Source organism: Lacerta agilis, chromosome 4 (genome assembly GCF_009819535.1).
Source record: "Lacerta agilis isolate rLacAgi1 chromosome 4, rLacAgi1.pri, whole genome shotgun sequence".
Taxonomy (NCBI): domain Eukaryota; kingdom Metazoa; phylum Chordata; class Lepidosauria; order Squamata; family Lacertidae; genus Lacerta; species Lacerta agilis.
The window spans coordinates 70,250,758-70,371,993 of record NC_046315.1 but is presented as its reverse complement, the minus strand read 5'-3'; the positions used below and the strand labels follow the sequence as shown (position 1 = coordinate 70,371,993).

Genomic DNA, 121,236 nt, shown 5'->3' with positions numbered 1-121,236 from the left:
GACTTGTCTCATGTAGGCACCTAGTGATTCTTTAGAAGCCATCTTTAGGTACCTCAAAATCCCGTGGAAGGTTTATCACATTAAAAAGCCCTACTAAACTGTTTGTGACAGATGTTTTATTCAGTGGGAAATTATAATTTTTGCATATACATTGCACAAATATGTACAGTAAATTTCCCATGTTAAGAATTCTAGAGTGCACAGAAAGTTATCAGTCCAAGATACATTATATATATTTATTTATGTATATATTTAGAAGCTAAAATATAGACACTGGAAAAGTGGAGTGAGTTTAATGAGGCGTTGTGTTTGTGAATGTAAGGAATACTGATAACGGAGTGTTCCAAAAAGTTTCTTTTAATAAACAAAACAACTAGTAAAGTTAATTGAAATATTTATAATACTATTCAGTCATTGCACAGTAGTTCCAATATACAATCAAGAAGATGCAGAGAACACAACACTTAATTTGGAAGAAAAAAAAATCTATTGCACCCACAATTTAAAATTTTTCAATTTTTTGGGAATTCTACTCTAGTAATATTTTATAAACATTTACAACACATCAGTAAACACAAAGTTCTACTTGCAGTGCAGCATAAAGGGGGGGGGAGAGAGAGAAGGGGACCCTTCAGCTATCAAAATAGACGGTTCAGTGCCCGTTCACGGCACCCATTTACTCTAAACGGAAGTTACTTTATTTATCAGCCATCATTCCTACAATGAGTAACGCAAGATCCCTGTGTTCAGTTAATAATTAGTAGTTCTCTGGTTATTATATGCCTCTCTGCTCTCTTCACGACGACGGCCCGCCGCTCAATCCTACGTGTTGTGGCGCTTTGCCTCAGTGCTCGTAATATCAAGCTCTGGCAAGGAGCATTCCCCCTGCTCAGTGGCCTGTCAGGTAGTCCTGTGTTGAATCCGAAGCAAAAGAGTCTGCATCCTCGTTGTCGGAGTCATCGCTACTATCGTCAGCGGTCGGCTCTCCCGTCAGTGCTATTCGGGCATAGTCATCAGTGTCTATAGATTTACAGAAATGGATGGCGTATTTCAGTTTCTCTTCCAGCACCTGTTTGCAAGAATACCTAGGCAGCTTCAGCAGAAAGAAGCACGTATAAGACTCTGGCAGGAAGTGGTCTGGAGGATTGTATTTATCGAGAACCTGTCAGGTCAAAAGAGAAACGGAAATGTGAGTTTTGCTGAATCAGCCACCACAAACAGCACCTTTACAGCAAATAATATGAACACACTTTGGTGTTTTTTTCCTCTCCCTCTCACCAAGAAAAGCAACCCCCTTACAATTTGTATTTTCTCTTCATTATATGCATCATTGTTGTTGTTGTTCAGTCGTTCAGTCATGGCCAACTCTTCGTGACCCCATGGACCAGAGCACGCCAGGCACGCCTATCCTCCACTGCCTCCCGCAGTTTGGCCAAACTCATGTCAGTAGCTCTGAGAACACTGTCCAACCATCTCACCCTCTGTCGTCCCCTTCTCCTTGTGCCCTCCATCTTTCCCAACATCAGGGTCTTTTCCAGGGAGTCTTCTCTTCTCATGAGGTGGCCAAAGTACTGGAGCCTCAACTTCAGGATCTGCCCTTCCAGTGAGCACATCATACGCCTTCTTAAACATTGTTTTAAAAACTGAACTTTTTCGGCCTACACTATCTTGCCATCCTCTCTCTCTCTCTCTCCTTGTCATTGGCTGACTTAAGCCATTAATATGAAATAATAATAATCCTTCAATAAAAATATTTAACTTTTTAAGTTCACCTCAAAGTAGGCAACTGTTGCCAGTGGAAACACAAGTCACCTATTCAGTAGAAAAATCATAAGATCAAGAAATGTCTGTTAAGCTGTAATCACAAGCAATGCATTGTACAGTAAGTTTGGAGCAAGTTAGTGCATTCAGGCTAAATTTAAACAGCAGTTATAGAGGAAAGGGCAAACTGCAACTGTAGCAAGAAAATCCCTAAAAGAACAAATTTTCCAGGCAATTTTGGAGGATAAGAGTTTCCTGCTCTCTTCTTGTAGAGCACCATGCACACACAAGGATTTCCTACAGTACACATGCAGAATCCAAGAGAAAAAGGAGCAATGTTAATTAGAGCTCATTGCAGGCCACAATCAATCTGGAATTCTCCATGTCGTACCTGGATGACAAAGTCCCGGCCTCTGAAATCTGCAATTGTTCGCGGTAGCCTGGTCCTGCCCCACACAAAGCGCAGAAAGAGAGAGCGTTCTGTGTTGGAAAAGGACTCCATCACCTCCCAGAACCACTGTATAAGAGAAGCGGTAGGCTCGATCCCTTTATACGTGGCCACAGATTTCAAAAGATGAAGAGGGATATCTGGACTTCCACAGACCTGCAGAGGGAAAGCAGAGAACATAATAATGCCAAGGGAATCTATCATAAATGTGTGTGTGCTCATGTTGGTTTTTTTCCAGTGAGAACATTACTACAGTAGTGCCCCGCTAGACAAATGCCTTGCTAGACGAAAAACTCGCTAGACGAACGGCATTCGTCTAGCGGAAGCTGCCCCGCAAGACGAAAAAGTCAATGGGGCTGCTTCGCAAGACGAAAATTTTTTGTCTTATTAATTTTTTTCTTTTAGCGGAGCGCGGCTGTCATTGCCGCTTCGCTAGATGAAAAAACCGCTAGATGAAAAAATTCGTAGAATGAATTATTTTCGTCTAGCGGGGCACCACTGTACTTACTATTATGCATCAGCACGACTGTGTTTTAAAGCACATTAGAAATGGAGAGCTTTTAGCATCTGATAACAATGATTAGTCTGCAGTGATGCATTAAGATCAGGTGAGTATGAGTGATAATGTTGTGTATATGAAATGCCCCCAGTCCCCAAAATTTGGAGCCGTGTCTACAAACCCTTGGTAGAGGAAGAATTCTCTTTCAACGAATGCATTAAATAACCAATGCATTTATATTGTATTTTTTATGTGTCTAAGCATTCAAATTGTGTACGCACCTTTACACATGTGCGTAAACACACATCACACTGAACCCACAAGTGTCCAGGAAACATCACAAAAAGGGGTGGAATGGGGCAGGGACAGAACAAGGTGTTTGCAGGCTTTTCCAATGGTGGCTCAAATGTACACAATTTCACTGACACCCCTGTGTGAATAGGGGGTTGTCTGTATTTGTGATTTTTAAAAACTTTGTTTCTTAATTTGTAATCGCTCAAAATATAGCAAAAACAAGAGTCTTCTAAAAAAAGAAAAAAAAGCGCCCCACTATCTCCTGAAATCCTATAATGTTAAAGGTAAACATGGGTTTTTAGGACCACTGAACAGAGAATGTATATTCTTAATACTGCATGTGAAAGCATGGGGGATCAGAGTTCAAAGTAGCATCTAGCCTAAGTCAATTTTATTCTTCACATTTTGCATTTTTCCCTGAAGCTGGAGTGTCATATTCCATTTTTAGAGCCCAGGAATTGAGAAAAATGGAGTGGTTTCCTGTCGTTAGTCCTACCAGGTCCTTAGTTTTAGTTCCTCACCTCACCTGTCAGTATGTGCAAGCTAGTGCATATTTAGAGCTATCTGTTGTTGCCATTTTTAAACGTATCTACAAAGTTGTATTACACGGTAGCTGTACTAGCACTGCACAGAAGAGCCTGGCTTTACAGTCATAAGCATACCCCACCTTTGAGGATGGCCTACAAACCGAAAGGAGCAAAAAGGAATTCACTGTTCCCGGCAGAAGGGAAGTAACAGATGACTAGGGCCAATTCTCCCCCACTCTCCATTATATAGCAGCCGCTAAGACTGAAAGCCAATGACTTGGCCCAAAGTTTAATCCATGCTTTAAAAAAAAAAAAAAAGTGCACAAAGCAACCCTTGTAGCACATGCCGATGGGGCAATTATGTAAGTCAGAGTAATCTTAACCTTTGGCCAATAACAAGGCATAACCTACTGCAACTCTTTTGCTACATAACAAGTTCAAGGACATGTCCCGATTCACATACTTTGGGCTCTCAAATTTCATTGGTATCCTGTGCGCCATTAAATTCTGCGCACCCACCCCCACACATCTCTCACGCTCTGCTCCGCCAGCGCTGTTGTGACGCCCCCTGCAGCTGAACTAGTCGTGCTGCCCTAAAACTGCCTCTGCACATATAGGCAGCCCCGCCCCCAATTTACGTGTGTTCAAGTCATGTGCCGTGCCAGAAGGCTGGAAGTGTGGAGGGGAGACTTGAAGAGCCTCAACAAAGCCCCGCTCCGCCTCCAGTCCATGAGGAGACCTTCCTCAGAGCCCAAAGAGGATGTCCCCTTTGGGCTCTGAGGAAGATCTCCATGCGAGAGGTACAGCAGGGTCTCCCCATTTACACACATTTCACTTTTGTAGAAGGCCGGAATGTAAACCCCATGTAAATAGGGAGTCGCCTGTACTAATAATTGGCCTGTGCTTTTGCTTCCTTTTTTTTTTTTTTACTAAGTTGCCCCGAAGTAGTGATGGCTGCACATACATACCATGGTTTCCAGCTCATATCCTGTGAAAAGGGAAAGAAGAGGAACAGGAACGACGCGGGCCATCCCTTCCCGAACTGCAGCAACTTGCTCATCGAATTCATGAAGTCTGCCAAAATACACACATTTTATCAGTGAAAGGGATAGTCATTGATATGCTTGTTAATTATGTGTATCTATAGGAGGAATGAAAGGACGCTGAAAAGAATTCTGGAGCAAGTATTCATAATAAACTGGTCTATGATCCAGAGAGCTTTTAGGAACATAGGAAGGTGCCTTATATACCATATTTTTCACTCCATAAGACACACTTTTTTCTTCCTAAAAAGTAAGGGGAAATGGAGCGAATGGTGGTCCCTGGAACCGAATTGCCCAGGGGCAAAAAGCAGATCGTGCCTTTTTTTTTTTACAGAGAGAAGGGGATGTTGAAAGGAAGCCGCTGAACAGCTGATCAGCAAGCGATCGGGAGAGAGATAAGGCTCCCTTTCTGCCCTGCCCCCTTGCCCAGGTCTCCATTGTTGAATGTTCTGCAGATGGGGGCTGTTTGTTTCTCCAGCGACATGTGACTGGCTGATTAGATTATCTGTCTGAAAACTGTAGAAAAGGCTCCCTTTCCTTTCCTAAAGTAGCTGCAGAACTGTTAGTTGAATCCCATAAAAATGGGGCTTTTCCCCCTTTGCAAAAGAAGCTGCACAACTGTGAGCCGATCCTAAAAAAAAAATGGGGCTTTCCCCCTTTCCTCCTCTAAAAACTCGGTGCGTCTTATGTTCAGGTGCGTCTTATGGAGCTGCCGGTATCAGATCAGGTCAGGGTTTCCCAAACTTGGATCTCCAGCTGTTTTTTTGACTACAACTCCCAACATCCCTAGGGAAGTTTTTAATCTTGGGAGACCTAGCCAGATGGGAGGGGTACAAATAAAATATAATAATAATAATAATAATAATAATAATAATAATAATAATAATAATAATAATAATAATAATAGCTAGCAGGACCAGTGGTCAGGGATGATGGGAACTGTAGCTGGAGACCCAAGTCTGAGAAACTCTGAGTCAGATCAATGGTCCACCTAGGGAAGCATTTACACTGATTGACAGCATGATTCCAGGCAGGAGTGTCTCAGCACCACACGGAGATGGCAGTGACTGAATCTCTGTCTCTTTGCATGCAAGACACGAGGCTTTGCCACTGAGCTACAGACTTCCCCCATGATAACCCATGATCAGGGCTCTAGGGGAAATGCAAATGATCACGGGCGGAAAGCAGGAGAATAGTAGTGTTCCACAAACCTATAGTTTATTGCCAGCCGCACATACTCCGCACGATTATCCAGTGTAATATGGGCGTATTTGGAACTAAGCTGAATGTCTTGACCACTTGCATTTGGCACTGTGAAAGGCAGGCTCATGGCTTCAAATTCTTCGGAAGTAGCTTCATTGTCTCGGATGTACATAAGCCCAGGAATGAAATCCTTATCAACCTTTCAAACGAAAAAAAAACCAAACCCACATAAAGCCTTTCCCACAAAATACTTCTAAATCCAACATAGGCTCTTCATGGTTCTGTAACCAAGCCTGCACGCTTGCAGAATCACAGGAGATAGTGGAAAATTACTTCTAAAAACCAGCCAAAGATGTTATAAAGCCCTGTTTTTGCGAGTCACCTGAAGATTCCTACCCGGGAAGTGTTGGCACACAGACAGTCACTGAAGTACAGAAGACTATAGGAGAGCTATTCTGGGCTCCAGCAATCGTTAAGTATAACAGGAGAATGAAAACACACATAGAGATGAGCAAAATAGAAAATCTCCAAAAAGAAATTATTTCGTAAGGAACTTCTTTTCTAAGAAATGACATCCAGAGGAGACAGTGGGTGGGTGTTCAGCAAGTGTTGCAAACCCAGCACCACATAGTGCCCCTGGAAGGGCACCCCAGACTCTGAACTTTATTTTCTTAAAAAAAAAAGTGAGCCTTTAGTTGTCCTAGAAAGAAAGTTATGGGACAAGATGTGCAGGTCCTTTTTAAGCAACTTCTGTAAAATGGGAGTGGCATGGACACCTTGTATATATTTCCCATTACTAAGGAATGCTCCCTGTTGTTGTTAAGACAGCAGCAGCAGGTGTCTGTCTTTGTGTCTGAGTGATCTCCATAATCAGAACTACAGGGCATAACTGACTTCTCACATTAAGCATAAAGTTGTTGTGGTGGTTATGTCCAATTTTGTGCTATCCTACATTCTCCATGGCAGCCATTTTGTGTTATAAAAGTTGGTGTGCAGCTCCCATCTTCCCCACCCAGAAAGTCACCAGTGGCAGAACCACCAGCAGAAACATTCATGTCTGGATTAATGCATCTTACCCATTCAAATACAGAGCAGGCTTCTGGCAATAAATATGGCTCCCTAGCTGTAGTAATAAGCAGACCAAGCAAAGGTCTTACATTTCACTAATATTTACACAGATGAACATAAGCTTATGCTTGCCTCACTGAGATCAGCGATGGTTAAGTTCATTCCTGCCAACTGTTTCCACACAGGTTCTGCAAGGTTGAGGCTCAGAGGACTCCCGGTCCGAATGGCAATACCCAGCAAAACCCCTTTTTTTTAAGACAAAGAGAGAAGTTTGTATGTGTTATTCAATGAAAGCTTTGCACAGACTTTAAAGATGTTGCAATGTTGATGTGGCAATTACCCAGGAAACGAAACATGTTCATGTGCAACAAAGACTTTGCTGCAGGGTTTAAAAGAAAGCAATCTCTGTTTGCTCCCGATTCATCCCGTCCATTGGGAGTCACAATCAGAAGTGGCGTCAGCCCGTTCTGAAGTTCCTCGCACATTTCTGCTATTGATTCGCTGTAGCCTCCACCGCAATCATCTACAGATTCACCTAAGGCACAAAAAAGAGGGGGAGGAAATGGCATAAACTACAGTGTTAAGGATAAATTAATTTGAGAGCCACTTACAGCTATGTCAGGTTGCAGGTGGGGATTACATGCAGTGCAAATAAATAATTCCCAGATTTTTTTGTTTTTGTTTGTTTGTTTTGGCCTAACTTCCAGTCTCCAGGGACAGAACAGGTCACATATTTCAAAGAATTTATTGGCCATAGGAATGCATTAGTCCTATCAGGGCTCATATGTTGCAGAAGCATTTGTTTGTTATTATTATTTATTTCATTAGCAAATAGCTTCCCATAAGACAAAACAAGAACAACAGCAAGCTGTAACTATGAACAAGCCCTGGGTATAGCCCACAATTAATGAGGAAACGGTGGTTGGGACAACATGCTAAGCCAAACCTTGGTTTAGCCAAACACAGGTTTGCAGAAAGAAGGGCAGGTTGGGGAGTGGGAAGCAAAGCAGTTGTAAGCTCCTCTCCAAGAGCTTGCACTTTCATGCAGCTTTCCACATTGCATGAACCAGATCAACATATTAAATTAAATCACCAAAGGAAAACTTTACAATATGAATAATTGATTTCAACATGGCTATAAGAATCCAAGTTCAGCCCTAAATTAATTTCAGATTTAATCTGAAATTCATTTTTTCCCACCATTAGTACAAAGTGAAATACAATTCATAAGGCACTGTACATTTGTGCTGCGAGTTTGATTTCTACAATTATTTAGCTGGCATGGCTTTCTGTTTGAGTATGACAAGTATGGAATCATTTTGATTGATAACTAGTTTACAAAATTTTGGCACAATTGCCAGGGGTGGGGTGGGGACTTGTTCATGCATTTTTTACGTTTCTTCTTTTCTTCTGTTGAAAAACACACTATTGAAGAAAAAAGGGGGGGAAATGCTGGACAAGTTAAGACATATGGAAAAGAAATACTTACCCACAAATTTGACTTTCCAAACACGATGAGGTAGGAGAAGACTGTCTGGACTGAAGGAGCTCATTTTAGCACACATCTGTCCAAAAACAGATTTTGTACCATCTGGGCCAGCCAATCCTCCTTTACTTCTGGAACGCTTTACCTGATAGTAAAAAGAAAGAAAGCACACCTTAATCACACAATTCAAATTTCACAGACCAAACGCTTAATGCTTAATGAACAGTACTGGGATACTTGTAGTGATGTGGAAACTCTGTGTGTGTACATCTCAAAGGAGTGGCTTTATTTCAGAAGGAATTTTTGAAAGCATACATGTTATGGAAAAAAAATAACAAAAAGCTCAGCACCTACATAGAGGAAATTGTGACCAAAAAGAGGTAGTGAAACGATGGAGTGACAACCCCTAGAACTTCTTTTGGGAGAGTACAAGAGTACAAGAGTACTTTTTAATCCTGCAACTTCCCCTGGACCGTTTTTCTGTAATAAAGGATCTGCAATTGTTTGGACCCCAGATTCAGCATTCCCAGTTAAGAAAGATGGCTCCAGAGATGGATTGAACACCTCTGCCCAAGATTCAGGAGCATCACTTCTGGATAGAGTCAACAATACTTATACAGTCATGCCTTGGAAGTCAAACGAAAACCGTTCCGCAAGTCCGTTCGACTTCCAAAACAGACTTCCAAAGCTCCTGCAGCCAATCGGAAGCCGCAGAAGCCCCGTCATACGTTCAGCTTCCAAAAACAGTTCGCAAACCGGAACAGTCACTTCCGGGTTTGCGGCATTAAGGAGTCAAAACGTTTGAGAACTAAGCTGTTCAAAAACCAAGGTACGACTGTAGAGGAATATAGAGGTAGAGATCTTTAGTGTTCTGCGGTTCCTTAGAACATTCACGTTTTCCTATGGGGGAAAAAAATTCCATCTCATATCTTAGACCTCTCTTTGAAAACCACAGTAAGGCTATTACAATGTTTAAACTTCACAACAAGCCAAATCCCAATGCAGTGTTGGTGTTAAAATATTCCTCTACACTTAACAGCATACGCGAAATTTAGAGCATTTCCCACCATGCCCCTGCCATAAATTCAATCCTCCTACCCCTCCCTATGCCACAAAGGCAGGCAGGCAGGCAGACTACTCTGTCATTCAGGTAGACCTGGCAATATGCTCCACATTACCACAAAAGCAAGCCAAGCTTCCTTTCTTGGCTTTAGTCAGTGTATTAAAACAATACTTCATATTCAGCCTTTGAAGAAATTTCTTTTGAAAAGGCACATTTGGCCTGAGGCTTGGCATTCAGCTTTCCCGCGTCACTGGAAGTTCTTCTCCTAACCCACATCCTCCTCAATGTGACCCCATGTGATGCCAAAATGTTTGTTTCCTGGACATTAATAGTACTCAAGGCAATTTGAAGTTCTCCCGAGCTATGTAAGCAAAGGGAGCCCAAGATCATGTGGGAATAAAAGGTACAAAGATGAGAGAAAGCGCGCTTTTCATATCATATCCGACTCCTGGGCTTTAACAACAACCAAAACAAACTACACAAAGAGATGCACAGTATAGGAGTGGCTGTTTGATGGCTTCCCTGGTTCTTTTCAGGTTAACTTTCCTTTAAAAGCAAAACAAAAACAAAGAACAAGCACACTAAAAATCAACATGACAAATGAACTTCACAAATAGGTGAAGACTATTACACGAACAGTAGAAAATTCATGGAAGAAAAGTTTGTCCATTTGCTCCTCCTTGCTGTGAGATTTTAGAGGTTGCTGACAGAGGAAGGAATCATTCGAAATTGGGAGGAGACCCATGAGATTTTGGGGCAACTCCGTCTTGATCCACCTAATCACATGTTGTGAACATTTTCTGTAAGTCACCACCAGTGTGGCTGGGGAAACCCAGCCAGATGGGCGGGGCATAAATAATAACATTATGTTTATAATTGTCTACCCAAAAGCATATTTCCCCCTCATCCTCCGCACCTCTAGAAGTTAACTCAGGGAGCAAAATGGCTGCATGGGAAAGGAAGGAATGGCAAGATTTTGTTGCATGGACTTGCCCCTGTTCACTTATATTTTAAGATCCAAGCCATTCACTGGATATTGGTTAAGAAGCACTCCCTTCAACATGTTAACTCAAAGTGTTAAGTACTTTATAAGTCAGAGTTCAGACCCTTCCCCACCACCCCACCGCAAAAAAATGGCTGCATTCCCTCGGGGGAAATCTGTTGTGGGGGCAGCATGCCAAATCTAATTGCTGCATTGGGGAGGGATTTGGGGGGGCTTGTAGAAGGATAACCTTTCCCAGCTGTAAAACACACACACACACACACACAAATTAACACCTATACAACAATTAGTCGTTGAAAAAAATGCTATTGGCACTAAGGAAGCTTTTCTTAAAAGCCTAATTGCCATGCAGGGGGGAGATTTTCAAAGAGGAGGTCATAATTAGGCTTGGAAGTAAAGGTTCCATCTCACAAACACTGAAATTATATCTGGTGAAAGATTGATCAGGTCTGCATTCACCTGCCACAGCCCGCTTGGTGCCACATGTCTGTTGAACATCACTTGTGAGGAGATAAACAAGCACACATCCTAACTTTGGAAAGCCTGATCTGCACAATCTTTACCATTCACAACCATTGAGGTGCATCACTGATAAAGATGGGCTTCACTTCTATCAGTTTCACCAGCTGACGAAGCCTTTGTTGGCCCAGCCATTTACTGGCTGGTTAAGGCTGAGGAGAACATATTTGTTGGGATTTTACTATAGGTGTTTTATTTCATAATGCTTTGTGTACCCTGCTCTGGGCCTGTTGTACAATGAAGAGCAGATGAGAATATTTTAACAAAACAAATTAGGTTCAGGCTGTATATATACATAAAACCTTATTTATGAGGCATCAGGTAGCCACAATTTCAGTCCTTTATCACACATAAATGGAGCTGGAACTGCATCTGCGTAGGTGTCTTATTGCCTCCAAAACATTTTTTAATATACAACGTGGAGCTTTTCCAAAGGACCATAACGTGGCTGTTGTCATTATAATTAGTTAGAAAAGAGCAGCACACAAAGTTATTAGCATTACAAGTGCTCACACCCCCCCCCCCCAACTGAGAACTTGCTAATAACTTCTTGGGCTGTCTTTTTTCTAACCAGTTATAATGACAACTACCATGCCTGTTGCCTGAGCACAAAGCCCTGGAAAGCTTGGCAAAGTTTTTGCGCAACAACAGATTCATATTCAAGGCACTCAGACAGCACAGCATACTGACCTGAATTCTGTTGAGTTCTACCACAGGCCCATGTTGGCGATCTCTCACCATAGTTGCTTGCACAACCTTTCTGAAAGCCGCCTCCTAGAAAAAGGAGAAAATAAGGTGTTGAGAATGCAATCCTATTCTTGGGTTATGTTTGCCAGGTGGGGTTGGCATTGCTACTGAAACCTCCTTGCGCTGGGATCAGTCCACAGCCATTATCAAGCAGCAGAAACATTACGTCAGCAAAAGAGGTAGCAACATTAAAAAAAAACTCCCATTGTTCAATTGGAAGCTCCATACAACTGCCCTCATCCCAACTGTGCAGCCACAAATGACTGTCCCGATGTCCCTGTCCCCATGTGTCAGGAAAAAACATGGAGCAAGCAGATAGGAACTCAGTGACAAAAGATATAGCGACAAGGGTTCCACCTCCAAACAGCCAACATGTGAGAGTGGAAAACAGAACAAAAAGGAGCAGCATGTGAACAACACTTCATTTCTCAGAATCCTTGCAGGCACCCTGTCTCAGGACTCCGGACACGAACACCCACAAGATACCTGAACCGTTACAATTTTGATTTCATGTACCATAAGTAAGTAAGCAAAGCAACGGCAATCACATTTTGAAGATGTAAATTTCTCCTTAGCGTCTGACTCGCTCAGGAGGAAAAGATGCAGTCCGCTTTCTGGTAAAAATGTGAAATGCTGTTAAGCAGATATGGACAGAAACGCAACAGGGGAAAGCTGAGTCATTAGATTCCCTCTGTCTGCACCCATGAAGTTCATACAGAAGATAATTGGGTCTGTACAGAAGACCTGAAGAGAACTTAGGGCAGCGTTTGCATGTCATTACCATAACAGATTTTTCTAAGGAGGTCATTTTTTAGTGGAGAAGCTGAAGTTGGGATGGATACCTTTCCTTGAGAGATCAAAATTCCACGTAATGTATCAAAGCCCACAGAAGGACCCTGGCCAGTTTCATCAAGGCGTCCCTCGAGATCAAACATGGGAATGCAAGGACAAAAGAGTTCGGAGATGTGGTGAAGGAGCAGCAATCTGTTTCTTAAAGCAATTATAGGAATTTCCTGTAGATGGTTGTACTCCATAGGAACCTAGAACAAGCACATAGTTAGGGTTTAATGAGCACTGAATAAGTCATATGCTAAATGAGATCGTTTAAGGCACAGTCCATTTACCTAGCCTATCTACTGAATATCCAGATATTGCCTTTGCTTGAGATTTGTTATCTCCAAAGGTTTATACATGGCATAGCCAAGAAGGAATTTTTTAATACCGTTAGGGGCCAGAAAAGGTATCCTATCAATTAGTGAAATTGATCAAGTAGTGAAATTACTACTACGCTGCATAATACACAGCGTGTTTTTTTTTAAAAAAAAAACAAAACAATTATTCTGCTCTCCCTCACAATATCCATCCCATATTTCATCGATATATTCATGGATCTTGTAGTAAAATTTAAGCATCCTTCCGGCACCTTTCTAATTTCTTGCTATCCAAAGGCACAGATGTTGCTCCTCCCATCATATTAGTCATGGCAAAGCAGCTTGGATTGGCAGACAGAAGCTCACTTTTGATTTATGCAAGTTTTCAGGAGGTTTTTCCATGGCTTTACAGTGTGAACAGGTATAAAACTTGCAAGAGGGGCTGCAGGAAGCACACAGCAGAGCCCAAGCTATTCACTGTACCTATTATTGCAATATCAAAAAAAAAAAACCCAACCCATGCACAGCCTATCGGTGGTTTTTCACCAATGTCTCCAAAATTCTGAACTAGTTAATTTACCCCTCAGCTTCACTTGCCACTCAGTGAAGTCGGTACAAAGCCAAACAGGATTGACTATTGGAGCACTGCAATTGTATTCTGTTAGGCATGTGCCTCCTGACTGGGAACAACGATGCGCTGCTCTCATTTTCAAATGGCTTTGTCCTCAGTGGTGTATCAAAACCACATCTCATACCGATGTAGAAACATGGTGCCACCTCATTCCTAGGGTTTTCAATCACTTAAAAAGAAAATCTACTTTTGACCAAAAAAGCTGAAACAGGAAAATACTCAGAGTAGCCTTAACCATCACGCTAGGCAACCGCTGAGATGTTACCGATGGGTAAGTGGGGGGGGACGACCAATAATTATTAACATAGAGCCATTGAGTGCTAACAGTTTATACATTTTCTCAAGAGTTTGAACCAGATGTGGGGAATAGTTGGTCGCCCAGATGTTGCTGAACCCACCCCATCCCTGGCCATTGGGCCATGCTTGCTAGGGCTGATGTGAATTGCAGTGCAGCAACAAATGGATAGTCAAAGGGTCCCCATACCTGGCTTAAATATATGGTTTAAAAGGCATATTTTTACCTGGGTAGGGAGCTTGCCTGCATTAGCAGGCTTGCTGGTGGACCAGGCTAAGGTGTGTGCCGAGCCACAGGCCACTCTATTGATTTTTTTACCCTGAAGTGCTGCAACCAGACGTGGCCTTTGGATAGCATTAGTTGTTCCATCTCCAAGCTGCCCTTCGTCGTTATCTCCCCAAGTATATACTTCACCTAAGACAATCAAAATCGTTATTTCGCCACCAAATCATGACCAGTATAAAAAGTCACAATAATAGACAACGTAAATCAGTTCAACGTACCAATATCAACATTTAAACGTTTTTTTTTTATTATTTTAAAAAGCACAATCTTTTAAAAGGTAATTCGGAGCTACTTAGTGCTAATATATTCCTATGTGGAAAACAAACTGAAATAAATAGTTGAATGCAGAGAAAGGATTTGCAGAGCAATCCTAATTACAGGAAGCTGCTATAACTTAGGCTTTTACCCTTAACTTAAAACTCCATGCAAGAGCCTCCAGGAGGAGCTACCGTCAGCTGAGCCAGCTGACGTCCAAATTTTGATGATAAGGTCATAGGTTGCGTGACTGAACTGAACCACATTTGGAATAGGTGTATGTCTCTCTTTGCCATGTCCCAGAGCACTTCTTTTTGGAAACTTATACTGGTGTAAAGTTCCTGCAGCTTCCATTCTAGTGGCTAAGCCCCTGCTGAACTGGGGGGAGGCACATAGCCCTGTGTAGCTCTGGCTCAGTTGGGGTATATACTTCACCTATACAGTATATAACAGCTCAGTCAAGAAAGCACAAGATCTGCTGAATCCAAACTTTATTACCCCCGTGGATCCCAGGTTTGGATTGTGCTGGGAGAGTGCTAATCAAGTGGGAATAATGTAATGGTGTTTGCATACAAAATCATTGAGAAATAATCTGGGCATGAAATGTTCAAATGGGCCACATCTGCGTTACTTATTTATTTGTGCTTGTGAGTATGTACATTTATTTGTGCAAGAGCCTCCATTCAATGGCAGAGCACCTGCTGTGCATGCAAAGGGTACTAGACTCATTCCCTGGCATCTCCAGGTAAATTTGGGAGGGATTCCTGCCCAAAAGCCATGGACAGGTCCTGCCAGTTTGTGTGGGCAATACTGAGCTACATGGACAGTTGGTCTGAATCAGTGTGAGACAGCATCCAATGTATGCTTTTTAAATAGCCGTCCTACTCTTTCCTGTCACAGCCTCCTAATTAAGATATTGATACAAAACTTGCCATGCAATGTCTGCTTTGGTCCCCCTTGAGAGCTTAGGGAACCTACTGGATCAGAGCAAGGAATATCTCAGTCAAATCTGGCATGTTGCTGGGAAGCCTACAAAGCAAGACTTGAAGGTGTCCTTCCTCCCTCAACATTTTATCTCGTAGCAACTGTTAGTCAGAGGTACACTGTTCTCTTATATCACAATTATATATTTGCAACAAAGATGCTTCATTATTCGTAATTGAAACATCTTTTCCTTTCTCCCTTCCACGTTCAAAATAAAAGCAGTCATGGGGGGGGGGGGGGAGAGAGAGGAAACGGAAGAGGGTGGGGTTCGTTTGGTTTTTTACATACCATCTTCAGTGCAACAGACACAGTGTAAAGAGCCAGTTGCAATAGCAATGACTTTCTTTCCTTGCAACCCCTGGACCTGTCGAGGTCTCCGGACGTGATCATCTGATCCATGCCCTAATCGATGGTAATCTCCTTTGCCCCTGTAATCGCAACACACGTTTCAATCAGTGCATTTGTTCTCTCTTCAATCAATTGGCAATTCTTAAGTTAGACTAGCCTGACTTGGGTGAAGTAGGGCACTCAGATCTTAAGTTGCCCCTCCTAGAATTAACCAGCAAAATGCTAGATAGGTTGTTCACAAAAGCCTCTTAGTTTTCGTATTAAATAAATGTGGCTTTGCAATGCAATATCTGTTGGGAACAAATTTGAGATAAAGTACCACTTGTTCTTTAAGTTGTTTTTTCTTCAAAATAGCATTTTTAAAATTAAAGTTAAGTGAAATCAAAACCAGTACAACCTGATGGTGCTTTTGCAGAAAGAAAACCAAGAACCACAAAGAACTATTTTTACATTTCTCATATGAATTCATCCGCAATCACTGGCTTACTTACCAGGTATAGACTGCTCCAGACTTAGTAAGGGCTACAGAAAACTGTGAGCCACATTCTACTTTGACTACTCCAACTCCTGTGAGAGAATCGATCTAGGGAAGAAATGTTTGAACGTAACTCAAAGGATAGGACAACTTCATAGCCCACAGCATATAGACACAGCTTAAAAATAAACTGGCATTCTTAGTCAGATAATGATTTTAATGTTGTCTAAAATAAGTTTTTATTTTAGTAACTTAAGAGAAATAATTTTAAATGATCTGATTCTCACCACTCTAACTATTTTCTCTTGAGGCCTTGTTTTAAAGAGGTACTATTCAATCACCCACAGAAAAAATAAACTAAGGAAATGAAATCAGCACCTGGAGACAACTGCCAATGTTTCTCTCCCAAAGTGATCTCCAAGCATGTTGGCGATAGCATATGGTAAAATCTCACAAAGAAACTTGACAAGAAATGCATTAGAGATTTAGAAAGAGAAGGATACGCTTGACTTTCCTGAAGTAGTGGAAATATAACAAGCAAAATATACGCAAAATAAGGAAAATTTTCTGACTATTTTAACAAGATGCTATGGTGGATTTTGAAATTTTGATTTAAACTTTTTGGAGAGGGATGTACAGGCCCAAAGGGACAAAATATTGTAATTACAAAAAAGGAGGATGAAACCCTCAAGAGATTTCTGCAGCCTCTTAGAATTTGTTGAAATGGTAACAGATTGGTGTACAGATGTTTTTTGTGATGGAAATGACATTGCGCCTCTCTTAAGACTTCCTCTTATGTGTATTGTTTAAGAAATGGAAGTAAACATCTTGGTAACTATGCTGGTGGAACAATAAATCCCCACTGGATGTCAGTATGTCAAAATTCATGCTGTTAAGACATTTGCATAACTTTTGATTTGTAACAGCTAACGGATCATTCTAACTTAAAAAGTAATATATAGCAGAGTGATTCTTAACCATGGTGCAAAAGTTATGGTCCCTTTTATCAAGGGCATGGCAATTTTATACTCAAACATGATTAGGAAATTTTGAAATGTCAGCAAAGTATCTCATTATTTTTATTATTATTACTTTTCATGGAATCCTTTTAACTCAACAGCACATATAAAAGTCATAGCATTCACTATCATTCCCTAACTCAGCTAGCTTGTGCTAAACATAAAATAAAATCTGTTCTATTTACAGGCTGTCAAGTTCTTTCTCTCTTATTTCAGAAGTTTGAAACTGAAAATACCTTCATCGGTACTTTGCAGCCATCACTGCCCCCTCTTCCAAGTTTCCCATAGTCTCCATCTCCCCAGGACCAAACAGTATCATCATCTGTCAAGCAGAGCGTCTGTGCATCTCCACTGCCACAGGCTATGTCAATCACACGGTAGCCCTGGAGTGCTTCCACCTAGAAGATAGGCAAGGAGTTTTTTTTAGTAAAGTAATCTCAATAACCTGAGCTTTAGGCAGCAAAAAATAAAACAAGACGTACACTACCTTATGTAGGTCCCCTCATCATTATGTAGGCCAGCACCGAGGGCCTTCTGCTGGTTCTCTCACTGCGAGAAGCCAAGTTAAAGGGAACCAGGCAGAGGGCCTTCTCAGTAGTGGCGCCCGCCCTGTGGAGTGCCCTCCCATCAGATGTCAAAGAGATAAACAACTATCTGACATTCATAAGACATCTGAAGGCAGCTCTGTTTAGGGGAGTTTTTAATGACTGATGTTTTAATGCATTTTTAATCTTTGTAGCCAGATGGGCAGGGTATTATTATTATTATTATTATTATTATTATTATTATTATTATTATATCATTAGGTCTTTCTTGTAAGGCAAGTTTATACTAGGAATAATGAATAATCCAAAATACTTGTATCAAGTAAACTAAATGTGTAAAGCAGGGGTCAGCAACCTTTTTCAGCAGGGGGCCGGTCCACTGTCCCTCAGACCATGTGGTGGGCCGGACTATATTTTTTTGGGGGGGTGGACGAATTCCTATGCCCCACAAATAACCCAGAGATGCATTTTAAATAAAAGCACACATTCTACTCATGTAAAAACACCAGGCAGGCCCCACAAATACCCCAGAGATGCATTTTAAATAAAAGGGCACATTCTACTCATGTAAAAACACACTGATTCCCAGACCATCTGCAGGCTGGATTTAGAAGGCGATTGGGCTGGATCTGGCCCCTGGGCCTTAGTTTGCCTACCCATGGTGTAAAGTATAGATCTTGGGGGTATGCATCAGGTTCAGATAAATCCCAAATCCCTGAATGAAGTGGAGTGCTTTAGAGAGATTCTTTCTTTCTATGAGGCAAAGTAATTGCTGTACAAAATGTCATGAATCAAAGTAAGGATCCCCTCCCCCCAAATATGCCTCATGCCACCTCAGGGACTTGGACACTGAACAAACTCTGCTGTCTATGAAAAGGGAAAATTTTCAAAGACCCTGTAGGAAACCTGAAAGACACAGGGGAGTTAAGTCTCATTGTTTGCAACAGGCCAGGGCTGTGGAAACTTCACCTGCCAAGGGGTCTAAATTTGGCCTGTGAGGCCATTTCCCCTGCCAATCAGCTGGTGTCACTTATGTCAGCTGGTGGGTGTGTGGGAGGCTAGGGTGCAATTCAGTATTGGCTGCAGTTGCCTGTTCCCAGCAAGGGGCAGGTGCCTGCAGCCCAAGCAGCAGGATTTAACCCCCACTTGACAGCTATGTGGAGGAGTTAAAATCCAGCTCGGCTTGGCCATGTGTGCATATTCCCAACAGCGAAAGGTGCATGCAGCCAAAGGGAGACTAGAAGATGCATTATTCCCCAAAGTGCTGAGCACAGGGCTGTGGTTCCCACACACCCAAAAGCCATCAGGCTTTTCCGTTGAAGTAAATGGCCGTTTAACTGCCAAAGTGGCGACGACCAGCAAAGAAGCAGAAGGAACGAAGAAAAATAAATAAAAGAAAGGTTAAAGGGACAGAAATAAGTAAGAAATGAGATGAAATCAATGAACCCAGGACAGTGAAAGGTGTACAGTAGGGAGAAAAGGTTTGTTGCTGTTGTTTAATTTTACCTCAGCGGTGGACAACTGTAAGGAAAGACACAGAAGGGAACCAAAATACAGGCAAAGTAACAGAGAAAGAAAGAAATAGAGAGGAATATTAGAAAAGAAGAAGACTTAACTGATCAGAAAACAGTAAAAGAGTGAGAGCCGCGAGTGTCGAACTGCTCCGAGCAGGCAGGAGGAAAAAACTGAGGAGCGGAGAAGCAGTCTACCCCCCACAATTCTTTGCTCCTGCCTGAGCCTTATGCAAGAGGAATAGCTCAATCTGAAAACTATATAAATAGGAGGCATTTGTAACCATTTGGGGGGGAAAATGACTGAAGCATATGACACCATCTCACCAATTTCGGTTTCAGCTGATCCTCACTATCCCCATGGCCAAGTCGTCCGTATCTTCCCTTGCCCCACGTGTAAAGATCCCCTGCAGCAGTAATGCATGCACTGTGCGCTCCGCCCGCCGCAATGTCGACAACTTCTATGCCCCGCAAGGATTCAATGACTCGAGGACGATCGCAAGGACTAAAAAAGAAAACAAAATGAAAATGAAGAGTACACAGCTTATTTATATAGTATCAATATAGCAAAGTAACTGACGGCGATAGGAGTCACTAAATCATAGCTTGAAAAAATCTCACAGCATAAACCACCTCCTAAACAAGTGTTTTGTTTGCAAATAGAGGATCGTAACGCAGAGATCAAATGTTTTATTCCATTCCCATCCTGTGAAATGGCATGAGAGACTGCGTGGAGCAGGAGTCCATTCAGCCAAAGTTCACGCAGAGGCACACATTTTCCTCTGTTTTAAGATTCTGCAATGCCTCCCATCCATGTGCTTGTAATATATTCTCCAGTTTAAAATTCACTGTGCTTACCTTCGGTTGCCGTGACCCAGCTTGCCATCCTCTGCCTCTCCCCAGGAATAGACTTCTCCTTCAGAAGACAGCGCCAGGCAGTGCTTTCCTCCAGAATTTACAGCAACTTTCTTTATAAACACGTGCTGAATGGACTCTAGTAACGTTGGGGTAGAAACAGATTCTGTCCCCCCAATTCCAAGCCTTCCACCTGCCCCATATCCTGTGGCATATAACTAAAAAGAAGAAAGGATTTGTCAGTCATATGAGTTTGTTATATCAGTCATTCTGTTTCTGCTATTCAAGCTTTGAGTGCTGTTGTTTATGCAGCAAAATAGCACAACCCAAGCACAAGAAGAGGGGATCAAGAGGCTTAAGGTGGGGTTGAGGAAACCCTGAGATTTAATGAAGTACAACACACACACACACACACACACACACACACACACCATTGGGGAACAAGCGCCCAAAACAGTAACAACTGAGCACACTCAGTGGCCCCAGACTGCTGAATGACTGTAGGCAGACTGTAGACTATAGTTCCTATAGTTTTAGCAGTTTAGAGTTTTCGATATACAACCTGCATATTCATGATACAACTAAAGCTCTAAACGAACTGTGCGGTGATTTGTGCCTCATGGTTAATTGCAAATATTGCAGCAGAGCCTGGAACCTAGAGGGGTTTCCTGTGATTGTCACATAACAAACTCTGCCCAAATAAGCCAAGGTTTTTCTTTGCAAGTTTGCAAATCTTTCTTTCCATTCACTGACCATGTTCCCTTCCCACTTCACAGACAATTTCAATGTCAACGGCTCAGCTTGGCATTAACATAGTCTTACCTTCCCATCAGCAGTCACTGCAAAAAGTGTCTGCTCTCCGCCAATCAACTGCACTGGCCGAAGCATGGCAAGGGCTTCACAGGGAGTAGGAACTTTGACCTTAGCACCTTCTATGCCTCCAAGCTGTCCTCTGTGGTTATGGCCCCAGCCATAAATAGTTCCGCTGCCTCCAGCAGAAAGCGTCCAATCATCCGGTCGCCTGTTGAGAAGAGAAGTTCTGTGAATGGGCTGAAATTCTGTGTTCCCTCAAAATTTTCATATATTCAAAAGAAGAAATGCAGTACCAACACTTTAAAACCCTACCCCACCTCAAACCCCCCCCCCAAAAAAAAAACTCTATAATGTTTTCAGGTTACCTGTTCATCCACTGCACAAGCTGTTCATCTTGCTCTCGCTTAAAAACATCATGGCTCTCGTGCAGAACATCCATATTTTCATTATCTGCCATTAGTTCTCGAATTTTCTTGGCCACCTGCAATATAAACCGTACAGTTTAGTGATTGGTTAAAGTAAGTGCAGCTTTCTTCATGGTCTGAATTTTCCTTGACAGTAACAGCAGCCAATCGGGAACTGGAATCTCCATTGAAAGGGTGCAGGAACAGTTAACTAGGCCAAATATTGGAAGGTCTCAAACTATATATCCTGGTGGTCTTATTTGGCATACGTACTTAAATGTCTGCATGCTTGCACCATTGTCCATGATAATATTTTTTTCATGTGTGTGTACACACACACACACACACACACACACACACACTTAAGCATGAAGTTGAACCAGTTCTCCAAGTACCTCATCAAGGAAGAGGCGAGGCAATGGTGTCCTCTTATCAAGGGCTACAGCAACTCTTGAAGCCATGCAGTATCTCCTAAACCAAGCCCATTTGTGTGTCTCTGCACAGCAGGGAAGGGTATCCAGTTCCAGGTCACAAGCAAGAGCTACAAGAACCTACAAATAAAAACAACATAGTTCGAAAGCACAAGGCTTCAGCCAGACCAGGCAGTAATATGCTGGCTGTTCTTCAAGTTAAAATATTGTTAAAGTTCTCTTTAAAAGATATGGCTTTCTTCTTTTCTTGTGGGAACATCTCTTCCCCCCCCCCCTTTATCCATGTAGCATAGTTAGGATTGTAATGACAAATTTCCCCTTAAGTAATGCTAAGGAGACCCCGCTCTGGGCTTCTATGGTTTGTACCCCGTGTCATCCTACCTTAAAGAAAGGACTGTGGAGAAGTTGTTTGCCACCTCTGACAATGGGATCTTCGTAATCAAACTGCCGCTGCAATGCTTCAGGAAGGCCTTTAACAAGAGCAGCTAAGGCACTGCCTGTGAAACTCTAGGGTGGGGGAAGAAACAGAATAAAGTAGTATTAGTTTCTAAGCGGCACTTTACAATGGTTGCACTTTTGTAATGAAAAAGTTGTAAACCTATACTACCAAACATCAGATTGGGGGCGGGGGGGGGGGGGGAGAGGAGAATGAACTCATCTGTGTAACTTATAAAAGATTTGCTGGTACTGCCTAACCAACTCTAATGCAGTTTTGTTTCCTGTTTAAAGTGTTTTTACACCACTCTAGAAAATAAATAAAAGGCTCCCACAGCAGCTTATAAATATCAGTAATAGAATAAAACGTATCAATAATACTATTTCTCTTCCCCCCCCCCCACCTCCGGTTACTACGCGGCTGCTGTCACAGAATTTGTCATGATTTGTACAAGAGGAAGGAAATTCTCCTGACTGCTACTTGCTAAATGGTGTGAAAACCATCTGTCAAGTATCCAAAAGACAAGTGAAACATCACTCAAAGCATTGCTAAGAGCTTTAAAAAGCCCCAGAAGGTGTGGTGTTACATTTTCGATTAATGATAGGAAGGTGGCTGTGAGCTATTCGTGTCTTACAATTTACGCCAGCATTAGAGCAATCTCAAGAACTCACGGTGCCACTGGAAATCTGTGCTTCTTACCATAGCTCGTGCTTCGCCATCATTGTCTCCCAGTATTCGGTTGATGTTAATTGATTGGCCGAATTCAGTAGTTAGCAACTTCCGCAATCTCTGTAAGGCCCACATTCTGTGACCAGCAGCTAAAAATGCATAAGATAGATAGATAGATAGATAGATAGATAGATAGATAGATAGATAGATATGTCAATAGGGTTAGCAGTCCATTAAACACACAAATCAGAAACTTTTCCAAAACTGCACCTACCCAGAGCACTCAGCTGAGCGCATGCTGCCAGCGAGGCTGCCAAGCGAGGAACTATGCTCCTGTTGGAAGCAAAATTCAAACGGAAATCCAGCAAACATGTTACCAAATCCATTGATGGGCAAGAAAGAATGCAGCGATCCGAAAGAAGGTCTTTGGGACCTATGGGCAGAAACAGGCGTAATATTAGCCATTCCTCCATCTAACACTTGGGCTTGTACTATTTATTTGAGACCTGGCCTTAAAGAAACCACTTTGAGGCACCTTACAACTTAAAAAAGAAGACAATTATCAGCTCAACCTGGAGTCCAGATTTTCTTTAACACAGACTTAACTTAAGCTCTCTCATTCCTCCTAGCTTAAGTTGTTTCTTAGCTTGCTAGCACAACTATCCCTGATCCCTGTGAAAAAACGAAGGAACAAATATACTACTGCAATTAAGCAATTAAAACATTCACCGGCCGCCGGCATGATGGGATAAACTGTGAAGCGCCAGCCCCATCCATTCACAGAACCGTCACTGATGAATTTCCATTTTAATTCATCGCCTGGAATGCGCAGTTCACTAGACCAATCAGACCATTCGCGACCTACAAGTTTGGATGAGACAAAGAGTTAACAAACGGCTGCAGAGTTTGCTGTATGTCACTTACTGAAGTGCCACACACAATGATGGTACCCACTGCCAATAAAATTCAATTTCACTGGGGACTACTGTTGAACAAAGCGGCACTGTGGCTCTATCTGCAGCAGATCAGTAAGAATTAATATGAACCCAGAATCTATTATTACTGGTTCTGTTACCGGAAACGCAAAAGAAACAGCCATACAAAGCCTGAAAGTTGTCCTCAGATCCAAGTGGTTGTTTTGTTTCCCAACTGAGTAAACTGAGTTTCATAAAGCACAATAAGAGCATGAAGAATGAAAGTAGAAACTAAAAGCTAATACAAATTGCCCAAAAATATTAATAAAAATAGTACGGTAAAAGGTAAAGGACCCCTGGAAGGTTAAATTCAGTAAAATGTGACTATGGGGTGTGGCGCTCATAAAGGTTTCAGGCCAAGGGAGCCAGCATTTGTCCACAGACAGCTTTCTATGCCATGTGGCCAGCATGACTAAACTGCTTCTGGCGCAAAAGAACACCATGACAAAAACCAGAGCACACACAAACACTGTTTATCTTCCCGCCACCTATTTATCTACTTGCACTAGCGTGCTTTTGAACTGCTAGGTTGGCAGAAGCTGAGACAAAGAAACGGGAGCTCACCATGTGGATTCGAACTGCCAACCTTCTGATTGACAAGCCCAAGAGGCTCAGTGGTTTAGACCACAGCGCCACCTGCACATGCCAGAAGGACTGGGTGGAAATATTCAACTCCAGTGCTCACAATCTATCAAACTGATTGTGGATTAATGATTATTATCATGCTACTGAAACACCATTTATGTTGTTAGTTTCCCAGGCTTTTGTTCCCAAAAAAATCAACCTATCATCTAGTAGTGAGGAATGTGAGGCTCAAGTGATGAATGTGGCCAACAGCCAAATCCTATGTGATCTACTGCGTCTGGTCCACACAGCCACCCTATCCAATGGAACGCATGAGAGAGATCAGCAAAGGCTGAAAGCCCAAATGCATTCTGTGCAGGTTTGGGATCGAGGACTAACAAAGCCATGCTCCCTGCACCCAGTCTTTCCCTCTGGGTGCAGTGCGAGCATTGGGTGTTGTTGCCCAACTTTTCCCCTGGGAGCTGCAAACTACCCAGCAGGCACAGAGACAAGCTCTCATGCCTTCCCATCTGCAGAGGAAGGGATAGAGGTGTATCCCTGTTGGGCAGCTGGAGTGCTAACTGCCTAGAAGTCAGAAAAGCAGCAATGAAGAAAGAGAAAGGGGTATCAGAAAGAACAGAAAGGGGGAGAGAAGAGGTGCATCTGCTCATTTTTGGTTCTCGGCTTTGCCTACCATTAGCTGTAGTCCCCAATGAAACACAAAGAACAATAAAGCATTTGGCACAACACTAATTCTGATATATTCGTCTCATTACCTGATCGGACAGAAACTATCCGGTTGACTCCATCCATGACAGTGAGTGGGTCATGACGTCGTTCTGTGGAACACTGACGGTCAAATTCTACTCGAAGCCCTTCAGCACCTAAAGGGTGAAAGCCACAGAAGTAAAGCCCCTTCTTTTAAAAAACAAAACAAAACTGAGCATCATCTTTCTGACAGGATAATTTAAAACCCTGCAGGATAAGCATCTGGAGTACAAAGCATTCATAGGTTTGCATGTACGTTTTACAACTCCAAACCTGAATTTCAGTTTCTTAGCTGAGCGTACTAGCACTTGCAACAAAAAATATTATTATTATTTTACTAAAGAAATATGCTTTGATTTCAACGGGAAATATGGACACGGCTACTTCTGAATTAATCTAAAACATCCACCAAACAGTTATGTCCTAACAGATATAAAAGCTCATTGTGTTGCAATAACATTACTGAAACTATGATGGAAGTATTGCCCTCTATCATTACATCTGTGTGCCCAGGGATAATCAAGCAATCTTTGCACAAACTTAAGGGCAAACTGCACTGATTTTGTTGTTGTTGTTGTTGTTTATATACATTAGAGAAATTTGAGCCCCGCCAGGTGCTACAAACATTCAAGATTTACTACCTTGACAAAACTTGATGAAACCACACACTTCTTCAGCAGCCCATATTCATTCGGTGTATAAATTTTAGTGAAGGCGTAAAATCTATTTTCCACCTTTTATGAGAATTTAGTACCTGGTATTTTAACAGTGCCACTGGTAGAAGTATCGTCTGTATACGGATGGCTACTTTCCACCACCACCGGCTGCGAAGACAGACGGCCGCTTTGTGAATCCGTTGCCACATCTTCCAGCTCCGTAACACACAGCTCCAGCAGCATATCAGCAACCTGAAAATAAATTATCGCGAGGTTTATTTTTGGCATACATAGGTGGCTCCTCATTCGTTTTGCAGGTCAATCAACATTCCAACAATAGCAAGCTAACACCAAACATTAAGGTTGCTATCAGAAGTGACATGTAAATTTAAAATATTCGCAACAGTTGTTTCAAGCAAGATCTACCTAAATAGTACAAAAGAAGGTGAAACAGTCCCTAGATGCAGGGGCATAGCACTGTCTGCCAGCGCCTGGGGCAGGAGCACACTTACCCAACCCTTGCTGCTGCTGCTGCCACCAGGTGGGGCCAGGGCACATAGGGTGCTCTTCACCCTCTGCGCTCACCCAGCCCCTACTAGCTGATGGCCAGGCACTAGCCAACCCCCCCCCCAAGATTCTGTGCCCGGGGCAGCGGTCCCCCAGCCCCATCCAAGCTATGCCACTGCCTAAATGTCAAGGAGGCATTGGGCATAGCTGTCAACTTTTCCCTTTTTTAAGGGAAATTCCCTTATTCTGAATAGGATTCCTCGCAAGAAAAGGGAAAAGTTGACAGCTATGGCATTGGGTAGGAGGTAAGCTGATCCTTCAGGCCAGGAGTGAAGCTGCCTCTGAAAGGTAATTTACTGGCAACAAGGAAAAGGCGCAGAATAAAGGAAATGCTAAATAATTAAATCACGTCGAAGAGCAAATCCACCAGGACATCATTACCCGACAACCCTTACTGACTTTTCAGGCCTCTATTTTGTTAAATTGGAAATATTAATTTGCGTTGTTGCCATTTTGCTTACAGCAGAAGGTAATTGTTTCATTGTTTATTGGCCCCGTTTATGGGATTTTGTATATTCTTTCTCAGTTTATCTTTATTACTGTGTTCCCTTGCTCTGGGACTGAAAACATTCAGTGAAGTGTGGGCTACAAATACTGTAAATAATTTAAAATTAAAATAAAAGAGAGGAGACAAGGACCAGGTTTCTCCACCAACTTGCTACGCATGTATGCACCTGCCCAAAAAAATTCAACCCTGCCAGCTCGTTCAATAAATCAGCTTCTTTCCAGTTCTAAAGTTTCATCTCGATTTAGGATTGCAAGGACTACTGAAGAATACTAGGAAAACATCTTTAGCAATCTCAGGTGTGTGTAGGGGTGTGTGTGTGTACACAAATGTTCACTGATATTCCTAGATATTTGCAGCAGTCTTTAACTTCTCATCTGTGTATTAAGAAGCATTACAAGTACTGTACAGAGCAACCGATGAAGCATAACCCAAGGTCACTCTAACCAACCTGAGGGTAAGCGGTGCCCATGCCGGACAGCACAGCTGAAAGGACATCCTTTCCCTTCTCTCCTGCGCGGCTGGACACGGCCAGCTTCAAGAGGTCCACCATGACTCGGGTGTCATCTGGCACCAGAAGACCAGTGAACTCATCCAAGTACTGGGGCTCTGGACCAGAGACTTTGCTTTGGCTTTCTGCATCCTTCAAAACAAAATGGAAGAAAAGGCAGATGAAGAGAATACACGGAGGCCTAAAGGAGGTGCCCAAAGTCAGAAGCACACACTGGACAAGCCCATCAAGAAAGCAAATCTATGGGCCTGGATTCTGTGGTCTCACTGGCTTATTTTCAGCCTACCTGCTAAATCTGTATTTTTAGCACTTCAAAAATGGCAGACATGGAAAAGGTTTTAGAGGGGACAGGTTCAGGGATCCAAAACAGATAATACTGTTAGGTTGTGGTGTACTGCATTATTGTCCCAACAATTCTAAGTTGCATTTACCTCTAGGGCAGGCATAGGCAAACTTGGACCTCCAGATGTTTTGGGACTACAACTCCCATTATCCCTAGTTCTAGGGTCTACGGAATGCCATTAACTAAAAATTGGCATTTTGCATAAATACAGACTAGTGCATAAAGAGGTAGATTACTGTGATGATCATAGGAGCACAGATTCTATAGCACCTGGCTGCCCAACATGGTGCATCCTGCTGCCCGTTCTGCATAAACACTCTCAAGCACCACCCACGTTCAGTTACTTCCAGGGAAATGCAATCAGCATATATCAGTGGGGGAAAAACAGATACAGTACCTCTTTGGTTTTGGTCATGGTCTCTGCTATTATACTGGCTGCTCCGGGATCATCCGTAACAGGAATAAAAGGACGAGATGAGGCTGCAGAAGCCGAAGGAGTTACAGCAGAAGGAGTCCCAGCATCGTCCGTAGAAGCCACCTAGCCAAGCAGAGTTGCGTGACAGTAAGAAAGCTTGTTGAATCAGATACAGCAGGACTTTGCAAAGCATTTGCATCCTGTTTAGGCAGTATTAAAAACAGGTCAATAACCAAAACAGTACTGTACACAACTACCCTACTGTACACAAACTTTTCAGAAGTTTGCCTTTGCCCAATTATTTTCATTGCTCCAAAGGATTGTTGCCATGGCAAGAGCTTACCAACTGAAACGCGAGCCAAATATGCACAGCTGGGCTTGCCAGCTTCTTCAGTGGCCTTTCTTCCACTAAAAATTCCCTTCCGGAGTCCTTCCGTAAGATAAATGCTTGAGATGGCCTTTTTCAAACTATTATGTAAGATGTGGAAATTTAAATGTGTAACCTTAGCATCTACCATGTGGGCTAACTCTTAGCGTCTTAAAAAGTTTGCTAGTTTACTTTTCCGGGTGTAGTGCAATTCACCCCGCAAGTGACTACTGTGGTACCTTGGTTCTCGAACGGCTTGGCTCCCAAACCCGGCAAACCTGGAAGTAAGTGTTCCGGTTTGTGAACGTTTTTCGGAAGCTGAACATCCGACGCAGCTTTCGCTTGAGTGCAGGAAGGTCCTGCAGCCAATCGGAAGTCACGCCTTGGTTTTTGAATGGTTTCAGGAGTCGAACAGATTTCCGGAACGGATTAAGTTCAAGGACCAAGGTACCACTGTATTTTTAAATCTCGCAAGCTGGATTGCAAGCAATACAAAACCTTCTATGCTGAAATGTAAAAATGCAAGCAAACAAACCTAGACGATCAATTGAAAGTTTTCTACTACCCATCTTTCTAATAATTCAGTCGAGGGGGTGGGGAGTTCAGGGGGTGGGATTACCTCCACTCTCCTGTCTTGCCATGGGGTTGGGCTCAGTCTCTCTTCTACATCTACCACTAGCATACTGTCTTCCCCATTAGGTGCACTGCCTGTAGAAGAAAGGTCTGGAGGAGCAGGAGAGGAAGACAAACATTCCACTGGTGCAATCATACTTGCAGGCATTAGTGCTCCAACCACAGCATCCCTAAAATCAAAAAGGAAAGCATTCAGAATATTATTGTGTTACATTACACTTGCCTCACTGGGCTGAAAAGATATCAGATTCATTATTAGCCTTTTTTTTTAATTACATTGTGATAAAGTCGCACAGAATTATGGCACCTGATCCAGCAGTGGCACAAATAAAGAACCCTCTTAGTTCAAGCATACCTAACAGGAGAGGCCACAAAACAGAATATAGTCTATCATTCTTTTTTAAAAAAAAAAAAAACAACAAACATACAGGTTAAGCAGGAAAGACTAAGTCAAAAGGGACTGAGGACAAGCAAAAAAAATTCCAAAACGAAAAAAAGAGATACCCTAAGTAAGTTAGCAATATCTTCGCTATGTCTGCTTTGGCTATGGAAAATTACACATGCACATGTGCTTTTTTTTTAAAACCCGCTAAAAACTGACCTCTTAACAAGTTTATTTAACACCCAACAGAAAACTCATATTATATGAACTGTCCAATCTGCATGGACAGGGTTACATCACAAACACCCCCCAAAAAATCCCAATTATACTCCAGATGAAAAGTGACCAACAAACTTCCGAACCAAATGGTGTACTTATACAATTTGTGAAATGAGCAATTTCCTTTCACAGCATCCAACAGGCATAAGAAAACCTGACTGTAAGAGGCAAGCCCAATTAGATACTAAAAGAAAATGTACTTAACCATGTATCCTTACGCACAAGCTTACCTGGCATACATGATCTGTAATGCTGTCAGTATATGAGACAATGCCTGCTGTTTGGCAAGGTTGCCATCTAGTGACAAAAGGATCTTGGCAAGTGAAGGCCGGTTAGGTTTAGAGCTGTTTGCACCATTGATTTTGTTACTAGCAGCAGAAGAATCGGCATCTGATGGGACACCTGCAGGAAATAAAAGGATTTCCAGGTTTCCCATTAGGACAAATTTACACACAGACTTCGCAGCCACAGAAGAGCAAGCAGGGAAGCCCAAAGCTAGTTTGGGACCAAATATAAACTAGGCAAGATATTTGGCTCCTTCCTTCATTGTTTATGGATTTCCATTCCCTGTCTCCCTGCCCTCTCATACACTTACAATCTCGTTCTCCCTTCCTTTCTCTCTCTCTCTCTCACACACACCCCTTTGTCTTTTGCTACATTCAGTATTTTTAAGATGACACTGTGGAGAAAACTTATATTTTACCATTAGAATGACTCTTCAATTAATTCAGTCCTGTTTTGCATGTCAAATTTCAGTTCAAATTAGTACCAGAAAGCCTTTGGGGGGGGGGAAGAGAGTGAACAATTTTTTTTTACATCAAATGCATCTAGCAGAGGCCTTATTTGGAACTGAACAAGAACTTGAGAGTCAGAAACCTTGCAGACACCCCCCCCCCGAATTATACTGTTTAAATGAAGAAAGTAGGGAGGAATTAAAACCAGATAACAAGGAGAGGATTTTTGTGTGGAAGGCGGATGAACACCGTTCACAGTTTGGCTCCTCAAAACTGATTCCTGGGCTCAGAATTCTTCAACCTCAAGTGTCTGTCTTTTGTTCTTGGGTCCAGTAGATCCCACAAGGCTGAGGTCTGCCCAGCTGTCTGACCACTAGCTTTCTCTCTATGGCGATACTATTTTGCTAAACACACACAGCAGCAATGATGCCACCACGCCGCTTTCCTCTCTTACGCATATTTGTAAAGCAAAAATATGCTATTCTTTATATTACCCAAATAGGATGCTCCTAAAGGGTCTCTAGCTGTTTGAAAGAGAACGGGTTCATGCACAGAGGGTGTAGCTACGTCCATGGTTGTCCAAGCCACGCTATGGGAAGACCCACAAGCAACACGGGTGATTTTCTGGCCTTCCAAACCCTGCACCAGAGTGGGCTTTCTGTTGACTGTAGTAGTCCCATTGCCTTGCTGTCCGTGATCATTATCTCCCCAAGCATAAACCTGCCAATAAATCAAATCATTCTGAGCATCACTCTTTTTCAGTGAAAATTTCACATACAGCGCACTTAAAGTAATATAGATAAATTATTGAGCCACGGAATATCTAACAGATGCAGAATCTTGCTCTGAACACAGTTGTGTAGAGGCAATCCTCGTTCTGTGTGGGGGTTACATTCTGGATCCCCACGCGTGTTAGCAGAGCAAACGAAAGCCCATTCCACCCCATTGTGTGTCATCTTTATGATATTTTGGGGCTATTTTCAGGTTCTGCACTGTGCGCACATCCGTGACCACACGTCATTCAGACCCACCTAAATAAGCTGCTGCTTGTATCCATGCACCCCATTATCTTTGCTAAAATTCAATCTATTGTAAGTTAAGTTTCATTCTAAATGGAACTGGAGCAAATGGCTTGAATAATAACTCCAGAAAGGCACAGTTCATCGCACATGCCACTACATTAAAAAGAAAGACAGCGTAGTAAAAATTTTACATAGTGGCTCAAGTTATACCATGGCTAAGAGTGAACAAGGAGTGCATTTTTGTTTCTGGAATTATTAAGCTCCTCCCCTGCTGCTGCTGCTGCTGCTGCCTTGCTATCAAGAGCTACATCACAGTTTGGCTTACCATTACTTCCAAACCCGGGCTACTGGGATGTCTCACTTCAAAACAAGGTTTGGTTTGGGCTTACTGCTTGTAACTTGTTGGGGAAGAGAAGCCCAAGTCCAGATGTAACTCTTGGCAGTGCAGCAGCAGCAGCAGCAGCAGCGGGAGAAGGGTGAAGCAGCCACAATTTTTTCTAATGTGTAGTGAGCATGTTTGATCATCCGTGCTAAGTACACAGACTAGCTTAGTGTACATGTGAACTAGACCAATGATCACTAGCCGCTATGAAGTCCCAATACAGGCCAAACAATTATGAAAATAATTTTAGGAAGAAAAAAGCAGGTGAGCCACTTTAGCATCTGCCTCCCTGACTGCTTCACCAGCAATGTTGAAATATTTAGTCTAGTGTTTCCAAATGCAATTAAAATTCTTGGCAAAATAATTTCATAAAGTGTAGCTTCCTGGTGGCTATTTCTGAAGCAAAGTGAGTGGCAATGAGGAATAGGGACTTCACAGCACATGCCTCTGGAAAATCATTCCTATTCCTTCGTTAGGCTCCCTCATTGCTGACTTTGTAAGGAACCCAAATATATTACTCTTCTAAGATCTTTTGATGCTTCTACTATATTTGGTTTCTATTGCCAAATGTCACCTTTGTGGAAGTTTTCTGTGCTTTTGTATTTGCCGAGTGCCTCATAACTTCCACTGATTAAGAGGGCGGCATAAATATTCTAAGCAAACAAAGATAATTATTTTACAATAGCTGCATTTGCTAAATGAAGACTGTAAACAAAACAGACTGTTCTTTCTTCCTGGCTTAAGGGAAGAGGAAGAGGACAAACATTATTCCATTTGCTTGCTGAGATAGATCCACTTAATATAATGGATAATGTGGCAAAAACTGTGAAATGTAAATTGCACTGGAAAACATCCTATAGCGCTATTGGAAAAAGAGGCACAACCAAAGAAGAGCCAATAATGGCAATGGTTTTAAGTGATTCATCACACAATTCCATTGCTGTATTCCGTGCTCCAACACTTACTTATTCGTTGCCAGGAGCTCAAAATTCAAGTTATGGGAAGTAGATCCCATGGAACTTACTGCCATGTGAGTCTTGTGAGTGGATTGACAAATGGTTCTTACCTGCCCTGTGTCAGTGACTGCTAGGCAATGGAGTGCACCTACAGCCACATGCACTATCTTCTTCGCCCTCAACCCTTCTACCACTTGGGGTTTTCGTACATGGACATCAGTTCCGTGTCCTAGTCTGAAGTAGTCGCCTTTGCCCCTGAAGACAAAACAGTAACATTGTTAGGGTGATTATGTGTGTCTCTGACGACTGATCAGGATGCAACCCTACGATTTCTTTCTTCCTATCAGTTTGGCTGGTTTTATGACAATTGGGCAGAGGGGGGAATGCAAACTGTTAAACGTGACATACCATGTCCAAACCACCCCAGACTTGGTTAGAGCCAAAGAGAACTGAGCTCCGCACTCGATTTGGCAGACTCCCTGGCCATTCAGCCTTTCGATGTTCTGAGGAATGTTACACCCTTCGCTTCCTCCTCGACCAAGTTTTCCAAAGTCTCCATCTCCCCAGGAAAATACGAGCCCTAAAGAAAACAGGCTTGTGTTAATTGCTGCAACGGCCATACAATATTAAAGCGGCAATAAGGAAGGAGAGGTTTCTTACCCTCATCGGTCAATGCCAGCGTCTGAGCATCTCTGCTCCCACAAGCAACCTGAATGACCCTATGACCAAGGAGCACTTTGACCTACAAGGCAGAAAACACAGGAGGTTCATTCATTTTGAACTGTGTGCAATTTGCTCACAATTCAAGAGATACAGCTGATCTACGGATACCAGTTTAGGCCAGAAATTCAATTTGGCACAGTGACCTTAAAAGGGAAAAAATGATTTAAGCCCCACCCAACCCACACCCAAAAGGAAGGCCCGCACGCTCTCATTCCAGATCTCAAGAATGGAAGACTAAGAGAGGAAGAAGGAAGAGTGGCTGAGTGCTTTGATATCTGTGATGGCAGCTAACCAACAATAAAAAAATCCAAAAACTTGGGTCTGTGTAAGCTGCAATTAATTAAAGAAAGCAACAACACTGACTGATCAGTTCCTGATCCAGTGAAGAAGAAAGAAGCTAACCATTTTATTTATTCATTTCATTGTTTCATTATCTCAGGGTGGATTTCAAAATAACACATAAGTAAGATATCCGAAGTTTAATAGCCAATATGATTTTTAAAAAACCCTTACCCAATATATTCATGTAGCAGACAATGTACTTGTTAAATATCAAAGGGCAATGTGGCAGAAAGGAAAACAACGCTGGCACCAGCCAGATCTCAGGGGGGGGGTGGCATTCAATAAATGGGGGTGCATCTTACACTCTGATCCAGATACCCAGGTCCATCTTACACTCTGATCCAGATACCCAGAGCATTGTTTTAAAATGTCACCTCTACTATAAACTGAGTGAGGGCATTTGGGCTGTTTTCCTGCTTTTGCTGTATTTCAGCAAGCCTATGTACTGAAGTGACCTAAGGTGGGAAAACATATTCTGATTTTACCATCTTTGGCTTAAGTTGCGTAGTGTTGTCCCCATGTCCCAGTCGACCATATTCACCGAGGCCCCATGTATACAATTCACCACTGGAGGTGATGGCAGCACTGTGAGAACTTCCACAGGCAATATCTCGGATACGCTTTGTTTTCAGTGCTTCTATCAGCCTTGGTTTATCACAGTTCCTGAAAACAACAAAACCCAAAATGCATTGTGTTTGTTTAGTCAGGTTATTTAATTAAACTTTAAATTAAGAACTCAAGCATTACATATATTCTGTTTCTTTCTTAATAGGTACTGGCTGTAAAAGCCTGGGAAAACAGAAGTCAGATTCACTATGGATGGTAGTCAAAGGGAAATAAATAATATCTACTATTAAATCTGTATCAAGCAAACTTGTCATTCTACTTCTTACTGCTTCCTGATTTGACAGTCCTAAGTATCACAAGCTGAATGAACTGGGAGTGTCCAAAATCCAGCAAGCACAGAGCAGCAGCAAAAATGGCACCCTTACATTCTACTGAAGTGTCCAAGTTTCCCATCATCTCCTTCGCCCCAGGAGAACACCTTCCCATCAACAGTTAAAGCCATAGCATGGCGGCCACCTGGAATGGATAAGAATATGAGAAGGTTGACAAGGTAACACACCAAGATTAGAGGGGGGGGGGTAGGGAGAATCGAACAGTAGAAAGAAAACTCTTCAGAAAAGTTGGTAGCAACAGTGGCTTCCCTGCACTCCCTTCCGTGACAAAATGCCTTGTGTATATCTCTAATATTAAGTTATCTAACCGAAACTGATTAAAACCCGCATTGCAATTTTGCTTTTACACAAAAACAGAACACACTCTCAACAGCTCGTTTGAAATTCTTGGTTGAACCCAAAGCAGAACAGGAAGATCATGTTCAGATCAGAGCCAAGGGTTAGCTGTAAAAAATGAAACTGGGTCTAGTGATTCCAACCAGAAAACATAGTTGCTCCAATCATGAACGTTGTTTTAAAGTATATTTTAATGCAACTGTGGAACAGATGGACTGCATGTAGAATGTGACAGCCTCCTTTCTGTAGCAGGCAAGTCTAAGGAACTAGAGACCGCTGGGTTGCAGCATCTCAGTTTGCTTACGAACACCACAATGTGATTACAACACATTTAAGTATTTTCCACCCTGCTAAATGAGGAAATGGGGGAAACTCAAAACAACAACTCAATTAGCTTATTTTCACTCTGTACTTTCACCCCACCACATATTCAAACCCTAGTCTACGTTTCACAATATTACTTACTTACTTCACCAAACCTTTATTAGGCATTACAAATATAGGCTATCATAAAACATCCGTATGTAAAATTTTAAAATATATACAAATAAAGAGCCATGTAAAAATATGCAATAATGAGGATTTTCAATGGAGTTTCCTTCCCACTAAATATTGCCATTCACCACCGTAAGAGGTGCTATTGATAAAAACTCAGCAGTTAGTTTTGCAATATTCATCCCAGTATTAGCACAGAGAAAGTGCCCCGCTAACACAAATTTCTAAGACTAGATACGGCACCTGCCCTTTCACACATAACACTTCCCTACGCAGAGTACTGTGCAAGAGAGAAAGCATGAAGAATAGACATGCAAAGTAGTTTTAACCAAGCATGGATAAGAAGCCTATTTTAATTTGACATAATAATCTTACTGATTCCCACAGATAGGAAAGTACATATTTGGTACCTGAGTGAACAGCAACTTTCTTGACTACATAATTACTGAGAGCAGTAATCTGCCGGGGAATGGGAACAGTTCCACTCGATAAGCCTAATCCCAGTCTTCCATTGGTGGCCTCTCCGCAGGCATACACTTTACCCTCCACAGTCACTAAAAGACAGGAGAAACTCGGAGTTCCATTACGTAGAAATTAGGTCAGCCGAAAGCAGCTTCGTTTTTTAAAAAAACAAATACAACACCTTACATATCAGTGGATTTAAAAAGCCGCGTGACAGAGAGCTCCCCTACCTGCAAAGAGGCTTTTGGATCCCCCAGCCACCTGCACCACATTCAAGGCAGAGAGGGTCTCAGAAAATGAAGGAACCTTTATCTGTAAAATGCAAATTATACAGAAAATAAACACAAGGTGTTTCAAAAGCACTGATTTGCCTATGGCATACCTAAGACTGTTCTCTCAGTCTTAGCAATCATCTTCTGATCATCGAGTGAATGCTTACCGCATGTTCAAAGAATACTCTTTTTATTCAAAAGGTTTTTAAGTTGTGAATTAAGTGTCCCGGCATCTCATTTAGCACCAGCATTCATATCTCCCTTTTGGCCAAAGGCTTATTTCCTGGCCGTCAGGAAATATGCACAGTTGTCAGCTTGACACGATATGTGCTAATCTTGTTTATGTTACTCGGACCCTGTAAGCCGCTCCACACAATGTACTGGCTAGCTATTGAACAGCTGCTGCCTAACCAAGGCAGAAATAAGTTGCTAGTTGAATTACCTTTCAAGTTTGGGTCATATGCTTTCAAGTAACGGAAGCCAATGCTTTCTGAAAGAAGCCCAAGAATAAAACAGCAACAACCCATCTTTGCAAGTCTATTAAGCCCATGAGCAGTGAGTGAAGACAACAAGTGCTCTCCCTCCTTGTCCTTCCCAGCAGCTGAGATTCAGAGTCATACTGCTTCTGACAGTAGACAATGTTCTACTATGTCATATTGCTTATAGGATTTTAGGTGTTCCGGTCCTGACCACTGCACAGAACCGAGTTTTTTTTTTAGTAAGGATGGCCTTCTCTGTAACACAGCTGAAGCTGCTGTATGGATGTTAAATCTGCAGCAACCGGCAGCTGTTAAGAAGAGGCCTAATCCTTGGCTGAAGGGCTGTACGTAAATTTAATAAATAAGCAAATGATCCAGGAAAAAAAGAGGCATGACAAGACGTTTAAGGTGGTATTGCCTCGCAACACAACGCAGAGACACACATAGAAGAAAGGAAGCACAATGTTGTTTTCATGTATTTCAATTTTAAAAAGAAACAAAACACTCAATACCTTGGAACCTTTTAATCCTCCGAGTTGGTCTTTGTCATTCAGGCCCCAAACAAAAACTTTGGTCCTTATTGTCGCTGCTGATTCCAGGCCTGTCGTCTTCTTTCTAACAAGGCTAAGCAAGCAGGCAATGAGTTAACTTTCCAATGTTTATATTGGGATTTTATTTGTCACCCACCTATTCACTATTTATTTGCAACAATTGCATCACAACTATAATGAATTGAACTTGAGATAGATGTAGTAGCTTTGTACTAATGTAACATATTAATATGTAACAATGTATTTTTTTTATTTAAGTTTCTGATTGTTGCATCAGTTTTTGGTACACCACTTAGAGATACAGTATTTTTTAATATATTAAGCAGTATAGAAATCAATCAATCAATCAATAATCTGTTAAAGAAAATAAAAATGAGGAACGTTTGGGACAAAGTATTCCTAATCCCGAACTTGAAAGTCCCAACAAGTTCAGCAGTATGCAATTACACGTGGTGTTTTACAAGAGAACTTTGCTCTAATATTCCATACCTCCCAGTGTTAGCTTTATCATCTTCATCTTCTTCGTTATCCGAAGCAAGAAAGGGGACTGCAGCCAAGTCTTCATCCTCTGCCCGAATACGCCCCAATATGCTGAGACCGTGTATTTTGCAATCAATGCCAGAGCTCCTGCACTGCTTTATAGCCACTTCAATATACCTATGATACTAAAATTAAAAAGGATCAAGTCTATGTGTTGGTTTTTAATATACTGCACTTAATGCCACAAATATAAGAAAATACGTGACAAAAGGATAGGAGACCAATGTGCGTCAAATGCTCTAGAGCAGGGATGTCCAACAGGTCGATTGCAATCTACTTGTCGATCCCCGGGAGGTTTTGGTAGATTGCGCTCGATCGCTGGCTCCCTTTCCTTTGCAGTGGCAAAAGAGCACCTGGCCCCGCCCCCTCAGCCTGTCCTCCATTCGTGCAGGATCGCTAGAACGGAAGATGCTGTTTTCGCTCTGAGGCTGATTGTCCCCTCAGCGATATTTTGGTGAGTGACTTTACCCCTCCCCCCTGTATTGAAGTTCAACATTTTTAAATCCCCTCCCAAAAAAATTGGTCAGCAACGTTAACCTGAACCCCTAAAAAACAGGATCTTCCTCCCGTAGGGGTAGATCACTGCCAGTTTTTTATTCTGCGAGTAGATTGCAGTCACTTGGGAGGTGGACGTGCCTGCTCTAGAGAACTGCCTACCTGCCTGCCTGCTTTAATATTATGATTGGGACTATGAAAAGGGAAATGAATTAATTATACAGTATATGTAAGGACTTGTATCCATTTTTACCTACTTCTGACCTTTCGGCTCCCTCCTGTTTCATTAGTATAAAAAGGAATGCTTTTTAATAATAATGAAAAGCCTGAATAAATGAAAGAATCACTCCTGTTCTTAATTTTGCTCGGGTGTGCTCTGCAATGAGCCATCCTAACTTGGTAAGACCTTTATTGCTTTGGGAAGACCTGAGGCACTCTCACTTTTCATGTCACCCACATAGGAGGTCTAACCTCTGACAGACCACTGGGATTCTGACAAGTATCTTCCTGCATTCCAATGGATTTTTACTTTTCCTTTAGACATGGCACCTGCGTTGTGTGCACATACAACTATACCCAACAAAATGAGGGGATGGGGCTCACAAAAACATTAATTTTGTTCATTAATGTCAAGATTTAAACAACAGATACATAAACTCCAGCCAGTGTCCTCATTAAGCAACATCGCTGTGGAGATATCACAGCAGGGTTTCTTGGCGAACAAAAAAAATTCCTCATGCGCCCAAAAAAGTAAGTGACAAAAGGAACCCTTCACAATAACAGCGGGCATTTAAATCTGACACCTTGTAGCTGAAAGCCATGGGAGAAACGTAGAGAATATACATCTTACATGGGTTCGATGCACAACTTTCTTAATTAGTCTTCCCTATAACCAGCAATAACCTACCTCTGTGCAGTCACCAAGAAGAGGAACTGTGGTGTCTGTAGGATTAATGTTGATTGTCTTCAGCTCTATGAGGTTGTTTAAAGAACTTCCACCTGCAGCATAAGGAAAGAGATGCATGCTGGATTATTTTTATATTAAGGAGTTGTTGTTGTTTCAGTACAGGCAACTCCCAATTTATGCAGGGGTTACGTTCCAAGGTTATGTTCACGTTAAGTGAAATCGCATATATTTGAAACCATTGTAAAAGCATGCAAACACTCTGTTCTGCCCGAGCCCTGCTCCACCCCTTTTTGTGATATTTTCATGTCGCTTCCGGGTTTGGAATGCACATACCGGATGCACCTAAAACAGACACTGCCTGTATTACCATACTGCGAGTAAACAAAACAAGTTGCTCAATAATGAAACCAGTTCCCTGTAGTCAACACTGACAGTCCCATACCTGAAACCACAACCAACGAGGGCATGTAGCTGCTGTCTGCAGGATCCACAATCATTTTCAATCTGTGTACGAGGACGTCAGGGAAAATCTCCAAACGGATCCAGTGCTGGGGGGGGGGGGGAATGATTGCAATTATCTAAAGTTCTCTGGAGGCACAATGGACCACAGTTACATGTGAACATGACTACTGCTTCTTAGAATACAATATTTGCAAGTAGTTTAGGATAATAAAAACAGTATTGCTTTTAAAAATACATATATATCTGCAGGTACAGTTCTACTTTTATCAAATGATGATGATAGCAATGAGAAGAATGCAATGAAATGTGAGGGAAGCTCACAAACGACTTCTTTAAAACTCACCTTTCCTTGGGAGCCAGAGGACTGCCAGCACTGGTCCCCACCATCAATCAAACGTGAGGCCTGATTCACGGAAGACGACACATTCAAATTTTTAACGATTCTTGACCAATCATCCAGCAGCATCCCTCTCTGGCTACTGTGACGCCTCTTCAGTTGCTTTCCAGAACGGCCACAAAATACTGGAGATTGACCTATTGTAAACAGTTAGTGTTGTAGATTTGAAGACAATTCTATTCAGTTCAGCAGCATGCTATCCTAAAGGCTGGAGCATTATACTGAACTGTATTTGTAGTGTTACAGCACAAAGCTCTTCTTACAAGCTTTGTTCACAATAAAGAATTCTGCTGAGTTTATTAGAAAGAGGAGGTCCAGTGAAAGTTAATCAGAAGCAGTTTCAGAAAACTCTACCCACAACAAGGAGTTATGCAGAAACGTCTCAGACTTCATTAAGCTGTAACGTATAATACCTGGCTCGTTTATTCTTCCGAAAGTGTGTCGTGTGTTATGTTTCCTGGTTTTGAAACAGGTTTCACAGAAATCAAAGTCATCACAGTTTCTGCATTTAAATCTGGGTCCATTGATGGGAAACATCTGACAGCCATCACACCTAATTGAAACAAAAATTCAGTTATCACATTAGCTTTTCTATTCCATTCAGAGAATTTAATCCAAACAAATTCTCATTCTATACGTCTACTACAAAAATGCCTCCTCATTCAGGTTTTTTTACCTGTTGCATCTGGGGGGGGGGGGATCAGGCCATGTTTTATGTTATAGAAACACTACAAGAAAAAAGATTAAACTTAAAGAAAAAAACCACAATAAAATGGTTACAGGGTATTTTATTATTTAAAAAAAACACTCACGTAACCCCTGGATGAATACTGGGAACAAGTTCCATTTCTGACAATAATCCAGTCCAATGAGACTGCTGAGGAAAGTCAACAATGACATCTTTACCATTGGCACTAAAAGCTGTGACAAGGGAAGAAATGGAAAATATAAAAAAGTACTTGTGAGATATACATATACTTCAGTGACTGTTGTACTGATATTTCCTACTTATGAAACTTCTGGTATAAAATATTTAGTGGTGTACCCAATTCCTTGCTTTAAAACAATGAGCTTTCCATGAACCTGAAAAACAGTATTTAATCCCGATTTTTAGACCGCTTTTTTGTAACTTGCGTCAAATATTTAATGCATGAACACTAACCAGCACTTCTAACTCAAGAACAAGTGGAATAGCTATTGCTTTATCCTGAAAATAAATCAAATCCAAAATGTGAAGCAGGCATATGTGACACTCTGGCTCTATTGGAAAGTTCGTGTCAAAAGCACAACAAACTGCCCTCCCTTTCCTGATGCAATCTGAACGGTCAGGTGGAGGGCAATACAACATGACTGTCAGAATGACCAAGTAACTTTTAAAGCTGTAGTGTTCCTTTTTAACAGCTCCTTCAGATGAACTGGAATATCAAATTATGGAAATATCAAGCTCCATGCCATTATATCCCCCCACAACCCGCCAAACAGGTATGTCTTATGTCAAGTTTGTTTACCCAAAAACTTTGACCCTAAATTCTGTGACTGAAGCATTGCTCACAAAACAGGGCTTTCCAACCTCCCCGCTTCCTGCTGCTGGTCCCTATTCCCCACCCCAAAAAAACATCCCGCTCCTGAGGATTCAGAGACACAGTGGCCTAGTCCATATGTTACACTAAGCCATACTATGACTTAGCATGAGCAGACAGGCTCCTGGGGAGGTTTGCTTTTGTTTATGGTTAGTCTGCAGAGAGCTCACCCATGAGCCCTAATTCAGTCCACACACTACATTAAGGTATGGCTTAGCTCAGAATAGCGAAGCAGCAAAATGATAAGGGAGGAGCGAAGTTTCTCGGACCTCTTTCCTGGGAACGCACACATTCACACTGAGCCATATTTTGGCTTAGAGCGATATGCAAACCAGGTCTTTGGGACAGTGCAAGGGATGCCATGAAGAGCTGCCATGGGAAAGCATAACTGGCAAATACTGTTGACATTTGCCACCTTACATGGGCAGACGTGCCTCCCGCTCACACAACAACATACTTAGAGCCAAGCCAATACAGTCATACCTTGGTTGTCAAATGCCCTGGCAATCGTCCGTTTTGGCTCCCAAATGCTGCAAATGAGCGTTCTGGTTTGCGATCGTTCTTTGGAAGCCAAACGTCCAACGCGGCTTCCGATTGAGTGCAGGAAGGTCCTGCAGCCAATCGGAAGCCGCACCCTGGTTTTCGAACATTTTTGGAATTTGAACGGACTTCCGGAACGGATTCCGTTCAACAACCAAGGTACGACTGTACCTTCCAGCGTGTCTGATCAGAATTTTGCTATCAAAAGGCAAAGCATCCCAACAGTTCAATATTAATCTTGCAGGCAACACTACAATTCTACAAACAACGAAGTCCGTAATTCTGTGCAACCCAACCCATCCAACAAACATTTTCTTTTAAAGAATACACATTACCTTTCACAACTCCCACGCTCCTGTGGGTAACAGATCCCCACTTGTACTTGGGTGTAGTCACGGACGTTTTCACTCGCACTTTGTCGCCAATCTTTATGTGTGATGGAGAGCTCTGTGGTGGGAATCCTATTTTAAAAAATGCAAAAGCAATGAAATTAATGTCTTTGGATTTTGAGCGTGTAAAAGATAGCATTAGAATAATGAATGCATGAATGAAGTAACTGACTTGCCTATAAGTTCAACGTGGATATATCTGACCCAGTAAGTGCCACCTTTCTGTTGCCAGTCGCATTGCACATTGAGATCATGCAGTCCATCACGGTCCAATTTGATAACTTTGCCCACATCGCCCTCACAAACCTCCTCATATGTCCTGCAGCATCTAACCATCATTCCCACCTAGGAGGAGGGAAAAATGGATCAATATTTACCAGCTGAAGCTTCAACAGAAATGCAGTATCAAAGTAACTATCCACCCTGAACAAGACAGATTACCCTATGATTTAGGTGAATTTGCAATCACTGGCCCAGTTAATGGCTTGCCGTGAACATGCAAGAAGTGAAGTTACAGGGAACCAGGCAGAGGGCCTTCTCAGTAGTAGCACCTGCCCTGTGGAACATCCTCTCATCAGATGTCAAACAGATAAAACAACCACAAACCTTCTAAAGACATCTGAAGGCAGTCTGTAATTTTGCCTTCTGCATGGGGCAAGGGACACACACACACACACAAAAAAGAAAAAAACTGGAGAAGAAATAGGGAACGATCATGTATTGGATTATAGTTCACATGTACAACGATGCATCCAATGTCTGCAAGCCAGACATGCCCTCTCTGCACAAGCAAACGCTTTTGGAGCATTGTGTGAATCATCCCAATGTGGCTTCAGTGTATAAACCACACCACGTGCTGGAGGGCAAAAAGGAAGACTCCAGATCCGAGTTTGGGTTGAAGATTTCATCCAAATTCCAAAGGTGCAGAGCCAAATGGGATCAGTTCAGGCCCATACTTGGTGCCTAGTGAGAGCACCTCACACAATACTATGATGACCGTAAGCTAATGGCTTTCTAATCCAATGAAAATGTTAGGAACACAGGAAGCTGCCTTATTCAGCGTCAGAGGCCGCTGGTCCATCCAGCTTAGTACTTTTTATACTGATTGGAAGTGGTGCTCAGGATTCTAGGCATGGGTCTTTTCCAGCTCTGCCAGGAGATGTCTGTGATTGAAACTGGAACCTTTTGCATGTAAAACAGATGCTGTACAAGTCAGTTACATCCCTGAAAACGCACTGTGGAAGGAGGAAGTAGCCCCTTGATGTTAGCATGAAACAAAGAACATCAATGCCTTCTATGAATAGAGCAAAGCAACAACAGATTGCAACAGCTGGGAGATTAAATAAAGCAGCTTTTTGCCGTTATCAAAGCAATTTGCAGCTTTCGTGTTTATCTCCTCCTCCCATGTGCATCCACGTCAGCATTTCAGCTGCATCAATATCATACTTTTCAAATACAGAACATTACAGTTCAAATGCAGGCTTCATAGTCAAGCTTACCTGAATGTTCTCTCGCACATACACAGCATAATCATCATTACTTAAGAAATCAGCTCGTTTCTTGTAAGTCTGGCTTTCTGTTACAACGGCACCAGTAGGCTGTAATAAAAGAAAATAAAAAAATCCATAACTCTGACGCACATTATAAATGCTAAGTGCTCTGCAATGTTGACTCCACAAATGACTGCAAAGAATGTTCATTTTGGTTTCCTGGCCCCAAGTTGTGACTAACATATCAGAAACGCTGGCCTCTCTACGTGTTGTTTCAGAATCCTAAGATCCCATTCCTAACGCTTACCACAGGGTATGCAGCTTCTGCTTCTTCTACATCCTCTACCATTTCTTCATCTGAATATTCGTCAGATACAGTGTCACCATCTGAGAGATCAGTAATTTGAACATCCGGATGATCCAAAAGCCAGCCCACCAAGGCTTCTACTCCTACAGCAAGACATAAAATAAATACAGGCATCAACAGTATTAGTCACTCGACCTGAAGTTCAAGAAAAAGTAAGTTTTCCTCTCCTGTGCTTTGCCGACCCTACAGTCACTCTGGCTGCAGCAAATCATTCCCCCAGATTAAAAAAAAACCCAAAATATTCAATCCTTGTTTTTCAGGCGACATTTCACAACCTCTCTCCAATTTCATCTCTTAAGACCATTTCTAGTCAATCATCCAGCGTCAAAAAGTGTGGGGAAGGTGCATTTTCTGTGATATCCTCCTATCCCTTTTCACTGTTAGTTAACTCTTAATAGTTCAGTTTCTCAGGTATGCAGCCTTGGGGGTAATCTAGATTCAGGTAGGTAGCCATGTTGGTCTGACGCAGAAGTTATATATATATAAAATAAAAATATTGTCCAGTAGCACCTTAGAGACCAACTAAGTTTGTTCTTGGTATGAGCTTTCGTGTGCATGCACACTTCTTGGGGGTAATCTGTTTTTCTTTCCTTCCTTATGGTTACCTTCAATTTAAGTCCTAGGTGCTGCCTTTTCCCTTTCTCACGTTCCCTTTTCCATACCAACCTATTTCCACAATTTCTCATTCACTGAACGTCAAAGCACTTTCCAGCTTCTCAAAATCTTCTAACTTGAACCTCAATTCCTTGGTGACACTAAAAAAACAAAAACAAAAGCAAAGTACCTGGTAACCCGGAAGCACTTCCAGAGGTCCCCGAAAGTGATTTCAGTGCAAACTCAATATTCTTCCTGGGGAATCCCATTTCCATTAGCTGCACCACAATAGGAAGCGGTGGAATAGGGGATACTTTGCGTTTTTTCACTTTTGCAGGTCTGATGTGCTGGACTGTAACAGGCGTTGTGGCTTCACTGGAGCTGCAGTCTTCAAAGACTGGAGTTGAGGGATGTGCAGACTCAACTGCCAGGTACTGACACACAGCCAGTGCAGCAGCCTGTAAGAAGATAAACATAAATCTTTTTGCAGCTGTAATGCATTTACAAAGTACAGTTCGTTTCTTGGATCCCGAACGCCTTGCGAGTCGAACGTTTTGGCTCCTGAATGCCGCAATCCCAGAAGTGAGTGTTCCGGTTTGCGAAGGTTCTTTGGAACCCAAACATCCAACGCGGCTTCTGTAGCTTCCAATTGGCTGCAGGAGCTTCCTGCAGCCAATCGGGAGCTGCACCTTGGTTTCCAAACTTTTTGAAAGTCGAAGGACTTCCGGAACAGATTCCATTCAACTTCTGAGGTACCACTGTACAACATTAATAGGATTTATTATTTATCCCAGGTCCTGTGGCACATTTAAACTAATAAAGCACCAGGAGATCTAGGGCTTGACCCAGGAACCTTGTAGCCTGAGGCTGTGACCAGCATTGGACGCTGTGATTAGAGGCAGTAGGTAGTCTCTGAGATAAACATGATCAGGAAGGAAAAGTCTATTATATTACAAGCCACTGCTTTAAAGTATGAATTGCCTTGGCAGAAAGTTTTTATTCTATTATTGCCTATCTAAATAAAACAGTAACTGTTTCTCCTTAATGGGAGAAAGCTAAGATCTTACCTCAAGTTCTTGCTTATCAAAAATCGCCTTCACAGGTGATGGCTGTGTTGCTGCCGTCAGTAGTTGTTGCAAGAGGATCATGGGTGGCTGAGGTCCCTCAGGAGACAAGTCTCCAACATCAGGTGATGACACTACGCCATCATCTTAAGCCAAGGAAAGTGGATTTAAGTTTCAGAAACAACCAAAAACTGAAATACTCTTCCAATAACAGATTACTTTTCAATGGTGTCTCACTTCAAATGCAAACACCTCTTCTTCTTTTTTTTAAAAAGGAACATGTACATCACATTATCTGTTCCAAAAAAATGAAGCTTTGAATTCTGAGAAGATGTTTTGTATTTAAATGTCTACTTCCAGAACTACCATTATCTCCTTTTATTATGTCGTTACATAAAAATGTTAAAACTGAAATGGAAAAAGGGCTTCAACTCGCTTATAACATCTACTTAAGAGTGACTGAAATCGCTAAGCACAGCGAAAGCTTGAGGAAGATTTCATATAACCACCGATGAGTTTATACCATCTGAGATTTTATTCAATTATTTTTAAAAATAATAATAATCTAGGGCAAGTAACAGAAGTAACAGGCAATGAGACAATAATCACTAACATTGGGTAAGTATCAGATTTCCTGAAGAGAAAGTTTCAGTAGAACACAAGGATATCAATTCCCTAGAAGTAAAATGGGCCCTGTGTGGCTCTCTTTGTTGCTCTGTCCTTTCAGGGTATCTGCTTTCAGATGCAATTATTAAACCATATGAAAATGCATAGAGAACATTACTGTTAGGAAGAAATTGCTTGTTACAGACAGAAAATGCTTCTACTTTCACCTTTTTGACTTTCAACATAAAAAACCATGTACAGTGGTGCCCCGCTAGACGAATGCCTCGCTAGACGAAAAACTCGCTAGACGAACGGCATTCGCTAGCGGAAGGCTGCCCCGCAAGGCGGGGGGGGAAATTTTCGTCGCGAAAACTAGCGGTTTGCATTGGTGCTTCGCTAGACGAATAATTCGCTCTACAAAGACACTTGCAGAACGAATTATTTTTGTCTAGCGAGGCACCACTGTATGTCCTGCCAGAAAGGAACTCACGGTAAGTCAAGACAATCATGCACAAAAACAAAACACAGATAAGAACTGGTCCTTTTCTCTGTTTGTCTGCCTACTTCAACAGTAGAAAAAAGTAAGAGAATCCTTATCAACCTTGTAATCAAGCAGAATATTATTACCTGTGGGAAGTGAGCCACCATCTTGCACTGCAGGCTGAGAAAGGATTTGCCTTAATTTATCCTGGTGAGAAAGCAGAGCTCGACCTGCTTTTAGTATGTATAGTTTTAACTGCTGACATCTGAGCAGATCCAAGTCTATTTGGCCTGTCCAAAACATATGATAGGCATTTCTTAGCAAAATAAATAGGAAGAATTGATCTACAAATATATATTTTGGAAAGTGGTTTGTCTGTCTGTCTGCTCAGCTGCCCTCTTGAGATAACATCACCAAACTCTGCACAAGGGTTCTCGATATGGGGGCAGCAGACTTCATTGGTGTTTGGACACCGGACAGCATTTTGAATCAATGATGGTGGACTGAAACATCACTTTGGCATGATTGGGGGCATAGTTTCTGCCAGCTCTCAATATATCATTACTGAACTTGGCACAAGAGTTTCCAAGGTGCGGGCAGCAGTCTTGGTTGCCATTTGGATGCTGGGCACCATTTTGAATCAAGATGGTAGACCGAAACATGACTTTGGCATGACTTCACTCTCTTACACACACACCCCAATTGACTTAGGGCCAAGTCAAGTGCTCCACAGGTCAGGTTGGACCACTGGGTTGGAGTGTACAGCCCTAAAACTCACAAATTACACTGTTCATTTAAAAATCACAGTGCTTTTTTGTTTCTTCCCATTCCTGCTGGAATGCTTATTAGGAGAAACTCTTTATATAATATACAGTTAAAATAAAGCTTGAAGATATGAAGAAACAGAAAAAATAAATACAGAACTGTATTTTTATCATATCCAAAAGGCACTACTGCTTTAGTCCCAGGGTTAGTTTTATATATTCATCATTAATGCCATTCACTTCTTCCATGCATTCTTATCATTCAGCATACAAACCTTTGGCCCTACTGACTGAAAACAGATGTTTCAAGTCTCCAAGTGGTGTACAATAAAGGTACAATAGGGATAAAATTAAACATAAACACCTACCAATTAAAAAACATTCTTCAAATCAACACACTTTGACATCATCTGCTTCAGAGTAGCATCCTTTTAGCGTGAGCACAGTATTTATAAATCAAGAAAAGCATACCCGAAACACCCTGATTTGGAGTCTTTATTCTGTGTTTTTCAACTTTACTTCCTGCCAAGTTCACCAGCTGAGCCCAGACAGACAGCATTGGTTCAGTGAATGGCAAATTATTCACATTAAAAGGAATGACTGGGAGCTATAGAAAAACAGACATTTTAAATATACATTTTAGTATAAATTCCTTTTAAGTTGTGTTCATTTCTTTGCTTCCAACCTGAGAGAATCCCCCCCCCCCTTTCCGGATGCTTGTAAAAGGCAGAAGCGCTCCTAGACCAATGCAGAAGGGGCTGCCAAAATTTCCCTTCCCAGGGTGAAACAACAGTGAGGTAAAGCAAACAGAAAAGTTCTACCCAAAAGATGTGGAACTGAAGGTGACTTCTACAAGAGCTGCTCAAATATTGGTAACACATTACCTTATCTTAGCAGTGATGCATGGCACTTGAAAGCAAAATATCAGCTTTTTTGGGATGCACAAATTGCTGCTCGTCAGCCAGGAGAATATTAGAATATTTCCCAAAACGAACAAACAGTCCACATATAATGCATCACACTCAGCTTACACCTTAAGCAAGGCATCACTTTAATACACTTACTGGTTTTAGCTGACTGAGGGGACAGACTCTACAGGTTCTCATGTCATAAAACTGCACTGTGATTTTTCCTTTCGGGGTGATTCGTGTCACCGTGCCTTCTCCAAATTCATCATGGATGACTTGGCCACCTAACCGCAAGCGACTATCTATTCCGCCAATGACTGCCAGGACAGCCATCAAGCCTCCCACTTCTGGGTTCTCAGAGTCAGGAAAGAAGTCTTCCAAAACAGCCTAGGGGGAAAAAAAGGAGAACAGGCACAATGAAACTTTAGCAAGGACTTCCCTTTGGCAAATACTCGCAGCTCAATAAAAAACAACATGCAGTAATATTTGATATTGCAGCCAATTTTACATTATAGAAGGCAATCAGCTTCACAAAAATATATCATAGCTTTTAAATAGTTTGACAGAATCCATTAACGATTAGTAGATTTAAAACAAAAATGAGTTGATTTTAAGATGCGGGAACTACCCCTTCTGACTGTTTTCCTGCAAAGATGTGGGTGATGGAGGTTAGCTGAGAGTTGATGTACTTGTTTATGAGTCCATTCCACTGGCTCAGTGAATGCAATGTCCTCAGCAATGCCACTATCTCCTCTGCCAAAGTACTGCTGTGAGTGGCCGTGAGAGAGGCCTGAGGCCTTGCCTTCCTCCTCCTCAGAGTAGATTCTGCCAAAAAAAGAAGGAAAAATTGGAAAAGGAGGAAAACTCATAGACAGACATCAATATGGTTAAAAATATAAGAATACAACACTGAAGACATCATATTCTCCTACCTCTGAGCAGTGGGATATCTGAAGAGCAAGTGGTAAGCAGGCAGCCAAGGAAACCAAACAATTTTTCCACCAGGAATTTCATATCCCTTGACCTTTCGCTTTTATCCCAGGAAGGAAGCACTGCTTGTAGTAAGTGCACTGCAAGGATCTAAAAGACGAAAGGAGAAAACATATATATTTTAAAGAAGTCTCTTGAGCTACTAGAAAAGAACACTTAATTCTGCACGTATTCTTGCACAAAGAATACTTTTTGCACAAAATAACCACTAATGCTCCGCTTTCTGAAAAATATGGAGCCATTTTCTCATGTGTTACAATTCAAAATGATTTTTAATAAAGACTTTAGGTATGTAAGCTGTAATGTTATGTATATAAGCTGTAAATAACTGCCTAATGTCAACCCAGTGTGTGAAAAAATAATAATCCCCTGCTAGGGACGCAACAAACCACATTTCCACTTCCTCTTTCACATCTAGGCAAAATGCAGCAACGAAACCGTTCTGCGTCTTCTTCCTGCTTCATCGCTTTCAAGAGAAAGGTGCCCGATCTTGAATCGAGCCACAGATATGAAGTGTGGCTTTCAAACCCTATTATGACTCAGCTGTAGCGGGTTAAAAACCCCACTGGATACCTCCAGCAATGAAAGGCATTACCTGTCGTTGTAGAGATGCAGCAGTAAATGATTCATGTCCCTCGACGATTTTCATTAGGAGAGTTATCCATTGTGACGTACTAAGAGTGCTGCACATCTGAGGCATGAGGGCTATACTTCGGATGAATCCCAGTGAACACCAGCTCCTGTGCTGTTCTTTATTAACCAATGTATTTGGTAAAGAAGCTGGAATATATTTTAAAAAAAGAAACACTCTTAAGCGCTCTTAGTTGCCCAAGATTACTACATTTGTGCATTTAGACCTAAATTATTTGCCACAAAGCACCTAGAGTTAAACCGGCTTTTTCAATAAACGGCTTTCGTGTTGTAGAATAGAACGATAGCTGGTTTTATTTATCAGCGTCAGAAAGCATGTGCAATATCATGTACTTTTGCCTGTTTTAGTTGAACACAACAGGATAACTATGAAAACCTAAGGAAAACAACAAAACACAGGTGAAAGCGACACACCGGAAATCACTCTGCAACAAAGGCCTGTTTCCTCTGTGAACAAATGGTGAAGCTCTTTTAAATATACCGGTACTTTTTAAAATGCACTGCTGCAGACATGGAATGAGGCAAATCATTCTAACTTGAGATGCCACAATAGGTTCCACAGATATGAGGATGAAGGATTCAGCACACAAAACAAGACTTTGATCCAGTGCCGGGTATCTACCTGATTTGTCTACGGTCCCGCTCTCGACTAGCATGCGCAGCAGCCCGCACAAAGTTCTTGTTGCTTCGTTCTGCATGACTTCAGCGTGGACTCCAGCTGAGAGGCAGAGAGTCTGCAGCAGATTCACTGTGCTTGTCAGCATCATGGAAGTAGGGTGGAGATTTCTTTCAACTTGTTCTCCTTCTGAAACAAGAGTCAAAATAGATGACAGAAGACAATGAAATTGATGCGCTCTGTTGCAACCTCCTCATTTTCACAATCGAATGAATTCAGGTCTCCCAACACTGGGTGACAGCAAACACTGTGTAAGGCGATTTCAGCTCAGGGATTCCCTTTTCTCTCCCTCCTTCCCAGTACAACCCACTGCTCCCAAATCTGTTCTAGAGAGTCCCCCCACCCCAACCCTCCTGTGTGCATATTTGGAAGGCACACAGCATGCTGAAGAGGGAGGAGAGAATCCGTTCCACTAATTGTGCCTATTCCACTGGTAGATAGACACCCCTGGATATTGACTTTCACTTTAAACCTGCGAGTATTTTTAAAAATGCCAGAATTTCCTTAACCTTGGACAAACCAGTAAAAAAGGGAGGGGGGGTTGGAAATATGCAATTTAATGTTGTTTTTGCAAGCAAATTAATCTTCCACAGCTTCAGAATGGCATGATGAAGAAAAATCATAACTGGACTAATATTACAGTATGATCGAGTCTTGAGTTGGGGTTTACATTCTGGGGATGACATGCATACATAGAAATGCATATTCCGGTACCCGAACTGCCCCCACGTAGCCATCCTTACCTTCCAAGCAAGGCTGAGAGCTTTTAAGAGCTTACTGGGTCCTGGAATGTTCTCTCGCAAGATGCTGCAGGGCTGTCCAGGTTTCCCCAAGTTCTCGCGAGAGCCTTCCAGAGCTTGGTAAGCAAGCCTAAGACCTTAAAAGCTCTCTTGAGCACCAGGAACACCCGGTGCAAAAGAAGCTTTTTGAGCTCTCCGCCTTGTGTGCAATTAATTTGCGAGATTTCAGCTGAGCTAGGTTAAAATTGCACGGGATAACTGCATGCAAGATGTGGTGCTACTGTATACCAACACGCCACTCAAGTACCAGCACTGGAAGTGAAATTAACCGAAAATAAACTAAACCCCACATTCTGTTCCCAGCAGCTGCAGCAACGTTAGTAAGTTCAGAAACTTAAAAGGTGGTCAATAATAATAATGTTATTATTTAAACCCTGCCCATCTGGCTGGGTTGCTCCAGCCACTCTTATAATGTCAATGCCCAGAATAGCTAGGTTTTTAACCTCTCTACATCCCTTATGTCTTATGATTGGAAGAGGAGAATGCATATTCTAGGAATACCTATAACTACAAAACTACCAAGTGTTCGGCTTCTCTAAATTAGTTGGATCTCTTTCTTGAAAAGCAAGGTGAGAGTAGAACAAGGCCTATTTGTTCAAACCACTTACTTACTGCTTGGTAGCTACATTACCACTGTGTTCAGCACAAAAACACCCTACCAGAATCATCCTCTGTGTCCGAGTCTTCTGTTGTAGGCTGAGAAGCAGGTGGTGGTTCAGCCAGCTTGAGATCGTATTTTCCCTCTTTCCCCATCCTGTAAGAATTGGTGCTGCCAGTGTCCCACTGAACTCGAATCCAGCCGTCTTCACCCAATTCTCCAATCACGCGCCCCAAGCCTGGAGGAGGGCCATCCTGAAGGAAAGAGCAGAAGTAATACAAGAAAGTTTTAAAATATATGGCCAATAATTAAGATCATAGATTGAACTGATATCCAGTAAATAAAATATATGGCAGACACAGGCAAGCAGTACCTGATCTCCCCACTTCCAGTCCACCCCCCTCATCACTCTGGTGCCAATCTTCATCATGGCTGCCAACTCTGGCCCTGAAACAGGAAGTTGAACTGGAGTGGTCTCCTTCCTGGACTCTTCTAGGACTGTAGCAGAAACACCACGGGACGAAGCAAGCATATCTTCCTCGACGTTGTCCAAACTAGGCCCTAATTTAATGAGAGGTATCTTGAGATCTTGCAGCCATTAACAGAGAACTAATATCAAAAGTAGTAACTTATTCCAGCTTTCCAAAGCAGTCACCACAAGAAAGTAATACTTTTGTTCAACATGGAAAGCCGAAGAGGCATAGTTCAGTGGTAGGAAATATTCTATTTTTTAAATTATTTTTAAAGTTTTTATTTATACTTTTCAAGTTTATACATTTCATTAGTTTTACAATCAATTTAACATTTCAAAGTTTGACTTCCTTCCCCCGTCCTTTCTGCAGTTCCTTAAATTTACTTTTTAATATCTTCTGGATATCCAAATTCATTTAATTTGCTCATTTAACGATCTACTTCAAATATATACTCTTATGAAACTGCAGGTTATTACAATAATCCTGCTAATGTTTTATCTGTTGCAATTTATCTGTAAATATTCTATAAACCATTTCCACATTCTTTTATAAAAAGTTTGTTATCTTGCTTTCTTATTCCAATAAGTTTCGCCATTTCTGCATATTCCATAAGTTTTTGTATCCATTCTTTCTTTACTGGGACTTCTGCTTCTTTCCACTTTTGGGCAAGTAGCATTCTTGCTGCTGTAGTAGCATACACGAATATGTTTCTATACAATTTATGTAGTTCTGTCCCTATAATTCCCAAAAGAAAAGCTTCTGGGTTTTTTTTACAAAAGGTATTTTGAACATCCTTTTCAATTCATTGTATATCATTTCCCAGTAAGCTTTAAACTTACTACAAGACCACCTCCGGCAGGAAATATTCTAAGACTTCTAAAGCAGACCAAACATTCTATTCCCAACAATGAAATGACAGGTGAGATGGGTCTTTCCCAAGTAGCAAACGTACCTATCAGTCGCAATGTGGTTTGCGTCAGTGCCAACATGCCAGAATTGAGAAGAAGGTTCATGGTGTTTGCACCATGCTGCAGGGTTAGCATATTAAGCATGACCAATAAGAAACGTGCTTGTGGAATAGTCCCAAGGCTTGGTCCCGCAGGGTTCTCATTGGTAATGGTTTGTAGGGGAACAGGTTGGATTCCTAGCAGAGAAATAGGATACATTTTAACAGACACATGCAAGGCAATGGCTGCTTATCAGCTCAAGTAAATGACCTTGAGATGACTCTTAGTTTGCTCCTGGAACTGGTTTACTAGTTAAGTTGCCTCTGTTTTCAGAAATTCCCAGCAGGCTCTCCAAGGAAAGAACAGATTCACATGACAGCACTTCATCTAAGTAAGGCTTGCAAATACAAAACCACATTTCACTGGATGTATGGTCACTACAAAAATTTGCTTGATAGCCAAATCTTCAAAGGAGGAACGAGATTATGAGCCAAAGCGACGAGTACCTCCCAGAATGTGCACCTCAGGAGAGAGGGCTCACTTCCTTCCATCTTTCTCCTAAGAAACTAAACTCCCCAGAAGCAACATGGAAGAGCGTAAGTACAACCCCAACAACATCCCTGAATATGCCATGTCCCACAGCCAGCTTTGGATAGGTGGTTAGGGGGAGAAAGGAGCGTCAGATACACAGGCACGATTTGGTGGCTGCAAGATGTGCAAAAAATACTTTTGAAACTTCGTGGAAATTCAGCAACTTGCACCCAACTAACAGACACAAAAGAAAAGTAAACCAATTGGAGTTTTTATTTTATTTTTAAGTTACAGAAGAGTATTGGTAATACTCACCTAGTTCTTTGAACCTGTTGTTAGCATCAAGCAAGATGTTCCGAACGTTCTGAATTGCCCATGAGTACAACTTCCCAAAAGTAACTTCCAGGAGCATACGATTGAAAGGCGGAATCAGATCCACATCCTTTAAGCAGTCTGTTAAGGGTTCCCTATGTGGATAACAAGCAAGCCATGATTTCCAGCGTTTTCAGAATTGTAACCTACCTTAACACCTATTTTGCATCACAAGCGGATACTGCTGCAAAGTGCGACAACAGTGTTGGGGGCCACACGCAAGCAAGAAAAAGCTGACCATCTGCTGTTCAAACCCTCTCAGAACCCCACCTTCTGTGCCTTTGCAAGACTTTCCAAGGACACATTTGCATTAGCTCAAGGAGAAGGGTAGGATCTGGTCAGGCGGCTGAACCCAGACCTGGACCACTCTGCATGCAGCTGCCCCCACCTGACCATCACCCAATGTCATATGACATCTGGCGATTCAAATTTAAACCCACGACTGCAAAGGAAGAAGTGGGAGTGCAGACTCTTGCGTTGGAATTTGGTGCTGCGGCTTTACCTGTCCCGCGCCTGACATTATATGATGTCAAAGTGATGGGCAAGTGGCCATAGTTTGAGCCAAAATACAATGCAGGCCAAATGGGGGATGCCTGGCAGACTGGAGGTTTCCCACCACTACTACTGTAAGAAACAAGGTGCTCCTATGACACATAAATGCTATACCAGGACCATGAACATCATCACCTAGTGCTCCACCTGTGCCATACTGGAGCTTGTGTTCACCGTCAAAGTTCCCATGGTCCCCCTGTGAAACCCCTATGCTTCACCTAAACAGCACAACAAAGAGCCAGATTAGGTGAGAAAGTGTGAGATGCAAGGGAGAACGAAAATTACCCTATGTTGGTTCCTTCCGGAATAAGTCTTTGCCATCCACAGAACATAGCGTATTGTGCAGAAGGCAACAGGAAACTCTTGGTTGCCAGCTTTAGGATTGTATCAATGCCCTCTAAACGAACCTCGGCTCTTTCTAGCTACAAAACAAGAGAGAAAGGAGGTAACGATTTTCTCTGTGTAAGATCTTTACGCAGTAAGGCCCCGCCATATGAAGTGAGCCATGCCTTACCTGCTTTAGTAAGCACTTCCTCATTTTTTCAACATCAATGGGCTCTTCTTTTAAAGCAAATTCAACTATGGTATTGAGAAGAGCAGACTGGGGATATAAGCCCTGGACGTTCTGTTTCAGCCATTTGTATTTGTGAACACCCGTAACTGTGTTGATCAGCGGCTGCCATTTATCCTAGAAAAAACAAAATGCACATTTACACTTGAATTAATAACCTAAGAAATCAGTCTGAAAATAATGCTTGCCCCACAGTGGCACGTTAATATAGAAAAATTTAAAGCACTAAGTTCTATGACCAAGAAAGGTTTTACAAATGTGACCTATTACGTACACCGCATTTAAAATCTACATTTATGACACAAAGGAAGTTCATAAAAAGTGCGACACTTTTTAACTTAAAAAGGTAGAATTCAACAGGCAGAAGGAATTACCTTTAGCTACAAAGGAAGGCCAATGATGACATTTAAAATCTACATTTATGACACAAAGGAAGTTCAGCCAAGACTTGGTGCCAGTTCACTTAAACACCCAACTAGAGATCCTCTCTGTGTGACTGTGAGGAAGTCCTTGCACACTAGCGTGTCATGTATATACAAAGTAAGGTTCAGCAAGGATATCCAAATGCACAACTTTCCTCTACAGAGCGCGCCTGTGGCAGCACGTATGCCACAAAGATGCATACATATTGTGTTATCTACTGTTTTGTGAGTGACCACTGTTAATAATGTAATTCATCTCTCTCTTTGCGCAGCTGCTTTTGCAGCAACAGACTAATGCGCTTGTTTTCACAGTGACAAACTAACATGACTACCGCATTGATAAACATACTGCCTGACACTCAGCTGCCACGTTCCCATATTCTGAATGGTCGTCAGCTACTGTGCAGCTGGTCCAAATTTAGTACTTGATACTCTGCATACCTTGGGCGATTTGGCTGACAAGGGCCTTTTATCAGCTGTCACAGGGCTGTGAGGTATGACACAAGGCTCTTCCAAATCACTTTCCTCATTCCCAATTTTGGACTCTTCCACATCAGACGGCTCAGATTTTTTAGGGACTAGCAGCAAGACATAAAGCAAACATACTTTATTTATTTATTTATTTATTTATTTAGTGTGCCCCCTTCACCCTTGGGCCCCAGAGTGGGTTACATACCGTTTCAAAATACAGTTAAAATGTTACTTCAATACAGTGGAACCTTGGTTCTCGAACTTACATCCATTCCGGGAGTCCATTTGACTCCCGGAACCGTTCCAAAACCAAGGCGCAGCTTCCAATTGACTGCAGGAGCTTCCTGCACTCAAGCAGAAGCCGCGTCAGGTGTTCGGCTTCTGAAAAACGTTCACAAACCAGAACACTGATTTGTTCGACAACTAATCTGTTCCAGAACCAAGGTGCCACTGTACATCAAATTTGTGTCACGTTTATCCACTTCCAAAAGCATGAGCAAAACTATTTTTTTAAAAAAATTACCAAGAAAAATAGGAGCTTCCATAGAAAACACTGCTTTACGAAAATGTAAGAATTCAGAGTGACACACAACTGCAAGTAGACACCCCTTCTTTTCCCCTCTCCCTGAACTGTACCCCTCCAATTTCTAATTACACTATGTCGTTTGCAATTAGATAGAGCCCACATAGTACTAACTGAGATCTAGCAAGAGATATATTTATGGAATTTTTTTTAATGAGATGCAAAAGTCTTGCTTGAGAATGAAGCAAGCATCTATTGTATTCTACCTCACAAGCCAACTGACAAAATGCATAACAGTCTCTGGCCTTCAACAAGAAATTGTATTTCAAAACATTTACCTCTCTTTTTTCTTCGCTCTCTAATTATCTTCTGAACTACCCTTCTCCATCGGGGCAAAGAACTTAGACTTTTAAGCTTGGACATAATGGAGAGGTCATTACACACTGCCGGACGCAATTCATTGAAGAGGAACCTCAAACGCTCAATAACTGGGGCACAAACCTCTTTGTAAGATCTTCCTTGTTCCTGGTGAGTCTTAAAACGACAATGCAAACAGATCCCTCTGTTAGTAAAGTAACAGTAACACCTAATGTCTCAAGAAAGGGTACCAGTGATTCTTTGGTCTGATGCTTACCTTGATCAGTGAGCATTTTGCTTGGTAGACAACACGACACACATCTGCTACAGATTTTGGAAGTACACGATGTTTAACTTGGTCAACTCCTAGCATAGCAGGATGAACAAGCGAGAGTGCTACGTGACCTTTAAGAGGGGGAATGAGAGAGAAGATCTCATTGCAATTCAAAATAATACAGTAAGAATTTCAGAACAATTGTTTGTCAAATGTAGATACCTAAATCCTCATGCTTTAGAAGGCAGCATAGCAACAGACGTCCTACTTCCTCCACAGGGTGCTCTGGAGGGAACGTAATTGGTGTTGTCAAATGGCACTGTTTGCAATACCTCTCCACTTGACATAAGAAGTCCTGCACAAAAATGAACACGCTTAGTCGAAATATCACTGCAGTATCCATGCACTGCAGCGGACGATACTTTTTATAATAATAAAAAATTAACAAATATTTGCAAGCTTGTTCTGACTGATAATCATTTCAAACTCTGTCCCTATGAGCTACTAAGAGTCCCTGATAGTGCTATAATGCTGCGTGTACGCTGTACAAGAAAAAAACTGAGCAAAGAGTTGTGGCATTCTGAAGATTTACCGTGGGATATAGATAGATAGATAGATAGATAGATAGATAGACAGACAGATATTATCCTCCACAGGCAGAAACATATGCAGAGAGAGAAAATACTGTAAAACAGTGGGACCAAAAAAAAAAACCCTCTTGCAAACAATGCAAGCTTAAGAAATGAAAAAAAAAGAACTGAAAACAGGAGCAGCATCAAATCACTATAAAAGCAGATGTGAAGAACTTTTGGCCCTCCAAATGTAGCTGAACTACAAGTGTCATCTTTCATGAGTATTGGCAGCACTGAATGTGTCTTTTGAGAGATGGAGCCCACCAGAGAGCCACAGGTCTCCCCCCCCCCCCGGCAAAGCAGTATTCTGTAATAGCCCCAAATTCCTCTGACAGGATGATAAAATACAGGCAGTGATAGGTCTTTTCAGTGGTAGCTCTCAAGACTTGGTAACCCACCTGACACATTTCTGATCATGACACCACCTGAAGCAAGGCCTTAAATGAAGAATGAAGCACTCAGGCAGCTTCATATAGAAGGAGATTCTTTAAATATTTTGCCCCAAACCTTTCATCATGTGTGGGGACCTTTGGCCCCTCCAAATGTCACTGAGCTATGACTCCCAGAGCCCCTACCACTGAATGGCTGTGCTTGCAGGGGCTGATGGGAGTTGTGGTTCAGCAACCTCTGGAGAACCAAAGTCTCTTCAAAGATTTAGGACTTTGGCGAGCTGACTGAACCCAGGAGCAATTGGGCAAGGAGTCAAAACGCTGGAAGCCAAATTTGGAAACCATTTAAGTTTCTGGGTTGTCTTCAAGAGGCAGTGTACTTATGCTGCATTACGGAAGTAAAACCTGGAGGCCACTACAGTGGTACCTAGGGTTACATATGCTTCAGGTTACATACTCTGCTAACCCAGAAATAACGCTTCAGGTTAAGAACTTTGCTTCAGGATAAGAACAGAAATCGTGCTTCAGTGGTGCTTCAGGTTAAGAACAGTTTCAGGTTAAGAACGGACCTCTGGAATGAACTAAGTACTTAACCAGAGGTACCTCTGTAGAATATGGATGGCCAAAGTCAGGTCTGGTCCTAAAGCCAAAAATCGCAGCTCCTCTCCTTACATTTTCTGTATGCTATACTTTCAAATGAGGTAATTTCAAATAAAGACTCAACAAAGCTACAAGTCTTAACAGGCAAAGCTTCTCCAAAAGTTACTACAGTAATTACAACCCATCCCTTGTAGGCCACATGATACTAGTTTCATTTGCCTTCTATGGCATAATCCCAAGAGATAATATTTCTTCAAGGCGTTACTTAAGAAGCATTCTTGGATGCATTTCTCCATCTGTGGGAAATCCACAATCCATTTTTCCTCACCCAAAGCAAGCCACACTGGTAACCAATTAGGATAAAAAGACACGGCATTCCTTCATATCATACACAAAGACACCAAACATAAGGAAAAAGTGGCAGCTAGATGAACAGCGTACTTCATATTTCACACATGGTTTTATTTATGTTATTCGGCAGAATTTTTCAGAGGTGGTGGTTGGCAGATGCTATTTTCCTGGCATACTCAGAAGAGAAAGGGTTTGGGGGTGAGAGGGAGAGATGAATTAGAGCTGTTGTAGTAGCTCCAACACCCTCAATGAGTAGTATGGATCAAGGCAACAATCAGCAAAACTAAAAGCAGCCACCAGTCAAGAAGAGAACTGAAAAATGCCCTGTGGAGAAGAACCCAACCAGAGGCCTTTTGTATGATTTGCTACACATACACTATTTGAATTATTCAGGTGTTCCTATTCCTATTAGCAAGGTAACACTTTGCCCTGTTATGATTTATTGACAAGGAGGCCTGGAACTACTCAGCTCACAATGGAGAAAGAGGAAACAAAAATCTGTATTAGCAGGGGTGGAAAATCATGCCTTCCCCTGAGATTGTTGGACTCCCATAAGCCTCAGCCAGCAAAGCCAACTGTCAGTGATAATGGCAGCTAAGTAACAACTGGAGGGCTTCAGGCTCCCCATCTTTGGTTAATAAAAAATACTGAGAGTCAAATGTTCCCAAAGACAAAGTCCACTGCCAGTTGATAAAATGCAGATTCTGGCCCAATGCACCCAATGAGCTCTTGCCTTGGGTCCCTGGACAGGAGTACAGAGGTCAACTGCATAATAATCCCTGGTATTCCTACAAACTAAGAGACTCGTGGTTCCCAGCTGCCAAGAATCCCACCGACCATTTCAATGGCTAGAGTGAGATAATCCATCCAACTTTGTCTCCTTAGAGGGCTATGGCCAGGGTAGGAAGCATCAGCCTATGTCCTTCACACAGTGCACTGTTACCTTCACCGTGTGGTCCTGGATGTTGTTGTCTGCGATCGCTTGCAGAAATGGCTGTGAATGGTCACTCAAGGTCAGTCGGTGGGAATACAGCTTTGATTTGTTGGGGGTGGTATTGCCAGGAGAGCTGCAGTGGTCTTCATCCTTCTCCTCGTTGTAACTGTAATGTATTTGACTAGTTTGCAAGCCTCCAGAGAAAATAGAAGACTTCAACCATTCTACAAGAAGAAAAGAAATAGATTAAAATAGTGTGTTACAAGCATTATTTTTTTTTAAGGGAATAGTTTGGAAGGTATAGGAAGACATTGAAGCACGTTGCTTTTGCAGTTTTCTTACGCAGGTAAAAGTGTAATTCTTCTGCTTAAGAAAAGAGGATTCAATGGTCTACCCTGAAGTTATATGCAATATTTGATGCATGTATGTTTTAAAGGATTCTTTCAGAAACAGTTTTGTGGAAGCTCCCTTTTTGCTTCAAATAATTTAAAAATAATTAGTTCCAGATACTAAACGAGAAAAATAGTTAACCCATCTAGATCAATAAAATCTCCTCCAATTGTCAGGGCTCTCCAGTCTCGGGCAGCAGGTCTTTTCCCTACTACCTGAACTTAGGTTTTATTGAAAATGGAGATGCTAAAGACTGAACTGGGACCTTCTGCAAGCAAAGCAGGTGCATTACTGAGCTTTGGCCACACCATGATATAGTTCATCTTAATCAATAGCTGTAATTTGGCCCCATATTTTCAACAAATTTTAGCACATTATTTTACTCCACCTTGAGCACAAAAAGTAGCACACAAAATTTAAAATACAACAAAAGCAAACTATCCTTTTTTTAAATGTTAAGACAGCAGCAATGCACGTCAATCTAAACTCGAACTAAGCTACTTTTGGGGATCAGACACCTGTTATTGCATTATTCAGCCTTGCCCATGCATTTACTCATGCATGGAAAGCAATAATTTCTCCCAAGTCAGACCATCTGCCAGTTTTGAAACAAAGTAGTATACTAACAGTTTATAGAATAATTGTCCTTCTCCAAGATAGTTTGCTTCTTGTTTTCACTTCATTACATAAGTACTTAACTTGTTGCACATACATATAGTTCTATCCCAAAAATTACTGAATTGAATTATGCTTTGAATAGAAATTGTTTTGCAGCTTTACATACTGGCCCACAGAAATGATGGGCAAGTTGTGTTATAAAGGCTGCAATCCTATAAATACTTACCCCAGAGCATAGCTGTCAACTTTTCCCTTTTCTTGCGAGGAATCCTATTCAGAATAAGGGAATTTCCCTTTAAAAAGGGGGAAAGTTGACAGCTATGCCCCAGAGTAAGTTCCACTGAACTCGTTGGGCTTTCTTTTTGAGTAAACATATATATCAGCGGTTTTCAACCAGTGTGCCATTGCACCCTGAATGACGGCCTTGAATGATGGTCAGGGGTGCCGCAGGCAACATTGGCTTCTGTCCCTCTTTCTTTCCCTCCCTCCTCTGATGCCCTCTTGCATCTCTGCCTCACCAAGGCTTGCACAGTTATTTATTGTAGCAGCCCTGGCTATAAGCTCCCCAGACAAATGGTGCCTCTGGGAGGAACCTCTCTTTGAGACACATTGGGGTGGGGGGCAGCTCAGAGACCAAGGACGGCTGCAGCAGCTGTCTGGACAACTCCTAAGGAGAGGGGAGAGGAGGCTAAAGGAACACTCCACAAGGGAGAGTGCTCAAAAAAAGGTGAGAGGTTGCCAGGTCTGCAGGCAAGGGGTGATGTAACTGGGCTCCTGAGCCCCACAGGGGTGCTGCAGAAAGAATGTAGTTGGTCCAAGGAGCCATGGACTCAAAAAGGTTGAAAACCTCTGATGTATAGCACTAAATCACTTACTGTGGTTAGTGGGTTAACACTAAAACATGGACTTAAAAATATGAGCACATCCCCAATTTCATATTAGTTACATTTAATTGGAATAAAGATATCCTTACTGGCACATTCAACCTCCACAGGAGAAAGGGGTGTACTCATTGCCAGATATGAAGCATGCAGACCAAGAAGTAGTCCTAAATTTCTTTCAGTGTCTATGAGAGGCGACGATAGACTACCAGTATCTGGCGTAGTAATCACTTCTTGGTCAGGCTACAACAAAAGAAGAAAAGAACAAAAGAGCTGTGATATCGTACTGATTGACAGATATATAGACTAATACCAAATTCCCCGATCCATGGGGGGGGGGGGAACCTCTTCATAATCAAGTGATGTGCAGCTACTTGAAGAGTTTTGAGTTTAACAAAAAAACATCATCAGGAACCTGAACATGGTATTCAATTGTAATGTGAGACAAACACAGGAAGGGCAAAGGACGGGAAGGGATCCAACCATAGAGAAAGACTAATAACTGTCCTAACCCACAGTCACAGCTGAACGCTAGAAATATAGCTCTGTTGTCTTTATACAGGCCTATGAGGGAAATCAACAAGCAGCTTGGAAAAGGGTGGGGAAGGCTGAGGTGGGTGGGTCTTTCCTTTCTTAAAAACTAAGAAAAAAAACCAGACCTCAACATCAGGAATTCATAAAAACTGGATAGTTGTCTAATCACAAAGGTAATTAATTAAGAGCAGTGCTATTTTTCTAGAAAAAGAGGTGCTGGGACTCACCATGAACACTTCCCTTGTTCTCTTATAAAGGAAATGGTGCCCACCTGAGAGGTGCCGGAACTGAGTTCCTGTGAGTTCCGGCTGAAAAAAGCCCTGATTAAGAGTGAGGTGCCAGGTGGCACTGTGGGTTAAACCACAGAGCCTAGGGCTTGCTGATCAGAAGGTCAGCGGTTCGAATCCCCACAATGGGGTGAGCTCCCCACCTGTCCTTTGTGCCCGCTAGCAATTGTCTGGAAAACCCTCTTACCTCCATATATTGGCCGACACAGAAGGCATGCATCGATTCTCTTGTATCCTCGAACTGCAGAGCTGCTTCCAAAGCTACAACTGGGTCCTCTCCAGCAAACTGAGCTAAAAGAAACCAGGGAACAAACTGTTAAGGAGGCAACCGAACAAGATAGGAATCTGTTTAGTATCTGTTTTGTTAGCAAAGTGACATCTCACCAAGTATACTGCTTCCTGTTAAGGACTGGGTTTGGAAATCCTTTATATCGTACACTTTGCCATCAATCACTGTCCAGAAGCCGCCATCTTTATTGTGGTTCTCCAAGTCGGCTTTCCGTATAAGTGTCACTTCCTCATTGTTTCTGCAATTCTGCCCTGTAAAAAATGAACCTAACAGGTGAAAAAAATACATGTTATTGCTATGGTTCACAACCAAAAGGTCCAACCAAAAGAGTGAAGAATCGAAGAGCAAGGAAAATTCTACATAACAGTGTAACCTGTTGCAAGTAGTTTTTGTGCCAAGACAAAGCTTTTGAAGCCTACCTGCAAAGGCAAGCTAGAAGCTCTGCTAGAAAGATCCAGCAAGTGTTCTAAGCGTTTGCAGGAAAGAACATACCCATTATTCCTGGCCAAGCCAAGTCTTCATTGTCATCTCTCTCTTTACCAGGAGCTAAATGATTGAATCTGTCCAAATGCTCTAGCAGACCAGCCAGCAAAGGAATCGCACCAGCTTCCTGGATGAGCCCAGCATTTTTACTGAGAAGTAGTACTATAGATACGACCAACTCTGGAAGAAGTACACCTAAGGGGAAATAGAGACATTCAGCTAAGCTCTGGAAGAGTTAACCCTTTAGACGGGCTCTAAAACAAAGGACAAGACGAGTCAGTACCTGTTAGGTCTCCATCTACAATGCGAGATACTTCTGCAAAATGCCTGTGACTGGTGGATGCAATGCTAGTCGCTACAGGCAGAATGTCTCCAATATGTGTACACAAAAGGGCTGTGTATTTCTTCAACAGAGAACCAACTCCTAAAAGTTCAGGACCTGTCAAAAAAATAAAAAGAACCATTATTTTTAAATATCATAAGCAACATCTAGAAAGTCAAAACCTGAAAAGGGCTTGTTATTATTAACTATTAAAGCATTTAAACACAGCTAACTTGCAGAGTAAAGTAGCAGTTTGAAAAAGCTATTTTAACACAGTTTTTAAATGGACGTCAACAGCATGCTAAAGGTAAAGGGGCCCCTGACCATCAGGTCCAGTTGTGTCCGACTCTGGGGTTGCGGCGCTCATCTCGCTCTATAGGCCAAGGGAGCTGGCGTTTGTCCACAGACAGCTTCCGGGTCATGTGGCCAGGATGACAAAGCCGCTTCTGGCAAACCAGAGCAGTGCACGGAAACGCCATTTACCTTCCCGCCGGAGCGGTCCCTATTTATCTACTAGCACTTTGACGTGCTTTCGAACTGCTAGGTGGGCAGGAGCTGGGACCGAGCAACGGGAGCTCACTCCGTCGCAGGGATTCAAACCGCCGACCTTCTGATCGGCAAGCCCTAGGCTCTGTGGTTTAACCCACAGCACCACCTGGGTCCCTAACAGCATGCTAACAATAGCCAAAAAGAAGTACTACTTACTGTATGTATTTGGGATCTGGCCAACACTATCGCCTGGATACAGCTTACTCACAAGCAAACGCTGAAAACGCAGCAGCAAGTCTAGAGAAGCAGACCTCTCTTTATTGTAATGTTCATGATCTAAGCAGGAAGAAATACGGCGAGCCACATCTTTCAGTTTAGCTATCGTCTGGGAAGCAATGTTCCTGATGGGAATAATGTTTTAAAGAAGGTTTTAAAAGACATCTTGAATAAACAGGTAACAACTAACTAGGGACAAACTAAGATTTTGTTGTGATTCTTGGGAGTCAGGAAGCTCAGGCATTTTGATTGGCTACGTTGGAACAATTATAGTCTCAGAAGAGCAATTTGTTTTGTATTCCTAAAAATGAAGATTATCTATTTTTCTACATCATCCCCAGTTCCATCAGTGCTGACAAAATAAGCTGCTGTAAGAGAAGTACTGTGCTGAAGTGTTGGGCAATATGATATTCTTACTAAAATCTATTGCATTAATGTAGGTTATGTGTTCTTAGGTACAAAGTAGTATCAAATTGGATAATATAAAGCACACTGGCTGAAAGCCAAAAAGCTACTTTAGGTATGCTTAAAGGCTTGGCTATTCTCAGAACAGTTCTTCCATTTTAAAATGGCTAACCCCAATACCATACAGTGATAACCCAGGATACGCACGCGATTCTTATACCTTGATAATTACCACACAGTAAACTTTAACAACAACAACAAAAAGACTGCCCAGGAACAAAGAAGCAGCATAGGAGGAAACAGAGGCCAGAGGTTTTCTGTTTTGTTTTTTAAAAGAATAAAATGTGGAAAAGGGTAATGATTCAGTAAATAGCCTTGCTGAAAAACTACCTTAATAATTGCTGAATTAGCTGAACCAGAGGTAAGCTCTGCTTTCCTGCAGATTCATAGATCCCAGTATTAATGAGGTCTTTGTCCAATGGTGTTCTGCTCCTGTGAAGTGTTGATGCGTTTGCTTCCTGTTCATCAATTTCTTTTTCTTTCTGGGCTTCTTTTTTTGCCTCTATATCCTACAAAATGAAAAGTTGAAAGTGAAACCAGTAAACATTCTATACTGTAGCTGAAACGAATGGGAGTCATGTCCACTAAAAAAAACAAACACAGAATGTTCTGCCACGGAAGCCTGAATTAATGGCATTCCTACACACTACAGTATATTCTATTGGATTTTTCCTTCTGAAGTAAAGTTAGCAGTCCGGCATTGGTATTAGGACCACATGGCTGGTTCATGGAACAGAAAGCAACAGAGACTGCACTGGAAATAATTTGAGTAGAATGAGCAGCTGAACCCAAGGACACAATAATACTGAATAAATAAGTCACTGCTCAAAGAATCCTGAACCCACGTAGGTTGGATAATTGTGGAAATGAAAGCATCAGGCACAAAGGAACTATTTGTCATTGAAAAGATGCTGTCCCGTCTTTTCTCATCACTTCCTCAAAGTGAACTATATGGATGTAATGGAGAAACTTGTCCAGAAAGATAGCTGCATTAATTTCTTCATCTGAAGAATGATGGCTATGGTTTTATAAGCCACACATTTCTCAATATCAACAAGAGGTGTGAAAATGGAAAACAGACTTCCACTATAGGGCAACGTCAACTATCCAGGTGATAAGAAGTTAAGATTTTCAGAATTACTTATCTACTATGCATGTTTGTTTGTTTGTATGTTTGTTTGTCATGACCAAGTTCTTCTATTCAGGAAGAGAGCAGCAGGATAGAGCTGAGATGCCATTTCCCTCCTCACAAGACACAGCAATGCCAGTGGTACTTTCATAGATTTCCAAGCAGCTACAGAAGAGGTTTTGCTATGTGTAATATGCAGCTATTACATGGTTATTACCCTCATGCACAAGTCTAAACTTTTGAGGGCTTGAGGCACCAAATTCTAGGCAGGGTCAGACTACACAGAGAGAAAGCCTCTTAAACAAAAAGTTACAAGTGATACAGTTAACTCTGGATATTTTCAATCAATAGAAAAGCAAGGTTGATCTGGAATGACACAACCAGCTTTCTAATCTACTACGTGAAATGCCCACCTACTTACGCAGTCTTTTCTAATCCTTTCAAAACAAAATAAATATTCACTCCACTCTTTTATATTACAACAAAAAACAGGGGCTAGTTTGAAACTAACCGGTTTCCAACAGTAATCTTTTCCATTTCATCAGAATGTACAAGTTGTACAAAGTAAGCATACCTGGATTTCTGCAGTGATCGCAGCATTCAGTGCAGACTCAAGACCCCCATCAGCCATTAAGCTTCCAACCAGAAGATCAATCATGAATCTACGGCCTGGACTTACATTTGTTTCATTCCCTGAAACTAAACATTGACAGAAACTCTTACTTGACTAGAACGCCAACACACACATACAGGTGCATATGAGGGAGCACAAAACGGCTTAGGCAACATCTTCCTTCCCCACCCACGTGACCAGGCATACCTGCACTGGGTAGAAGTGCCGAAAGAGCCCTCGCTCGTTCCTCAGCTGTTGGCAGCAACACAGACCACCCACTTTGCAACACCGCTTGGGCAGCTGTCTGAACGGTGTTGAGCACACCTGCATTACTTGCTAAAGTCACTACTGTCTGCTTCAAGCTGTTGAGTAAGACACTACCCAATCCCAAACCAAGACATTCTGGGTCCACTTGGTGGCTGATTGCAGCATGAAGCTGAAAGACAAAACACAGAGAGGTTTCTTTATCAGTGATAAAGCTGAAACCCATTCAGGGGGGGATGAAATAGTATTCTGAAGCATTTTCTATTTCCAAGTTTCATACAGCACAACAGTTTGGCAGCACCAAACATGTATTTCCATCGTCTGTATAAGTTATTTAGCAAATGAAAGCAGAATATCTCCAATCTGTCCAGGAAGGCATGGTAAAGCAAATGTATCCTTGAGCTATGCAGAACTAGATTCAGGTAGGTAAGCCGTGTTGGTCTGACGCAGTCAAAATATATTTAAAAAATTGTCCAGTAGCACACAAAAAAAATTGTCCAGTGCATGCACACAAAAGCTTATACCAGTAGCAAACTTAGTTGGTCTCTAAGGTGCTACTGGACAATACACACACACACATACACACACACACACAGAGAGAGGAGAGAGAGAGAGAGAGAGAGAGAGAGAGAGAGAGAGAGCCAGGTACAGCTTCCAGTGCCAGCTCAGTAATAAATAACCTGGCTGAACATAGAATTGCTGCTATTTAAACTGCAGTTTGCAGAAAGGAAACTGGAGTAACAAACAACTCTTTCTGAATTGATTAGCACTGCAAAGTATTTGGCAAATTACAAGGGTTTTTTTGTAATAAATGAATCAACAGTCAACACAAAATACAACGGCCATTGCACTTTTAAAAGTCAATGTGATCCGCACAATTGTTCAGATTTTGTAATTTCAGTCTTAGTTCAGCAACCATTAAGATACCTGAAGTCTCAGAAGGTTCAGAGTAGCCACAGCCATACATTCTTTCTCTTGCGGAGGGGGCCAGTCCGAAGTGCCATCCATTCCTTCCGTCACTTGTCTCAGTAAGAGATCCAGTTGTTCGAATGTCATTGGGCAAACATCTACCACAAAAGGCACTCTTAAACCGATAGACCATTCGGAACAAGATGACCAAGCAAAGCTCTAGAAGGAAATACAAAAAGATATGCAGCAATGTTAAACTTAAGACCAAGCCAGGGGGTGGGGTGGGGGGGAGAGACTAGAATTAAAGGCAAGTAGTAACTGAGAAGAGAAACTGCATCACAAAAGGGACTTCCATAATCAAGGATTCCCACTCCAATGGGAATATCTAAATATATTTTTATGTTTTATTTTATATTTTTATATATCTAAAGATATATTTTTAAAAAAACAGTAAAATTGAAGCCTACCTGGGCTGGCCCACAAGCGATGCCAACAATGTGCTTAGAATCTAGTCCAGGAAGAGCAGTAGGCTCAGGTTTAGTGATCCTCAGGGTATCAAAATGCTGGCACTGATCATTGCTTCCCCAGCTATATACTTCACTGTCTTCTGTGAGTGCTAAACAGTGGGTGGATCCAGCTGCTACATCTATTACTTTTTTTCCTGGGGGGGGGGGGGGCACACATACAGATAATGAGAAAGATCAGTGTTACAACCACATCTTATAGCCTGGCTAGAGGAGGAGAGCTCTCTCTTTAGCAATGCCTACAAAACAAGAAATCAGCAAGGGATGGCAATGTTTGTTGCACCAGTAACCAAGATTTCCAAGTGTCTCCCTTCTTAAAAAATTAAGTTAACGTAGGGGCAGCCCTTATCGATCAGGTCAAAAGCCTACCTAGCCCAGCGTTCTGTTCTCACAGAAGCCCATCAAATGCCAGCAAGAAGCCCACAAGACAATGTGGTGTAGTGCTTCAAGCATAGGATTAGGATCTGGGAGACCAGGGTTCAAATATTAAAAAATATTTTCCCCACCAATTTGCACAGAATGGGCGCTAAGCTCATCATTTTCTCAAAATTACAATATTCTAGTTAACACAGCCTACCTTGCAAACCTTCAAGCAGTTTGGGATATCGAACATGTTCCTCTGTTCCATGCCCAAGCCTCTGATTGTCACCCTTTCCCCAAGAGTAGACCTGCCCGTCTTTCGTAAGCGCAACGGAAAACTGGCTCCCACAGCGAACTTTGACAACGTCCAAATCTTGAAGTTTTTCTATCAGTTTTGGAGTTTTGCAACCATCGCTGCCACCTCTTCCCAGCTTTCCATAATCTCCGTCGCCCCAAGACCACACCTGACCTGGAAAAGTAAATTACATTAGATGTAGCAACAGCTTTGTATCTTTAGACCATGAGCAGCAACAAAATAAACATGGGGGGGGGATTAAAAAAACCAGAAATAATATACCCAGATGGTCAGCTAGAAATTAATACTGCACACCTGGCTTCACAATATTCTGAGAATAGAGATAATTAATCTGGCACACATTGTGCATATTTGGCTAACAATTTTATTAACAGTTGGACACACAGTTCAAGCTAGCACACAAATCCTAACGGAAACAAGAAAGAGGCACATGGCTTCCCAAATATCCCAAGTGTTAACTAAAAGCTGGCAGGGCTAATTATGCTATTGGTTGTTCCACTAACCATTTTCAGTCACAGCCAGAGTCTGAGCATCGCCACTCCCACAAGAGACATCAATGACTTTCAGTCCTTTCAGCCCGGTAACCAACATTGGGATTGTCTGGTCTTCACTGGAGCCTTTGGAACAAAATAAAAACTAGATACTACTGCGCTATATACCAAGACACGTTTAAACCTTGAGACTTCACAACTTAAACAATTTAAAGAAAGAAAAGCACATACCATGACCTAGCCTGCCATAGTTTCCTCGCCCCCATGTGTACAACTCTCCTTCAGCAGTGATGGCAGCACTATAGGTACTTCCACAGGCAATGTGTACAACATGCTTTCCAGCCTGCTTCCCAGACAAAGCAGAAATCATCTTCGGCTCTTCTAAAGGGCTGTGGGGAAAGGGGGGAACCAGGAAAGCATTGAAAGTCATCATTGTAAGAAGGCAATATATACTATCTACACAAGTGCCAGGTACAGAAAAATCAACCCACCCCAATTTACAGTGACATCTGAACCAGGCCAGGCCACTGAGATGCCCAGAAAAATGGGCCAATGACCCTATTTTGGCTTTAGAAGCCTCGTGCTTGCATAGGGAGTCTCTTTTCCTTCCTTAGCATGAGACGTTTACTCCAGAAGATTTCAGTTAAACATAGTTTCCCATTATGTCTGAACCAAGAAACTATGGTACCCGGGTTCAGAACAAGCAAGGATTCTAGCTTGTTCCAAACCCAGGAAGCATCATTTCATGGATCGGATGTAACAGAAAAACACAATTGACTGAAGACTCCTGTGATTAAACATAGTATGCAGAGAAGGGAGCAAGTTGTAGAATGAGGAGACCAAATTCCAATTCCTACTCAATCTTGGGCCAGTCACTCAGTCTCAGCCTGAAATACCTCACAGAGTTGATAGGAAAATAAATGGGTGTGGGACCCCATGTACACTGCTTTGAGCTTCATGGAGAAAAGGCAGAATAGAAATATAATTAACAAATAGGAAGGAAGGAAGGAAGGAAGGAAGGAAGGAAGGAGGTGGTATCAGAATAACCCATGAATGCAGAACTATCAAACTGAAATATCAACTGAGCCATCAAAATCACTTAGTCATACACACACAAAACACACATTCATTCATTCACTCACTCACTATCTGGCTAGCTGTCTTCCAGATTGTTACCTCTTCTCTACAAAGAAAATAGAAATTTGATAGCTACTGGATTATTGAACCATTCGGAATGAAGGCTTCCTAGTGAGTCTACTGTAGATCAATATGCATCAGAACCACAAAATAAAGAGACAGCTGCAATTTAGAATGCCCAGTACAGAAAAGACACGGGGAAAGGGGTGACGAGAGTGGGGGGGGGAACCCAAGTAAAATGAAGTTTTAAAAGAAATGCCACCCAATTCACAGCAGAAGCAGAACAAATATCCTACTCTATTTTACTTCATTATGCATTTAAGTCACCAGCATTCTAGGATACTTACACAGTGTCTCCATGGCCGAGTCGCCCACCATCTCCACACCCCCAAGAGAAAACTTCACCACTTGCTGCCAGGGCAAGGTAGTGGTGGCCGTCTGAGTGTGCGGCAATCTTGACAATGTTTCTAGAAGCAAGACTCTGCACCAGCTGAGGTCCCTATGAAGTTCAACAACACAAAAAAACATGCATACATGTTATGACTTACAGAAAAATGGAAGCAAACAGACAAGCATTAAGAAACCTTATACAAAGAAGTTATAGGTCATATCTTTTTTGGTTTTGGTTTTTTAGAAAATGGGTTTCAATTGAATTAATAAGGCGAGAAGTTTCAATAGCTGAACGCTCTGAGAAACTATTATATTTAGAAACCTTCAAGATCCAAATTACATGGGAAATCCAGGAACCCAATCCTCAAACTGGATAAGGACTGCACCACTGGGGAATATTGTTTCTTCAGGGGTTTTTTTAAAAAAACAAAACAAAACAAAACTTCTTTCCCTCTGAACTGCTTCCCCTATTTCACTCCGGCCACTTATGAGAAGACGGGTATGTATAGTATTGCATCTTTGATCCTTCTCATAGCTAAGAGTAGAGTACTGGCAGCAGGAAGGTTTAAATAACTGGAAAGTGAAGGGGAAGGTTACACCTCGTCCCACAAACCAATTGGGAGTTCCCACAGCTGCTTTTTTTACAAATGGGGAGACTGGAGATGCATGAAGGTAATAAATAAATAAATAATAGTAAAACTAACGGTATTAGTAATAATGTACACTTCTTCCACATCACGTCAAGCTTGGAAGGAAGAAAACACATCCATTGATCAAAATCAGCTTTGCAAAACGCATTTCATATACCGTACTCAATTACAAAGGCAGAAATGATACAGCAAGCTGTGTCCAGGAAACAGTTCAGGGCAGTATTCATTAACACCAGAAATGAAACAACAGAGTTTCTTTAAAAACAGATACGAATACTGCATTGCCAGGCAAAGTGAAAAAAGGAGATATTGCTACCATGAGCTCCATCATACCTGCAACAAGAACATTATTTTAATAGCTACAAGTTATTTTAAAAAAAATTAGGAAGTAATCGGAAGTCACCTACCAGTGTATCACTATTGTATGCTTGTGTGTAAACACGTCCATTTCTAGATAAGATTAAGAAGCGTTTTTCTGCGCAAGCAACTTGCATCACTCCAAGATTGGCAAGTCCTTCGCACTGAATTGGACCACTCACGTTGGCATAATATTTCCATCCTATTAAACCCCACGCAATAACTTCTTGCAAAGAGCCCTGGAAAGCAATTCATAATTTAAGAACTTTTATCAAACATCTGTCCAAACAGAATCTCTAGAAATTACAGTGCTTCAACTAATTTTTCAACTGGCTCCAGATTTATGGACTCAAAGCTATCAAAAGAAAATGGGGAATGTAAGTAAATATGGTTTTGTTTTTTAAAGGTGGTGAAAGCTTTGGAACAACAGATAAAAGGTTTAAAGTACTTGCATTGCGTTAGTTCAATTTAATTGCTTTTAATGTACTTCACAATTGTATTTTATTCTCTGGAAATTGGTATGCACATTTAAAAAGTTGATGTAAGTGGCTGACAAAGTTAAGTTACAAAGGGCCATATTTGATTGCTTTGTCTATCTATTAGGATTTGGAAGGGAAGCAGGCAGAGATTCAACCCATACTTCAGCACCTCCAAGCCTTTGCAATGCCATCCCTCATCCACTCTAGTCCCTCAACCTTCTCTAGAAAACTATGAAACCCTCCCATGCAGAATGAGCAGAAGCAGAACAAGAAATTCAAGGAGCTCTCTATGCTGTGTGACAAACTGATTTGGAAAAAAAACTATAAAAGCAGGCTGTGGTAGCAGAAGCCAGATGCTCAAAGTAAAAAATGTTACTGGGCTAAACTGAGCCCCTCGCATGAGCATAAGCGCCTCTTGAGATCCCAATCAGATTTGTTACATTTTAATTTACCAGTTAACTTTATCCACAGAAAGCTGTTAGTAGACAGCATATGCAAGTTACCTTATGTGATGTTGGAGAACTGCACTGTGGAGGCATACAGGGAGTAGCCAGGCGGTCTAAGTGAGCCATAATCACAACTGCTGTTTGCCTTAAATCAATGGCCAGCTCATTGTCCTGTGGCAATATTAGATACCTTAGGAAGTTTTCATTTGGACTCAGCGGGTAGGACAGCATCTAAAGCAAAAATTAAAGTCAGCTAGATAGCTCACTTGGCTAGAGTGCGGTGCTGATAACGCCAAGGGCTGCAGGTTCAGTATCCCCGTAAAGGAAAGCTACATAAATACGTTCCCTTTAACATCAATTAAATATTGTTCCAGACTCACAGGCTAAATGAACTCATCATAAAGGTACATACCTGAAGCTCTTCTTCGGTACTGCTGATCTCTTTATTGCAAATGATGCTCTGAAACCTTTGCAGCAAAGGAAGGAGGGGGGCACTGGTTCCCTGCGCTGATCGCTCATTGTCCGTTTCCCGTGTACCACTGTCCCAGAGTTGGAGCAATAGCATGACAGCAGACAACATTTGGCTGAGAGGGGGTGAAATGACCAAAGTTGGAAATATTGTAGAAGAAACCTCACATTGCTACCATTTTCACCTTGCTTATATTTCACAAAGAACTCCCCACTGCTACCAAATTTTAACAATGGTGAAATCAAGACTGTAGTGTTGATGTAACTTGTGAACAGATTTTGAACTGATGAAATCCTTGCATTACTCACCTTAGTGTGCCCCTCTGGACAGCCAATTCTAGTAGTATAGCAAGTGCTAAGTGCTGGTCTTGCAACGGAATGTTTCCAGATCCTTTTGTTCCTGGAGCTCCATGGATGTCCCTAATTTTAAAAGCGGAATTTTTTTTTAAGGTAAATATTCCGATATATGAAAGCAAAAAACCATTTCGTATTCTGTACTTTGACAGAAGACACATTTCACAACATAATTAAGCGACTTCACTGATTTAATTCTTTCCCAGTTTAGAGAAAGGGCCACAGCTCAGCCCACGGAGCACATGCAGCAGGCCCCCGGTTCAATCCTGGCATTCATCAGGTACCAAAAGGATATACAGTTCTTCAAAACCTGGGACAGTCACTGCCAGTCAGTGTAGGCAATATTGAATCAGATGGATTAAAGGTCTGATTTGGTGTAAGGCAAGTTTTTTTTCATTCCTCCATTACTAATTTCTTTATACGCAAACTTTAAATGCAGCAAGGCTATTACTCCACACTGACATGCATTTAGATATATACACACACACATACACACACACACACACACACACATATATATATATATATATATATATTCTATGAATAAGCCAAGGGTACGCCATTTAAAAAAGAAAGAAATATAAGCCATAGTTCATATTCACCATATTGCCGTTGCAAGACATTAAAAAAGTGATACCCAAATGCTTAACTCTAGTTTCCTTATAGGTCATAGAGATCAGATTGTAGAGTTGGAAGGGACCCCGAGGATCATCTAGTCCAACCCTCTGCAATGCAGGAATATGCAGCAGTCCCATACAGGGATTGAACCTACAACCTTGGAGTTATCAGCACCATGCTCTAACCAACTGAGCTATCTAGGCTGACAGATGCACTAACCAACAGAGCTATCTAGGCATTCAAGAAAAGAACACAGGAACTATTGTTCAGTATGAAACCTTGAATGTGACTTTAAAAAAAAGTTCAAGCACTCTTTAGAGAAAGACTTACCCAGTTACAACAGACCTTAGAAATTTGGTTGCTCGTTCCACAACTTCCAGCCATACAGATGATACTGTTCCTTCATCAAAGAGGGATGCTTCTGGCAATGCTCGTAGGGCATCAAGGGATTCTTGTAGCAGTTCACTGCAAAGATCTGCATCCTCACCTAAAAACATTAGCCATGTTAGGGTGTTTCGTAGTACAGTGCAACTCAGATTAATGGCATTCCCTCACAACTGATCTGCACATACACAGTGGAAATCCAGACCATAAATTGAATTGCCACATCATTGCTATAACCCTGCATCTATAAAATGGAAGTAATAGAAACCTTCTTTCTGGGAAGCTGAGAGAATGAAGATCACCCACAAACCACTTTGCAAACAAGGCTAAGGAGTCAAAGTAACCAGTTCTTCATATGCAAGGCTTGTGCTTGTCAAAGCAGAACTGTAGCTCAATGGTAGAGCTTCTACTCCGCATGCATAAGGTCCCAGGTTCAATTGCCAGCATGTGTGGGCTGGGCTGGGAGAGAACCCCGTCTGAAACCTTGGAAAGCTGCTGCTAGACAACACTGAGCTAGATGGATCACTGGTCTGACTCAATTTTAAGTCCGCTTCCTCTGTCCCTATACAAATTCTGCAACTTGCTAGATGTCCCCAGACCAGCAGACTTATGAGTGTGCACAACTTCTCAGGTAGTCATCGTTCAGTGTCTGCTAATGAGAATGAACTGGGGGTAAATCTGATTAAACAATGGAAATTACTCTGAATAGATGATAGATAGACAGAAAGACAGACAGACAGACAGACAGACAGACAGATATAGATAGCCCTAAAAAATACCTAAATGCAACACAACAGTTAGATGGCAAAATGTTTACCAGCCTAATAAGATACACACTCAGCATCTTCCAACAATACCTGATCTCCAAGCTCTCCGAAGGAATGCAAAGGCAAATGAAAGGGCAGCTCTGGATCCTACCCGGGCAAGACCTTCTACACCTTTGCCTACAGGTCTGGGACTGTAACCAACAAAAAGATGATTAGAGAATAATGTACCTCTTGCTTAAAACTAAGTGTCAATACAAATGTTCTTCAAAATGTTAAGACCCAGAAATCAATCCTGACTACGCCAAAATATCCAAACAGTGCACTAACATCTTTGGTATACGGCCAGGAAACAGCCGCTCTACCACCCTGCAACCAATCTGGTTTCAACAGCTGCATAACGCATTAATATTCTTGTCCACACAAAAATAAAGATTATAAGCAGCTGATATTTCCCCACACTGAGGAACCAAAACTGTAGCGAAATAGTAACCAATAAGCGAAGGGGGAAAGGCAGTGTTCTACAAGGGGAAGAGATTTCTTTGAGAAAGACACTACCTTTTCTTGTCCACTGCAGGCAGGGGGATATTGCTGCTCTTCCACTTAACCTTGACATTCTCCTGTAGAACAGTCCTATTTAATGCAATAAAATAGCGCTCTAAGATAGCAAGCCTTTGTTTCAGCTTCAGAGCAGAGAGTGTGGTGGTGGCTGTTTTCTTGGCTAGAGCTTGCTGCTCCTTCACAAGTACATAAAGGCACTCTTTCAGCTCATTCGCATCTAGAAGAAACAGAAGAACTATATTACTAATCTGAAACATTCAGCATGATGCATACAATTGTTTTATGGCAAGGGAAAGAAATAAGACACCCTCCATTTTAGGAGCAGCCATTTTTCACATTTGATGTGCAATGCAGTACAATATAGAGCCAAGATTCTGAAAGGACACATACTTCATTGTTTTCATTTATATCCTACATTTCTTCCAGCAAGGTGCGGCACAGGAAGTTATGAGACATTTTTCATTCAGGCACTGGTCAGATGCAAACCAGCTTAGCTTCAGCATCTGCCTTCAGTAAATAGAAACATGCCTGAAATACTACTCACTCCTTATAAAAAGGATTACACACATCTCAAGAGAAAGTTTCAATAGGACTCCATGTATATTTGGGAATATGTGAGTAGATGTTGCATGACTTACTTTACATGCACTCCCCAATTAATTTTAATCGTAGGTACTGAATGCCTGGATGAGTCAGGTATAGTACCTGCCTTTCATATTAGCTAATCCCCCCCCCCCGTCTAGACAAATTTAGGAGTGTATTTTAATAGCTCCTATGGACACCAAACACACTAGAGGTCTGCTCCCCATTAGTGACAAACAATCCACTCAAGACATAAGGATATCTGGCAGGCTCAAAGTACCAGAAAAACCACTACACAAGAACAAAAGCAATTTGTTTTGTTTAATTAACTTTTTTTATGCTTTCCCCAATCTATTACGGTTTGTTGATCTGCAGCGTTCAAGTACTTCAAACCCAGTAAAGGTGGTTTGTGAAACACGTGTCATAGCGGTTCTTACTAATTTAACTAGAACATTAATCATTTTAGTAAGGCAAGGAATGAGACTGGGCCACTTACAAGCAAGCTGCAGTACATATGTGCCCCCTCTCCCACCTCAGAGTAATTGAACCAAGTAGCACAGGCTGCGTAGGCAGAAATATGGGCCTGATTCCATCTGCTCTCGAGGTGTCCCACAAGCATCTACTTGCTGTGTATCTTGCAGCACTCATGCTGCGACTCGGCCACCTGTGAGAAAATTTGCTTGTTCTTTTAAAGGGGTTGCTGAAGCAAAGCTGTTCACCACTTCCAAGCAGTCGTTCAGTGTGTTCACATTTATATTTTCTCTGCCATTGCCCGACTGCCCTGAATGGGCTATATGAGCTACTCTTCGAGAAGGAGGAACAAGAGGGCATTCATCCAGCCAGGACGCCAACACATGATGGGTGAGTGCAATTTTACCATCAAGGCTGCTGCCATTTCAAATCTTTGCGCTATAGCAAGCTGTAACAGCAAAGTTGGCCCTACTTCAAGCGGTATAATTTGAAACAAAAATAGGTCCAAATGGCATTTATATCAATTCCCAGGTGCTCTTCAATGTAGATACTGAATGACTGATCAATTTCAATTCAGCAATGACAAACACAGTAAATCCTTAAGACTAGACCTTTCTCATTTCACTTACGATTTCTGTTTGTGACCATCTCCTCCAGCATTCAAGCACTCTAAAATTACACAGCAGGTTTTTTTTTATCCCTGGCAGACACTAAAAGACGCTGCTAAGAGGCCCGCTTATGTGGGGACAATAAGCATTACTTGCATTTTATACGCTGAAGTTAATTATCTTAAGTTCTCTGTTACTTAAAAGGCAACTCTAAAAAGCTGCAGAACAGAGCCCAAGATTGTAGACTACACAAACATATTCATAATTTAAGTTTAAAACTGAAGACATTACAGAAAAGAAACCAGAGGGGACTCGTCATTTATATATGAAGGCCAGCTCTCCCACCACCACCCCGGTTCTTAAGAAATAAATTAAAAAGAGACAGGAGCTTCTGTTTCATTTTGTTTGACCCCAGAAGCACTTGCTATCGGAAAAACATTAAGCATCATTTTAGTTAATCCTGACCAACTGATCCATATTTTGGAAAAACTCCACACCTCAAAATATTAGTCTAGAACAGTTACATGATTCATCCGAAGCTAAAAATGGCTCATTGAACAATTAAAGCTGCTTCTCTTGTAACTTTAAATATAGATCTTCAGATTACACAAATTATGCTTCCAGGGGGAATTTCCAGTCATGATGATTGAGTTCTCTACCCAAATTTGTCAAGTGACTAAAGGATTTTTATCTCATTGTTCAACACCCAAGACTTACGCAATGCTGCTCATATTTCCTATTTTGTGAAATGAAGCAAACTATTCAATGTCAATTTATGCAGGGGAGCCCCTTGCAACAGGATTTTTCTGCTCAAATCACTGTCAATTTGTCCTTTCCACTGCTGTGTTTAAGTATAGGCTGTCTTTTTACAACCGTGGCCCCAAAAACGAAACCAGAATTGTATACTCAGAATTATTAGCAGTCACACTGACTGCAATATGCTGTAAACCAGATTCCTGGATTCTAAGACACATGACTGAGCTTAATGGAAAGTACAAGATAAGGTGTGAGGCATCCACACTGAAACCAGATCAGGAAGAGCATGAGAATTTCCTTGAATTTAGCATAGTAAACATTAAAACTGATGCAAATCCTTTGTAAGGGACATTTCAAAACATCCAGTGAAATTTAACTGTATGACCGCATGAAAGAACAGAGCCAGTTTATTTGTTGCTGTAGCCATAGCATCAGCAGACTTTATTTTGTAAACAGAATCCCAAGGGAACAGAGTGCAGCACATGGCCTTCTACATGTCAGTGTTTCGTAACAGTTGATTCCTGTCTGGTATCAGCAGCAGGCCCGGGTTGCTTCAAATCTACTGCGAGCAGCCCAGCTGTATCAGCATTGGCTCGCCTTGCCCCCTCAAAATTTTTTTTAAAAAACCTATCCATTTACAGTACGTATTGAAAACATAGCTGCAAACGCCAGTCTCTACTCTCATGATTTTAAGAGCTATTTACAAGAGGTTGCATCCTACTAAGTCATATTCAGAGTAGACCAATTGAAATCAATAGATTAATGCAATTCCACTGATTTCCAAAGGTCTACTCAAAGTATGACAAATCAGGTAGACCCAACAATTTCACCAACAATTTTCCTGGTCACTGAAGACCATCAAAGAGAAGCACGTTCCTTAGCTAAAGCAGGCATATGACTCCAGCATGGAGAAGAACTGTCACTACATTAAAACCCAGGCAAAAGTCTTAGACGTGTGTTTGTCAACCTTGGGTGCACAGAAGTTGCTCAGTTTTACAACTCCCATCATGCCCAGCCAACTTAGACAATAGTCAGGCATGATGGGATTTGTGGCCCAACACCTGGGTACTCAAGATTGAAGAACACCGCCTTAGACTACTGGAAGGAATTTTTTAAATTTTTTATTTTGTTTTGACTATGGCAGACCAACACGGCTACCTACCTGTAACTACCTTAGACTATAACCTTTCTGAGAATTCAAGTGCAGGTCAATTCAATGTAGTGGGCATCACCTGTAATACTATAGACACCAAGTGTTACATACTATTGTTACTCAAGAGCTCGATTCAGCTGGCACTCTGCACATGCCGCAGCAGAGTGCAGTGACTCCTTTCACTTCAGTCAACAGGGGACTATGCAATGAATTCAGATACTGTACTTTGCAACCAAGCTAGCAACCTCTGGTTGCCCTCACTGAAAAGAATTTACTTGTACTCATGGGATTGAAAGGTGCTTTCCCCAAATCCTCTCTGGAGGGTCGGAAAGAGTATACAAGGGGAGAAAAGGGGAGATCACTAAAAATCGGACATCCAGATATGCTTCCACTGACAGAACAATCTCCTTAGTGCTATGATGAATTCCATCCAATATTTTCAAAGCAGAACTGTATAAACATCACAAGTGAAGCAGCCTCTACATTTGTTTTAGGAAAAGAAGAAAATGGACTGGTCCGCACCACTGCAACCTAATAATTGCTGACTCAAAGTTCCTGTGTGGTACACATAGGATGCCACACATAGGATGCCAAGCTCAAAGATTTCAGCCCTTCAAAAGTAAACAGCAAAGGAAACGCAATTCAATTTATTTTCAGTTAGTTGCAAAAAAAAGAGACTCTAGCAAACAACCAAAGATGTGAGACGAAAAATTACTAAATGTGTAATTTTTTATATGTTAGAAGAGGTTCTACATAACCACTGGCAGAAAAGCTGATATACAAACTGAAGCAGGTTAAGGGTCAAACCAAATTGGATAAATTTATGCCATTCAGATACAATTTCATCACCTATGTTAACAAGACACAACAACGGAGAGCCACCCATGCAGTATGACTCCGTCTGGAACTCTTAATTCATGCTTATGCATACAAGAGATAGGCTACAACCTCTAATTATTTGAATACTGTTTTATATTTATTTTTGTCAGGTTACTGAGATTATGTAAAATATTTTTTAAAACAAAAGGTTCTACATAACTGATTTCTTGTCTACCACAGGATGCAACTAGACATAATGTGGGGTACCTGGGAGCAGGACCTTCTGCAGTTGTTGTTTTTTAAAGTTGATGTCAGCCTCTACCAAACCTCTACATTACGTTGTTGTAGCCCTGGTTGCTTTGGCTTGAAAAAGCATCTATCAGTTGCTCTAGCAACATGAAGGAGCATCTCATTTGTTACTGCCAGCATACAAAATCTGGCCCTCTTCCGAGCGAAGTGAGACTGGCCCTACAACCTAGCTAAAGCCCAAAGTACAACATGCCCATTTTCTAGCAACAGAGCACAAAAAATAACATAAATTACATAAATAGCCAATGTATTGGTAGTAGCAAGTGAGTTTGGACTTTTAAACAGCAATGATGAAAATCGGATAATTTCACTTCAACATAATGTATTTGTATTGAATACTTTAATTGGTGTGCTTTGTCATACTAGAATCATTTAGTCATACCTACCTCTGACATCAGATTAGTAATTTTTTTTTAAAAAAAAAAATACAAGTATGTAGGCATTGTAGCCTATTCCTGGGCAATATAATAAAATAATTTAATTGGGAAAATAATGCAGTTTAATTCATAAATTTGTTCTTTAAAAGGTAAAGGACCCCTGACAGTTAAGTCCAGTCGTGAACGACTCTGGGGTTGCAGTGCTCATCTCGCTTTACTGGCCGAGGGAGCCAATGTTTGTCTGCAGACAGTTTTTCCAGGCCATGTGGCCAGCATGACTAAGCCACTTCTGGCGAAACCAGAGCAGTGCATGGAAGCGCCGTTTACCTTCCTGCCGGAGTGGTACCTATTTATCTACTTGCACTTTTTGGGGTGCTTTCGAACTGCTAGGTTGGCAGGAGCTGGGACCGAGCAACGGGAGCTCACCCCATCGCGGGGATTTGAACCGCCGACCTTCTGATCGGCAAGCCCTAGGCTCAGTGGTTTACCATGTATTTATATATAAGCTGTTTTTAACTGTGATCCCGATTCTAAAAACATTTACTTGACCCCTCTGGTTGTAGTAGAAATTGTAGCCCCAATCTATTGAATATAGGCTACCTTGAAATTGCTTCAAGGTAGCTTTAAAATATTTCAATTACAGCTGCTATGCTAATTGCTTACAATGCCTTCATAGAACTACTTTGTTAAAATCGGGCACTTACAGTGATTTCCTGACACTATTTGTTTTGTTTAGCAACAGGAAGAGAAACCAAAATACTATGTAGCCAAAAGAAAGCCCACTTCTATCCTGTCAAATCGAAGACTTCATGAGCTGCTGTGTTGCAGCACTAGCAACAAAACCTGCATTTTATTAACAAAACAAATTCTGACTATGTAGCCATGTACTGAGAATTGTATCAACACTGTACTGATATTAAATCCTGCAGAGAAGTAAAACACTGAGCCCAAACACATTTCACCAGGTAGCAAGGGCTCTTCCCATAACTGTCATTGTTCAACTACTACAGTATTAAGGGCTACTTGGACACCACAAAACTGAGCACACAATAGTATCTGCTGCTGGTACTACTCCTTCAAAGATCACCTTTCCTTGCTAACTTGTGCTTGAAGCCGTTTTACAAGAAGTATGTTGCCAAGTAGTCTCTTTCCTAAAAGATGTACGTAAAGTTGATGCCCTTAGGACTCAGTAAAACCAAAGTGCTTTTTAACAAAGAAGTAAACTAGTTTAACAAGTGGCAAAATAAATCATTTAGAGAAAGGGCCTTCACAGGTTGTCTTAGGTGGCGGTTTTAAGCATCACTGGAGACTTGACTGTTACAATAGGTCTTGGTTGAGGTTGTATCTCTAGAGTTCAAGATGATGCTCATATCAGGGTATTAAGGCATACCAGCTCCTTGATTACCTGTTCACTCATCAGACAGAATCCTAAAACATCTCACCCTGGCAACAAGACCACATACTTCAATGCTTCCAGAAATCTAGGCCAAGTCATAACTGACACGCCCCAGAGCTGAGCAACCGAATTTCTGTCTACTTCAATAAAGAAGAAGAAGCTTTAATTTTATTCAAACAACTGTCAGTGCCAAGGACTGTCTGCATCCCTTCTGCTACCTCTCATCACTCCCGACTGCCATCATCAATTGACAGCCAGTTGTCAATTTTCTGTTTTGTATTGATTTATTAATCTCTTTGCACAACACCAACAGTAGTAGCTGCCTTCTGCATATTAACTGAAAGGAAACAAATTGCTATACAAGCATTTAAATGAAAGTGAATAGAAGTTTGTAAATTAAAGGATTTTTTTCTAATGGTCCAGTAAAAACTTATAAGCAAAATCCAAAGACTTTATTAAGAAACAAGTGACCTTCGTGACATATATGTTGGGTGCCGTAATACAACAGCAAATTCCATGTTGAAAGAAAACCAGAAAGACCTTACCTGGCTGCTTGCCCCAAACCCAACTTTCAACAATTGATTTGGCTCTATATGTAGGTAATGGTGCATCTTCTTCATCTTTCCTCTCTTTGTCATTCTGATCTTCTTTCTTTGATCCAGTCTGACCTTCAATGCTCTCATCTATAGAACAAAAAAAAACACCAAAGAACATAAATGCAACTGAGTAAATCATTTTTGTAAAGCCATTCCTTTTGCATCAAAATTCTGAGCCCCAGTATTGAAAAAGGTCATCTTATGCTCTCAGATTCACTCTAATATTATAGTTATATGGAGAAGAAAGGAAAACACTAACGACTGCCACAGATGTTATAGCTCTTGTTTTACTGGGTCACACTGTGACCTCTTCTACTTAGAAACCCGAGGCTTTATTGGCCTAGTTTGCATGTCACATTAAACCATAGCTTAAAACAAACTATGGTTTAATGAGAAAGACTTGCTTCTCTCCTGTTCTTGTTGCTACCATGTCACAGACAAAACAAGCCAGAGCCCGGCTTGTCATGGTTTGCTGCACCAAAAAACTGCAATAATAATAATACTTATTATTATTATTATTATTATTATTATTATTATTATTATTCCCCAACCATCTGGCTGGATTTCCACGGCCACTCTGGGCAGCTAACAGCATATATATATAAAATAGCACATCAGACATTAAAAAATTCCTGATACAGTAAGCAAAGAACAAACCTTGGTTACTGATTGTGGGTTTTGGGGGATAAGAAACCACAAGACCCATTTGGTTTTGAAACCAAGGGTGCCGTCAAAAGTAGTTTGCAATATGGCATTAGGGGGGATCTGCTCCTTCACCCACACACAAAGGCAGAAGATTACACTGGACTACTTGCAAATCATTTTGATCTTGAGTAATATAAATAACTGCAGATAGGCATAAAATCAGAATGCAATGAGAATGACATTACCATATCATGTATGGCTGCAAACATCTATGAAACTAGGAAAGAAAATTATTTTACTTCAGTTCCCAGAAAAAAATTACCACAATCAGAAATACTGAAGACGTTTGTCGGAATTATAATGTTTAGAAATTATAAACCATGATAATGAGTAGGAATGCATTTCTTACTGGCAAAGGAGGTGTTATTTAATTTAACCTCTACATAAAGGGCAAAATAGCAGTTCTACTCTATTGCCAGAATTTTAATAGCATCATTCCCAGAAAGGATTTATTTCTGATCAAAAACTCGGTGTGCCCCCTCCCCACATGAGTTAATATGCTCTTAAATCATAGTTATAACATTTGTCATTAGAGTCACAATAGTGCAAGCATTTAAGGGATTAGTAACTGAAGGACAAGTCTTCAGGACATACAACTTAGCCTGCCAAGTTCAGATTCTGAAAAATTCAGGAGGCTTGCTTGCCAATGATGTTGGTATGGATCTGAGAAATGAAGCAGTACTGTGGGCATGCTTCAGTAAAGTTTATCTCACATAAGTCTAACTTAAATGAGCATACTTTCTATTTTATGCAGCAGCATCTTACCCACTTTGATCTGCACATCCCATTAGTTGATAAAGCTCTGACACTGACTGTGTAACTTGATGTACATTTACTCAGAAGTCCCATTTATTTCAGTGGGGCTTACTCCCACATAAGTGAGCACAGGATTGCAGTCTTAATCTTATACTGTTGTCAGAACTGGGAATTCAAGTCTGTCTCAGCACCCAATAGATAGATGATTGATTGATATCTCAGATAACATTTAACTAAGTTCTACTCAGATAGACCCACTAAAATTAATAAGCATGACTGTTCAGTCTGCTCTGAATACACCATAGTTGAATGCCACCCTAGATTCCCAACATTTTAAAGCAATGACAGACACAAAAAACCTTGAGAAAACTGTGCCTTTACATCAAGCACTGCATCTCTACAACCCATTAAAAATATACCTACCCTCTTCCCAATAATGTTTGGATATGCTTTACAGAAATAGTATTTTGCTAACACAAAGCATTATACCAAACACTGTTGTCATTCATTAGAAATGTCAAGATCTTCAAACTAAAAAGTTATGGTTGGCCTGCATACAGTAAGAGACGGATTACAAAGCCACCATACAAAGAGTACAACATAGGGAGCAGGGTGGCATAGCTCCCAAACCCTTTGCATTAATTACAAATAAACCCTCAATAAAAATTTAGGCACATTTATCTTTACTGAACCATACAGATACACAACACAATGAAACCCACCTTTCCGTGGAGAAGCTTCAGCATTTTGGGAGGGTTCTGTTCCAGTGTATACGATTTCCCCATCTTTGACCATTTCATTCCAAAGGCCACAGAGTCCATCTCGGGTGAAAGCAAGCTTTTAGAGGGAAAGGGGGGGGTGATATCATAAACATGTTTTTTTTTATCCTTTCCACCAAATAGTGTTCCAGGTGACTAACAATGATACAAACAATACCATAAAACAGCAAGACAATTAAAAAAAATAAGGCACATAAAATCATCAATAAAAGCAACCGTTTTAAACTTTGTCTGCCTGCAATTCAAAGGGCTGGGAAGACATTTATCTATAGAAATTTAAAGATTCAAGTCTAGTCGGTGTAGTTCCACCTCCCTTTTTGAAACAGCACCAAGAATTCAAGCATGCTAACGATTTGGATGAGTACATCCAGCCTAGATCATCTACTGGCAAGGCTGCAACACAAATGCCTATGAGGGACACCGCATGTGGGAATTTTGTTAAACAGATGTTATCTGTGTGCAAGCAATTTCCTGCATTATGCAAATAGATAGTACAAAACTCCAATGAATGACTTCCAGCGACTGATTTCCAGAGCAGGTACAGTAGCAAAATGGACCCATGCACACTCATCACATCACATGGTATGGATAGCATAAACATGAGATACTGTACACAGAATGCCCTACACCAGCAGTTCCCAATTGGTGGTCCATGAATCCCAGGGGGTCTATGTAACCCATCCAGGGGGTTCATGGCACACACCCATCAATTGTCTGGTATATCCCATTTTGGGAGTTGTGCTCTCACTCAAGAGCACGGCGCCCCAAAACATGAGAAATTGCAGCTAGACGCACGTCTCATGTGACCACGGCACCCGAAAACGCACATCCCAGTTTTGTACTGGAACATATTAGAGGGCATGGTGGAACCATTCACATAACATAAACTACCAAAGAGATACCAACATTTTCAAAAGTAGGGGGTCTATGACTCGGCTTTGAAAAACAGGGCTCCACAGTACTTAGCTAATTGGTAACAACTGCCCTACACACAAGAAAATTACACGTCAGAAATACGTATAGGATATAGCCATTTCCACCATAACAAATAAATCCACAAAAATTATCAGCCCACCTTCTCACTTGTTTGCAACACACTGCTAGCCTGAGAGAGAAACAAATATCTTCCTATTTACAAAAGCTGCTTTACCTGGTCACCTTGCTCATGGAGGGAATCTAGAAGTCAAGCTGATATTTACATGCCTCTCAATACTCAAAAGAACATTAAAGCTTTCTACAAATGAGAATAAGCTCATTAGGCATCACTGTTCTAACATTTTTAGAGCCTATGATACAAGACGGATACAAAGTTTAGAATCTTGAATTGTTACATTTCGAAAACAAGGCCATAGTAAAATAAGTTAAATTTAGAACTGAGCTGTCAATCTACACCACAGGAGTCATCAGTGTTCCACTAACCTCAGCGATATGAAGAATTTAAAAATAAATGTGTTATGGTAGATGTAGCAGCAGCTAAGCTTACTTTTACAAGCAGCAAATGAGGTGATAAACCTGTGTCTCAACTGTACCTCCCAGTGTGCAGATGAAGGCTCCCATAATTGAAAGTCTCCCCGCCCCCTTAAAAAATGTACCAATTGGGAACAATGGGGACAATATCCATAATAGGGAGGGAGAACCAAAATTCATATAAGCCCTTCTCACACACAACGATGCCCCCCCCGCTCACTCGCTCTTTCACACACACACACACACACACACACACACACACACAAATGAACTGACTCATTTTCTCTCCCTTGAGAAATGTGAGTCCTTCACTTTCTCTCTGAGCTGAGAAAGGGAATTGTTTCAGAGCCAGATTGCAAACCTCTTAGGTTGCAACAAAGGTCAATTGAAAAATGGTCCCCCTCTGACTAAATCAAGCCATCAACTGCATGCAGAGGCATCATGCTCCACTGACTTGCAAGCACCTTTAAATGATCAAAAAAATGAAAAAAGACACAAGAAGTAAACCTACATTATAGCAGGAACTCTTGTCTTTGAAGGTAACATCTAGGTTTTTTTTCAACCCCCTTGGGTAACAAATGAACCCATATATGCCACAGATACATTGCAACAGTTTGTTGTGAGGCCCTGCATGTTCACCCCTATTACTTAACCGCATTACAGTAGCTTCAGCTTTATTTTTCGAGGGTTTTATACTTCCTAGTGCATCGGAGAAATAGGAAATGTTGTTTCTTCTGCAGGAAACAGTGCAAGTGGTGAAACAGAAAAGCACAATAGTTTAGATTAGTGTTTACAGTGCATTCAAATGTAACATATTTGCCTATGGCTCTTCCCATATTAGCCTTCCAAATCAACTTGAAATCAATTTTCTACATCATTTGTGAGCTTCTATCCACTGACTTGGTTGTCCAAAATTCATGCCTGCCAGATAATTACAGTAGCTGGGCAATAAAGCTCTCTCCTGCTTAATGTAATAGATATATTGACATCTCTATTCTTATTCAGGGACACATGGCCAAGCCTACCTTAAGTTATGATGCAACTATCAGTCCTTTATAATCTTCAGCAGGTTGGTAATTAACCAACTTGCCTGGTCATCCACGATGGATGAAAATTGTCTGACCACCTTGAAGCAAGTTACAGGGGATTAAGGCATATGCATCTCATTCTCCCTTCTAACCTGAAAATGCTACGGGATCTTTAAGGCTAAGCAGCAAAATAAAAGTCTCTAACCCATCCATGGCTGTGAATGGGGCAGTGCATACAATTCTGAGGCCATATAGCAGATGATGAAGTCCTATAGGATTGTGGTCTATAGTTTCAGACTGCATGGTAATGCATTAATTCACTCAGTGATTTTTGCATCTCCATTTGTCTATTTAAGACCAATCTGGGTTTTATTTAAGAGACCCAAATGCTTGCAGTTTAAAACCTACCAAGAAAGTAGCCCTCACCATATGGTAGGCTACTCTTATTTGAGGAACATAGTACACTTTCATACAACAGGTCAAACTTGTTATTGTTGGCATCCATCTGTCTCGATAAATGGAGTGCGCCTCCAGGGGTGGAGTCAAACCGCTGCATTAGCTGCACCAAAGTGACCTCCTCAGGGCACAAGCCTGGCCAGTGTATGAAAGTCCTGAGCTGCCCACACAACAAGACCTCCCCCTCTCAGCCTCCAAAGGAAAGCAGAGCAAGTGACCTTCTCCCAAAGATATCCCAGAAGGCAGAGGAGGTTTAGGATCAGAGTTTTCATTCTCCTAGATGGGCTACCTTCCCAAGTTGACAAGCCTCATTTGCCCCTCACTTCCCTCTACAGCATGTGCAGAAACCGCCTTCTGATTGTTGGAACCACCACTGATCTTGTCCACTCAATATGCCAGAGCCTACAGTCCCTAACTCACCAAGGGTTTGGGGACGCATTGGCTACCCTGGCTTAGCCAGCCTGTTGAAGCTATTCCCAGGGTGTGGCCGCTGTAGCATGCTGACAGCTTCTAGGAGCTACAGGGGAAAGCAGAGTGCAGGGAGGGGACCAAAGGTGGAAAAACTACCCCAGAAGAAGCACAACATGTCCCCCACTAGAGGTATTACTCCTCGCCTAACACCCCACAGTTCCAACTCAGTATTATCTACTTCACTAGAATTGTTTATCCAGGATCTCTTTTACCACCTGCTTTTCTGTCCTTCTTTCTACCTGGAGATACCAGAGACTGAACTTGGGATCTCTGTACACAAAAGATATAGTTTGTCATTTACCTACAGTCTCTCATCTGACCTTTAATCTTCTTATCATCAAACCTGAAATCTAATAACAAATCTCAAGCACAAACCTGAAATCTAATAACAGATCTCAATGAACTTCCCACATCTCATTAATTTCAAGATCACACTAATATTTTCCTTCATAAACAAAAAAGTTAAGGAGGACCCATTGTAAAACATTCTATCACTGAAAAAGAATTTGCTTCATCCCATGAGCCCAGCAAATTGAAACCTTTCTCATTTTAGCTACCATAAAGTCATAAGGATGCTATAAAACACAAAAATACAGAGGACATCAATGAATTCTCTTTCATTCTCAAGCGGGTCACACTAAACTTGATTTAAGAGTCAAAGCCTAGTTTGCATTCAGGACAGACATCACATTCAGACACCATTCAGGTTACAGTACACCCTGCATCCTTTATTAGAAGGAAAATTTCCTCCTATCCTGTCCAAGGTACATGGAAGCACTAAGTCGAAAGGACTGTGGCAATTTATCCATCATGACTAAACAACAAAAGTGATATCCATTGCTGTAGAAACTGTCCCAGTCTCTACTCAGAAAGCTAAAAATGCATAGAATAGAGGAGCACAATGCAACTTTTAAGTTCTGCTCAACTCACCAGCACAACAAATTTAAAAAGCACTTGCCCAATCCCCAATCTCACTCTTCTAATGTTATGCAATGGGGGTGAGGAAAGGACTAAAAGAAGGGTTGTATTCAATAATGCATGAACAGAGTTCCATTTGTGCAACAGAACTTCCCCTTCCTTCCTCTCATCTCATGTGCCCCCAAAATCTGCCTCAGAATCTCCCCAAACCCCCTGGAGCAGATTTTGGGCATGCACAGAAGACAGCAGAGTAGGGAAAACCCCACTGTACAAGTGGAAGTCTGCCATGTGAGTGCAAAAGCAGCATTGGATACAACCCAATTACTGTTACATGGAATATAATGAAACAATACAAATAACAAATAAAAACAGATATTCAGCAAGACTTTTCTTGTTGTGTAAATCCATAGCATTCCAGCCATCTCAGTTTTTGTCAAAAATTTAAGAAGACCAAATATCAACTAACACAGAAAGAGGGGATCTCTAGTGGGGCAATATTCCAGCTTTCTTAACCCACACAAATTCACAGCCCATCCAAGACTACCCAGTTCTAATGAGGATCACTCAAAAGACTCCTATTTAGACAGCTGAAGTCTCTTACCACTAACTATAACTATTCATCAGATTACCATAGTCTAGAGTAGCATAGAGTTTCTATATATAAATTAAGTTAGCAATACACCAAAACTATTTATAGTAATCTTACGATCCATACCTTAAAATACCGTCTACTTTGGAAAGAACTAGCCATTTGAAACAGTAAATGTAATTCAATCCAGCTGTAAAAAAATTCTACATATCCAATATCACAAAAAGATATTTCACCTCTGTTGTGCAATTGTCAGGACAGTATGAAATTAACAAGCAAATTATACACAATCTCCTGGCTCTGTTTGTTTGTTTGTTTGTTTGTTTGATTAGCATAATAGTTTGCATTGTATTTGAACAGAGAGTATCAAGTTACACAGACACACATCATATTATTATGCACACTAAAGAGGAGTTCTTACCTGTAAGTCTGTCTTCAGCCATTTGGAATCAAACCGGGTCTGAGCAGCCAAACAAAAAGATTCAGAAGACATCTTCCCTTTTCAAATCAGTCTTGTCAGCTGGCTGGACAACCTGTCACAAAATGTTTGTGTGTGTGTGTTACTAAAAGCAATGTAAGTATCTACATATAACTGTATCTGCACATTCACACACAACTATATGGTTTCCATCTTCCTTTAAAAACCATTATTCACAGAAAGAGAAGACTCACTACAACAGGCTGGAGCTATGAAATACAAAGCATTTACAGGCATGGAAACGAGCATTAGTACTCTGTTTACAAGAGTGCTGTTTACACCATACCAGCCTCCTCCCAGACCCAAAGTCGAAAACATCCTCCGCTATTGCACCATACTACACTATCAGAGACCTGTGCTGCTGCTATCTTTCAGACTTGTGACTGGTGCATGAAATAAATAATTGATCTACGGTTATACAAGCCAACCAACCCAAACCATTCATCCCTCCACACCCTGAAAAAAAAAGCATGTTGAAGGAGTAGTAAAGGGAGATAGCCAGTTTACATGGCAAGACGAAGAAAAAAACTCTCCATGTCTCCCCCCCCCCCCAATATTTTCCCAACTACACCAATGAACTTCCATGATAAGCAGGACCTACTGTCATCATAAACACACATTTTGCTGTCTCCAGTTGCCTCTCTGCTAGCCAGAAACTAACCAAAAATGTGTGATTTCGGGGGAGGGGAATGAGGGGGGATGATCTAAAATCCTGGACATCAACCAGCAAGGCTACAACTTAACAGTTTTCTGCTTGCCTGCTCTGAGGCCATATCTGAAAACAAAAGAATAAAACCAACACCGGCCGGCCGGAGGAGGAGGGGCGGTTTGTGGGTCAATATGCACCAAAGCCCCTCTCTCTTCTCTAAGAGGGAGCTATGAACACACACACACACACCCATTTGCACCCTTAAACCTTCTCCCCTTTCAAAAGCAGACGCAAAATCCCTCCTTGCATCCATTCCCCGCAAGCCCACCCACCATAAAAAGGAGCCCAACATGCGACCCTGCCCAAGCTGCCCTCGGAAAGGAGCCACCACGTTCAAGCGTCGTCCGTCGGTCCCCCGCCCCCCACCCCACGCGTTGCTTATGCGAGATATTTCATGTTGTGCGTGTCAGAAGAGACACAAGCGGTGCGTGGAGGAACGGGGGTCTCTGCTTGCTTGCTTGCATGCGTGAATGCATGCTTGTGCAGGTTATCTCTGAATACACCGAAGCCACACATGCACGTACCTAAATCATGCACAGACCCCGCAGCCTCCTCCTCCTCCTCTCCTCCATCCCAAGGACGCCCCCAGCCTCCGAACAGGGAGGTGAACCGGCCGCCCTCCCAACCTCTATCGATGCACACAGAGGCCCAGCTCGCCCCTCCCTCTCTTGCTGCTGCTTTTCGGGCTCCAGGGAGACGGCGGGGGGGGGGATGTCTACGGGGGCCTCCGGGCGACGGCGCCGCCGCCCCCGGGACCCGCAGCCCCCACACTCACCTGCCCAGCAGCCTCGCCTGCTCCGCGCGGGGGTTGGCGGCGGCGGCGGCGGCGGCTCCCTATGTCCTGTCAGGCCCCCGCGCAGCTCCGACTAATCCCCCTCCCTTCCTCCTCCTTGTCCGCTCTCCCCCTCCCCACATCCCTGGCCAAACCGGATGGAGCTGGGGGGGCGGGCTAAAAGGGAAACACCGCTTAGTCCCCTTCCGCCCAATCAGGTCGCAGCTGCCGGGCAAGCTCCAGCCAATCCGCTCCCAGGGATAACTCGCCTTTCCTCTCGGGAGCAGAGCGGGTGGGGGAAGCCCATAGAGAGGAAATGACGAGAAGGGCTCCGGTTACCATAGAAGTAGCTTGCTTTTGCGGCAGCAGCAGGGGGCGAAGGCGGCTGTAGGAGCGCCCGTACTCGGTGCTGGTTTTCCGATGGCGGGTCTTTCTTTTCAGGTGTATTGCAGTGGCTTTCTCTAGTGCAGTTCTGCGGGTTTTACTTTGGAATAGTGTTATCGTGTTTATATATAATATATATAGGGCTTGCCTTTCCCATAGGACGGATTGTGGGACAATGGAGGCGCATATTTCAGCCCGAGAAAATGGGGAGGGAAAATCCCCATTGCGTGCTAAGCGCAGAAGGCATTGCATGTATAATTCTGAACAGGCAAAGAGAAAAGAACGCTCCACAATTATTATATAGAACAGTCTTGATGGTAGCAGTGATACTCTCAGATGTTTCATCACCGAAGTCCTCTAATTTCTCCCATTTTTGGTGGCTAACGTTTAGTATGCCATTTAACATAAATTACAAGAGCAAAACGGCATAAGGCTACATTTGGGGGTTATTTGTCACACTCAGCAAATATATGTACCACCACCACCACCCTGCCAAAATAAAATAAAAAGGTGTTCTATCCACCTTCGGTACCATGATGCCAATTCTTGCTCTACCACAACTGCCTCTTACTTGCCTTGCCCCCATCAAGATAAATAAGAGAGAGATGCATCTCCCATAAAATCTTCGAAGCAAGAAGATAAACTGAGAATGGACTTAACTTGTGTAGGGGTGGGAAAATTGGATCAGGCCAATGGCCCATCTAGTCCAGCATCCTGTTCTCAAAGTGGCCAAACAGATGCCTATGGGAAGCCTGCAAGCAGGACCTCAACCACAATAGCACTCTCGCCCCCTGTGGCTCCCAACAACTGGTATTCAGATCAGAAGCATTACTGCCTCAAACCAATTTTGACAGGTGGGTGGAGCTGGGTTGAAAGGAAAGCTTCAGAACTACACTAAAGTAGACAAAATAACACAACTACTGTACATGATATGTGTTTGCTAAACAGATCAGTGACGTGCTAAAGGACCACACAAATAGTTTTTTTTTATTTAGCAGTGGAATTAAAATGTTGCCTTACAACATTTCATTCAAATGTCAAGAAATAACAAAATATCAGAGTCAAATCTGTATTGCTATGCAGGGCTGGGGATTAGGGCAGCTTGTTGCCCAAGAGCAGTACCGTACTGGTTTTGCAAGCTAACCCAGGATACTGCATTGATGTATGAGCATGAATCTACCTGCTGCAGCAAGAACAGCCACGTTTGCTGGGTGCACCACACAGCTCATGCAGAAAGCAAAATGGGAGAGGATGGTGTGTGAGACAGAACTGGAGACAACAACTCATATGTAGTTCCTGTGTCTGCTTGCACAGCTAGCTATATCATTGTAGCCCTACACATAGAATCATCTGACACTATTGCAGCAGAAAGCCATTATGTATAATAGAATTGGAGAACTGACAGTATACATGATTGGACTCACCCACTGGCCTCACTAATAATAATAATAATAATAATAATAATAATAATAATAATAATATATTGTTTATACCCTGCCCATCTGGCTGGGTTTCCCCAGCCACTCTGGGCGGCTCCCAACAAAATATTAAAAATACACTGTACAATAAAGCGTCAAACATTAAAAACTTCCCTAAACAGGGCTGTCTTCAGATGTCTTCTAAAAGTCAGGTAGTTGTTTATTTCCTTGACATTTGATGGGAGGGCATTCCACAGGGTGGGCACCACTACCGAGAAGGCTCTCTGCCATATAAGATGTTTCTGTAGTTGTGTTTCCTTAAGCCTCTTTCTGTGCTATTACAACTATATGTGGCTATATTCATATTTACTCAGAAGAAGGTCCCACTCCCAAGCAGGTAGACATATGGTGGAACAATATATATATATATATATATATATATATATATATGTTTTGTTGAGGCTGCAGTCCTATTCATCCTTGAGAGCAAACTGAATAAGGCAGAACAGAGGAAATGCTGACACACACCCACACCCCAACTCCTGGGTTTCCCCCAATAATGTTGGTGGGTGGGGCACTTCCAGAAGAGAATTGTTAAATGGGAGGAGATTGCTTGAACCCTTTTCTTCTCTTGCTAATTTGTACTGTAGATAGCTCCTCCAAATGATATTTAGTTGATATTTCCCCTCCCTTAAACCCTGAAACTTATTTAATTATGGCTGGGGCTGAGGGAAATAATTTTAGGGGGCATTTACAGGAAATAATCAGGGGACATGTGAGGAGTTAAATGCTCCACTCTCACACACACTGGTCCTTGACCTGAAAGTATTGCCCTTGGTCTTGCATACAAATTACAGTATATCTGCATGTCTGTTTCAGCCCTATATGGGACTTACTTCTGAGTAATCATGGATAGAATAGCTTGTTGCCGTTTGCTTTCACCTGAAATAAAGGATATTAATATTTAACTTACCTTAAATCCCATGAGTGTTCACCAGTGTTTGTAATGGAAGCTAAGGTTCCGAGAATAATTTTTATAGATTAGCAAGCTATTTGTATTGACAGTGGAATGGTGCTTAGATGGATGTACCAGAAACAAGCATTGAAATTATGAAATAGGACCAAAGTATAGATAATCTCTTCTGCTTTAGCAGAGGGTACTGATAATTATATAGTGCATGAAGGCAAAACAAAGCAACTTCTGTAACAGCAAGGCAGAACTATTCATTCCAGAACAAGGCAGTCATTGTTCTCTTGTTTAGGGCCATTTTAAACTCTAGAGTCTAGAGCATTTGAAAGAAAATGCCATTTGACTTGGAACATTAGAAATCAACCTTGGTGATAATTAAAATATGGTGCAATCTTCCATTGCATTTACCTGATGTCAGTTCTGTAGTTTTTAGTTTATGCTAATCCTTATGAATCAAAATAATATTTGCTTTCCCAACTCTCTCTCTCTCTCTCTCTCTCTCTTTGTCTCTCAACAGATGGAACCTAAGTCTCTCTGGGCTTCCTGCTCACTATTGTGTTCAATTCTGTGACTCTACGATTTGCAGGCCACAAATCTGTTCTCAGATGAAACATAAAATTTTACTGGAACTGATAGCATCAGGAACAGAACAGTCTGGGATCCACATACCTTAACAAACACCTTCTCCTGTTAAAGCATGTTGAAATATGTTAATTTATTAACGTCCTAAGGGCTACCAAACAACACTGCAAACAAATAGGTTTGGGCACCTAGGCAGATACTGACAAACTCAAAGTAATAAAATATAAAACTAACTGAAGGAGCAAACAGAGATAGATTTAGCATTGTTTAGTTAAAAAATTATTGGACAGCTTCAAATAAAAATTCTGCATTAAAATTCAATCCAAAGCCATAAAGATACAAAACCAGTATCAAAATAAATTAGGTAATATAGTATATCAATAAATGAACAAATACTGTAGATCTTTAAAACTATAGAATTACAAAACCTTACAAAACCCTTGAAATCTTCAATAATGTAAAAGTACTACAGTACTACTACTACTACTGTTTCTAAGTACTAGGTGCTTACACTGGGTTCATATTTCCTTTGGAATGAAGACCAGCAGAGATACTAGTGTCTTTACGATATCTGGTTTATTTACACATATATACAACCTGAGCCCTACAATGGAGGGATTCACAGCTTTCACATCCCAAGAGAGCCTTGGATTCAAACAAAAATCAAGCATGACTCTAACTCTATTGTTTCCCAGCCTGTTGCCTCCCAGAAATTACAAGGATCTTGACATACAGTCTACTCCCCCCCACAAAAAAACCTCATGACAATATCAAGTGGGTAAGACCATCTTCAACTTCCATATATGCATGAAGATACAGAGCTGGGCATTTTGAGCAGTGCACAATAATTTTGAGCAGTGCACCACCTGCAAGGAAGTTTTCCAGCGTATATACTTTCTACTCAGGAAGCATGTGAAAACTGAATGGTTTAGGACAGTGTTCACTTTTAACTCATGGCATTTGATTTGAAGGCTTGACAGTAGCTACCAGGGGGTAAATGGGGATGTATTGTTTGGTTGGGGTAATTTTGGTGTTGTATACATTTTTGAAATTGCAATAAAATTTGAACTTCCTTTTAAGGATGGAAAAACAGACTATGGCACAGTAAATGAAATAAAAGTAAGCCCATGAGCATTTCCAAGACAAATGTGGAAAAACTCAAGAGAATATATTTTCAATATGCTGTTCTTGTCCTGTTTGAAAAAGAGCTGTTTTTTTTGCATTGCATTATTTATTTTGATTCACATTAAGGATGTTTTCAAGATGACTCGAGTTTCTGTGTCAGGGACAAAACTTCTACAATTTATGATACTGTACTTTTGTAGCTTGGTAAAATAGTGAAGGACACACAAATTGCACATACTGCATAACCATCTGGGTGACTTTCAAAAAATACCATGACAAATAACAGGGAGAAATTCCCTGAGTCATGAAAACAAGCTGACTAAATCTTAAAACACATTTCTGGAGTGAAAAATGACTCAATTTGTGTATTGGATTGTTTACTGATGACAATAAAAGTCTGAGGGATCAATCCACCAAGCTGTCTGCTGTGCAATTTCCATTCATTTTAATGGGCTTCCCAGTCTGAGATGCACTGAGAACTTTTTGATGATATAGCCACTCTTCAACTGTTGAAGAATTATGGTTACTGGTTTGTTAGTTATAAAGATGTTTCTGCATCTTTCAAGAATTACTTTTTAAACTCAGATTGGGTTTTTCTACGTTGTTGCTTTGCCTTTTATTTCTAGGATCACATTCTACTTATGAAACCTCAGTGCAGTGTTGGAAGATTCAGGACAGACAAACGGAAGTGCTACTTCATACATTGAAGCATTGTTAAGTGATGGAATTTGAGATCACAAGATGTAATAATGGCCTCCGAATACCAGTTGCTTTGATGTGAGTTCCATCACGTTCATGTCCTACTTCAGGACTTCCCATAGGCATCTAATTTGCCATTGTGAGAATGGCACAGAGAATGGCACATTGTGGACACAGTGAAGATAGATCAGTTCGAGCTCTGCATCGGGCAAAAGATTCCTACATTGCTGGGGGTTGGACTAGATGACCCTTGTGGTCCCTTCCAACTCTACAGTTCTATGATTCTTTGACTATATCAGCCCTTGGTTCAGCACAGTTCTTCTTGCATTTGCATTATTATCTTAGAGTATTGTTGTAAGTTTGGGTGCCAGAGTGTGTGGGTGCAAGGCACCTATAATTTCTGAATTTAGTAGGTGTTAGAATTTAATCAATGATTTAAGAGTTAAATTAGAAGTCAGACTCTTAATAGTTGGAGATTGCTCGAGAGGTGAGCCATTAGCAGAGAATAAAGACAGGGGAAATGGCCATCAGCACAACAGAGACTTTCTACCAGCCAGCAGATGGATGAAGCCCCACCCAGAGCTCTGAGATAGTCAGAAATGCCAGAATTTTTGTTAGGAGAAAGTTTCAGGTAGCTGTGGCACAATCTAGGGGGAAAGGTGTCAGTCTGTTAAATGCAGCAATTGCAGGGGGCAGAACACAATGTGGGCTGCCTGTTTGAATCAGAGACTGCAGCAGTGGGAGAAACGGGGCTCTCTTGGAGTGTAATGATTTTAACCCCTCCACTGTAAGCTCATATATATGTGAAAAAATAAAAATAAACCATGTATCACAAAGACACCACAGTCTTTCCAAAGGAAACACAAACTCTGGCTAAGTGCTTGGACCCTTAGATTCTCACATCGCTCAGGGGTTGGGGTGGCATGTAACAGTATTATCATTATTGGCCTTGAGAATAAATCCACTGCTCAAAGTGGAATAGGATTGTGTGAACTGTCATCGCACTTCAGAAGATATGACTGAGTCTGGCACAATTTGGAACAAAAACCATCCTACTTCTACTACCCTCCCAATGTGAGCACTGGATAAGTCCCCAGGGAAAGAACCAATTGGAGATGGAGTGGAATAGGAGATGTCTGCATAGCTTCTCCAGCCAGTGCCAAGGACAAATGTTTTGTTCATCCAACAGGCTGGCGCTGTTGACACAGTGCTTAATGTGTGTAACATATATCAGAATCCTCTTCAGACTGAAAACAGCAATACAAATGCATCTTCTAGGTACATATCTGGCCAACATTTTAATTAACTTCCCCTTCCAGGAAGGCAATATTAGCTCTGTCTTCTAGAATGAGCAGTTAAGAAAGGAAAATACTTTGCTTTTCCAGCCTCCAAAGTAGCACCTGAATGGATTGCCAAAGACTTACCATAGCTCTTCCTGCCATATCTGCACAAGCAAAAAACATAGGGTACAATGCAGAGGAAATAATACATGCCTTATTCCTGTTAATACTAGTTGATTTCGCGTAACTATGTTCTAAAGTCCTATTGATTTCAACTAGTGCTGCAATTTTAGGTACACTTACTGTACTTGGAAATAATGTATTTTAAATTGGTGAGACTTTTTGTTGTTGTTGTTGTTCAGTCGTTCAGTCGTGTCCGACTCTTCGTGACCCCATGGACCAGAGCACACCAGGCACGCCTATCCTTCACTGCCTCTCGCAGTTTGGCCAAACTCATGTTAGTAGCTTCGAGAACACTGTCCAACCATCTCATCCTCTGTGTCCCCTTCTCCTTGTGCCCTCCATCTTTCCCAACATCAGGGTCTTTTCTAGGGAGTCTTCTCTTCTCATGAGGTGGCCAAAGTACTGGAGCCTCAACTTCAGGATCTGTCCTTCTAGTGAGCACTCAGGGCTGATTTATTTGAGAATGGATAGGTTTGATCTTCTTGCAGTCCATGGGACTCTCAAGAGTCTCCTCCAGCACCATAATTCAATGTAATCCTGTGTAAGACTGGGCTCCAAATATCACTTCTCATAATATGGTCACTGTATGGTGACTCTTGAAATTCCTTAATATAGCAGCTATTCACAGCAAGCTTTTCACATATCCTGGACCCATCTCTATGATTTGATTCGTTTTTATGCCACTGACACCACCAAACATTGTTAGCAACGTCTAATGGAGGCTAACTTTGTGGTGAAAGCTGATCTGTGCATGCTGGTTAGAACCGAAGGGGCTACTATGGGAAGCAGTAGCCACCAAGTAGAAACACTTCCACCTGCAATATTGTGGGGACCTGCTTTGCTCTGGTTTGCACTAAGGATCTAACTTTTTCATACTTTTCAAAATGGTTGTGTTTAAGTGGCTAGAACTGATGGAAATCAGCCAAATGTTCTGGACTGGTGCATGCACTACTGTTGCCAAATGTTGGGATCAGTGCTCTAACCTCTAATTTATTTTAGGCAAATTAATTTGCTTGATGGAAGAAAACGTCACTGCAATCATTTCTTTTTGGCCGCAACAGCATCATACAACCGTATTTTGTAGGGAACAAATGCATATTCGGTGGGATTGCTAAGTTGTCTGAAAGGCTTGCCCATGTGCATTTGCCCTTGCTGTTGTGTTGCTAGATCCGAATAATGACAGCAGGCTGACATACGCCAGTGCTGGGGAACCTGGTGCCCTTTAACTCAAATCATTCTTGACCATTGGCCATGAGGGCTGAGGCTGGTGGGAGCTGGATTCAGACAACATCAGGAAGCCAACAGCGTTCCCATTCCTGTTAAATATGGTTCTCTTTCCCTTCCCTATTTCATCATCACAGCAGCTATGTGAGGCAGGTAATGCTGAGAGACAGCGACTGGCCCAAAGGCACACAATTAGCTTGATGGCTAAGTGGGAATTTTAACTCTGCTGTCCTCAGTTCTAGTCTGAAACTCTAACCACTATATCATTCTGGCAAATCAGATCAAATTCAACAAGTAATAAAAAGGGTGAATCACGATAGCACCAGTGCTGCTTCCCAAATGCTAAATGATTCGACACTTGTAGTTTTATTTTAACTATGGAATTTTAAAATTAGAAGTGAGTTTTAAGGATGTGGGAAGTGAAGCAGGGGCAGTGAGGGGTGGTCGTGTTGGCCTGGTAGAGTATTGAGTGACAAAGAGCCTGAGGTTTCCCGCCCCTGTTTTAGCTCATAGAAAGATTATGCTATAAGGCAGCAGCTCCCAATTAGATGTCCGGGGACCCCTGGTGGCCCGTGGAATACACCCAGGGGGTCCGCAGCACCATCCCCTGCCAGGGACTCACTTAGCGTATCTTACAAATTGCACAATGAAAGCCACAATGATGATACATGGATCACCCAGCCTCTGCTCATGACCAGGGCCTGTTTCTTGGCAGGGGGGAAACCTGTGAAAGAGTTGCTGGATGGGAAGTGAGCTGGGATCGGGCTAAAACCTCTGACATTGTTTCTTGGGGCTTTTGCAACTGGAGGGGGCAGAGAGAGAGAGAGAGAGAGCGCAAACAGTTTGCTACATGGGGTAGATTCACATGTTTATCATTTAAAAAATGTAAGGGATTCTTTCCGCTTGCTCTCTACTTTCTAACAGAAAAGAACTTCTAATTGCTTTGGGACTATCAAGTTTAGAGGACTCTCCCACTGCTTGTAGGTAGGGTTTTCAGTGCATCTTGCCTTATGAGTTTGGGATACATGTCTCATCTTGGAAGTCCTACAGGGGAAATAGCTAAGCAAATTGCCACTATGATTAGCACAACAGCTCACCCCAACATTGTGATATATTGGCAGCTAAATACGGGGTCGCCAAGGGAAGCTATAGTGAGCACTTTGTAACTAGGTTAGCTTCAGTGAAAATGATGGGGCAAAGAGGCAGAGACTGATCCAAAGTCACCCAATGAGCTTTGTAGCTGAGTGGAATCCCACTTTCTTAAGATATGTAGAGCATATTGTAAGCATAGTCTTCTGATTTATAGCTGGCTGCCCCGTGGCAACCCCTCCCCCCCCAAAAAAAACCCTTGGTCAATGAAAGTTTTGTTTTTACCAAGGTTTTTTTTTAATGCAAATAAAAAAGTATGCATCAGGTATTTCTGCCTCTTAATTATTATTTTTAACTCTCTCAGTACATCACACTGAAGTTGCTAAACAATTCCCGCTGAAAATAAGGCTATTTGAATGCTTAGGGGCTTGGTTCCTCAGTAAGCCTGACTGCTAAATCATGAACATACCCACAACACAAACTTTTCAACAAAATTGCACCACCAACTGCGCAATCCCCTGCAGGTCAACGTCAACCCCAACAGATCCTACCAAAAAAAAAAAAAAAAAACCCAGAAAAACACATTCCTAAAAGAGCAACAGCCAGCAACGCCCCCTCTCGGCGGCAACCTCCCTTCCTACGCGGCTGAAGCTCCGCTTGCGGCTCCCCATCGACGTCACCAGCCCGCATGGGCATGACGTCATGGTGCAACACCATGACGTCATGGTGCAGAGCCCGGGCCGCTCAGCAACTGATGCTGGAAAGTGGAAACGGACCTTTTCGTCGTCGTCGCGGTCTCCTCCCGTTCAGCTCATTGAGGCAGAGCCAGGCAGGAGCAACAACCGCTCAACTTTGCACTGCGGGGCTTTTGGTGCCAGAGGGCGCTGAGATCTCAGTTGCAGCAGCAGCAGCAGCAGCTGGGGGAGGAGCTCCGTAGTTCAGGGCGGATCCCGCGAAGAGATCAGCCGCCGGTTTCAGGAACGCGGAGAAGAAGCCGGGTCGGCGAGGCGCTGGGCGTCCTCCTCGGGGTTGGCACCACCATCACCGCCGGCGCCCGGGCATGAGGATGACGGTCGCTGCGGCGGGGGACGGGGGCTCGCCCAGTCCAGGCCCCGCGGCGGTATCGCTGGGTCTAAGTGTGGCTGTGGTCTCCAGCCTGGTGAATGGCTCCACGTTTGTGCTGCAGAAGAAAGGGATCGTGCGCGCTAGAGGACGAGGTAGGGGGCGGACAGTGGCGGGGGGGGGGGGACGGGACGACACCTCCTACGGGCCTTTTCGCCCCGATCCCTCTTCCTGGACCACGGTTGTGGGTCGGTTATTATTTGCAACCCGGGTCCACCCCCTCCCCTCCAGGCTCGATCTCGCTACCCGTCCCCCAATCCAGTTCCTTGATAGCCTGTTCCGGGGCTGGGGGGGGGGCGACTCTTTGGCGCGCGTACAGCCCGGCACACCCCATGCTTCCAAACACATCCACGCCAACCCCTGTGTTCCTCACCCCATTGCTGTTCAGGGGTTTCATGATTTCCCTGCTGTCTCCTCCAACAGGCATCATTCGTGTTCATTGATTCCTATGCTCCATCACACCTAGGAGTTGGGTGTTGGAGGGAGGGGGGTGCGGCTGTGTGTGGGCATGAATGTGACGGGGGGGGGGGGAGAGAGAGAGAGAGAGAGAGAGAGAGAGAGATCTGTCCAATGCAGTAGCATTGCTCCTTGTCTGCACTTGAAGAAGAGCATCTTTGGAGCCTGTGGGCAGGTTCATGGCCGCTGCAGGCAGTGTCTGAATTTAACCCCGTCTGCTGCCCAGCCCCTCCAGCTACAGCCTTCGCAACTCCTCCCCGTGGGCTGGGGCGACCCTTTAAGTCCAAATTAGGTTTCTCTTCCAAAAGGAAACTGCTGTGTTGTCAAAGTCGCTGTTTTATTGAAAGTTTTATTTTTGTTTTTTAAACTCTGTAGTTATGGATCCAGGGTATTTACTCCACAGAGGAGTTTAAAGCTTTATCCTCCAGAAGGTGACCATGTTTAGTAAAGAAGCTAAATGCCAAGAGTGGCGTTGGTGGTGGTGAAGGAAGTTGTAACCCTGAGGTCTTGCAACTTGCTTAGGCATTAAGTGTTTATGATTTTCTTTTTTCTTTTTCATATTTTGCAAGGGGGGGGAGGACTGATCGCCTCCCCCTGGACTTGCAAACAATTTGAATGATCATGAATGCAATGTATGAACACTGAATGAAATCCACAGGTTGTCTCAGGGGCTGCTATTCAGAGAAGTACTTTTAGGATTTCCAGTGGGATCTCTCTCTCTCTCTCTCCCACACACACACACACACACACAAAAAGCAAACAAACCACAGGCTGGTATAGTATATTCAAAACTGCTTTTAAACATCCCTTCCATTTTAAGAGTGTTTTTTCCATGTGGCATGTACAGGCTGCCACAGTTTGAAAAACGGGCACCTACCTCCCCCCCCCATGGGAGAATGTAACTAGTTGCTTCATTCTTTGGATTGTTGCCGTGATAATAATAAGTTCTGCTACAAGTATAATGAGCATGCAAGTCCTCAGACCAGACCTGAAGAGCACAACTCTTTGCAATTAGCGTGCAATTTTGTGTGTGACTTAGATTCAGTCATCCAGCGGTTGCCGTATTTTCTCGTGGGAGCACCTGAGGTGAGCAGAAACAATATCCTCAAATCAGACACAGGCAGGAGGATGATACTGGCACACATGGCATTTCTAATATGTAAGCTGTTCCATTCCAGAAACTAGGCCTGAATGGGCATTGTTGCCCTCAGTCTGCCCCCGGTCCTGTTACAAAACCATCCGATTCTGCTACCTAAACAAGACCTTGCTGTGAGACAGCAGAGGAAATTTCCCTGGTTTCCTGACTGGAGGCAGCTTGTCATCTGTTATATAAAGTTCATTTGGGTGTTTGTGATGAATAACTTAAGTGCAAGGGCAGAAAAAAGAATTACCAGAATGACTGGCAGCTCACAGAACAAATTAGACAAAGTAGCTCACATGTTTCAAACTATCATGTCCAGTTTAAAAACAGTATTGCTCTCTTATGTTAATAGCGTGTTAGCAACTGAAAGATTGGCAGTGAGTGGAATCTTACCCAAGTTCTTTATGTGGTTAGACCTAAGGTGGCAAAAAGTACCAAAATTCACTTTGTTTCATTTCACTGACTTAAGCAAATTAAACATTGGTGGGTGTCAGAGACCACATTAATAATATTATTTACCAGTAGATTGAACCAAAGTAGTGTATATATATCTACATGCAAACATGGTTGCCAGAATTGGGGCACAGTGGGAGTTGATGTGAGGATGCCAAATGTATTGGACTTGTCCTGCCTCAGGAAGGTGATTCTCCCAAGTGAGAATGCACAGAATTTCAGCCAAGCACCCCAAATATCATGTGGAACTAAATGGACTTAAGCCTACTGGTTTGGGGGGGGGTGTTGGATGGGGTTAGGCATGTTCAACTCTGCATAGGGTTGGTCAGGTCTGTTAAGTTGATAGGTGGGGAATCTTTTGCCCTCCAAATATTGCTGGACTCAAACTCCCATTGGCTATAGCCAGCATGGCCAGTGTTCAGAAGTTTGTAGTCTACAAACTTCACAATTTGGCCCATCCTTGTTACAAACAGATTGCAGCATATTAATTGTAGGTTGCTTGCACTACCTCTTCTTTTAACAACTGGGATGTAGGAGGTTTTTTAGTACTTGAGTAACTAGAGTCCCCCCCCCCCAAAAAAATATTAGGTGTTCCTTGTAAAACTATTTCTGATCACTGCTTTAAGAACATATTGTTCCTGATAATGTTAAGATCAGGGTGTCCTGAAATATAGCTGATTACTTGAACTGCAGCACTACCAGCTGACAGTATGATATAACGTGTCTAGTTTTCATTTTCTGCAATCCTTAACTTGTGTTATTACACTCTTTTGTAAATGCAGTTGAAACGAGAATCAAATGAAAGGCCTGGTTTTTTCTAAAGATCCAGTTGGTAGCTCCTGCCTCTCTTCTGCATGAGGGGATCCTAAAATAAGCACATGACCTGTTCAGATGTTTGTCTGGAAATTGTTTTTAGAATTGGACACTGATATAATAGGGCCAGTTTTTCCATGAAGAGATAGCCTTTCATTTTGGTATGGTTTTCCACTTTGAATGTTGTATAATGTAATGTTATAACCCCCCCCCCCCACAAACACATCCTTGGCTCAAATGCAGCTCAAAGACTGCTGGGAGAAAAGTTGTGTTTCTACTTTCACTTCCTGCTCTATTCAAAACCTTAAAAGCAAGTTTGCTGGTTCATATGTTTCATCTCAGGCTGGGACAAAAGTTATCCATCCTATCCCCACCCCTGGAAGACCTCAAATACACCCTTTTCTTAAACTGAATTTAAATAAAAGAGCAAACCATCCTTTGTGATGTGGGTTGACATTGGCACAAAAAGGCTATTTTCCAAAATCTCTTCCTTTGTTTTACAAAACGACGCAAAGTGAACAAACTTGTATTTAATACTGTAGTCCTAATACTGAGAATGACACCAGAAGCACAAGGTTGCTTATTTTCCTTACAAGTGACCAGGGCTGGGCTGCAATCCTATACCCATATACGTACCTGGGAGTAACCCCCCCTTACTGCGATAGGACTTAACTTCTGAGTAGATGTGTGTAGGATTGTTAAAATAATAATGCTTTGTATTTTTATACAGCAAGTTCTAGTAGGGCCAGTTATTAGATTTGACACAGGCCTGATGTGGAGAAGGGCCACAATTTGTGATTTGTAAAGTTTTTGCAGTATTGTTGACGTTCTGTTTTCTAATTCTTCTCTTCTCTAGGAACTTCATATCTAACAGACATAGTCTGGTGGTCAGGCACCATTGCAAGTAAGTATACTAACTAATAAATCCTATTCTTATGTGCTAGAGCATGGGAAAGGTGTTGTTGTGGTGGTTAATTTGTTACCCAAACTTCAAGCTAAGGTCCCAGGAAAGGTTACAACAATTTAAAATACAACACTAAAAATAATTTTAAGAATAGACATCACATGTCTCAAAGGCTAAAGAAGCACATCTTCAGCATTCTCTTAAAACAGTATAAGGATACCCCTCTGTGGGGAGCTAGTTCCACAGCATATGGGCTTCTACAAATTACTCCTTCTCCCAGCCCCACTCTGAGCTTCTGAGGGCAGGGGAACTACAAGAGGGTCCTCTCTGCTAATCTTAAAACCCGAGAGGGTCTGTAGGGAAGGAGGTGGTCTTTCAGATGTTTGGGGCCTGAGTCATTTCGGGCTTTAAACACTATCGTGAGCGTCTTGAATTGGATCCAGAACTGGACCGGCAACCAATGCTGGTGGAATGGATACCATATCATCCTGTACATTCTTAGTCCAGTGTATCTGGAGAGTTCTGCTGATGTTATCTTTCAAGCAGGTGCCTTATGTTTTATTCTGCTGGCATGGCAGACCGGCTTCCACCGATTCCTGTGGTCCCTCTCCGCAGTGCTGAGAGTGTTCTGTAAAAGAGAGGACTTAACCTACTTGTATCTTGCTTGTTTTAAAGGTGCTGTATTTGTGCTAAATACAAAAGCATGGAACTCGTAGCTAGATTGGTGTTCTTCCCCCTCCCCCTGTTACTATTTGCTCCTTACTTGAAGGTTTTGAATAACATGTCTTATAAATGGGCACTTTGATCAGCCTGTTGCACATTTTTTATTCTGTTTTTTTTTAAATCAAGCCTATTGCGTTACCCCACAGTGGGTCTTTTAAGCATCAAAGGTTTCACATTTTTAAAAGCTTCTGCTGTTTGTAGCGTAACTGAAAACGTTAACTCCTCTGACCTTTATTAGAATGCTCAAAATTTTAAACATCGTAATTTTCTATATTAATAAGGTAATAATAATACTTTGCCAAATATAGAGCAGTTATCCAGGACTGTTGAGGCCACTTCTGTGGTTTTAGAGATAAAAAAAATCTGCTTAGTGATGTCCTCTGTCAGCAGAAAATCCTCAACAACTCAGTTTGAGGTAGCTGAAAGTGAATCGTGTCACACATGAGAAATTTATTTATTTACATATTCACTATGTTTAATATGGGACACGGGTGGCGCTGTGGTAAACCACTGAGCCTAGGGCTTGCCGATCAGAAGGTTGACGGTTCAAATCCCCACGACGGGGTGAGCTCCCGTTGCTCGGTCCCAGCTCCTGCCCACCTAGCAGTTCGAAAGCACATCAAAGTGCAAGTAGATAAATAGGTACCGCTCCGGCGGGAAGGTAAACGGCGTTTCTGTGCGCTGCTCTGGTTTCGCCAGAAGCGGCTTAGTCATGCTGGCCACATGACCTGGAAGCTGTATGCCGGCTCCCTTGGCCAGTAAAGTGAGATGAGCACCACAACCCCAGAGTCGGACACGACTGGACCTAATAGTCAGGGGTCCCTTTACCTATATGTTTAATATCTTGTCTTTCCTCCAGTTACCTCTAGGTGGCACACATGGTTCTCCACCTTCATTGTATTCTTGCAAAGCACTGTGAAGTAGGTTAGACTGAGAGATGGTGGCTGGCCCAAGGTCTGTAGAATGATGGGGTCAGGTAAGCAGAGAAGCAGTGACTGCACCCAGTGTCACCCAGTGGGGATTTGAACCCTGGTCTCCTAGGTTCTAGTCCAACATCCTAACCATTACACCATACTGCCTCCCAATTCATATCCTCTAGTTTAACATAACTGATTTCTCCGCCAAGTTTGTCAGGACAAACATGGCCAGGCAAAAACAAACAATCCAACAAACCAGAGGCTGGTGTGTTCAGATATCTGCTATAGGATTTCTGGTTAATTATTACTATTATCATTATTACATTAGTTGAAGAACAATACTGGCTCAATTGCAACACTACAGTGCCAATAAATACAAAGTTCAGCAACAATAGTAAGCCTTGCTGTTAGAACTGATTCACACGAACCCCTTTCAGTTGCTCCCACCTCCCATTGGTGCATCTTCTATTAAAGAAAGAAACCTCAGAAGCATTTGTGTGAGTCAGCCTTCGGGCATGAGATATGAAGGAAAGGCAAGTCCTGAGAATTAAGGTGGGACGCTGATAACGGTTTGAAACACGAATACCTTATATAAGCGACATTCATAGTCGTCAGTCAGGCTAGAAAATGATTGGCATAGTTGACTGCTAATGTTAGGATTAGATAATATGTTTTGAATTATTCCACCTCAGTGGTTTTCCATATGGGCACACCTTGCAGACTCATCACCATTTTTTTTTTTTGCTTTAGAAGGTTTTGATTTTGCCATTGCCACTTTTAGGAAAGAGACTTGGCATTGCAATTTCCAGCCCCTACAGAGCATCAGCCAGATTTTGTTGTCAGGGGACAACAAGACTGTCTACAAAGAAAGGGAATTCAAGACTTCGACATGAGTTGCCAGTAAGAGGGGAGATGTTGCACTCTCCTGGAAGGCTATCTCCCTGCTCTCCAGACCCGTTTCCACTCCTGGTGGTGAGAGTGGAAGAGAAGAGGTTGAGAGGAAAGTCCCTTCTACAGAATGCTCCAGTACCACTCATTGTCCAGAACTGTTTATCCAACTGTCAGTGTTTCTAAGATACCACCAAGCATTTGCATCACACACAAACACACACACTTACACTTCCTATAGTGTTAGCTCCAGGGAAAGCCTGCAATCAGAGTGAAAACAGCCCACCAGACACATCTGCCAACCTACCAGGAGGCTCAATTAGCCTGCGTTTTTCTGACAACTCATGACTGCAAAAACAGGGGTATTTTTTTTTAAGCATGTGGAAGTCCACAGATGTTTCATGACCGATGAACAGCATTCGGCTTGCTCATCCACAAGCTGTGTAAGCCTACACCAGAGAAACACCACAGTGTGTCTAGGAACCTGCATGAAGTGTACACGTTGAACCTTACTTGGAGGCATTTGTTGCCACTGCCTCTTCCCTCAGGCAGATTTTTCAAGAGTCGTATTTAAAACAACAACAACAACAACAACAACAACAACAACAACAACAACAATGCATGGAGACAAGGAATACATAAACAACCCCTAATCTCCAATGCTTCCTAAAACCCATTGCCTGAAGCTACCACTCACCTTACTTCGTTGCAAGACCACACCTGTAAATCAGGCCCTAGCTTGTGAATATTTAATCCAGTCACTGGTCAATGAAGGTTCATCAGACCTTATCTTTTTTTAATTGATCTGGTGATGTTTCAGAGATGTCAGAAGTGAGAAATACCGGACTGCTCCCGCTTTAACCCAATTGCAACCATTCTCTCTGTACCTAAAATCAACTTGACATAGAAAACACTAGGCCAACACTTCCCGCCCCCCCCCCCAGAACAGGATGGAGTAAAAAAGGTAAAGGGACCCCATTAGGTCCAGTCTTGTCCGACTCTGGGGTTGCGGCGCTCATCTCGCGTTAATGGCCAAGGGAGCCAGCGTACAGCTTCCGGGTCATGTGGCCAGCATGACTAAGCCGCTTCTGGCGAACCAGAGCAGTGCACGGAAATGCCATTTACCTTCCCGCCGGAGCGGTACCTATTTATCTACTTGCACTTTGACGTGCTTTCGAACTGCTAGGTGGGCAAGAGCAGGGACCGAGCAATGGGAGCTCACCCCATTGCGGGGATTCGAACCGCCGACCTTCTGATCAGCAAGCCCTAGGCTCTGTGGTTTAACCCACAGCACCACCCGCGCCCATGGTTATGTTGCCGTTGTCATGAGACCCAGCCTCTCACGGAGATCCTCCTTTCGTGTCAAAGTGTGCCTTCTTTATCATGTCTTCTTCACTCTTTCATTACTATGTGCCCTTTTGTGGGAACCTAGAACGTGCCCATATGGTGTGAGACAAAGAGATGTTTTCTCTTTAGGCATGGAAAAATGCTTGCACGAGAACGGACTAAGTAGTCTTGGTATGCAAGCTGTGCAGATGTAGTGTCCTTTTCTATAGCCTAAACATTGGAGTTATTACAGTAGATTGCTAGCATCCTAACATCTGGTTATTTGCTTGGCATTCTTTTTGTCTACCTGTTTGCTTTCTTCTGTTTCCCATGTATATACACTTGCCTTAGTTAAGAACACGCCCCTGTTTTGCCTCATGTTTCAAATGTCCTAGCCTAAGCCCACGTACAGAAGCACCTTAACATTTAGCTATGTGCTACCAAAAGTTGAGTTTTTTTGATGGGGGAATTAGAGAGCCCCAGTGCATCCTTAACCTCCCTACAGCTAAATTATGGTAAGGTAGTAAAAACAACAACTTATAGCCTGCCCATCTGGCTGGGTTTCCCCAGCCACTCTGGGCGGCTTCCAACAGGAGTTTATAAATACATTAAAGTAGGAAATGAATTTTATAAATTAGAAAGATAGAAAGAAATATTAGAAGGTGATTATATATGAAGTTGCCAATGAAGATTGACAATGAAATCCAGAAGAAGGAGATCGAGGGAAGTCACCATTAAGATGTGAGGGGAAATATGTTAGGAATATATAAGATTTTTTTTGTTTGTTATTTGTTTGCTTTTGTGTTTGTTGTACAGTATTGTGTTTGCATTTCTTTTTGGAAAAATGAATAAAAATATTTTTAAAAATAAAAATACATTAAAACATCAGTCATTAAAAAAAAACTTCCCTAAACAGGGCTGCCTTCAGAAATAATAATAATAGTTCCTTAATATAAAATGTAGCTAGCGTGTTCCTGTTCCTGGGCTTGTTAATTAAAAGTCCTCCCAGACTGGATCTGAATTTCAGAAGCATGATTGGGCTGTGATTATTTTTTGGCAACTGGTAGTTATTCTTGTTGCAAATGTATGTGTTTATTTGTTTCAATTATATCCCACGATTCCTCCAAAGAAAGGCAGCATACATTTCAGGTTGGAGAGGCTAAAAGAGATTGACTGGTCTGAGGGCATCCAGTGAGTTTCATTGCTATGTGATGATAGAGACATGGGTTTTCCTAGTCTGATGCTCTAAGGCGGCCCTGTTCAGGGAAGTTTTTAATGGTTGGTGTTTTATTGTGTTTTTAATATTTTGTTGGGAGCTGCCCAGAGTGGTTAGGGCAACCCACTCAGATGGGCAGCATATTATTATCATTATTAGCCACTACCCCATACTAGGTTTCAGACTGTTAAGATCTGTAGTTTTTTTTTTTAAGTGAATGGCTGGAAAATTCTGGTTTTTACTCAGCAGCACAATCCTGTACATGTATGCTCAGAAGTTAGTCCCGCTGAGTTCAATGAAGCTTAGGTAAAGGTAAAGGTATCCCTGACCATTAGGTCCAATCGCAGACGACTCTAGAGTTGCACGCTCATCTCGCTCTATAGGCCTAGGGAGCCGGCGTTTGTCCGCAGACAGCTTCCGGGTCATGTGGCCAGCATGACTAAGCTGCTTCTGGCGAACCAGAGCAGCGCACGGATACACCGTTTACCTTCCCGCCGGAGCGGTACCTATTTATCTACTTGCACTTTGATGTGCTTTCGAACTGCTAGGTTGGCAGGAGCAGGGACCGAGCAACCTTCTGATCAGCGAGCCCTAGGCTCAGTGGTTTAGACCACAGCACCACCTGCATCCCTTCAATGAAGCTTACTTTCATCTAATTGGATATAGGATTGCAGCATGAATTAATGTTTCCCAATAGGCAGAACAGTAAAGTGTAACATTTTCATTGATCAGAATTCTGATGTAAGCAGCAGCCTGTTTTGTTTTGCCAATGACGCATTTGCATTTCTTTCCACAGTGGCCCTTGGCCAAATCGGGAATTTCTTAGCCTATACTGCAGTTCCTACTGTTCTGGTGACTCCTCTTGGAGCGCTTGGAGTTCCATTTGGGTAAGGATTTTGTTTACTTGACTTCGAAGTTTATACAGATATAAATGCCTGTACTGTATATAGAAGGAAATGACAATGAATTGGGTATTGGCCGCAGTTCAGTATGGTGCACTATGTCTATTCTACTAATTCAGGCTTTGCCAGCCTCCAGATGTTTTGAATTGCAACTCCACTCAGGTGGGGGGGGAAACAGAAAGAAATCAGAAGTCCTGTCTTGCAAGAAGAATTCCATTGCTCAAGCAGGCACAGGTCAAATGGGTAAAGGATGAAAGCTTGTTGGTCTTCACTCCCGTTTTAACTCTCCAGACTTACCCAAAGAAAATGAAGCACATGGGGCACAATCTTGCCAAACATAATCACTTTTTAAAATGGCATTGATTTCAATAAGTGAGAGTTCAGCACATACTTTCATCTCATCCTTTGAAAGTACCGTGACTTAAATGTGCTGCTTTTAATCCGGATCACGTGTTCTATCCATCCTCAAAGATCCAACATAGAATGAGTAGTCACAGGGCTTTTTTCCCCCCAGACAGAACTCAGTTCCAGCACCTCTCAGGTGGGTGCCATTGCCATTGTAAGAGGGAGGTGAGCTCCAGGAACGCTTTTTCAAGAAAAATAGCACCAACTAGACATATACTCACACTATAAGCTTCTCCTTCCTCTTCTCTCTCTCCCCCCCCCCCGCAGTCTCCATGCCCCTCAAAAATCTGCTCAAGGGTTGAGGGACTGTCCAGAGCAGATTTTGAGGACACACAGTGAAATGGAGAAGGGAGAAGAGAAATGAGAAGTTACATTGCCCAAACAGATTGACAGGGCTGATCTCTTATGTCCCTGCCTGATCACTGAGATATTTGGGGGAGTCCTTGTTAGTGACCCCGTATGGCTCAGATGCATGGCTCACATCCACCAGGAGCTGTGGTTAGTATTGTGTGCCAATTTTTATGGAACTCCCTTTCAGCTGAGATCCCCCTCCGTGTTGAATATCTGATGCCTACTAAGGACATTTTTATTCCATTTTAACTGAATTCTGATTTTATGGTTTTGCCTAATTTTTTTAGTTTTACTCTATTGAGTTTCTTTACTCCACTTAGAGCTGATTGTAATTAAATGGTACAGTATATAAATTGTCAACATAAATAATTGAGTGCTCCCAGATATTTTTAGTGGGTTTGGCAAAAGGTGGTATCGGTTGATTCAATATACGTTATTTATCTACTTGAATCTCTTATTGTTTTCCTTTTAAATAAATAAATAAATAATGGTTTACCCTCTGGAAGTGAGTGAAGGAAATATACACACCCTACATGCATTTTCCAGGGAAGACTCCATAAAATTATGTTTTGTGGTCATCCAAAAGTGTGACAGGGAAGTGTCTTCTTCCCATTTTGTCCTCCCACCTGCCCAAACCAAGGTCAAATGTTAAAACTGATCCCTTATCCCCACATTCAGAGACAGATTAAACCACTTTGAAGAAGCAAATCTTTCTGGCCTTGCCAAAAAAGGTGGAGGATAAAGGGTAATGACCTACCTTAGAATTAAATTAACAGTGTTGAAAGTTTGAATAAAATGTTCTCTTCTTTGGTTCTCTTCTTTGAAAGATCAATTTTAGCTTCCTACTTACTGAAAGAAAAACTCAACATTCTTGGCAAGCTGGGCTGTCTGCTGAGCTGTGCAGGTTCTGTTGTTCTCATAATCCATTCTCCGAAGTCTGAAAGTGTCACCACACAGGCCGAGCTTGAAGAGAAGCTCACAAATCCAGGTATTTAATTCCTTGGGATAATCACATTGCCAACTCAGTCTTGAGTCTCAATAACTTTGTCAGTTCCACAGAACAAAAAAGCACAGTGTAAGTTGGTCCCACATGAGGTATCGCCTCATTTGCGCTTGGTGCCAAGCAGTTTTGCATTGTGGAAAATATGTTGTATCTTAAGGTAATGTAATGACTGCAGTTGAATTACTCCACAACCCTAAACATGTTTACTCAGAAGCAAGTTGCATTGAATTCAGCTAGTTGTTTCATGGTAAGAGAACATTTGTGGCTATGATTGCAGAAAAACACTGGAAGCATAATAAGACAAGCCAGTTTGCTTTTTTGATAGGAACTGTTTATCTGCTTAAGTTATTGGTATGCTTCAGTGCACTATTAAAGGAGAAATTAGCTGCAGCCCTGCAGAATTGAAGTCAGTGGAATTTAACCAACCTACCGGTAATTACACAAGACTGTAGCAACTATCAGTGTATTAGTTTTTTTTAAAAAAAAACCCAACTTTTTTATTAGAAGGCTGTGCATTAAAGTAATAGGCAATTATTTTATGTATAAGTACTTAGGGATGTATTCCTTTTGGGAAATTTGATCTGTTTTATATGCCCTTAATACAAGCTTTTAACCTAAGAAATAGGTGACAGAACAGAAGAAAACATACACTATATCCCTTCAAAGCTGATTCCAGTTTTCTGTTCTGTTTTTGAGTATGTGGCATAGGCATGTTGTAAACATGAAAAAAATGTCCTTTGTAAAATGGCCTTTATGTAGAAATTAACTGTGCTGCCATTCTGGTTTTTTTTTGTTTTTCAGTGTTCGTGGGTTACCTCTGCATTGTCCTTCTCATGCTCCTCCTGCTTATCTTTTGGATTGCACCTGCTCACGGACCCACCAACATTATGGTTTACATCAGCATTTGCTCATTGCTAGGAAGCTTCACAGTGCCCAGTACAAAAGGCATTGGACTAGCTGCTCAAGATATCTTTCACAATAACCCATCGAGCCAAAGAGCACTGTACCTCTGTGCGGTCCTGCTGGCAGTATTAGGATGCAGCATCATAATTCAGTTCAGGTACATCAATAAGGCTCTGGAATGTTTCGACTCCTCGGTGTTTGGTGCCATCTACTATGTAGTGTTCACCACCCTGGTCTTGCTGGCCTCAGCCATCCTTTTCAGAGAGTGGAGTAATGTTGGAGTGGTGGATTTCTTGGGGATGGCTTGTGGATTCACCACTGTATCTATTGGAATTGTTCTCATACAAGTCTTCAAGGAGTTCAATTTCAGTATTGGGGATTTAAATAAGCCCAATACGAAGACTGATTAATACCATGATATCAAAAGGGACTGGATGACCCAGAAAATAAGAAAATTAGGCTATGGGTATGACAGAGACTTTGATTTCTAAGCCCAGAGAACAACAGAGCCTTTCATTCTTTGCTGGAATATGTGAAATGAATTGGTGTTCTCGATCCAGTTTCTCTAAAACAAACTGTTATCATGCTTCAACTATCTAAATGGTATTAAAATGGAATACTGTACTCTCATATCCTTCACGGCAGGCGGGTAAGAACTGTATCAGTGCAAAAGCTGATGTATTTCTTCACCCTAGAAAAGTGATGTATACAGTGAAGGTGGAAGTGTTCTGGGAGTTTTCAAAATGTCTTCCTGAAACATGGTTGTGAATAAATTAAACCCAGCTTCTGTGCTCCATTGGGCAGGTGTGTAATGAATGATAAGCTGTCCCTTTGAAAAATGTAGATACACTTCAGAAATTTACATTGGATCCCCCCCCCCTACTCCAATATCTCTTTCGTTAGGTAGCAAAATTCATTTTTCTCACAGCTTTATTTGAGGGTTCTTTAAATCCATGTTTCAGAATCTGCACACTTGTAAATTTCCTTCCTTCACTGACTTTCTCTGTAATCTGGAACGGCGCTGAAGAGTTCATAATTAAGTCCAAGATACAGTGCAGCGTATTTGTCTTTCAAAATATTTTCTTACCAGCACATAGTTGCTCACACTTAAGTAAATACAGCATTCGGTTTACAGATACGCCTTTTTGTTCACAGTAAGCATTTGAAGTGCATTAACACATTACATGGAATTCAGGAGCTTTTAATAATCAACAGACAAGAATGTGAGGATCGTGGCAGATTGTAACCACTTTTTTACTTTGGGGGGGGGTCATTTGTAAATAGTTGGAAAGTACTTCAGTGCCTTTTGCATTCTAAAAAAGACCACGTAATTTGAATGAAGGTGTGTCTTGAAAACCTCCATGGGGCAGTTCATTTTCACCCATTATTTGGCAGTCTTCAATGCTTACAAACATGCATAGTGGTCAGAAACAGCAGCACAATTTCATATATACTTTAGAGTCTGAATTTATAACTGAGGTGACTGTGTGGTAACTTCCATGCACCTCCTTTTGTGTGTGAGTTCTGAAGAGAGGTGTTCTAAAATTGCCCATTCACAGCCTTCCAGTTGTTTTTTTTTCTAACCAAGGAAACTACTTCATAACACAGGTTATGAAGTCAGGTTTTGAACTGGCACTTTTCAGGGCAAAAGGAAGGTTGTGGTTAAGTGATTCTGTAAGAGGAAGGAAAAATGTTCAATTCCAGTCAAGGAAAGGTTAGGCCATTAGCCTAAGTGACTCTTCAGTCATCCACTAGGTAGAGCCTAGATATTGCTGGAAAACAGTTCAGATTTGCTTGAGACTCAGAGCTTGCTCATTTTAACAAAACAACTAGCTAATTTGGTATACCTGATTCAGATATTCAGAATTTACTTTGCTATATGCACCTTCAGATTTCATTTTAACAGCTTGAGGGTATTTGAATATATATTAGTAATTAATTTTATCGCATATGACATCGGCCATAGATATTTTTCCTATCAGTTCCAAAGATACATAACATAGGTATTGGAGTATTGATCCAAATATGCACACCTTTTCCTAAGTATGCATTACTTTTAAAATTCTGTGAACTTGGAAGTTTCTGTATTTACAAAGCAAATAAGGAATCGATGAATTCAGATTCCAGCTTCAACCTCATTAAAAGCTACTCCTGTCCTGGAAATAACATTACTTACCCTGCGGGTGAAAGTTAAACAACAAAGTTAAACAACTGCAGCATAGAGAGTTGTTGGGTTTTCTACATTAACACAAATAATCAGCGCAGAAGTTCTGCAATTCTTGTAAGGTTTGTCTGGAAAATTATAAATGGGACATCAGTTTCTAAATTGAATTTGATAAAATAAAAGGGCATTTCTCATATTGCTTGAGAGATTATACAGGAGATGTATACTGTTAATGTTTGGATTACCCATAGGTATCTCTTTCACCGTGTCTACACATGTTGGAGTAGATAAATATAAGCCACTTTAAATGTAATGGTGGTCACCACTCGTAACTTGTGAAAAGACCCTTAACCAAGGGTCCACAAATGTTGTGTTGGCTTGCATGGTGGTAATCACCAAAACCCTTCCCAAAATCTCCTGAAATGAACAGAGGGCTTGGGAAAGAAGCAAGGTCTTCTATTTTTGTAGGCTATGGAGAAAGTCAGAAACATTGGGATTCTCCCCCAGTGCTTGGAGTGGAATCCTGATGTTTAATGCCTGCTTCAGAAGTGCAATTGGGTTCGGATCAGCTCACCATGTGTCCTGCTCACCAGAGGACACTTGTCTGAGAAAGGTGGATTTATGGATGACTGCCCTTAATCAGTATTCATAAAGTTTAGGTATTAGTTTTGTGTGGAAGCTTGCTGTTTATGATGGTAAGTTTCTGGAGGGAATCATTCCAAGGCACTGTATTTTTTAAACAAGGCGTGCTTGACATTTCAAGTTTTTAAAAGAAAATCATTGAGATGTGGTAATTCTTTTCTTGGTGGGTTTTTTTAAAAGATATATATCCAGAGATTAAATCGCAGTTGATTGTTTTTTTCCCTAGCCTTTGACTTATGATGACCTCAGTTTAGTTTTCCTTAATGTAGGTAGGCACACGGCTAGGAGTGTTATCTCATTCTAGAAATCAGATCAAATGCTTGTGTGCATTATTGTTCTCTACGAAAAAGTGCCTAACCAAGTATGCTGGTACTTATGCACATTTATACAAAGGTATTCTTGACTGAACGAGGCATTGTCTGTCTAGGCCTGGGATGGCTAAGGGGGTAAGGTTGCCACTCTGTCTTCCCAATAATGTTTCAGGGGCAGAAATCTATTTTGCCACCCGAACAAACCCTGTCAGGCTCCATAATAGAGATTATGCCATGTGGAAGGAAGCTCTTTACAATTATGGAGAGTGTACAGGTATGTTTGTGTGCTCAAGCATAATAAAGACAAATATATATATGCTCATGTATAACATACATGCTGCAGACAAATCCAAGAGAGATGTAGCGTTAAAGTGTGGGATTTCTCTCATTCTTGCAACTTAAAAAAAAAACAAATCATCCCTTGTCTGGGCAGTAGAACATGGCAAGTCCATCTGAGGCCATTTGTGGTGCTGTCACCTTTCTGCAATGCACCCACTCTCTGCTTGTGACACTTTTTGAACTGGTTTAAGTAGGTTGATTTCTGATATTTGGGCCTAGTTTTTAGGTGCACTGACTGGCAGGAATAGAAGATGACCTCGAGGCCAAAAGCCAGAACGTTCTGACATATTTTTAGCTGCCTTGCACATAATTTATATTTTGGCATTTGACATTTTGAATGGCAAATAGATGCATTTATTTTTGTTACTCTGTTCAACTGATAGTTTCCCCTTCCTTTCTTTTTGTTACCCTGTGTAAAGGTCAGTTTTCCTGAACTCCGGGTGTAAAATAATCAACAGTAATAGTAATGCTAGTAACAATACTTTTCTTCCATTCCCTGATCTTCCTCTGCTGTTACTACTTTGGTTGTTTGTATGTTTTAAGTTCCTTACAGTATTGATCGGTGTCCCATACTGGGAAATAAATATGCAGTTGTCGCCTCAACTTCAGTCTTCCTCAAACTTTGACATGCACTTTCTAGGTTGTTGCATAGTTTGTACACATTGATTGTACAGGAGCCTAGGCATTTAAAACATTTTCATAAGCTTAGGCTCTAATTATTTTAAGTGGACCATAATATATTCATGGAAGGGCATTGCGCTACAGTTGACCATGCTCTAAATAAATAGCATATTTATGAAGTATGAAGTATGATAATGATGTACAGAAGACACAATTCTCTTGAGAAACATGTTGTAGGATTTACATGTTTATCCCCTGCTTTATTGACTTTCTTTAAGTAATAGTAATAAACCTTTCTGATGAAGCCAAAAAACATTTTTGTAATATCCTAAATACAACACAATATTCTATGTGTGTTTTTTAAAAGCAAACCAAGGTTGCAACTCACAGCCTGCTTACACAGGAATACTTTTTTGTAGACTTTGGGCACAATCCACTAACAAATACTTAGAAACTCGATAGAGCAACCCCGGAAATACTTAGAACAAAGGCTGTAATTCTTACTTGAACTAGGGAGCAAGCACCATTAAAGAATGTGGGACTTAAATATGAAGTGCTCTTTAACTGGCTTTTAAGTTTCTGCCTACAGAAATTATTTCTCCTAATAACTGTTTCAAAATGTGTGTGAGTGTGAGATTGTGTGTATGTATGTGTGAGAGAGAAAGATTCCTATTTATTAATCCAGTGTTTTTTTTCTTGGTGTATGCCGGGGGTACACATACCCCCTAAACATTTTGTGAATCTTCACTGGGGGGTAGTATTTCAATATGAGTAGAACAATTAGAGTACCCCTAAACATTTTTAAGGAAAAAAAAGCACCGTATTAATCTATATGAGTATGTTCATTTCATTTATATGAAACTATCTTAGTAATAAACTTGGTTTATGCTGAATGTAGTGATACTGAATAAAAAACTAGCTCCAAAGTCAAAGACACTGAATTTTGAAATGGAAGCTGTGATTCTATTTTATTAAGATTAAAAGATTAAATAAAGAGGGCCTATAAACTGTACTGAAAGTTGGACTGTACTTGCATGATGGACCACTTGCACTTTCTAATACAAATGGAGGACTTTAAAGATTTCAGAGCTCTTTG

General features: G+C 41.8%; 2 protein-coding genes across 7 annotated transcripts; one reads left to right on the top strand and one right to left on the bottom strand.

The window, feature by feature from the left end:
* Window positions 1–339: 339 nt before the first annotated feature.
* Window positions 340–93,684, bottom strand: HERC2 (HECT and RLD domain containing E3 ubiquitin protein ligase 2). 6 transcript variants are annotated; one of them, XM_033147517.1, is made up of 93 exons: window positions 93,590–93,684; window positions 92,049–92,160; window positions 86,642–86,756; window positions 84,408–84,545; window positions 77,389–77,608; window positions 76,924–77,024; window positions 76,013–76,169; window positions 75,020–75,130; window positions 74,655–74,826; window positions 74,300–74,473; window positions 73,368–73,556; window positions 72,268–72,419; window positions 71,015–71,172; window positions 70,796–70,909; window positions 70,194–70,445; window positions 69,560–69,753; window positions 69,111–69,311; window positions 68,127–68,355; window positions 67,881–68,005; window positions 66,508–66,686; window positions 65,653–65,837; window positions 64,909–65,064; window positions 64,635–64,820; window positions 64,238–64,408; window positions 64,041–64,144; window positions 63,125–63,275; window positions 61,153–61,367; window positions 58,460–58,592; window positions 58,241–58,368; window positions 57,945–58,140; window positions 57,054–57,190; window positions 56,134–56,307; window positions 55,905–56,041; window positions 55,011–55,162; window positions 54,170–54,361; window positions 53,118–53,305; window positions 52,806–52,998; window positions 51,293–51,475; window positions 50,615–50,799; window positions 49,962–50,109; window positions 49,658–49,854; window positions 49,186–49,416; window positions 48,593–48,728; window positions 47,504–47,647; window positions 46,274–46,416; window positions 45,397–45,664; window positions 44,553–44,695; window positions 44,255–44,353; window positions 42,932–43,100; window positions 42,702–42,827; window positions 41,059–41,167; window positions 40,660–40,799; window positions 40,193–40,383; window positions 39,830–39,935; window positions 39,388–39,479; window positions 37,935–38,110; window positions 37,407–37,518; window positions 36,374–36,455; window positions 36,092–36,235; window positions 34,884–34,974; window positions 34,377–34,554; window positions 33,487–33,568; window positions 33,235–33,406; window positions 32,937–33,081; window positions 30,961–31,186; window positions 29,963–30,134; window positions 29,058–29,241; window positions 28,054–28,194; window positions 27,254–27,445; window positions 25,829–25,982; window positions 25,083–25,190; window positions 23,498–23,629; window positions 23,043–23,201; window positions 22,799–22,917; window positions 22,045–22,170; window positions 21,628–21,783; window positions 21,194–21,309; window positions 20,838–21,036; window positions 20,019–20,233; window positions 19,488–19,665; window positions 17,341–17,502; window positions 16,102–16,193; window positions 15,551–15,690; window positions 13,965–14,152; window positions 12,504–12,701; window positions 11,605–11,688; window positions 8,333–8,474; window positions 7,184–7,378; window positions 6,976–7,088; window positions 5,784–5,974; window positions 4,498–4,603; window positions 2,153–2,365; window positions 890–1,162 (listed from the first exon to the last, which is right to left on the bottom strand). In XM_033147517.1, the coding sequence occupies exons 2-93, from the start codon at window positions 92,118–92,120 to the stop codon at window positions 890–892; spliced, it is 14,517 nt and encodes a 4,838-aa protein (XP_033003408.1). In that variant the 5' UTR covers window positions 92,121–92,160; window positions 93,590–93,684. The 6 variants fall into 6 exon arrangements, with proteins under 6 accessions (XP_033003410.1, XP_033003408.1, XP_033003411.1 ...); XM_033147520.1 differs by having other exon boundaries at window positions 51,293–51,472; XM_033147521.1 differs by having other exon boundaries at window positions 64,238–64,393.
* A 9,707-nt stretch (window positions 93,685–103,391) lies between these two features.
* On the top strand, window positions 103,392–116,512 carry NIPA1 (NIPA magnesium transporter 1). The gene is made up of 5 exons (XM_033147516.1): window positions 103,392–103,757; window positions 107,382–107,429; window positions 113,296–113,386; window positions 114,985–115,145; window positions 115,962–116,512. The coding sequence occupies exons 1-5, from the start codon at window positions 103,601–103,603 to the stop codon at window positions 116,471–116,473; spliced, it is 969 nt and encodes a 322-aa protein (XP_033003407.1). The 5' UTR covers window positions 103,392–103,600; the 3' UTR covers window positions 116,474–116,512.
* The last annotated feature ends 4,724 nt before the right edge of the window (window positions 116,513–121,236 follow it).

Bases quoted from the DNA above. Each gene is read 5' to 3' on its own strand.
- HERC2 (XM_033147517.1), bottom strand. From the start codon at position 92,120: ATGTCTTCTGAATCTTTTTGTTTGGCTGCTCAGACCCGGTTTGATTCC. The intron at 54,362-55,010 runs GTGAGTATTACC...TTTCTCTGCTAG, and splicing joins CAACAGGTTCAAAGAACTAG to GAATCCAACCTGTTCCCCTA. The intron at 19,666-20,018 runs GTAAGCACAGTG...TTTCTTTTTTAG, and splicing joins CTGGGTCACGGCAACCGAAG to TCCTTGCGATCGTCCTCGAG.
- NIPA1 (XM_033147516.1), top strand. From the start codon at position 103,601: ATGAGGATGACGGTCGCTGCGGCGGGGGACGGGGGCTCGCCCAGTCCA. The intron at 103,758-107,381 runs GTAGGGGGCGGA...TCTCTTCTCTAG, and splicing joins CGTGCGCGCTAGAGGACGAG to GAACTTCATATCTAACAGAC. The intron at 107,430-113,295 runs GTAAGTATACTA...TTCTTTCCACAG, and splicing joins GTGGTCAGGCACCATTGCAA to TGGCCCTTGGCCAAATCGGG.